At 36.3% G+C, this 134,058-nt stretch overlaps 7 protein-coding genes across 15 annotated transcripts; 3 read left to right on the forward strand and 4 right to left on the reverse strand.

The window, feature by feature from the left end:
- The first annotated feature begins 6,076 nt into the window (after positions 1-6,076).
- LOC110371237 (testis-specific serine/threonine-protein kinase 3) lies at positions 6,077-8,896 on the forward strand. Of its 6 annotated transcripts, none has more exons than XM_021327390.3 (7): positions 6,077-6,400; positions 6,744-6,913; positions 7,126-7,275; positions 7,438-7,711; positions 7,907-8,083; positions 8,281-8,389; positions 8,758-8,896. In XM_021327390.3, the coding sequence occupies exons 1-6, from the start codon at positions 6,224-6,226 to the stop codon at positions 8,338-8,340; spliced, it is 1,008 nt and encodes a 335-aa protein (XP_021183065.1). In that variant the 5' UTR covers positions 6,077-6,223; the 3' UTR covers positions 8,341-8,389; positions 8,758-8,896. The 6 variants fall into 6 exon arrangements, with proteins under 6 accessions (XP_021183065.1, XP_021183066.1, XP_021183068.1 ...); XM_021327391.3 differs by having other exon boundaries at positions 6,092-6,400; positions 8,744-8,896; XM_021327393.3 differs by having other exon boundaries at positions 6,092-6,400; positions 7,907-8,068.
- A 3-nt stretch (positions 8,897-8,899) lies between these two features.
- Positions 8,900-10,497, reverse strand: LOC110371240 (ribonuclease kappa). Its single transcript, XM_049845283.2, has 4 exons — positions 10,398-10,497; positions 10,075-10,136; positions 9,581-9,697; positions 8,900-9,260 (listed from the first exon to the last, which is right to left on the reverse strand). The coding sequence occupies exons 1-4, from the start codon at positions 10,399-10,401 to the stop codon at positions 9,075-9,077; spliced, it is 369 nt and encodes a 122-aa protein (XP_049701240.2). The 5' UTR covers positions 10,402-10,497; the 3' UTR covers positions 8,900-9,074.
- A 1,129-nt stretch (positions 10,498-11,626) lies between these two features.
- Positions 11,627-12,753, reverse strand: LOC110371239 (ribonuclease kappa). Its single transcript, XM_021327397.3, has 3 exons — positions 12,592-12,753; positions 12,392-12,517; positions 11,627-11,939 (listed from the first exon to the last, which is right to left on the reverse strand). The coding sequence occupies exons 1-3, from the start codon at positions 12,664-12,666 to the stop codon at positions 11,838-11,840; spliced, it is 303 nt and encodes a 100-aa protein (XP_021183072.1). The 5' UTR covers positions 12,667-12,753; the 3' UTR covers positions 11,627-11,837.
- Positions 12,754-13,113: 360 nt separating this feature from the next.
- On the forward strand, positions 13,114-23,161 carry LOC110371238 (pleckstrin homology domain-containing family F member 2). Of its 2 annotated transcripts, XM_049845270.2 has the most exons (9): positions 13,114-13,261; positions 13,453-13,517; positions 14,371-14,572; positions 15,690-15,815; positions 16,682-16,788; positions 17,749-17,920; positions 19,741-19,835; positions 20,198-20,273; positions 21,144-23,161. In XM_049845270.2, the coding sequence occupies exons 1-8, from the start codon at positions 13,246-13,248 to the stop codon at positions 20,255-20,257; spliced, it is 843 nt and encodes a 280-aa protein (XP_049701227.1). In that variant the 5' UTR covers positions 13,114-13,245; the 3' UTR covers positions 20,258-20,273; positions 21,144-23,161. The 2 variants fall into 2 exon arrangements, with proteins under 2 accessions (XP_049701227.1, XP_049701225.1); XM_049845268.2 differs by lacking the exon at positions 20,198-20,273 and having other exon boundaries at positions 13,116-13,261.
- A 982-nt stretch (positions 23,162-24,143) lies between these two features.
- On the reverse strand, positions 24,144-55,729 carry LOC110376345 (midasin). The gene is made up of 41 exons (XM_064038174.1): positions 55,461-55,729; positions 53,711-53,967; positions 53,219-53,467; positions 52,745-53,040; positions 52,373-52,575; positions 51,797-51,960; positions 50,201-51,711; positions 49,919-50,084; positions 47,529-49,830; positions 45,706-47,446; positions 43,979-45,617; positions 43,533-43,747; positions 42,932-43,064; positions 42,154-42,766; positions 41,542-42,044; positions 41,059-41,235; positions 40,260-40,675; positions 40,049-40,185; positions 39,035-39,261; positions 38,395-38,612; positions 37,730-37,947; positions 37,050-37,220; positions 35,845-36,045; positions 35,216-35,433; positions 34,210-34,372; positions 32,793-33,949; positions 32,499-32,628; positions 32,201-32,330; positions 32,005-32,083; positions 31,644-31,872; positions 31,404-31,505; positions 30,941-31,147; positions 30,319-30,669; positions 29,758-29,935; positions 29,171-29,322; positions 28,608-28,739; positions 27,980-28,164; positions 26,598-26,803; positions 25,880-26,085; positions 25,249-25,602; positions 24,144-24,993 (listed from the first exon to the last, which is right to left on the reverse strand). Exons 1-41 carry the CDS (start codon positions 55,548-55,550, stop codon positions 24,805-24,807), a joined length of 16,215 nt encoding a protein of 5,404 aa, XP_063894244.1. The 5' UTR covers positions 55,551-55,729; the 3' UTR covers positions 24,144-24,804.
- Positions 55,730-58,102: 2,373 nt separating this feature from the next.
- LOC110376386 (FIGNL1-interacting regulator of recombination and mitosis) lies at positions 58,103-67,504 on the forward strand. The gene is made up of 12 exons (XM_021334851.3): positions 58,103-58,292; positions 58,401-58,538; positions 58,631-58,848; positions 59,209-59,366; positions 59,808-59,998; positions 60,352-60,497; positions 61,215-61,344; positions 61,701-61,869; positions 62,148-62,373; positions 63,296-63,635; positions 66,408-66,635; positions 66,785-67,504. The coding sequence occupies exons 1-12, from the start codon at positions 58,215-58,217 to the stop codon at positions 67,442-67,444; spliced, it is 2,682 nt and encodes an 893-aa protein (XP_021190526.3). The 5' UTR covers positions 58,103-58,214; the 3' UTR covers positions 67,445-67,504.
- Positions 67,505-70,642: 3,138 nt separating this feature from the next.
- On the reverse strand, positions 70,643-117,703 carry Src42a (Src oncogene at 42A). Of its 3 annotated transcripts, none has more exons than XM_021334849.3 (8): positions 117,101-117,703; positions 86,413-86,534; positions 81,531-81,694; positions 75,125-75,452; positions 74,735-74,913; positions 73,756-73,912; positions 73,221-73,474; positions 70,643-73,087 (listed from the first exon to the last, which is right to left on the reverse strand). In XM_021334849.3, exons 1-7 carry the CDS (start codon positions 117,463-117,465, stop codon positions 73,266-73,268), a joined length of 1,524 nt encoding a protein of 507 aa, XP_021190524.1. In that variant the 5' UTR covers positions 117,466-117,703; the 3' UTR covers positions 70,643-73,087; positions 73,221-73,265. The 3 variants fall into 3 exon arrangements, with proteins under 3 accessions (XP_021190524.1, XP_021190523.3, XP_021190525.1); XM_021334848.3 differs by lacking the exon at positions 117,101-117,703 and adding an exon at positions 95,594-97,501; XM_021334850.3 differs by lacking the exon at positions 117,101-117,703 and adding an exon at positions 93,689-93,938.
- Between the last annotated feature and the right edge of the window lie 16,355 nt (positions 117,704-134,058).

Here is a 134,058-nt window from a genome sequence, read left to right on the forward strand (position 1 = left end):
CTTTGGAATGGTGAAAGAATTTTTTAAAATGGTCCAGTAGTTTTTGAGCCTATTCATCACAACTAAACAAACAAACAAAAAAAGTTTTCCTCTTTATAATATTATTGTAGATATGTAAATATCTATGTAAACAAATAAAGACTATGAGATTCTACTATAATTGAAGTTACTAATATAGACTTACATAATAACTAAGTAGGTACCTATGCATCAAAACACAAAAAAATACCTAAAAGCACAAGCATCCATATCAAAGATAAAATTTTCACAGCACTTGAGAAAACGATTTAAATTGATATGAAGAGATCAACACACAAACTTCACGCTACTTACCTCTGTTACAGCGGGGTGGGCAGAACCCCTCTTGTCGAAACATTGATGCTATCTGTAATTGTAATAATAATATGTGTCTAAGAAGGGTTGTTTGTAAGCGAAAGAGAAATTAATCATAGAATGTAAATATGTGGAGTTAAAACTATAGGTACAAAATAACATATTATAGTTACAGTTACAGAATGATTTCACTTACAAATTAAGATAAATCGTGTGTATTAATACTTCCTAGATTCTTTAGAACTAGATTAAGCTGATTGCCACCGAAAAAAAGAGACCAAAACTGTTGAAAAGTGGCCAAAACTGAAAAGTCGTGAACTGAGACTCAAACCCTGAATTTGGTACTGAGCACTCATTACCATAAGCCTAGTTACAAATTAGAAAAATCATACCTATATTTATAAAGAAATATTCTAAATAACCAAACATTTAGTTCAAAATACATACCTATGCTATAAATATTCAAATGTAATAACGCGAGGTGTCACCAACACATGAAACGTGAAACAAATTATCCACATCAATAGTAAAACAAACGACAGTCAAAAACAAACAGTGTAATCACAAACATGCAAGCATTAACAGGTAAGCCAACGCTTCATATATTCACCCATTACTATAGACCAAGAGCTAGTGACTACCAAACCTTTATGTAAAGGGTGAAACTTTGGGTGCGGATCCATCCTTTGGAAAGTATGAATGATTGACATATTTATTTCATTAACATGTGAAACTGATGGTGGCTTTGGAAGATATCATATCGAAAATATGATAAATGTAACTTTTTCACCGTTTAATCCACGTCCTGTGGAAACTACTTTGTACTTCATACATTAGCGCGGAGCTTGTAGCGGTCCTCAATAAACAGGCTATTTAACACTGAAAGAATGTTTCAAATCGATCCAGTAGTTCCTGCAATTGGAGCCAGTTCCAACAAAAAAGCTCTTCTTCTTTATAATACTAGTGTGGATTATATAAATTTTGATAAATTTTAGTGTTCCGTACCCAAAGGGTACAACGGGACCCTATTGTTTTCGCTCTGTCCGTCCGTCCGTCAGTCTGTCACCAGGGTGTATCTCATGAACCGTGATAGTTAGAGCTGTGAAATGTGCAAGATCGTACCCACTATGTATTTTTCAACCTTCACAAAATACAAAAGGTCAGTCAGTCACTGGCTCTCAGTCTAATTTAAATGTCCGACAGAAACTAATTAAAACGGTCACAGACAATTAGGTGCGTTGCAATATTGGTAGTTGGTAGGTACCACTAATTTATACACAAATATTACCTTCCAATAATAAATGGAGATGGATTGTTGCCTTTAGCCGTAGCTCTGCTTGTTTTGACAACTGTACTTATGTACAGGGTGCTTTGTGAACTGTGTCCGACACGAAATACGCTGTGCAATTTATGACAGCTCATATTTTTGTATAAAAAAAACGCATTGGATTTTTGTTTTTATTCGGTATATTGTTGCTAGTTTGTAGACAAAATTATTTGATATAATTTTCTTTGCATTTCAATTCATACTTATTAAAAAACCTAAATTATTATACGTAGTACAAAAAAACGGGACAAGATACATATATGCCAAAACGTTGTATAAAAATAAACCGCTTTACGAATTGTGAATCTTCTTGGAAAGTCGATTAAAAATTCTGTTTTACTTTAAGATCTGTATGACGTTTCAAGCAATCCAAAAAAATAAATACTATATTCTCCAGAACGCTTCGCAATGCAAGTTACAAAACATACGCCAACATGTACAATAGTAAATTATGTTCTTCACAGCCAAAAAAGAAACCGCGCGAAGTACTACGAGCGTAGCACTGCCGTAGCACTTCACGTAGCCGCTACGAAACTAATGTTAAGCGTAGCGGACGAATATATTTTTTGTTGTAAGTTTACTGTAGAAATAATGAAAAATGTTGAGGATAACTAAGTATCGCTAAATGTTTTATATAATATTTCAAATAATTTACTTTAACTATGTTATTTTAAAGGTAGGTTTTACGACAAAAGGAAAATTATAGACAAAACGCAACAAAAGTTTTTTTTTTTTAAGTTACGACTAGATGTTTTTATTTTTAAATACATCAAAATATAGTGTACTTTCCGTAATTGCAATCGTATCTATAATCATCTTAAATTATTATGCGCTAAAATAATGGTTTCCAAATAACAACAGCCTGTATAACTAGGGTCGGTTACAATCAGAGTGTAATTAACTCGGCAGCTTGTTATTGTGTATTAGCGACCGCAGCCCTATTAGCTGCTTACCAATAAACTGTATATTAAAGAATATAGCTAGCTATAGTATAGCTATTGGTAGCCACAATGATCTTGTATCTAGCTATTATAGGCACAGTTTTGTTTATTACAGCCAAGTACCTTTTGTGGATTTTATAGAAAAAAATGTATCCAGATAATTTTTAAATTGAATGGCAACATTTTGTATGTGCATAAGTATACAATTATTTTTGAAATTATCTTGAATTTATGAAAAAAATAAAGATGTATGCATAGTTATATTTCACCACAATGATTTTAGTACGATATAGCCGTATGTCGTCATAAATTAGACAATAAATCAAGAGGCTAAAATATTAATATTAAAATATGCTGAAAACTCTAAAAGGTACTTGGCCGAATGCGTTTAACTGAAATATTTTCAGTCACAAAATAAATTGGACGTCCCTAAACTATCCGCCATAAGTTCAACAGAAACACAATAACTTTAATTTATGAACCGGGTAAGCCGGATAAGCCGTCAATTTTGTAATAACGCACATTTTCACGGTAATTGTGACAAAACGTGGCATAGGTGGCCCCGGATTTTGTCGGTTTTAACCGTCATTATTATAATACTGTGTGATTTTGTGTTGATGGTTTCGACAAAACAAATGAACGAATGCTCTGGGACGCAAGCCCAGGGCGCAGACCTTTCTATTAAAATTCTGCAAATAACAAAAGGGACGCGAGGTGTTACTGCCCCTGTCTGTTTACCTGTCCCTTGTTTAAAAAGGAATGTAATACAACCCCAGTTATTTTCATTATTCACATTTACATCACCGCTTCGAGTTTATGTCGCACGATATCACAAAGTATTTTTTTCCACGTATTCCAAACGTATCCATAGAATTTGTAAATGTGATTATTACACGAGTCTACTAGAAACATCGAGAAATATCCATAAAGAGAACAGTTCAAATGAAACGCGTTTCCAATTCGGCATTTAAAATCCGACGTATGCCTTTATTGTAGAAGTTGCTTGTTTTCGGCCAAACAATAACTTCGCTGAAGCCATAATAACAGTCGAAACCAAACAACAATTTCACTGACCGACCCCCAACAGGTGAAAACTCGTAAAACTAACTGAGTGAGTTGCGACGGACGCTCGTGGAGGACCGTTTAGAGAAACAATGGCACAACTGAGTTCCGGAGGGCGCACTGTCTCTCTGCACCCGCCACCAATGCACCTCAACTTTAATAACAATAGATTTAATTGTTCATTTTGCACCGCCAGCTATCTCGCGTAATTAAGATTAATTTAACCCAGAAATTATCACAGTATATCAATATTAATGGCGTGCTCTTACATAAATGAATAATCTTTCATGGCGCACAGATATGACACTAATAAATGAAACGACCAATAATGAAAAAGTAAGTCTGCCATCAACAAAATGTCGATCCATTTTGTAACAGACAAAAGACATTTCCATTCGAATTACTCCACAAATCCATTTACAACGTCCAAGCTTCAAACTTAGCAAAAATTGCACTTTATGGAACAAATAAAGAGCCACAAAGATTCTCTGATAGCGACAAAGTTCAGCTTTTATATCAAATGCGACCAAGAGAATAACCATTAAGCATTTCCTTGCGCTCTGCGTGCAATAAATGAATGAAAAACTCGGCTCCAACTTGGTAGATACAATTGATAACTTGCCCGGAGCTAAACTTTTTGCTTCCCAGTCCATTATTGACGTCTAAGATCGAAGCGAGGGAACCTCAGCGATATTTTTAACCTTTCATTCCGTGCAGATATTTTCGCCTTTTCGAGATAATTTAATGGGTTTTTAATTACTGACCAAGTAAGTTGAGGTCGATTTTCAACCATTTTCTTTCCTTTTTCGTATTTTTTTTCAACAAGAACCTCTTTAAAACGACCTTAATAGCAGATTGGCGAGTATTTTGTTGTAAAAATACAAAATTGTCTGTTCAAACCATTTATCAATTCCCTATTAAACTGGAGTGTTTCAATTAAAAACGAGACTTGCGAGTTGCCGGTCTGCTGGTCAACTTTTATTAGTTCGCCGAGTAGAAAAAGTAATCAAGTCTGCGATATATCGCGTCGCGCACCTAACTCCCGAGATAACTCTTAATTGTTTGATGTGACGCCTCGCGGAGACGTGGGAAGCCGTCTCGTTACCTTTTATCTTGTTTGCGAACAAATTTCAAGTTTTTAAAGAATTTGTTACGAGCTTGAAGGATATAACAGATAGGTTTTACACAAATCTAGTAACACAACATCTTTCATCGCTTTGTTCTCTAACAAATAACTTCTTTTCTAACATTACATTACAATAGTATTTGAAAATTCTTACCATAAGTTTGGTGACCCGAAATGTTTAACTGAAAACCACTATACAAAGTAGCTATTTTCGTCCTCCTTAGGTCAATAAGTAACAATGGTTTATTCAGACAATACGCAAGGCAAACAGAATACGCAATTAAGGTAACAAAAGACGGGGACAGGAGAATATCTACTGAAAAAAGCTTTATGAATGAAAATAAATAAAAAACCTGGGTGCACGAAAATGGGTCATCGAATGAAATATTTCAACCGGCCAGTGTAACGTGGCACTCGAGATGTCAGCCATTTTAGCTTATGAGGGTGGTTTTGAATGGAGCTCGAGGGTCCAAGGTGGTTGGTAGGTGTGGTGTAAAGGTAGGTGGATTGGAACGCACACGACACGATGCCCGTTCCAACTAACCAATGCCAACGTTCGTCCCAATCGCAGCAATTGTTTTCTTTGTGAACGTTGATGGACCGACATTGTTTTAACTAGGAAATTCTGTCGCAACTGAAATTCTCATTTTATTGTGAGGCTGCGGATGTACTCTAGTATTGAATACGAAAATCGAAGAAATCATGGCAACAAATCGTTACGTGACTGTTACAATTAGTTTTTAACTAATACTAAGCTATAGATAGTCGCGATCGAGGGAGACCAAACACTGGATTCGTTGGACCCGTAGATTGTTCTCCCTTACCTCCACTATTGAATCCCTTACTTCAACTGGCAACTAGCATCTTTAGATATGACTATTACAAAATATTGAGGTACATTGAGGTAGGCATTTTGTAAAGTGCCGATAGCTAGCCATGAAAACATTCATAATCTTCTATAGAGATATACTGAGAATCAAAGTTACCTACTGTAAACTCCGTCCAGTAGCGTGATAAAGCAGATCAATTTGTTTGCGTTAACTAGCATCGTTGGTGGATTTGTACAGCTTACTTACCTACTATTAATGCCAAAACAAAATGAATTACATATGATTCCAACAAAAGCAGCTATCGCAAATCGAAAAAATTAAATGTAACTTTATTTTTTCCTCACAAGTTTTTTTTCTATTCGGATACACACAACGGAGTTACAAATCCGAAACTCACGCATCGTACTGGCTATGTAAAAATCTCTATGGAAAGAGCTATGTTTGAAACAATGTTCTTATGTCACTTAAAATTCATCGGTTTTGACAAAAATGACAGCATGTATAATATAAAAAAAATTCATGTGAAAAATAAAATGAGGCAAAATTCAGTATAATGTGACTTTAACTAGACTTCAATTTTATATATAAGTAACATTTCTGTGATATGCCGGGACCTGATGTAAGAGCCAATGAAAATGTCCTCGGCGAGATGTCGACAGAGCCCACAGCGACTGTGCATAGTGGTGTAGAAGCTAAAGCTGAAAGAAAACTTACTGTACTCGAGTCACATGGCTATGTACTTGGTCGGACGATAGGGTCTGGGTCATACGCCACTGTCAAGGTACCAGATTATTTGAAACGATTATTTAACAGTGAAAATATTGGAAAGAAATCTGCTTAAATCTGTATTTTATTTCGAAAAATAACCGCAAAAATATATTCTGGGAAAATCTAGTACGATCTAGAAACTCTAGTAACAAAACGATGACTTCGGAATGTGTCTCTCTATCTTCTCTTTCTTTAATAACACCAATATCCTGTTGAAAACTATGTATCTATGTCTACTAAAAAGGTCGTCACCGTGACGACAAGAATGACCGTGTACCTAATGCAAATGATGAACAACCCAACATGGGAAAACATACTAATATATAAATAATTATTATTTCCATTTTAAATCGTAGGTTGCAACAAGCGACAGACACAACTGTCAAGTGGCGATTAAAATAATAAGCAAGTTCCAAGCGCCAGGCGACTATTTGAAAAAGTTTCTGCCTAGAGAAATAGAAGTCGTTAAAGGTCTCAAACATGAGAACTTGATACGGTTTCTTCAGGCGATAGAAACTACACACAGGTACTGTGGCAAACCAACTAAATACATTGTCCTGATAGAATATCGAGTTCCCAAATTACATAAAGCAAAAAACTCATACCTATAGATTTGAATACGTGAGACGATAGGACTTTGCGGGACGACGATTCAGACCTATTTCAATCTTTGATCGTCATAAATGAATAACATGCAGTTCTGTCTGTTCCGAATAAAATAGCATTCCCTTTTTGCAGGGTCTATATTGTTATGGAATATGCGGAAAATGGCAGTCTCCTGGACATAATACGTAAAGACCAGCATATAGACGAAGTTCGAGGACGTCGCTGGTTCCGCCAGCTTGTTGAAGCAGTTGACTACTGCCACGAGAGAGGAGTCGTTCATAGGTAAGCATCCCATTCTGGAGCTGTTGATTTTCTTCCAGATATGATCTCAAAATAAGCAGATATGAACATAGAACATCAAAAATAGTTGCACTTATTGGACTCCGCCCCTAAGACGACCCACTGACCAAATATTTTCTTTAAACCATGTTTATATGATTTCAGGGATATAAAATGCGAGAACTTGCTTATGGACCATGGCCTAAACATAAAGCTGTCGGATTTTGGGTTCGCACGAGGACATATGAAGCCGAAGAATGGTGTTTATGCGCTCAGTGAGACATTCTGCGGGAGTTATGCATATGCTTCACCTGAAATCCTGAAGGGTGTGCCTTATAGGCCACAAGACTCGGACATATGGAGTATGGGAGTGGTGCTGTACGCTATTGTGTATGGAAGGCTGCCTTTCGACGATACGAATTATACGCAGTTGCTAAAGGTAGTCTATGAACTTAAGAAGCACATTTCGTAAGCAGGCTATTGTTAAATAAGGAGTTCTTTCATAAAAAATGGTTCACTTCCTTCACAATGGAATATGCATTGCTTATGATGACATTTAAAATGCTCAATAGTCCAAAGTTTTGATAATTTAAAATTTTACTTTAGAAACACTTAACATTGCATTTTTCTACAGCAAGTGCAAAACAAAGTGTCATTTCCTCGTGAGCCGAAAGTGTCAACCGACTGTCGCAAGTTAATCACTAAAATCCTAGCTCCGCTCAAAGTGCGCGTCAAGATACCACAGATCTTGGCAGACACTTGGATCAATCCAAACCAACCAGCCAAGGATGAAGAGGTAGACACTACACAGGTGACCAGAAAAACGCCTATTTGCAATAACCCATTATTGCATCGACAAAATTATGTTTCCTTTCCATCAATAGATTTCTCCTATGGATACGATCATCTCCAAGAATACGTTTCACGATTTTTCGAGAATATCCAAATTTTAACGAAACCAGTAAATCGATAATTTATTTTTGTTGAATTTAATATTTTATTTTCTAGAATACAAGTAAGGATGATGAATGTTTGGATGGCTTGTTACCATTGAATAAGATATCATGAGCTCAAAAGTGGCATCGAGATTTTCAATACCCCCTCTGTGGCTTTGCTTGTAGGTACATAATTGTGCATGGTTCACGCAAGTACACACATAAATACTCATTTTGACTCATATAAAACTTTTAAGAACTACGGTCTGTCCCCACACATCTGTTCCGCGTTAGGAACGGGGTAGGAATGTTCGTTCGTACATTCGTTCACTGCGTTGCCAACATAGGAAAAACAAAATACGTGCGTTCTTCTCCCGTCCCTGACATGGCAATTATATGTAAAAGTAGAAGTAGAAAGTTACATGCATGAACCATGAGGTAAAACCAAATTCGTAACTCTTTTCCGAAGATGCTTCCGCTTATTTTTTTAATAATGCTGCGTTATAAAAAGAATTTTCGATCGCTGCATTTAATAGGCATAATGTTTCAGGAAAACGCGCAAGTCAGCAAAGAAGAAATAAAAAGCGTGAACATTGGTACTGTAACTTTCGACAGAAAATTAGAGGAAGTGAAATAATGAAAAGAAACAAAAATAAACCAAATTATTTAAATAAACTAATTATGACATATTGAATGCATTTTATTTCGTTCTCTGACCTGCCTGCCAACCTACATAGGAACTTCTGTAATTCGTAGGAAAATTGGCTATCAAACTTTTAATTACATCCTAATTCTTGTAACGATTGTAAATTAAATATTCCTAGTATAATTAATTACTTCAAATGCATAATTATTACATTAAATTGTTTATTTTCTAGCTTTTTCCTTTCTTTCCTTTTTCTTGGGCGGCGGTTTCGGAGCACAAACATAATCGTCATCTTGTAACTTCAGATCTTCTTTCTTTTTTCGCGACCTTGCTTTAATTATACAAGTGTAGGAAAGAGCGAGGAAAACCAAATATATGGCTGCAGCAATCCAGCAGTTACGGGCAACCTTAAAATAATGTAAAGTTGATATATTATGGGAATAGCAGAAAGGACAGCAGAGCGGAACCTATTCGAATAGTTTAAAGGCAACTGGCTGGAAGAAGAGTAGCTTTTGGTACTCCGAAGTAGGTAGCTAACTACCTACTGCCTCTACTCTAGTGAAAATGTATGAACTACACTTCAGCATATGCGTGAAGCATCAAAGGGCTTGGGAGAACCAAAACTATGAGAACGGTTGAAAGCCACGGTCAAGGCAACACGATATAGGTCCTACTTATCAGTAGAATCTACTAACTACCTACTTAACTAGGATAATTGCATCCTTACTGCGGCGTAATTGTGTTCGGTCTTATGAATGTAATCCTCATAATCATCATATTCTTCCGCCTCTACATCTTCTAAGAGGGTGACAGCTTCTACGTAATAAAATATCCCCATGAGGGTCTGAAATAAATACGCTATTATTGAACAATTACCTACTTAGTTCCTTTTCCAAATTATCTTCGGATTGGAGTCGGCTTCCAGTCTCATTGGAGCGACTGTCTATATGACTTCCTCAAGCAAGACTGGTTGTCAGACTTTCTGGTTTCTGTCTGACTACCCGTAGCAATTGCCAAACATGAGGGCCAGAAACAGGATCACAGAAGAACTCTGCAGCTCGTGTGCTTTGGGCGCAATGAGCACTTGCCCATACTCTTTCTAGGAAACAGCGAAACCAAGAGTAGGTAGACCTGCTTTTGCTCCTTCCATTCACCAGGTCAACACTTTCTTGATTACAAACAATTGACTTCCAAGCACCAGTGCAAAATAATACTACTTACCAATTGAATTATACCCCACACGCTTATCAGAGAACAGCAAATCCCACATCCAAGTAGGTATCCTGTCAGATCACAAAAAAAATAAAAAAAATAAGTGTCTACTGTGTTTGTAAACTTTTGTATCTAGCCGTTGCCCGCGGTTTTACCTTCGTCTCGTCGAGGGCAATAGTGATCTTAGTTAACTGCGATATTTTAATCCGATTTACTATGAATGACTAACAAACAAACAAACATTCATGTGCATATTAATTGGGAATACCTATGAAAATTGTAATTTAAAAAAATATGTTGTCAAACGTAAATGAACCATTCATGTAGCTTACCCATTGTAAACGAAAAATAATTCTCGTTTTAAATACTAATTATTATTAATCGCATGTTCTGATCACAAATACTTGCCATTGACACAAATTCTAATTGACACTTTATCCCAAAAAGTAAATAGTATAGAGAGGATTGTCTCTGTATTTATGGACCTTTAGCAATACAGTAATAAATACTCTTTGGAAGAACTTGCAAATAGACACCAACTTGGGAGCTAGCTTCCGCCTTGCTAAGCGGGTACATCACAAATGCGTATTCAAATTAGTTATCTATGAATATAGTCATCCTCGACATAACCCAAGTCGAACCAGTACTTACTGATATTACCTACATATTATTACCTTGTAAAAACTCCTCAGCTTTTCAATATTACTAGAATTTGTAGGAACCTTGAGCCCAATTTTCTAATACATATTTCAAAGCAACTTAGATTCCATTATATGCTTGGAGAACAATACTCCACGGTTATATGAGATTCTTTGCATAAAACCTGAGACAGAGAGTAACTTTAAACAATAACATTAAACTATAAAATAAAACAATAATTAACATCAATACCTTTACTTCAAGAAAAACTAAGCATTTTACAATGTACCTACAATAATAGATATTTTATATTATGTACAATTTATAGCATTCATTCATTTTGTAATACTTATGCACAATAATTTCTGTAATTCAAATTGATTTTTAAGTTCGAATCACTTGAAACTTAAATCATTAACTTTTGCATATTTTATTTATATTATAAGCTATAGACATATTTATTCCTACAAAAAGGTTAAATCTTAACAAGTTTAAAGGATAACAGATAAGGTAGGTAAAGCATTGAAAATTATACAATGGGTGGTTTTTAAATACTTTTAACAGTTTTAATTTAATTTATTAATTACATGAGTCAAAAGATATGAACATTGGTATTGTACCTTCTTAGGTAAATGAGTAATTTTGGGTGCTTATTAAATGCTAATTTAAAACAACCTTCATGGACTATTAACTTGTCCTACAACATTGCAACATAATTCTGTGGTTTCTAGTACATATGTGTTTAAAAATGATGCATGATATTTTATTGGTAGTTGTGACTTTAGTCCACCAGTCATCATTAACATGATTTAAATCGCATAGGTTGACCAGAGACAATAAGGACAATGTTTATACCTCCATAGTGGATTCTACCAATGCATGATGAAATAAAAACATGGAATAATGTACATTTTGAACCAAGAATAATGTAGCAATGATGGAATTACCACAAAATATTTTTAGGCAGTAACATGAAGGGTTTTAGAACTAGAGAGGAACAATATCAAAACATTTTAGAACTCTGACTCAAGAGCTATTTATAAATAAATTAAAAATGGAATGGAGTTATTCAACAGTAACATAACAACTTGTACCAGAGCTTCAGTACCCATTATTACGTTGATTATACCATTTTACATACTAACTGAAGAACGGTTGTTCATCCAGAACTGATGTCCGGATACAACGAGGGTGATGACGTATAGCAGTGCAGCGATCCAGCAGTTGTAAGCATTCTGAAAAATTGCAATACTTTTATGGAAATAAACTGTCAAAATTGAGTCCAAGATGATGAATCGATTATATTCTAATGTGATAAACTTGCGAATAAGCATTTTCAATGTCAAGGTGTTATTGAAAACTAAGTTAGATATTCACACATGTTTAATTAATCAATTTCATGGTCTACAGATTTTAACTAACTATTTTTGTATTAATAAATTGAGAAAAGATAAATTTGCTAACTATCACAACAAACATTCTTATTCTACTACCATTAACAGCAATTTTAGATTATAACTTATAATGGCCTTGTCTCACAAGATCAAGATTTGGGAACAATTAAGATAAAACACATTTTGCAAGTTATCCATAGACGTTAACAAGGAAAACTATCCTATTCCAGAACCTTGATATACTTGTACTTGGGTACATGTAGTACTAAGTAATTAGATAGAATGTGACTCACCTGAGTGTATCCAGCTTCGACGGTAGCGATAAAACTCTCGATAGAATGATGACCACCTTCTGACTCAAGTGGGAGATCTTCCAACAAAGCTACAGCTCTGATATAGTAGAAGACGCCCATCAAAGTCTGAAAGATTCAAGAGTGTTAGCACGGCATTGAAGAACCACGGCAAAACAGAAACTTAAAAGAGTTTTACTCACCAATTGAATGATTCCCCAGACGCTCAATACGAGCCCGCACAGCGACAGCTTAGGTCCACAGAATTTGCAGGCCATTTTGCTAGTTTATTTATCAGAATTACGATTACTTAAAATAAATGGTATCGACCACTAGCTGTCAGCTGGTGTCAAAAAATGAACACTCACATGATCTTTGCTTTGTCTATGGGTGTTGTGTAACCTAATAAATAATAGTTTTAGTAATTTATAATAATTTAAAGGTGAAAATTAGTAACATTCATGAAGAAAACAATTCTTTGCTATAATTTAGACGTGATTTGTAAGGGTTTTATTGTCCATCAATAATAATAAATAACTTTTATCATCAAAGACAATATTCACTCCGTGAACCGGAACGTTTCCAGAATGTCGCCAGTATTTAATGAACTTACCTAAATAGAAAACTAGAAAGCTTAATTATACAGATATTTAATTTATTTTAGATTTAATGAGTGTCTTTGAAAGCGAATTATTATGATCAAGGTTTGCCGATTTCAAATCTTTTATAAATATTTTTATCATACAACTCATAAAAACAGATTATGAATGGAAGGATTTTATTTTCTGTATGTGGCAATTTATTCTATGAATGACACATTTTTCTCGATCGTATCTACGAGAAAATAAATTTCGATAATGGTGGATCGTTTAGGTAGGCAAATATTTATTTTATTACGTATAGAAAGCATAAAAAGGAAGAATATAGTGCTATAATTTGTGTGCAAACATGTAATATAGTTACGTGGGAGATCACTGTCATTGTTTGCTTGTCGCTCACTTTCCTTTGACGTCAAACTTTTATACCGTTCTGCAATTTGTAAGTGGGTAATTTTCTTTTTTCAGTGAACAGTGAGGCCAATGCTAGAAGGATTGCTATGGTTGAGAGCTGCTTCGGCAGTTCTGGACAGGTGAGCATCTACTGTCGCGAAATAAAGTTTTATCAAAGTTTAGAAGTTGTCGAATGCTGTCGTATTATCAACCGACAAACTCTGCAAGATAAAATCTTCGGTACATCGAGCGGGATTGTTCTGACTGAAGATATCAAGCATTTATCAGCGCTGGTTTTCATTATAATGGCTGTTTGTGAACAATAATGAAAACTTTCTTGAGCAATTAACTTTATTTTAACCATTAAAACATGACGAACCGTAATTGGATTACAAAGATTACAGCCTGATTAGCCTTTATATTATCAGTTAGATTAAAGTATGGTGCCATTCTATGATTAGAGTATAGATTTTTCATGATTTCCTCCAAATGATTAGCCAATAATGGTGTAATAGCGACTCAAAATAGTAAATAAAGTTACTCTTTAAATCTACACAGGCGCTGAGAATGTATTAATTTCTTATCAATGATTGACACTGGTATTTTATCAATTTAGCTGAAACGAAAGAGTGTTTTCGAAAAGCATTCCAAAGATTTCACTTGTTATCAAGAGAAAGACTAACAAATCACTAATCCAGATTAAGCATAATATACCTATTTACAATCTCATTAGCAAAATAGAAAGGCTTCTAATTACTAATAAGATTCTTAGTCAATCTGAAGTGAAAAGGAACTTCACATTTCTAATTTTATTGTAAAACCTGACCTGATATCTCAAGTTTACACTATCAGTCACCTCTCAGTTAAAATGTCAACAAAAAAGTTTTATTGACATTGTATTAAAAACTATTTGTTATCAGCCAGATAGAGTTCAAAGCAAACAGACCCTATACAAACAATTTAAAAAAAGAATAATGTTTTTTTTTATTTTAGCCATTGGCAGAACAAGGCAGGGTCCTTGTGGGAGAGGGTGTCCTGACAAAAATGTGTCGCAAGAAACCAAAAGCTAGACAATTCTTTTTGTTTAACGACATCCTCGTGTATGGAAACATTGTTATAAACAAGAAAAAATATAACAAACAACATGTTATACCACTTGAGGAAGTTAAGTTGGAGTCTTTGAAGGATGAAGGACGTGAGTATTATTTTACTTGTATCTTATTTGTATGATGAGCCAACCCCAAATAACTTTGGCATAAGAGCAGGAGAATGATGATTGTATGACTAGCCGCTTTCTACGATTTGTGCAGCATCCTGAGCTATCCATACCTGGATAAAATATTTTTTAATCCCTGCATTAACTGGTTCCTTAATTTTTCCATGTCAAGTTTATTTTGCTAGCATGTGTAGGAATGTTGGTCCTGCCTTCTGATAACAATACTGTGCACTGGAGTGGGTACATAAACAAAATTAAAAAGGATGACTAAAATACTTCTAATTATTCAAATTGGGGTATAACTCACTGTATAGACAATATTGTGGGCTATTTTCCTTTTTATATTTAGAGCTAATATTATAAATCCTTAGATTGTTATTCTTGTTCAATAATTCATACATTATCTAGAAACCTTGCTTGAATTCTATTAGCAACTAATTATTTTTTCCTTAATTGAGTTCTGCTAGCCACATTAGTAAAAATAAAGAATAAATTAATGTTTATTCAATATTTAATTTTATTGGATCTCTGAGTCATTAATGTGAATGGCCAGTGAATCATCTTGTGTGCAATATTAATGCTAAATGTACTGTGACATTGATCTTTGATAGCCGGTGTGACTCAACACTTCTATGCATATATTTTGTTATTTTATTGTTTATAAATAAATTATAATATGACACCTTGCAATCCTTGGGGCAGAGAGAATGCAGAGATGCTCGTGTCTTCCCTAATAAAAATTCATGTTTTAGTTTTGTGTTCTGTATTGAGGAAGTTACTCTAATCATGTTTTGAAATGTTTATAAATAGTATTAGGATTTAAGTATTATATCCACATTATTTAACACTCAAACACAAGAGACCAGGGTACTTACGTTAGAGTTTTAATCCTTGGGTTGACAATGTTGTGAGATAGCGCTTCATAATAGATATTATTTACTTTTTTAAATGTTAGCCATTAATATTGTTTTCATTTGTTATTTATTTCCTATCTAAATCAAACTACATCTTTTTCCCTAATTTTTGCACATACAGGCCAGTAATTAAAAAAAAAAAAAGTTCTATTTTTAAACAATGGTGTATTGTGTTGTTACAGAATACCGTAACGGCTGGTTAATCCGTACCGCTTCCAAATCCTTCGCGGTGTACGCCGCCACAGCGACCGAGAAAGAAGAATGGATGGCTCACATAGAAAAATGTATAGAAGACTTGCTAAGGAAAAGTATGTATCAGTCTGTTTCTATTTCAGCAAGCGTTCGAAAGAGTTTTCATAGCCCTGGGGCATAAAGGGCTCAAGAAGGAACATGATGGGTTTTAGTCGGTAAGAGTCTGATACTCCCTCACGCTGAACCCGCAGCGGATGGGATTCCTTTGATGATTTCCCATGAAAAAAAAAATTGTTCTATTTAATTATTTTTAATCGTCAAATATCAAAGTAATCTATACGCTATTGGAGTTAGCACTTAACTAAAGATAAACAATCTTGATATGACTATTTATTTAAACAGATTACAACAATTTTATTAAAATGTGAATTATCAATTTTCCTAAAAACCATACAAATATATGAATAACAATTACCTAATAAATTCAGCTATTAGTTTAAGCAGAAATATATTTATTTGGTGTGTATTTGTGTAGTCCTCAAGATTGTTTACCTTTAAAAAATTCCTTCACTTCATTTCTGCGGATCTCGGCATAATACATAGCCATAATATGACCACTAGGACACTTAAACCACGCCCACGGTTGAAACTCATAGTAGTCAGTCAAAACTTTGTTAAGTACCTATGATGTCATTGTTGCAACCATATTTACGATCAGATTGAGTGACCCAAGAATGACGCTTAGTGGCTGTGAGTTTATCGCGTTTTAAAACCATATTAGTACGCAACTATTTCCCGCCAAACTGATGGCGACTCGCAACTAACTTCGAAGTACACGTCGCGCATGATGTGGCCAATACATCTCCTCCATTGATTGTGACCTAAAACTGCTTCATAACCCGCAATGTTCAAAGCCTAAGTTTGGCAGTAACTGTAGGTAGTCTAAGCATAAGATTTTCCTAACTATATGGATATTTTTCAGGTGGCAAACAACCTCCATCAGAGCACGCAGCTGTGTGGGTGCCAGACAACGAGGCGTCAATCTGTATGCACTGCAAGAAGACACAGTTCACTGTACTCAATAGGAGGGTAAGTTTACCACTATATAATACTACTATTGTAAATGCGAAAGTAACTGCCTGTCATGCCAAAACTACTGAGCTGATTGAAATAAAGCGACGGAACGAACGGAAGGGACGGGAAAGAAACGAGAAAAAAGGATTGAAGGGAAGGACCACAGTTTTACATGCCACCTAGGTACAAGGAAATTTAAAAAAATCAAATTTTTTACAATCACAACAAAAAAGACTGTGTATCAGTCTATGTTTGAGCCTAATAATGCTTAAACAGGTTAACCAATTTGGATGCGTTTAGTCAAGTTAGTTCCTTGATCCGTGAAAATGTTTCAAACGGTTTAAATAAAGTACTTTAGAAGTGGGCTTGGTGATATTAGTACACAGTCATCTTATCTAGATTTTATCTGGCGTAATTTTGTATTACATTATCCTTATACGTCATATCCGGTATGTCACCGTATAATCACCGGAACGGGACTGCCATTGATAGCAGTGAGGTATCATTTTAAATTCATGGAAATCACTGCATTTCGGGATTTACGACTCAACTAAAATTATAGTAATCGTACATCCGAGATTTCTTGGGCTTACTTTCTGCCACATTCATAAAGATCATTGTCAGTATATACTTCTTTGGGTTTCATATTCTAGTCCTCATAGTTTCGTCAGATTCCCTGGAATCTACAATGAAAATGAACGCAACCAGAAAATGTTGTTTCAATAAAATGTACCGTGGATTTTGCCCCGAATTTAGGGTACTTCAGCGAATTGAATAGGCTGACTTCCTATCGATTTTTTTTTGTGGGAAGTCATCGTATGCAGCGGGAGAGAGTCTTAGACTTTTATTGACAAAAACCCACGATGTCCCTTTGCATCCCAAGGCTACGGTAACTCTTTCCAGAAATTCCAAAGATAATATACATTATTTACGCTGATTAAAATGTATGGTCTAACATTGAGGTTTTATCCACAGCATCACTGCCGCAAATGCGGGTCAGTAGTGTGCGGGCCGTGCTCGTCAAAGCGCTACATCCTGCGCGGACAGAGCGACAAGCCGCTGCGCGTGTGCCTGCAGTGCTTCGACGAGCTCAACCGCGAGCGAGCCCGCCCGCCCGCGCAGCCGCCCACCGCTAACATCACACCAGGTTAGTATACCAGCCTTCATTATAATCAGCCTTTTTTATAGTGCCACTGCGGGGCCTCCACTCACACAGAGAAAGATTGATTATTAGGGTGCATGTAGCTGGAGCAAGTTACCATGCGCAAGTGACAAGAGCACGCGGGTAGGTATTTTGTTTTGGTACATGCGCGAGTCGCTAGACCCACAGGCTTTTAAAATGTATATAACCTGCGCATGTGCCTCAATATGCGCAAGCTATTTACACCGTATAGATCACCACGCTTGCTCAATGCGGGTTGATGAATTCAGACTTTTATAGTGCGGGTTACGTCGAGATGTTTTCCTTCGCCTAATTTAATCAGTCATTGGTGTCCAAGATATATATACCTAGAAAGTACATACAAACTCAAAGAGCTGTATTGGTACTTGTCTGATCTGGACTCAAACCCACACTCTTGGGAGGTTGGTTCTTTACCCACTAGGCCACTACTTCACATAGGTCATAGTAGCCATTAATAATTCATTCCAGTAGTATGTAGTGAGAGAGAGCTAATAACTTTTAATAGTAGACGGTAGAATACAAAACATCTGCATAAAGTTCTAACGTCGACGACCAAAATTAATACATTTAAATCCAATCTTTATTTACGTTAGCATAAATGTCGATTAGATAAAGTTATCGATAGCTTATCTAGACATCAGTGATCCATAGCCCGAACCCTTTAATGTAGTCAACAACTTATATTTACTTACTGGTTATATCAGTACATTTAATATGGACTTCCTAGAAAAAAGTCAAAAATACATATATTTTATATAAAAATATATTTTTCCTTATTCATTATTTAATATGAATTATAATTAACGTCCTACTGAAGTTTTATTATTTTAGGATACATTTATGCGGCACAATTTCCTTGATAATAAATTGAATTCTATAAAAATGTATGCTTTATACATGTATTTGGGATACCTACAGATTATTTACCCACTAAGCCACAACATTAATTTCCAGCCAGCGTTTGATTAACGAGGCTTAAAAAAGGTTGCGTTCACATCCCTCAGATAAGGCTAAAAATTCAGATTCATTATATTCAGGAACATGATGGAGTACATAGGACAGCAGTACATAGGTAGTACAGAATCAAGGTACATAAGTGACTATAACAGGTAGTAACTACATAATGAATAGTACAAAGGGCCAGGGTCACGTAAAGAAGTACGTAGAGTTAGTATATCGGGTGTGTCGTTCACAATCACATTAAATGAAATGCGATAATATACTGGTTATTATATGTCGATTAGCGCAAAAGAAAAACAAAAATACGTAAAAATAAAAAAAAAACATTTTTCAAACAAAGTAAATAGAATAAAAATGTGCGAAAATTAGAACACCATATAAAAGTCAGTCATTCCAAACAATTGAAACTCTCCCTTGAAAACTGACAGCTGTCAACTGATCAAAACATTCGATACTCCTAACTTTATCTCTGCTTTACACATGATGTTGTAAATTAGAAAAATGAAAAATGACTCCTGTGGCTAAACCACTGAATGGATTAGCTTATTTTTTTTACAATTCGCCATAGAATATCATAAAGTATATGTGATTAGATTTAATGTGATTGTGAACGACACACCCGATATAAGGGGAGTATGCAGGGAGAATACATAAAACATACGGCTCCCCTGAATACTTAAAAAGCAGACAAGTATTTCGTCCCAAGTAGATTATTGTTGTGGGCATTCCCACAGTGCCCCCACGGTGTATGGTTTATACGCCAGTGGCCGTTACTAACCTTCTATCTTCATATACATATTAAAAATAAACATTACTTCTACCAGTGAAAGACACGGCGGGTTCGGGCGGCGACTCGTCAGCCGATGAAGACAGTGACGACGATGATGACCGCGTCACCGCTGAGGAGAAACACGACGAGGTAATACAACCTTCTTTCTATTTTAATATAGGGCCATTCATTGGCAATTATCAACTGTTACTGGCCAGTACTTCTGACGTCACAAATTGTCGCCATATTGTGACGTCACGAGCAGTTACCGGGATACTGAAATTAAAATTCGGAACGTAGCTTCGATTCGTCAGCCAAGTGAATAGTCGTTTATTTGCTGTCGTCCTCCATTGACTGTGGAACTATAATAAATTTTATTTTAATCACCATCGATATTTTGTTAAAATTAATCTTTCTAAGGTAATATAAGCTCATTTACATGATTCTTAAGATTTTGTAAAACACCTGAACTTGGTTTTGAAACGCAGTACAAAGTTATCGTTTATTTCTAGGGTTTTACAAGTTATAACGGTGTCAAAAATGGATACGGAAATAAAGTCACCACAGTATAATAGAAAATGAAATTGTGTAAGTCTAGTACAAGTGTTTTAGGCGTTGAATTCATGCTTTTACAAAACTACTGGTTAATTTTTGATGTGTTGGTCCTTCTCACATTCACTGTATCTCGTCATTTCATCAGATGTTAGTTTAGAATTGCTAGTGACCATAACAAAATGTTTTAAAATACCCTCAGAGTATTTAATTAGTACCGTTTTTTCTTTTTTGTGATAAAAATAAAGCACTTGCTTCGTCAATAATATTTGATTAAGACTTCCTTGGTGTGAAATGAGGTCCAAAATTGATAAAGCAAATGTGTTATCGATATGTAAAGAAACACACAAAAAATAGTGCATATTTCTCAGAAAATTTACGTTTTACCAAAATTATGACTGCGTAGAATTAAACTATATGTTTTTTTTTCATTTTCTTTTGTTTAATTTAACTTATTTGTTCTGTCTGTGTGTTTCTTCGCTGTGTTTGAGTTTGTTTGGTTTTTTGTCAAATAGTTTTTCACTAATTCGTTTGTCGTGTTGGTTTTTTCTACTCATACATAGTGTTCGTCTTTTGTTTTTCTTGACCAGATTAAAGAAATATTTACTACTTAAATGGACTAAGATTTGTAAATTGTAAAGCACTTAAGCTCATGGAGCTTTATTCACAGACAACAATTAAAAAGATATAAGATGTCAATGACACATTGCCACTGCCATGGTTCCTGTTTACATGCACTTATTTTTACTCCAAAATGCAGAATGCAATCTTGAACAGCACAATTCAAAGAAGTTCATGATTAACACACATAAAAATATCTGCATGTTTTTTTTCGTTACCCTGTATAATTCACTATCATTCAGTTTGTATAGATATTATAATTTAATATTTTTCTATGTTTTACAGCCAAAGTTCTACGGTGACAGTGATAAGACTGAAGAGACCAACAATCATTCGTCCAAGGATTCCGCTAAGTGAAAATCAGATTCAAGAGACCACTGTCCATCACAGGTTTAGACAGTAAACTTATAGTTCGCGCCAAACTTATGGCGGCTCGGAACATCGTGCAAGTTACTGTGCAAGAAACCACTTTGAAGTGACAGCCGGAATCTATGCTCCGAAGTTAGTTACAATCCGCCAAGAAGTTTGTCGCGAACTATACATACAATATATTAATATTAAAGTAATATTATGAGTCTTAATAATATTACGCCCATTTCAAAGACTGGTCTGTGTGCATTCAGTCCCAAATAAACGTCCTTTGTATAACCTGTTATTTTATCTTCACTTGTTAACGGGAACAATTTATAATAGACTTGAATCTGTGATCTTTTATACAATTTCTTCTGAATTGAATAACTTGCAGCCCGTTACATGTAATTAAACTCTGCATAGATGTATTTCAAAACCAGATAATATCCGATACATAATTTTACTATCAGGAATAGTCGAAATCTTTGTAAATATGTCTTAAACCGATAAAATCTCCAGTACAACGGACCACTGTATGAAATAAGTACTCAAACCTGTACACCTATTTGTCTAACACCACAGTCAAGAGTTCCAAAAACAATATTTTTGTTCAAACTATGGACGGTCTCCGATTTTACCACAATGGCCTTCGAATTTTTTTACATATAGGAAAGAAATTGGTAGATAAAATCCTTTATAGTGGATTACTTTAGGAAATGGTAAAACTTTTATACAAAAATGGCTGACCCGTGGTCGCCGGAATATGATTTTGATAACGAATAAAATTGCTAGATGTTTCGCTGGACTTTAAACAGCTTTAAACCGCTCAAAAGTAAACTGAGATGGAGTTTTTTTGTTTAGGATTAAATCATATTTATTATTTGATAGTAAGACATCATGGTTATAAGACGTTTTTAACAATATTTTAGGCTTAGTCATGTTATGTCAACATATTAATATTTTACATATGTTATGTTAAGCTTATTTTATTGTAAACTTTATTATATAGAACTATTATTGCTTTTTCGAAAGTCCCCGTCTTTTAATGAAGGAGGCAAGTCTGAAATTAAATTGTATAGTTTTTCTAACAGATTTACATAGAAACTGGTGCTTACAAATTCATATAACTTAGCATTATGATACTTTCACTACGACATATAAACTTTTCAAACTGCCTACCCCATCATGAGCTTACAGCAGACTTGCCTCCCTTTTTAAATTGACGGCAGAAGTTGGATATGTTTAATATCAAGCATTGTAATACTTTAGCCGCACCTTGGAAATGTAATATGGTACAAATTATTTCGTATTTTGTCTCCATAACACCATTTTGTTAACATCTGCATTTCCTTCAATACATAATAAAATGTGCTTGCTCGTGCGCTACACATTCCACGGTGTGAGAGAGATGAACTTCAAAAACGGTCTAAATTAATTTATTTTTCTACTAATGGGGAATTGGGAAAATTTTAAATTTATTTTTAATAGTATCTACTTTGCAGCATAAATGTGTTGTACGTGAGCGTACAGATTAAAAGACAACTTCTTGAAAACAACTATTGAATCCACTATGTGATGTCCACGTATACTAAGAATGTTCAATTACACATTTGCTGCTATTACATTTCTAAGTAGCATCACATTTCATAAATAAATTGTATACAATCCAAACTAATTTTAGATTTGTATGTATATTAGAGTTTTAGATAATAAGAGGTGCATTAAGTTTGTTTCCTTGAAACACGGTTTTTAAGTTTAGGAATTTATACGAAGCTTGCAACACCATCTATAATGCAAGACAATTCGTAAAGAAATTATTTATTAATTTAACATAGGCCTAAATGTTAAAGATTTACACAAGTTGTGTTAATTCCCGTAATACTGGTAAGTGAAAAATTATGTTGATAAGATATTGTTTAATTTTCAGTTGACAAATATAATATTTTTTAAAATTATTGGTTTCTATTTTTACCCGAATGCCTGGAAATAGAAATCTGGAATCTTGCATGGAAACTAATATTATAAAGCTGAAGAGTTTGTTTGTTCAAAGAGCGAACATAAGGAATTACATAGGGGAGTTCATAGAGTACATAAGGAAATTCATAGGGGAGTTAGTAGTGTCCATAAGGGTCAATCCCCACTGAAAGAGCAGCGGCCGTAAATGCAAGTGCTGGAGCGCGAGCGCGGCGCCGCGCTCTTACATTGTCCGTGCTCTTATGCCTGTAGCACACCTCCGCTGCGAAACCCAAAGGGCGAAACCGCCATAGTTTCGCTGTAAGTTGTAAGTTGTTGGGCAGCGAAACAATAGCGAAATTCCCTGCTCTAACGTACAAAACTGACTATGACGTTGTCTCTTTCTAACATGATTTCGCTCATTTGCTTAGGCGCCGTCTACATCTCCGCGCGTTGTTCGCCATTTTGGAGCGGTTCCGCGTGTATCTCGGACGCGTCTGTAGCAATCGACAATTTTTATGAGCGAAATAGGAATCAACTGTTCTAGTTTTAGGTTTCGCTCTGTTTCGCTATTATAGTTTCGCGTAAGTGTAGTACTGTTGCACAGCGAAACTCACGCAGCGGTTTCGCAGTTGTTGTTTCGCAGCGGAGGTGTGCTACAGGCATTACGGCCGCTGCCGGCCGCTGCTCTTTCAGTGGGAATTGACCCTAAGGAAATACATAGGGCAGTTCAGAGTGTATATATTATGTCACTGGAAAGTAACAAGACTCTAAAGTTGATAAATTTTCTAGGTTGTTGATCAACTCTCGGAAAATAATAAACGGCATTTAAAATGTACTAGTAGTTCCGCTTACGATAAAAAAATTGTACGCGGACGCAGTCGCGAGCGACTGCTAGTATAGTTTAATTCAGACACTCATTATTTGTGGTCTGTCAAAATACTATGCAAAGGGAACTTGGGGTGTAAAATGAAACAAGACTTTGTCAGACAACATTTATTTCCAAAAGGTCATACAATACGTATGTAAAGTAATTTTGCTTATAGCAGTCGTTAACCAGTCCTCAAATCACAGCTCGATACAAACACACCTTTCAAAAGTTTTTAAGTCCTGATTGACTTATTTTAATATCATTTTAGCTTATCCTACTCATGATTGATTCTCGAATCCAATTGACTGTTTGTAAATGTATGATTAATTTTAAAAGAGAAATGACAAAAGGTGTCTTGTATAGCGACACTGGTTACTATGTTCTATTGTTAATACTAAAAGCCCTATTTCACTTTTTCTAGACTCATTTATACTCGCATCGCCGTTTGTTTGGCTGGTAACTTTCTCTGGACATCCAAAAGCAGTGAAACGGGCTACACATTGCATATGAATGGAGATTAATCGTAATTATTATTAATTGAATGACAAAATGTATCTTTGAAATCGATTATGGAATTAATTCTATGGAATACAACATTGATTCATCGATAAAATGGAGACATTTAAACATGATATGAATACTTCAATACTAACATTGAGCAATTTCAGCAAAAATTGGTTAAATAGACACCTATGTTAATATCGCCTATCCAATATGATAAGGGCGTGATTGTATAAGTATATTTCTTAAAATCTAAATGACTATAATATCTTAGTTGGCAGTATTAGCGGCCAGTTCGAACCACTGTCGGAGAGCGTCGCCGAGCACTTTGGGCAGGGCCGACATATCGCGGAGGATCAAGTAGAAGGGGAACGGGAATGTGTCCAAGTACGATACGAAGCCCGTCAGCGCGTTCGTCCTGGGATCCAGCAAAGGGCGCCTGATGTCCATGATTGAATCCTGAAATTAAATTGCCAAAATAAATTAAATATTTTATAGTAAACTAGCGACCCGCCCCGGCATCGCACGATTGCAATAAACCTCAAAAATAATAGTATTTCTAAACTATTTAATGGATGCTATTTTACATATAAACCTTGCTCTTCAATCACTCTAATTAAAAATATAATTAGATTTTTACTAGTCACATCGGTAAGACGGTTAGGCATTGCTTCACATCGGTAAATAACTTGACACAATGAATTAGAAACTCACCTTATTATCCGGGTTATCGATGATAACATAAACCAGGAATATTCCCTGCTGTCTAGCCCTCCTCACAGCGTGCAACACCCTGGTTTCTCCTTCAGAGAAAATGCCCCTGCCATCACTGACAATTACAAGCAGCTTAGCATTCACCGCATCACTTCTCACGGCTTGCTCTTCGAACAAAACAGTGCAGAAATCAAGTAGTTGTGCGATCCTAGTCTTCGTTTGTTCGAAGCGCAGTTGTTCTAGAATCTTCGAGCCGGAATGTTCGGAGAATTGTTCAGTGAATGGGTGGAGAAGATTGGGTTGTTCGCCGAAGCTGAGGACGGCTAGGTCGCCGGATTCGAGAAGGTTCAACGCCTGTAGAAAAACATCATTTTTGAGTCATGATTTACAGTAACAACTGTTAGCACAGTCAGGTAATGTATTGACAGGAAATATATGAAGAAAGGCGATATTATTTATAATAATAATTTCCTTGTATAAAAAGCGATCTATTTACGCAAAAATTAGACCTTCTTATTTTGAGGCAATAGCGATAAAGACAGCTTTGCAAGTCTCATGTAGTATTTTTTCTACCATATTAATAATTTTATTATATATAATAATATACTAATAATTAGATTGACAAACAAACCTGCGACACAAGAGCCAGACTCTCAAACGCCAACTCCTTGCTCCTATTATCGGACATGGAGCTAGAATCGTCCACGGCTATAGCGATCTTGTACTCGCGCTTAGCGGGCTTGGTGCGTCGCAGCCAGATGCGATCCTTTCGGAAGTGAGATGCGATGTACGGGATCACGCGACGCATGTTTATAGCGCGGCCCGTGCGGAAGTCACCTGTGGGTATTGTGTTATGTTAGAGAAGAACAATAAGTTAAAGACACGGTGAGTGAGACTGTGGGGTCGTAGTGGGTAAAGAATCAACCTCTTAAATATTAGTGTGGGTTCGCTCGACAGGTCAGGCAAGTACCAATGCAACTTTTCTGTTTGTATGTACTTTTAAGTATATCTTAGACACCAATGACCTTGTTTCGGAGGGCACGATAAACTGGAGGTCCCGGCTGTTACTGGCTAGGTAGTAAATTAGGTAAAAAATTCGAAAAGTGCTGATTTATCAGCCTAATTTGAATAAATGTTTTTGAGTTTTGAGTAAAATTAGAAAATGTGATACAGACTATGCCAGTAAGCATATAATTTTAAGAGATTAGTCTAAAGTAATTACAGTGATTTTATATAAAGTTTGATAGCAGAGTTATGTGATACAGCAAAGATGACGTTGGATAAGTTTGCACAATTGCATCTTTGGCATGCCCACTGTGCAGCCCCTGCCTGGTCATGTGCTCACTCACCAGCTCTCCTGGACCGTCCCGTGGGCTCGAGCACGAGGCGCAGCGTCTCGCACAGCGCCCGCGCTGCGGCCGACGACTCGCGCCACAGCGACCGCCACACGCCGGCCGAGTTACCGCCCTGAGTTGGTCCACTTTGCAGCCACTGACGGATGCTCATGTATTCCTCCATGGTTAAATCTTCAGATTGTACTTGGGAGGTGTTCACCCTAGAAACAGACATTGACATGATTTTCTGTTCCTTTAGTGGAAGTTAAACCAACTGTTACAAGTGCGTGTCATTGCTGTCAACAATGAAAAATCAGGAATCCGCAAAAACACAGTCCAGTCGATACAACCGAGATCGCAGAATGCATGATGTACTTGCGTAAAACAAGTCAAAATTGAACACAAACTATATCGGGTGTGTCGTTCACAATCACATTAAATCTAATCACATATACTTTATGATATTCTATGGCGAATTGTAAAAAAAATAAGCTAATCCATTCAGTGGTTTAGCCACAGGAGTAATTTTTCATTTTTCTAATTTACAACATCATGTGTAAAGCAGAGATAAAGTTAGGAGTATCGAATGTTTTGATCAGTTGACAGCTGTCAGTTTTCAAGGGAGAGTTTCAATTGTTTGGAATGACTGACTTTTATATGGTGTTCTAATTTTCGCACATTTTTATTATATTTACTTTGTTTGAAAAATGCATTTTTTTTATTTTTACGTATTTTTCTTTTGCGCTAATCGACATATAATAACCAGTATATTAACGCATTTCATTTAACGTGATTGTGAACGACACACCCGATATATGGCTTCAGACTTCTTCATCTGAGTTATAGCTGGTTGTTTTTTATGCCTTTCGAATTGAAATATAATTACTCTTTTTGGACAAAACGCTCCAAGCTTTCTTTCAACAAACTAAATGCCCGATTAATTCCGTTATTTTTTGAAAGCGTGCTTTTTAGTTTTTTAAACAATACATTTTATTTTATACTTTTTTCGTATTCCTGACAGCAAACCCTTTCATTTGGTACCCATTTCATGGGGGTGGATTTCAAATAGCCAGTCCGCCATTATGGGGAGGCCGCCATATTGGATTTGTAATAACGTTTTTAGCTAGTCATGTATTGTCATCAGAAATCCGAGCGTGTGCAAAATTTCACCCTAATCGGAGACCGGGAAGTGGGTCAAATTAAGTTTCCAAGATTTTCTTACATACATAGTTACAAGTGAAGCTAATATAAGCGTGTTAAAACCTACATCTGACATACAATTTTCGTGTCATTTTGGCAATATCAATGTAATTTATTCATTACTAGTATGTAGTACTTTTGAATTTCTTTGCCCCAAGCCCTAAATAAATACTCCTCTTATTAACAAAAAAACTTACCTAGTATGATAAGTAGTATCAGATCCCCTCGGCACTTGTTCAGTGACCACCCTATCTCCTTCCACTTCGATTCCAGTTTCGCCCGTAGCCTCGTCCCCGCCTTCTTTCGTACTGCCCGGCTTATCTTGTTCCTTATCTTTGCCTTCTTTCATTTTCTCCGGCTTAAGTTCTTCGGCTTTTTCAACCTGTATTTTCAAAGGTACATTGGAAAATTTATAATTTAAGACGTAAGAGGCTATTTGATGACAGGGTCATCGATGTATGTATGTATGTAGTATTTATAACAAGAAAATGCTTGCGGCACTAATAACCGCATAGACAAGCGCTGCCACAATCATCTGACCTAGATGCTCTGTGGCCAATGATGATAATAATTTATAACAAGTACAGAAAGGTTTTATTTTATAAAAAAGTTAAACAAACGCTTGACACGTACCTAAGGAAATTCTGTAGATATTTATATTTAACTTTTTATCTTAATTAAGTCAAAGAATGTGTTTAGAAGACAAGAGAAAAATAAACATGTCTCGAAGAAAAAGCACAACTATTATTTTGTCTTCGGTTAAGATATTGCTGTTCCATGAAATAATGTACATAGATGTTTCGTCGAGTGTGATTTCGCACTAACCTGCAATTCTTCTTCATCAACAGCCATGCTGACATCTTCGTCTTCTGTAGGCCTCTCAGCCTCCTGATCATCTTGTTCTTGTTGCAGTGTCGGCTGTTCGTCAGCCTGCTCTTTTGTGGCCGCGTCTAATGCCTGTGCAATTTAACATGCATTATGGTATCTGGTTATTTGTAGAACATACCTATTTTGAAATGAACTGTAAAGATATGAAGGAGTGAAAGGTGTCACAGATATAGAGCGAAGTGGAGAAGACAAATTAGGAAAGCTGACCCCACCACTATATACTTCTATACACTATATAGAGAGACCTTTAAAATGAAAATAAGACAATAGATAAATTTTGATATCCGTATCGGAAAGATCACGAATCCTTTTAAATTCTGAAGAAAGAGTTAAAATTCCCAAATTGTCAGCTTTTGCGCTTGTATAAACAAAATGGGACACAGTATTAACTGTGTAGTCAGTATGTAGTAGCATATTTTTTACAAGTATGGTATTGAAAAAAAACTAGTTTATATTCTAAATCAACTACGATCACGGTAGAATTTTATTGTTGTGTTTACCTGCAAGTCATCTTTCTTAGCTTGCTTAACGTGTTGGAAGGCATCGGCATCCTTGTCAGCATTTTCATCATCGTCGCCGCCATCTTCCGCGTCCTCTTCACGCTCCACGTTAAGCGTACGAGACTGTTTGTGTTTCTTCTCATTTACATCACCTAATATAAAAATAGTTTGGATTTAAGAACTTTTAGGGACTTCTCGAACTTTTCGGTATGTTTTGGTAAAACTTATCTTTGGTATACGAGGTTTGTATACGAGTTTGTCTTCTTATCATGTCCGAAAATGAGTCGACTAACTTAAACATAATTATTTGAAAGAAAAAATCATGGTATGTTCGACTGCAAGCGTATTTCTTCGACTGGCTGCTTGTTTCTGACCGCGGTGACCTTTACCAATCCTAATATTTAGGTACCTACCAGTGTGACACCAGTCTAGCTAAGGGGTATTAGGTTTCCCGGCTAACTGGGTTGAGGAGGTCAGATAGGCAGCCGCTTCGTGTAAAGCATTGGTACTCAGCTGCATCCGGTTAGACTGGAAGCCGACTCCAACTTAGTAGAAAAGGGAAAAGGCTCGGGATATTAGGTACTTACCAAGAGTTCTCTCCTGGTCAGTCTTGCCGGGTTTGTTCTCGTGTTTCTTCTGTTGTTCCTGCGAGCGGTCAGCGCGACTGGCAGCTTGCTTCTGTCCGCGGTGACCTTTGTCACTCTCGTCGAGTTCTGAACGGCCTGTAGATTGTTTTTCTTCGCCAACTTGCTCTTGAGTTTGTTCCTGTTGAATAAAAGATGTTTTGGTATTGTTTTTGTCTTTATTATGACCTGAACTATCTTGGAATTTCTTGCTGGTGACGAATTTTTTACCAAAGTATGTATTTTGGATCTTACTACAAGACATGATGGCACTTTTCGGAAGAGTAGATATAAGCTAAACAGGCTTTGGCAGAGCGTCAAAAGAAAAGCTAATGAGGTGTATTGACATACTGTATCGGTGATAAGACCAAGTCATCGAGGAAATATGACGTATAGTATAATAGACAAACACGCAAAAATATAACTACACATAATATTAAGGAAAAGCAGTCCTAAATGGCAATACATTTAATAAAATCTACATGACTTCCTTTCTCCACAAAAATTAACATTTCTAATACTTACAACAGGTTCACTCTCCTCATCCTTTGCCTGTTCCGCATTAGTTTCAACATTATCATCAGTCCCTCTATCCATTTGTGCGTTCTCCGCCCTATCTTCTGCAGTCGGATCATTATTCGAAGGATTAGCCTGAGGATTAGCTTCTTGATTCTTCTGTTCCACTTCATCATCTTCGTTAATACTGTCAGGGTTTTTAGGTAATTCTTCTTTATCTTCTTGTTCTGGGGCAGGAGTTTCTGTTTGTTCTTGATCGGCTGGATCGTCAGTGTCCATTTTTTCAGCACCATCTTTTTCCTCTTCTTCTTCTTGGGGAGTTTCTTCTTGCCCTGGCTTTTCGGGGTCTTCTTCTTGGTACTGGGGGGCATTTTATAGAGTATTTAAAAGGAAAAGGTACTTTTCAATTGACAGATTTTTTCAAAGATTTTAGGGTCTTTAATTTTTACATGAGGTACAATGTATGTTAGAAAAGTGAAAGTAATACATAGCGTTTAATATTATTTTGTAAATATGCATCAAAGACGTAAAATGCATGTGAGTAGATTGGATAGATCGATCGACGTCATCCTTATTATTATTATTTTTAAATATCTCTGGTATGTTTTAAAAATTGAACAATAATAAATACCTTATCATCCCCACCATCCTTTTCTTCGCCCTCCTTCTCATCACCTTCCTTATCACCTCCGTCCTCCTCATCACTGGACACTTCAAGTCCGTTGTTATTATCCTTACCATCTTCACCTTTATCATCCCCTTCCTTTTCCTCCTCTTCGGGTAAATTCTCTTTCATAACGTCGATGTCGAATGGATTCTCGGTTTCTGTTTCTCCCTCCTGTTTTATTAAAATAAAGCAAGTATTAGTGATTTACTCCATTTGGATTTTGCAGTTAGGTTTATGTAAAATTCGTGCTACTGACATACGACAAATTTTCAGCTTTTCATTAGAAGCAAAGCACATCAGTGGTATGTATCTAAAGTTAACACAGGTCTCTAATAAAATCATCGGTTTGCCAATCAATATCATACTCTATTTTTAGGTTCTTATGGCATATTTTTGCAATGCAATAACAAAAATAACAAACTCTTACATTATCATCCCCAGGCTCTTCACCTTCCGCGTCCATATTCTCAGGCAGCTCGAAATCTTCGGGCTCAGGATAATTTGGTTGGTTTCCATGATAAGCATCAGTCTGTAAGGAAATAGATAGTTTTATAAAATCTTACAATACTTTATTCCCTATATTTAAAGATTTATAAACATATATATATATGTATTCTAGAGCAAAAATACTATTGATTTCAATTTCCTTCTTAAAATAATGACTTACATGATCATCATCAACCTCTTGTTCGTCCATTTCATTGATATCTTTCTTCTGCTTCTTATCTTTGCCATCAGCGCCGTCATCAGTGCCTTGTTCCTCTTCCTTATCTTTGGCAGACATCTCTTTCTCACCAGTGCTTTCACCTTTACCTTTCTCTTCTTTGTCCTTCTTCTGACCTTGTTCCTCGTCTAATTCTTCTTCATCTTCTGAACCCCAGATTTGTTGATCAAGTCTGTTGAGGAATAAGGATTTTTTTGGTATATGCTCTTAGTTAGGTATATTATTTTCATGGGTGCAAATATTTTAATATACAATTTCTACTTAATATGAATTAAAGAAATAAGGGAATATGTTTTCAACTTACTTTTCGGCTGCATTGTCAGTTTCACCCATTTGTTTGTCAGCATCATTTTCATCATCCTCTTTGTCGGATTCTTCACCTTCTAAAACAATTACGGAGGAATGAATAAAAATAGTTATTTTACTTCATTTATCAAAACCAAAAATTATAACTAAGCTTATTTAAATCTTGCAGGCAAAAATATAGTTTATAGTGGTACCTTTCTTATCAACATCCTGCAGATGTGAATCGAAGTCATCAGTCATATTGACTCCCTTCTCTTCTTCCTTACAATCTCTATTTTCTTCGTTCTTCTCTTCACCAGGACGACGGGCGTCATCTAGCTGATCCTATTGGAATAATGATACATTATGATGAGCATTACAGCTCTATTTAAGGTCAGTCATTATCCTATCTGATTTTGAAAGACACATTTTTTACAACACATAATTGTAAACCTTACAACTGTTAAAGATCAGCAAATGATGAAGGTTCTTAGTTGTTTTAAGTTTTTGTACCTGATTTTCGATTCTATCGGAGACATCTTTCTGGCCCTCTCCCTCTCCGAGTCCCATGCCGCCCGACAGTTTACCGGGACCTCCTTCACCCTCGCCTTCTTCCATATCCAGATCTCCAGGCTTGCAGAATCTAGACAAAAATCAAAATCAGACCAAGTTCAAAAGGCAGAAAGAATTCAATCACAATTGTATATAGGTACTACAAGAAACATTAAAAAAATGTACTCAGTTGGTAATTCAGTTGGTTTATTTTTGAGTTTACATTAATTTCACGATTGACATATAAAAACTTACCCTTTAGAAGCCAGGTCCGAGAATATCTTCAGCAACACAGACAGCATTTTACACGATACTCTGTGCACAGCCACTTTCTGTGTGATGAAGTATTGGACAAACAACATAGTTTGTTCCAATATTGGCACCAACCTCATCACCACATTCCTCACTTCAGTCAAATCATTACCATTGACCATAAATTTGGTGTAATTAGCAAGTAATATCTGTGATTTATATACCAATCTTTGTAATTGCAGCATTCTTGTGTCATTTGCTAGATTTTCATGTAAACGTTCTTTCAGATGTTTGTCTTCAACTATATCTTGGGATTCCTCTTTTTCGCACCTTATAATTTCATCGATAGCTTTTATAACTTCGGCGTTTTCTGCGGTGTCATCCGGCAAATGTTTCTTGTACAAGGATTGTATAATGAGGAGCATGGTTGCTATCAAATCTTCAGTTTGAACAACAATATCATGGCTAGTAAGCTCCTCTGTTTCGCCCGTTTGCTCTTCCGGGTTGTCAACTTTTTCATCCATTTTGAAGAGTTCATTGACAGTTAACTTTAGGTAACTCGATAATTTTATAATGCTCTTCACAAGAGGGTGGGATGGAGTTGGTTGACAGGAGTCAAGATTAATTTTAAAATGATAGTCTTGGAGCAAACCTTGGAAATCGTTGATCATGTTTATCAAATTGGTTGTACAATGTTGTGCTAAATCAATATGGGCTTGAGAGATTAAATCAATGCTAACTATATCATCATCGCCAATTTCTTTAGGCATGGTTTTAATAATCTTTTGTAACGCAGCCTTCTGCTTATTAACATTATGTATGAGTATGCTTATTTTCTTCTTCAGCTCAAGCCATTCGTCACTATTTTTGGAGCAATGAACAACTTTGGAGTGTGATAGAACATTATCAAAATGTGGTTCTGTTTCCACTTGAAGTCCCTTTTCGGGGAAAGACTTTAGTACTAAGTAGAATTGTTCTAGAACAATGCCAGCGTTGGCATAACATTCATTGATCATTGCAATCTTAGTGTTGACTTTGGTTATATTAGTCTCTGTGTTATCGATTTCGAGAGCGTTCATTAAGTTTGTTGTGATATTGCGCAAATCGCATAGGTATCGCGAATATTTCGAGATGGACTTCTTTTGGATATTAGTCATTTTCTGAGGAAGGAAAGGAATTGTTTTAATACATGTTTTGTTAGTTAATTTTAAAATAATTTGTCCATAGTGTATTTACACCAATCACATTATCTATACAATACACTGTGTATATTTTTTATTTCTTCACACTTAAACGACTGTGCGGCAATATAGTATCATAATAACATATTGACGCCTATAAAGACCCTTTTTATCCAGGTTCAGGATGAACCCGATGTCAAAATCTAGTAATAAACAAATATAAAACTAAGTATTCTTACCAGTAACTGCGCGGCAAATCCTTTGCACCGCTCAATGTTCTGCAGACCTAAGTCTTGGTGAGGTGATTGTAACGCCTGGGTTAGGATCCTGTGCCGAGCTATGTTCTTCTGGAAGTACTTCTCACAACCAGACCATAGGAGCAAGAGGGAGCCGTCACAACGTCTGAAAACATAATATTTATTTAATATTAACTTTGATACCTATATATGAATATTTATAAAAAAAAAACATCGCGATTAGTTTATTAAAAAAGATAGATAGAAAATCATAGTCTAGTCTGTGGGATTGTTCGATCAAGTTACCGCGGCCCTTTTACATAAAAACCTCCAGAAGGAACATGGTGGGTTTTAGTCAGTAAAGACTGACACTCCCTCACGCTGCACCTACAGCGATAGATCTGATGATTTCCCATCTCAAAAGAAAGGCTGACGCCATAAGTATATTTATAAATAAAGTAAGAAGATATTTACATTTTATATCATGATTTTATATCTTAGACACCAATGACTGTGTTTCGGATGGCACGTTAAACAGTAGGTCCCGGCTGTCATTGAACATCCTTGGCAGTCGTTACGGGTAGTCAGAAGCCAGTAAGTCTGACACCAGTCTAACCAAGGGGTATCGGGTTGCCCGGGAAACTGGGTTGAGGAGGTCAGATAGGCAGTCGCTTCTTGTAAAGCACTGGTACTCAGCTGAATCCGGTTAGACTGGAAGCCGACCCCAACATAGTTTGGGAAAAAAGGCTCGGAGGATGATGATGAAGAAGATATTTACAATATTTATATTATACACCTACATACCTATATTATTGTTACTAACGTGTTTTTACTTTATTTTATTTTTAATATTATTTTATAAGTACTTTAGTTAACTGTATTTTTATGTTTTTATTTTTCATTTTACATTTAAGTTTACGATTTATGTAATTGGCTGTTAAAGCCGTGTAAGTCGAATAAGTTAATAAATAAAAAATGTCGTTAATTTTTAACTAGCTAAATAACTAACCTGCCCTTCAAATAGCCCATAGCAGCTTCCAAGTCCACTGGCGGTATTGTAAAATCATACAACTCTTTATCAGAAGCATTCAGTATGACTAAACCAGTGCGGTAGTTTAGGCCGAGTTTAGTTAAGTACTTGAAGAGGTCGGCGAGAGCTTTGCGCTTTTGTTGCACGAAGTTCTTCGCTTGAGATTGCTGTTTTTCCTTTGGTAGGGTGCTGTCAACCTGGCAAAATACAAAAATCATTTTATACATAACTGAAAAAAAATATTAAATGGTTTAAAAATTAGCGGTAAACCGTATTAAGAAAATTAGAACTCAACGTTAATTACATCTATAAGACCAAAGTAACTTAATAAGGATATATCAAGGGCATATCATCAGCCTAGCCTTTTTCCAACTGTTGGTATCGGCTACCAGTTTCACCAGATGCAGCTGAGTACAAGTGTTTTACAAGGAGTGAATGCCTATCTAATCTCCTCAACCCAGCAACTGGGTAACCTTATACCCCTTGATAACATTACTTGTCAGACTTTTTGGTTTCTGACTACCCATAATGACTCCCAAAGACAGCCGTTTCAAAATAAGGTTTTATCCCGAAAATTAAAATTAAGACCAAAAACAAATATTTCTTACCTCCAAAGACCCCAAATGGGTGCTAGTCTCAATAACGACAGTGACGAAATCATCCAATGCTTGCACGAGCGACGGGTATCCAGTATTCGTAATAGTATCCTTACACAGCGACTTCGCTTTATTCAGTAAAGACGACGATTTTGACAATAAACTGCCTTCCGTGACGGCTCCGCAAGGCCGGTCAATTTCATCCAAGAATTTCTAAAGTAAGAAAAAGTAGTGATGAGTGAATGTTTTATTTTTTTAAGTGGCAATGTTAGCTATGACAAACAAACTCTAATGTTACAGCCATGTATAATCTAACCCGCTACCGCTAAGTAAAAACAAACATTCGTTCTTGTTACTTCTGTACACAATAAAATAATATGTATACCATGCTTAGAGAGCGTTAAAGCATAGATATATCTACTTCAGCCAAACTACTTGAAGTCCGTAAAAAAGTATACGGGCTCCTAGGCTGAACTGCGAGATGCCATACCAAAACAAAAAATATAAACTACTTTTCTTTACAAAATATTAATTAAATTAAAAACCAGCTTATTTAAAAACCAACCGAGTCTAAGTTCTATTAATAATTTTTCATAACTTTCGTATAATAGAAGTAAAATAAAGTATTGAAATAATAAAAAAATGAAGTATTGTGTACAGAAGTCAAATATTTAGTAACAACCATAGATAAACGAGATAGAATACTACCTGCATCTGCTGCGAATTGAAAAGAAAAAGGAAAATTAGTATGTGTTATATTTATAGTGCAAAAATACACACAAAAAATCCAAGTGTGTTTGTGTCAAATTGTTCTGTGTGTAATTAAGTTAGAAAAATACATCATATAAACTAATGTTAGTATTAAAGATAGCCCATGCTACGATTTATTTCTAAATTAGTTCGAAGAGTATCCCAGTATACGATAATTTTCACCCAGTACAAACAAACTATAAAACCAACAAAGAAATAATCAAAAGAATAAAAAGATGAGGAATTAATATTACCACACAACACATATTGAAACTAAAACAGATAAACTAAACAACATTCATCTCCATCCATACATCCACAATATTTAAAAAAATCTAAAAACTTTAACCTTTTTGATTAATTTACAACTTTATCCCTCTATACATAAGGTCTACACCAATTGACAGCAAATCTATAACTAAAATTAATTAAGATTTTCTCCCATTCTAGAACAAAATTCAACGTACCTTAATATTCCTAGCCAGCACGATATGATTCAGCACATCGATCATGTAAGCGCCGCCCGTCGGCGCAGTGGTGGTGGTCCGCTTGGGCCGGTCCCATAGGCCGACATGATCCCCCACTACTTCTGTCGAGTGGTCTACTAGACAGCTTGTTACGCTCTCTTTTAGAACATTCTGGAAATTGTTAAGGGAATTCAAGGTGATGGTCATTTATGAATCATTTGAATAGATTTTCTATTTCTATCTATGAGATATGAATCCTAGAAAAACTCTAATGGCCTGTTTCACCAGACACTGATAAAGTCTCTGATCCTATCAGGAACACAATACATCTGACTGATAAAACTATTGAGTTCACAGGTCTCAAATTATAAGCAGTCTTATCTAGCAGATAGTAGGCAGATTTCTCGGTAGCCACTGAAATCGGGCCTTAATCTTACAAACCTTAGGGTCTGCTGTTAAACAAATTATGTTATGTTTTTTACAAAATAACTGATGTCTATTCACGAACTTTGCGTTTCCTACACAAGAATCTTAAGTTTCATTTATTACCCTAATATGTCACGGAGATTCGTGAAGAATAAAAAAGTATACATTTAAACATTATATTTATACATTTTCCCCAAAAAAGAGACATGAAAGCTGTCAAAACAGCTACCGCAGAGTATTTTCTCACTACGCACCTCAAACTCCTTGGTATGCTTATGCAGCGCCTTATGGGCCTTCTCGACCGTGTCCTTCACACTCCAATAACTAAGGTCGCGGTCCCACGTGCAGATCTTGACGAAATCGCGCAACTTCTTCTCTATGGGGGCGCGTTTCTCTTTGATGTGGGCAGCCACTTGAGCGCTGAACTGGGCGTAGTAGTTGTATGTGTTCCATAGGATTGAGATTAGTTCGTCTGAAAAACATAACGGTTTTAATATAGTTTTTAATTTGTCTGTTTTAGTGTTAATAAGTTTCAAAGATATTGATTAGAAAATCTTATTGTACACTTTCGTAAGAGTTATATTGGTACGAAACGATGTTTTTTTTTCTTTACTGACGTTTTATTTTTTCGTCAATATGCTTATTTTTTTTTGTGTATTTGTTTTGTACAGTCAACTTCAGGTCAGTGGTGACAGTTTTATAGGAAAATCGTACTTATTATTATTGGGTTAAGGTGCATGACAGTTACCACTGATGTGCGGTCTACCGTACTACCAGTCAAAAGCCTATCGCCAAAGAATACGGTTTTTATCACACCTCTACTTATCTTCCATCTGTAAACGCCATTCTGAATGACACAACTCACTCTGTTCTTAAAATCATAATTTCATTAAGAAACACAAACAAAATTGAACCTTACCTCGTCTATCAGTAGCTTTCATATGCACCAAATGGCAGTGGTACACGAATATGATATCCAGTCGTACTTCATACTCGGCCAGGTTAGACTTTTCCATGAAGTCTTTAAGCACAGATATGACTCGATCAGCTTCAACCGGGTTTGATGTCATTTCACTCAAGTATGTTTTGATTACGGAGAATAGGTAGAACCAATACTTGTGGGCTTCGGCTTGTTTCCTGTGAATTTAGAGTTAAGAATGTAACAGGACAGAAAATTATAAAATGAATAACATCTACTTTATTCTTAATAAATTATATATACTTCTTCTCAGCAAAAACACATAGGAAAAGGAGGAGAAAGAGGTTTGAGGACTGTTTTGTTTTGACGTAGGTACGAAAACTGTTGATATATCAGCCTAATTCGAATAAACGTTTTTGAGCTACCCAACATAGATCTTCTTAAAAACAAAAAAATACATTGAAACCATATGAAGACTCAAAATACATTCTGTAAACACACTACTCAGTCGCGCTAGATAGGTGTAAATGGAACGAGCTGCACCGACAAGAGCTGGGCTCTTAAATTAATGATGATGAAACACACTACTCAGTCTAAATCAAATCTTCCTACTCTAGCAACAGAGTTCATTTTCACTTACCGATGATACAGATTATTCAAGCACTCCTTCCAATGTGCCATTTCCAGTTTCCTCCAGTTTATAATCTGTTGTCCGACTGCTAAAGAAACTTCAATCATATTGTTGCCCTTATGAGCGTTCTTGTTCCACTCCTCGATTTTATCCCGAAGTAACTCCAAGCCAGTGAGGAAACGACTGACGGGACTTGTCACTGGGAAGCTTAGGATTCTGTTCACTATTATTATTATCTGAAATATAGGAAAAAATATAACATACAGTATCAATATATGAATGGCGTAGCTGTTTAAGGCTTATTTATACTCCATGCATGGAAACATGTTAATATAGCGGTCATATAACACGAAAGCTGCCTCGTTGGTCTAGCTGTCGCAAGTGCGGCTGCTGAGCACGAGGTCTCGGGTTCGATTCCCGAGTCGGGCCGAAATCGCTTTGTGGGTTTTAGAAGACTTTCACAAAGCAGCCCGGAGCCTGGAAGCTGGTGATTGATACACCCGTGCATCGGAGAGCACGTAAATGTCGGTCCTGCGCCTGATCTCTCTCCGGTCGTGTCGGATTACCGTCCCATCGGGCTATGAGAGTTAAGGAATAGTGAGTGCACCTGTGTCTGCGCAAATGCTCGTGCACTAAAATATGTCCTGCGTAGTTGGCTAATCTCCTTACATGAGAACAGCCGCCGTAGCCGATAATCGGCTAGGAGGACATCATCATCATCATAACACGAAAGACAAAGACAAAAAATCAGACGGTGTAAACCATTCTTAATGTCCGTTTATATTGCATTATCTTCCTACAACTACACTTGCCTATGTAATATAATAAGTAAGTTGACAGTTTACTTCGCCAATTACATAATTATTTAATTTTTGTTCAATCTATTTGTCTGTTATTGTTTAAGCTAAATAAATGTCTTATCTATCTATTTATAAATCTATTACAAACGAGTATATGTTTTCCCCATTGTGTCCTAGGATCAAGTATGTCAAGTATCAATTTCTTTAGAAGCTAATGCCTTACCTCTTTCAGGGTGGGGAAATCAGGCCATTGAGCCAGCAGTTCGTTGGTATTGTCCCTCACTCTATGTAGCAACGGTACGCATTGTTTCGTCTCAGAGACCCAAGCGGATCTATAGAAGTCTACCTTGCTTGAAGACTCTAAAACAAAATATGTATTTAAATATAGTTAACATTAAAAATATATAAAAAATCCTTATATATAAATATCTTACCCTCTCCATCAACTTTAGCCTTTATCTGAGCAACAAGTAACATCAAACCGGGAGAAAGAGCACCCTCAATCTCCGCATCCAATCCTTGCCACGTATTGTAAGTCATCTTACTAAATATGGGATACCGTTGAACAAACGCACTGATCACATCATTGCCGACCACGCTCTTTCGGGCGGGTAACCATTCCGCTAACGTCATATTGCGAATGACATTCGAATGCCATTTGTAAACTAATGATACATCTTCGGGAGTTACAAGAAGTTTTAGTTTAGGCTTTTCAGTGTTCTGTTTTACTGGTACTTGTTCTAATGTTGGGGGTTTGAATTCGGCGAAATCTTGGTCGGAGTATGACGGGAACATTTCCGACATCTCCTCGCGAGCTATTGCGTCTTCATCTTCGTCTTCGCATTTTGATCTGTGGTAAAGATTTAGAATAAGTTACTGGTTTGGAATATATTGTCTAACTATACAAGAAAAGTCCATTTCAGTACTAGTAGTTTTGAAGTATACACATTACAATTAAATGGGAATACTGGTTCTCAAAACGTCCAAAGTAGTTCTCTAATTCTCAGCTAACAAATACTTATAATGTATAACATAGGTTCTGTACACTAGTGTAGCAATCTATCAATAGACCAGGATATCAATTTTTATGGAAATAATACATATGGCTTACTTTACAATACTTGGATAATATGGGATGAAATTCTCAGCATTTCTAACAAAACTATGACCACAACAGTCGATGTTAAGGACCTTACCCAAAAATATAGTCTATGAAATCCAAGGCACACTTACTTAGTAACATACAACGCCTCGTCATCCTGTTTCTTCCTCTCGATCTCTCTCTGTTGTTCCTCCCAGGCCTGCACTATGGCGTCCAGAGTGATCATGATAGTATTCATCATAGTCGGGTCGATTGAGTCCAGCGCTGTGCAATACATTCGGATCTCGGCTAGATTCATTTTTAGAACTCTGTGGAAAAATATATATTTGTGTTTTTATTTAACAGGTAAGTCTACAAAATATAGGTTTAGTAGCACTCTATAAAAGTGTAAATAGGTTGACTTTGACGAGTAAATGTCGTCATATTAGAAAAGTTTTTTTAAAGTTTCGTAGGTGCTCAAGAAACAGTATTTTGACTCATATGAGTAAATGTACTCATATTACAAAAGGTTTTTAAAAGATAGGTGAGATAGAATCAAGATTACAGTAAAGAATATTATTTTTACATACTGCATTATAAATTGAACTAAATCCAAACTTGAAACAAACACTTACTGGATATTCGCCATATCGACATCAGACATGTCATTATTCACAGCATACACACTGCGCTTCAACATTTGCACAAATCTTTGCGACAAGAACCGACTCAAATAGTCCTCTTTCATCTTCAAACTTCTTATACCATTGGGGAACACCATCAAATCGGCGACGACCCGATTAAGATTCTGCCCTACCTCAACTTTGACCATCAACTCACTGATCAAATCATTCATATTAGTCGTACTATAAATGAGCTGAGATAAAGCACTTTGTAACTGCTTTGTCAAGTCAGGTATAGCTTCACTGTAGATGTTAATTTTCCTGTAAAACGCGTTGACTGAAAACAGCCAAGACTGAGTTTCTTTGACTACTGATTGCGCTGCACGGATCACGGCTGCCGTATCAGACTTTTTAACAATCTCTTTATAAAGATTCTTGCTTGTGTTCAGCAAGTTCCTAGTAATTTCAAGTACTGTTTTTGGAGTCAGTACTGATTTGACGAAATGTCTGCATTCCTAAAAAAATTAAAAAATCTCCAGTTAGTATACCAATAATAACAAGAACATTATATATAAATGATTCGTATAAAAGTTAGTTATTAATGTTAAGGAATTGGGTACTTACATTTGCAAAACTATCGTAAGTCGGTTCATTAGGCCTGTATGTATTTCCAAGCTTATACTTCGCAATGCGTTCAGCGGTCGCCTCTCTGTACGCCCTAATTACGTGACAATGAGGATGCACGTTCATTATCCCGCAATCTGGATTCAACTTACTATAAACCACCTGAGAAGGCTTTTCAATAGTTCCCTGATGGGTGATATTCCCAGTCACCAGACCATGGAAGTAAAAAGCTCCCAAAAGGGCATCAAATAACCTGATATCTTCTTCGATATATTTTATTTTCAAACGGTACTTAGTCACGTGATCCATCTGTTTGATTTCAGACATCAATTTACTCATGAGAAAGCTCGTTATTAGAGATAATTGTGCTGTCAATATCTTGGTTCTTTCGTCATGAGTTTTGCTATGTACCATGTTCATGATTTTCTTGTGTATATCGTAACCCTCAGTGAGTATTTCATCGAGGCCGCTTTCCTTGTGACGAATGCGCAGCACCTCGATACTGCGCTTAATAGTGTAATCGAATGAGTTCTCGCCTCTCATATCGAGAGCGTTGTAGATATAATATATGAGTTGCTCGAATTTCTTTATCTCAAATTGGGCATCGGATGCACTGAAAATAATGAAATACCTTATAATTTTTGCCAACGTGTTAAGAGTACAATATTCATAAATATGAAATGTAATGTATTTATAAATATGTTGGTTTGTTGAACATCGAAAATCTCACCTACCATCAACAATATTTAAATAAGACAGCATATTGTCAAAAACTTACACTTTTATCAAAGCTGCCGAATCTATGGTGGCAAGATTCTTCCAGAGAATATTCAAAATGGCCCCCAATTGCACTGAGTAATCTGTCCTGTTCTCCATCGACACTGTTTCATAAGCCAGTACGTGATGTGATTCTAAAATATAAAAAAATAACATCTAAAATTAATTTGGTAATTTCGAAAAGCGTCAAAGACAGACCCAGACTTTTTGAAAGCTGAGTTATTCAACCCAGCTTCAATATTAAACTACCATGGTTTCGACACCAATGATGCCTGTACCAAAGAGTCTCTTGCAAGTTAACATAAGCACCCAAAAATCAACACTAATATTAAACGAAAGTAACTCTGTCTTCCTGGTTTTCACGCCGTAACTACTCAACCATATAAACAAAATTTGGTACAAAGACACTCTAGCTTAGAGCCTGAGAAACAGGTACAGGAAAGTTCTTCCGGGGCACGGATAGAACCGCGGGAAACAGCTAATATGTGTCATAAATGTGTCATATATGTTCAGTGCACCAACTTACTTACACATGTTAAGACCTTATGTAACACCATATTTCTCGCAAATAAATGATTTATTATTATCAAAACTTGTGTTACCTGATTCGTCAACCGACATAGTGAACTTCAACAGATAATACGGCAGCAAAGGCATATTCTTGGAAAATCTCTTGCTGTTCACAGGAATTACTTCGACAGAGTCCTCCGAGCTTCCCGGGACGTGGGGATTCAAAAATGGCGTCGGATAATAAGCGGGAGCGTATACTAATGTCTTGTAAAATTCATCCCAGAACTTGGCTGGGAGTGCCGATATCCTGAAATAAATGCAGATCTAATTTTCCTATGTTCACACACGACATTAAAATACTCTTCTCAAAAGCATAATCTATATTAATGCATGGTAAATATGTAATGTATGTATGTAATGTAAGGCCTTGATAATGAAAATGACAATTCAAAAACGGCGCTACATTTACAGTTATCTCAAAATTACAAGACATTCTGAATTAATCATCAAAAAGAACAATAACAATGTGAAAACTTACCTATGTCTCCACATTCCTAGTTCATCTGCCTTCAACTTGAGCAACAGCTCCAAAATATTGAGGAAAGCTGGTGAAAGCGCTTTAGTCACTTTGCCCAAATTAACCAATCCAGTTACAGCGTCTGCAGTCAAAATCCTCACAGGTTTCTCAATACTTTTCAATTGAGACACCACAATAAAGAAATCTGTCTGTACTATTATCATTACGCGCTGCACTACATACGAGATTAGAGGCAGAAGTTGGATCTCAGGTCCTGGTTTTTCAACCGTATTATTGTCGATAAGCTTGGCTATATTCACTTGGGCCAAGACCACTTTGTCTGTATCAGGTACATCTAGTGCCAGTTGCAAATCTGTGACTGCACAATTCTCTACAGCTAGGCAGTTGAGCTGCTTCGAAATAGGCCGGTTTAAGTCAAACGTAACTTTATGGTAAACGTTCGACTTCTCAATGTTTGTTTCATATTCTTCTTCGTCCATCATTAGTTTTGGCTGACAATACAATTGGCGAATCCTTTTACTCAGTTTAGTTATTGCTGAGTTGTCATTTTCAGTGGTCAAGGCTATATTAGCAGCGGCTTCATTAAAACTTCTAATAGCGATTTCACTTTCTCGTGATAGTTTCATCAGAGGTAACATCAAACGCTTGTGCAGCCATTTGCTGTGTGTATACAGAAGACCGACGATGTCTTCCCTTAAAACTCTGCGTCGGCTCGCTTCATTAGTCACAAAAATTGGTTCATGCGCTATTTTCACGAACCTGTCTCGCCAGCTTAAAAGATGCAGCATGCTACAAACAGATCTGTCATCCAGATAATCAACTGACAAATCAATGCATTTCCTTATATACTCGTCAATGACTGCAAGGTATCTAAAGCAGTATTTCAATATCGGATATTCGCCGAAATCATCTGTTAATGTACCTCCTATGACAGCTTTGGAATAATTCGCTACTGTAAATTCACCTTCTGGTGCGGTTCTATTCAAATAGTAACTCATCAGATTGTTAAACAACGTTAGAGCTTCTTTATTGCCCGTGCGAATGGCTTCGTCATCCATCTCGTACAACTCTGGATAAAACTTCTTATACGACTTCAGATCACCGGAATATTTGTAAGTTTCAAAAGCTGTATCGTTGAGCACATCGACATACTCAACATTCGCAGTACGGCACTGTCTCTTAATCGTATTGTGGATGAAGTTATAAGTCATTGTGTATAGTGCGGGGGGAACTCTTTGGTATGTAGTGAACAAACTGGTGATCACGTGTAAGGGTGAATCTATCTTACCATCTTTGGTTTCTTGCACGGCGATACAGGCAAGTTGCTTGGCGGTCGCGAGGAAGGAGTTTGAGCACAAATCTTTAACTTTTAGAGTGTGATTAAGGTTCGGGAGTTGGGGTCGAGTATCTATTTGTTCCTCACCTTCAATTGTTTCTTCCAATGCCTTTAACATGGAGTTTTTATTTTCAGCGAGTGACGCATTGACGCTCGTTGAGAAATCTGAGCCACATCGTGGTTTGATGTAGACGTCAGAGAAGCTCGTCACGAAAGCGATTTTGGTGGAAATGCCGCGAAGTATTTGCTGCCAGGTCAAATGAGCCGCCTGCAGTAAATGAGAAATCGTTGGACGATCGAGTCCTGAAAAGGGAACAAAAGGAAATATTAGGAACTATTGATATTATTAGTCTTATAATGGAAGTGTATGGTAAAATATATTTTTACATACCTTCTATAAAGGACTGCATCAGCTCATGACACTTGATACACAAGTCGTGGTATTCGACAGGCAAGCCACAAGACGACAGCAGTGCCGACAAGTCGAACAAATTCTCAGTTTCAGACACATAAGAAGTCTGCCAATCATCAGGTTTTAGAAGGGATATCTCTATTCCTCTATTTCTCATCGCCCTTGAGATTTCTCCATATTTCGGGTCCATTGTGAAAAATATTCTAAAGTTGGGATGTGGTTTTATTTCACTGTGTTCACCCCGTTCAGGGATGCTCAACACACCATTCGGCTCTAACAAACCATTGAGTCTGTCCAGAACAGCTGCTGATGTAAGATTAACATTGTCTAGAAGAAGCCAGGAGCCTTCGAGCATAGTTTTTACAAGCAACGAATCCACAAATTCGAATTTCCCTCCGGCGTTAACTGAAGTTACTTGAGATACTTTGTGATGCAATTTGTTCAAGCTGTTCACAACCTCTTGTATTTTGGGAGCAATATTGTTTTCTTGACCAGCATTATGTTCAATTAACCTGTCACAGTGAGTCTTTAAGTATTCAATTTTTTGTTTGAATCTTCTCATGTTAACTTCAGAGGCTTCATTGCTTGGTGTTGATAGCAAAGATTTGTACTGGTAAAGCTGACTTAGCAGTGCGTTCGACCTCCATTCAAAGGGTCTTTGGGCATTCCACAGGTTCCTGACGGATTGAATCGTCAAAGTCTCGATTTTATCAAACAAACTCTCCAAATTTCTATTGAAGTCCACTTGTTCGAAACCTCCGAGTAAATCGGAGACATCCATTGCTGACGTCACAGGTATTACTTGTAGTTCGTTTCCACTTAAATCAGCAAGAACTTGCACTACACTACTCTTTCCAGTCGCAGTAGGCCCAACTAGTATAGTTAACCAATTCATTGTGATACTCTGAGCCACTGCTTTCAAAATCGGAATTTGATTTCTCAGAACAAGCAAGTTCGTTTCAACTGCTCTTCGGTTTTTGAATAACTTGTGATCGACTCGGGCTAAATGAACATCGCCTATTGAAATATGTCTGGCGTTCATATAGAACTGGGGGTTAGAATCACTTCTTGGATATTTAAGTGTAAATATCTTTTCATAATTTTCGATCATTTTCTTTTTGTCTTCTTCAGTTCTCATACGATTCACGTACAGCATGTCTACGAATTTACCTGGATGTAGAGGCTTTCCCATTAATTGGTCCTTGATCAGGGCGTCGCACCATCTCTGAATGTCTCTCAGGTTCATCTCCCAAGGGGCGCCTCTGTGGCCCCACGACTGTAACTCTGTCACCTCACGGGCTACTTTGCAATTGAATTGTACTATCTTGTGTAGAATGTCCTTTGTTATAGTTGGGTACTGAGATTCTACGATGTATATCAGGTCTTCTTTAGTTAAAGTGTCGATATAAACCTGAGTGAATCTATTTAAGAAGGAGATGGGTAGACCCCTCCGAGCGCCTCCTTGTTTGAGAGGATTTTGGCAAGCAAAGAGTCTAGTCTGTTCCTTTACTTTAAAAGTTCTCCCTAATTCTGGAATGTACACTTCTCCCCTGTGATCTAAGCATGCGTTAAGTCCCTCTAAAACTGGTTGAGGAGCCAAGTTTAACTCGTCTAATAGAATCCAGTCACCGTTTTGTAGGGCACTCAAAAATGCTCCCTCTTTGAAAGTGAATGATCCATCTTCTGTTGGTAAATCTGTTCCAAAGAGGTCTGTTATATCCTGCAAAAGTGAAAAGAAAATAAAATTTTAGGGTCAAAAAGTCTAAAATGGTGTTATATTAGAAAAATCTTAAAGAACTTACCGTTTGGTCACTTAGATTGATCCTCACAACTTTGTGACCAGAAGATTTGGCGAGAGCCGTTACTAAGCTCGTCTTTCCAACTCCAGGATTACCTTCCAAAAGGATAGCCTTATTCAGTTGCAATCCACGCAACAGTCTCAAAGTATTTGCTCCAGTTGTAGGAGCTGTGAACGAGAATTTTTGTTCTTCCTCTGTCATACTATTATTTTTACCAACCTCTATGTAAAAAGGTTTTATTCCAAACTTATGGGGACCACTTTCGGCTTCGAATTTAGTCTGCTTATTACTTAACATGTCACGCAGACTTTCAATGTACTCGCCACCAACTGATTTTATTTGCTCCAGCAAAAAGTTGATGGCATTTGTCCGTAATAAGACCAATGTCTCGGAATCTATATGCCCAGTTAATGCAGTTCCGAAACAATCCAGGAAGGTCATGCAGGCCCCGTGCACGTACGCTTCGGGGGTTTCCAAAAGACCTTTCGTGACGGTTGTATTGATAAAATGCACCCAGGATAGCAGGTCGCGAATACTGAACGGGAATTTGTTGGTAACTTCTGAGTTTTTCAGCCATTCAGTAAAGTTCAGAATTGAGGTGCCGATTCCTGAACTTCCATCCTCCTGGTTACCCAGCGACACACCTTTGTTGACACTCTTCTCTAGGACTTTCAGTAAATCCTCCTTAGATGTGTCGCTGTCACACCATATTTCTGTAAATCTATTGCGGAGAGCAGGCGAAAGTTCTTTCTTTCCGAAATCTCCACCAGGATTCATGGTTCCAATAAAGTGGAATCTGTTATGCGCTTTAATAACAACTATATCAGCGTTTTGTTCCATTCCTCTTTCAGCTAACACTAGCTGTCTTTCAGGTTCTAGTAAAGAGTTCAGTCTTTCTAAGACACTGTCATCTGCTAGAGATATTTCATCAGCTAGAAACATGTCTCCTTTTTCCATAGCCTTTATCAACGGGCCATCGACCCACTCAAATAGTTTGCCGTCGTTCTTGTATTGACGAACGGGGCGAAGTCCTCCAAGAAAATCAGAACTCTCTGTGTGCATATGACAATTGACAGAAAGTAGCTTACGTTTCTTTAAAGCTGCCAGAAGTTGACAAATAGTTGTTTTGCCACAACCAGTTTCACCAACCAGCAAGACCGGTTCATCGAAACTGAAAGCCTTTGCTATCAGAACTGCAAGTCTCCTCATATTAAATGTCCAAACTACGTGAGTAAACTCATTGATGTGAGTTGTCAGGAGGGCCCCCAATAAGCACTTGGTAACGGGGGACGTGTTAGAGTGAAGTGAAAACAGATTATCAGGATTCACCTTTCTCTTAATATGTTTTTCAATAACCTCTTCAATTATGGATCTTTCGTCAGCTTGTCGAACTTTTCCAGCAAGGATAAGATACCCTTCATCAGCTATATGCTGTTCCCAATCGTAGAATGTGCCTGGAAAAAGTACTTCTCTTGCAGCACGTCTGTATCGCATGCCCCATCGGAACAGGTCTCGTAGGGTTATAAAGCCGTCTTTGCCCTGAACGGCAGCAGACCCGCGTCGCCTCAATTGAAGATCAGTCATAACTGCGATCATTTTCTTACTGTAGGCCGGAGGAACGTGACATCTTTGGTGCAAAATCGTCTCAAGTTCATTCTTCGGTATCTCATCGAAATGTAGCTCGACGAATCTGTTTCTAAACGCTCTTGATAGCATTTTTCGGCCGCCATACAAGCCGGGCGGATTTTGCGTAGCAAATAGCATGAAGTTATCATCTGCTTTGACAACCTCTTGTGTCTCTGGTATGAACAATTCGCGATTGTCATCTAACACACGGTTGAGAGCCTCTAATACGTCACTAGGTGCCAAATTAAGCTCGTCAAGTATAATCCAGTGACCCTTCCTCATAGCTTCGACTAAGATTCCTTCTTTGAAGACTAGTTTGCCACTAGAGTCGGTCGCATAAGACCCTATGTACTCTTGTAGATCTGTATGTTCGTGATTATTGATTCTTACGCAATAGTTACCAGAAGCCCTAGCTATGTATGTTATAAGGGAGGTTTTGCCTACTGATGTGTCACCTTGTAACAGTACGGGCAATCGCCCTAGGGATATAACTCGTGCGATATCTCGAAGATTCTTTCTGACTGTCGGAGTTAGGATATAGCCTTCTGGGACATCGACTTCTAGCCTGCCTTGGAGGATCCAATGGCCTCCGAACAGCAAGTAATTGTGTCCTACACATTGTGGTTCAGGTATTAGTTGGTTTGCAACCGATTTCATATTCTTTCTCCCCATTACTGCCCTAATAAGCAAAAGAAGAATTGTTAGTAATGTACACTTATAAAATTATGTTTTTGGAATATAAAATAAATTATTAAATGAATACGTACTTGGCAATCATAGTTTCCACTTTGGGATGCGATGACCTATCCAACTGCGTGAGGAAAGATAGACAAAATGCTTCATATAAGGATCTTGTTACCGTCCCACATCTTGCTTTTCCTGCCGCTTGTAGGGCTCTGCATAGCGTTCTGAGAGAATAATGTGGTGTATTTCCTGAAAATAATACATAAACAGTTAGCAATATTTACTGAATGGTTATTATTATAAATATATATTATTTTAAATATATATGAATTTATATCAATTTTCTTAATATCAAAGTACGTTACCTGATCCATCCACGAGGTTCAGTTTAGCTTCTTTCTTAATAGTGGCGTAAAAACTGTAGATCGCCTCCAAAATCCCACTTTCAAGATTCATATGATATAAGTAATCGCCAATAAGCAATATTAAGTCATTCCTCTCTGTCAACTCGTCAATGAAAAATTCCGTGAACCGATTTCTGAGACCGGCTGGCAAATCTTTCTTGCCTACGTCTGTGGCAGGATTCATACAAGCAAACAGTGTGAAATCTGGATGTCGTTCAATAGGAACCTTGTCACCTTTCTCTAAAAGGTCTATGGTCTCGCTTTTATCTTCCAAAAGACCAGCCAAGCATTCCAAAATTTCTGCGGACGCTAAATTGATTTCGTCCAGCAACACCCAATGTCCTTCTTGCATCGCCTTGACTAGAGACCCTTCGATAAACGCGAAGGTAAGCTTCGATGCTGTCTTGATTTGCTGTTCTAACTTCACAAGCTTACGCCCAAAAGACGCCCATTGCCTGCTTTTATTATCTGGCTTTTCTCCCGACAGCCTAGCCATAGCTGCTCTATAAGTCTGCTTCATCAACGCCACCAAATTCGACCAATTTTCCGTTTCGTAACAAGTATCGATGTGGCCCAAGAACTTTTTGTTTTTATCTGTGTTGTAAAAACTACGGAATATTTGCTCGAACTGATTTTTTATAGGACGGATAATATATTTTAGGTCGACGGGTTTGTACCCGCCCAGTAAGTCAGCAGAGTCTGACTGTTGATTCATGTTGATGACAACGAGTTTATGTCCCGTTTGTCTAGCCATGTATTGCACCGATGATGTCTTTCCAGTACCCGTTTCTCCGACTAATAGCACAGGTTCGTTAGCTGTGACGCAACATGCAATCTTCTCAAGTAAACATGCTGATTGTCGCGTGAATGAAAACACTGTGTGTTTTTTACCAAAATCTGTGCTTTCTAAGCTTTTCTCTACTCTTGGCACTTTAGCCCTACCAACCTCTAGGAAGTCGGCAGTAAGTGACACATTTGGCTTGTAATGATTGAGGTAAAATTCGGTTTTTGTTTCGACTATGCCGAGACATAAGCCAACCTTTTTGGCAAGCTCGAGTCTATGTTCAGGTGAAGACACTGAACAAGTAAATATATCCAAAGCGTCCTGAAGGACTTTTTGCGCAGATTCAGGACTGGACACGTCAAAACCGACTACAGCTCTAGAGCACCATTTCAACAAGTCTCTGGTTGAAATCAGTCTTGATCCTCTAATAAGCATTAAATTCTTTTCTTTTTCGCTATCAACTACTTCGGTAGCTTGCAAGGATGTGTCATGGCTGCCTACTGAGAACATCATGAACACTTCGATCATCCTTGGGCAGATGGTTGTAAGCGCTGGGTAAAGCTTTTGTATGATCTCTGCGAGTTCTGAGCGCGATAGCGGTTCAACGTTGATTTGCGTTAAATGCTTTTGCAGCAATGTGCTTGAGCTGGACATTTTCTTTTGAAAGCCATAATTGGTCGCCAGAGTTCTAAAATAAAAGTCGCATATTAAATCTCAGGAGAAATACTATCTTATGTCTTGCAAGTTAAGGCTTAATTTTCCATATCACTTACCGTTGTGTGACGAACAGTTGGAAGCCGGGTGTGACCGGCAAAGAATCGCGATAGCCAGGCACGCATAGCGAGTTCCTTTCTAAAAGAGAACTGAGGGTTGACGCGACATCTAATGCAGCGCAATCTATGTCTTCTAATAGCAGCCAGTGACCGTTTTGAACAGCCTAAAATAATATCAGTCATAGTTAAACTACAATGCAATTTTTTGCGTTGTTACCTTGAAAGTTAATGCTCAAGACGGAAAATTGTTCATATATTTTTTTATAGCGCTGGTAAATCGTGTAAGCAATTTATAAATGCAAATATACTTTAAACAAGTGTTTGCATATGCACATGATAAAAGAGCCAACATCTGTGTAAACAATGTGAATATTTTCACATACGAAACTGTCACAAATACCGAAAACTATCTAAAGCAAATTCTACCATTTGGATTAAATAAACAGAGCACACATACCAACACCTCACAGTGATGAGGGCATTGCTTTAAAATGAAAATAAAAACTGGTCCCTTGCCTTAATAGAGCTGTGGTGTGATCTAACACTATAATGAGCTCAACATAATATAATTAATACCTCAGTCAAAACACCAGGTCTCCAAACAAATTCCCCTGGTATATCAGTACATTGATGAGCTCCTAACAGCATGCGGGAGTCCGTCTGGTCTCCTAATTGTACTTTCTTGAAAGCCACGCCTTTGCGTCCTGTGATGGCAGCTAAATGCTCTACTAGGGACGTCTTCCCTGATCCTACGGGGCCCATGAGGCTGAGAGCCTGACCTGTGGTAGAATTGAGAGAGAATTTAAAAATTTCGCAGTATGAATTGGCACAGAAATATATTGATAATAAAGATAAGTAGTTCGCATAAAAGCCATATTAATAATATAGAAGCTATATAAAATATTCAAAAGATACATAGGTAATCGCAATTGCAAATATTTGACTCACCCGATGCAACAGCCAAAGCTAAACTCCTGAGATTATTGGTAGTTGATTTCACTGGAACTAAATTGCCAGGCTGTACATTACGCTTTTGAAACACAGGCAGCAGTATACCATCGATATTCACAACATTAGGCCCTAAGTCGTCTTTGATCACTTCGCTCATAGGGATAACGGGGTCCTTCTTATTCTTTTCTATATGTTCATGGGTTTCCTGCTCATGTATAAGCAGTTTTACAGCAATCATCATTGCCTGATAGTCTGTCATATTTGTTAGGATGGCCATGCATTCTTTTATCATCCTGTAGAAAAAAAATATAAACATGATTTTTCCACAGTATAATTTTGAGTTAGCATTTGCAAATTACAATAAAACATAATTTTGTAACAAATTACAGGTAGGTACACTAATATTTTATGTTGATTTAATACTTAGTTTAATTTAGCACAGCGGGCAGGTAAGTCAACTTGTAAACATACCATCTCACATCGGCCATTCCATTATTTGCATATGTTCCGATAAACCTGGTCCAATCCCATTTAGCAGAAAGTTCATTAGGCAGCTTGCTAAGCAATGTATAGCAGCATGTCACTATCTGTCTTTCAGTGATTTTCTGCCCACAATCTAGAAGTCTGCGTTTCTTTGGGGCAACGTTATAAGAATCCTCATGATGGACATACACAGTGAATGGTGCTACTGGATTCACTTCGAAGTATTTCAATGCATATCTAAAATAATACAATCTATTAGAATATCATTCGTATTAGAATAAAAAAATACCTACTACATTTTAAAATTATTGTCTGCCTAGCAACCTACATTTAGCAAGCATGATGATTAACGCTCAATCTTTCTCTGTGTGAAAGGAGGTGCCTAACAGTGGGACAATAAAACTGCAGTTTTTTTTTTTAATTTTAATTTATTTAATTGTCAACAAGAATGGCCAGTGGCACACTAAAAACAATACTTACTGTAAAATATCTGGATGGTCGCTCAATGCAGCAAGTATGATTGAATACTCCAAATGACTAGTCTTTTCAGCGTCACTACATTCATCATAGTTTGTAGAAGAAAATACTGGTTTCAACTGTATTTTAGTTGAAACCAGTGCCAGAAGAATATTTGATAGGTATTTCTTGAACAATTTTGCATCTTCAATTTTAAGAATGAACTCGGAAAGTATAGTAACAGCATTTTTGATGTCAAAAGTGTTGGAATCAATTGAGGTCTGTAAATATGAAACAAAAAATCTTTTTATAGGATTACTCATTTATTGGTGCACTGGGAAAAAGGCTTGGGAGATGATGATGATAGCGCACATAACTTGTAAAAGAAAGAAAATTTTAACTACAGTGAATTAACACATTTGCAATATCAAGGACATTTTTATTATCACTACTTTAAATAAGTCAAGTGCTTCAACTGTATGCATAACCTACATCAAAATTATACAAAAATGAATCCCTGTATATCTTGGTGACACCTACACTGGCTGGACCACCTAAGCTGAAAATTAGAGGAGAGGTAGCAAAGTCCCAGGAGAAGAACAAAGGATTTTTGTCACCATCTGACTATGGTAAGCAATTATCTCGGAACATGGGTAAAACGATAGACAGAAGCTAGCAATATTTAACAGACATATCATTTTACTTCTTTTTTAAATAATGTCCTCCTAGCCGATTATCGGCTACGGTGGCTGTTCTTATGTAAGGAGATCAGCCAACTACGCAGGACATATTATAGTACACAAGCATTTGTGCAGACACGAGTGCACTCACTATTCCTTTACTCTCATAGCCCAATGGGATGGCAATCCAACACGACTGGAGAGATCAGGCGCAGGCCGACATTTACATGCTCTCTGATGCACGGGTGTATCAACCAACTTCCTGGCTCCAGCTACTTTGTGAAAGTTTCTAAAACCCACAAAGTGGTTTTGGCCCATCCCGGGAATCGAACCCGAGACCTCATGCTCAGCAGCCGTGCTTGCGATAACTACACCGATGGAAGGTAATGTTGTATATTTTAAAAAATTATTTGTATTTTGAAATACTATAAACAAAACTGATGTTAAAAAATATTTCACCATGATTAAAAATCCCTGTGCAATGCAATTTTGCTTAAGAATTTATAAGAAAATATCAAACTTATAACTCGTAGATTGCATTTTTCAAAATATATTTATGTGCAAAATTCAAATAATTCGAACAAAGGATCAGCTTATTTTTATTTAGTTAAAAATTTAATTATTACTTTCAGTAAAATAATTAGGTCACGATAATTTTAATTAATTACAATGAGATTGCGCCAGACAAAGAACAAAGACATTTTTAATTTCTATGTTTCACCATTCCATTCTAATTTATGTCCCAAACCGAACCTCAAAGCTAAATATAGGCAAAATAATCATAGTTATTTCATTTTAAATATGTAGGACAAAGGGTAGACAAAGGCCACTCCCTATCCCCCCCACTCAGCCTAGGGACACCACACCCTTTGTCTCCCATTAAGCTCCTTCCCACCCATTAAAATTATTAAAAACTTACCAAGAGAAACGCTGTCTTATTCTTTGGAGGGAAATTACTTAACATTAAATTATAAGCACTTTATAACAAAGGACTCACCAAGACATATTGAAATTATAAAGAAATATTTCTATACACTATTGCTGGTGCGCCAAATTAATGAAAACGACATAAAAACAAATAATTTAATGCTAACCTGAAGATCTTCACATGCTTTACTTAATTCTGCGGTCTTTGTTTCAGCCCCTACCGCTCTGAGTGCCATCAACATATTGCACACCGACATTTTGTCATTCCGCAAAACAAAAAATAATGGGTTTAAAACAAAAAAATTGCTTATTTAGAAATAACAGCGAGAGCCGGCCGCGTGTTTTGCATTTATCAAGCAAAGCAACACGTGAAATTAATGACCATTTTCTAAGCTGTCGCGGTGACAGTGACAGTCTGGCTGGGCTGAGCTGAGTGCTGTATTGATTTTGGTTTATTGATTATTCGAGTATTTTTTAAAAACATTCTGGATATGGGGTTTTTAATATAAAATTAAATTACACTTTTCATACTCCTCTCCTTCTCCCTACTTCATGAGTTAACTCAGTGGTTCTTAACCGGTGGTCCGCGGACCACTGGTGGTCCCTGGAGGCATTCCAAGTGGTCCGCGAAGCTTAGCTTTGACGACGTTGCTATACGTTATCTAACTTAATTTTTATCGACTTGTAATTGCGAGCGGGGGTTTTCGCATGGACGTACATATATCGGGTGTGTCGTACCTAGTCCCCCCATTCATGAAAATGTATGTTTGGGCTACATTTTACGTAATTTTGGTTTTGAGTCTTAAAAAATAATAAAAATTTCACGCTCGCTTCGCTCGCGTATTCAGAAACCGTATGCCCTTACCTTTGCATTTGTCAACAAACAAAAAGTTAAGTACGTTTGGGCTAAATTTTACGTTATATTTGGTTGAAGGCCGATAAAAATTTCGCGCTCGCTTCGCTCGCGTATTCAGAAACTAAATACATATTTTGGCACTTGTCAACAAACAAAAAGTTAAGTACGTTTGGGCTAAATTTTACGTAATATTTGGTTTAAGTCCGATAAATTTTCGCGCTCGCTTCGCTCGCGTGTTCAGAAACTATATGCCCTTATTTTTGCATTTGTCAACAAACAAAAAGTTAAGTACGTTTGGGCTACATTTTACGTAATATTTGGTTTAAGTCCGATAAATTTTCGCGCTCGCTTCGCTCGCGTATTCAGAAACTATATGCCCTTATTTTTGCATTTGTCAACAAATAAAAAGTTAAGTACGTTTGGGCTACATTTTACGTAGTATTTGGTTTAAGTAAAATAAAAATTTCGCGCTCGCTTCGCTCGCGCATTGGAAACTACATAGGCAAGTTTTTCTTTAATTGTATTTGCACACAACTGCCGACATGCGTTTAGCTTTGAGTAGAACTGACCCAAAAATTCAGATATTTTCTTTGATACATAATAAAGAAATGAGTGCTAATTTAGGTAAACCGATGAGGTGGTCCCCGGCAAGACAAACTTTAGTAAAGTGGTCCCTCATGTCAAAAAGGTTAAGAACCACTGAGTTAACTAATCATTAGGTCAAGAACAGCTTAGAGAAAGTTGGTCCAAAAGGTGACCATTATAATCTCTTTATATCATTCCTACATTTTTTGTGAAATGATTTACTGTGCCGCTAGTTATTAACGAGTGCCAAAAGTAATGATTTTTACCACTGTCGGCTGTCATGATGTCCTCCTAACTCTTAGCCGATAATCGACATTTCTCATGTTAGAAGATCTGCCGACTGCGCAGGACATAATATAGTGCACAAGCATTTGCGCAGATACAGGTGCAGTCACTATTCCTTCACTCTCGTAGCCCGATGAGACGGCAATCGGACACGGCCGGAGAGAGATCAGGCGCAGGACCGACATTTGAATACAAGCCTAAATACAGAGGCCCGATTCTCCTAAGTTAATAATGTCAAAATCGAATAGAAATCGAATCGCAATATGATCGCAATAGCAGTTTTAACCATATCGGGCATTCTGGGGCCCGATTCTCCTAAGTTAATAATGACAAAATCGAATCGCAATATGATCGCAATAGCAGTTTTAACCATATCGGGCATTCTGCTACTAATAAAAGACGAATCGTATTCGATTGACATTTGATTGGTGTGCGATTGGTCTGCTGTTTTGGTGATTTTGGTCTATACGGTAGTTTGCTGTACAATCATTTTGCAATCGTAAATCATTTGCAGACAAAATGATTCATTATTGAATGACAGAAAAGGATAAAAACGTTAATTTCAAAGAAAAAATTGCGGAATGCCACATACGCTTCAATCGTAATCGAGTCGGGATTGGATCTCAGTCGAATCGAGTCGAACGTGAATCGTATGTCGCTTAAGTAAAATTAGGAGAATCGAGCCCCTGCAGCCCTGCTACTAATAAAAGACCAATCGTATTCGATTGACATTTGATTGGTGTGCGATTGGTCTGCTATTTTGGTGATTTTGCTATACGGTAGTTTGCTGTACAATCATTTTGCAATCGTAAATCCTTTGCAGACAAAATAATTCATTATTGAATGACAGAAAAGGAATGAATCGTATGTCGCTTAAGTAAAATTAGGAGAATCGGGCCCCAGTATGAAGGAAAGTTCGTTTGTTTGTACTACTACGCGGTTACGTGTCTACTGGAAGTACTGGATATTCAGAACATGGTGAATATACCTTTAGACTATTAAAAAACTTTTTGTTAGTAACTGTGCAACTGTAATAAATAAATTACTAATGTTGACAACACCAGTCTCAAAATGTCAATGTCAACTTTGACGTGTATTTTGAGCGGGAAGGGTTATTTATAGTGTTTGGGTGTTGCTTTTGTTTGTGAATTTTTGTTTAAACAAAATTAAATGTACTGCAGAAAACCAATTAATAATGGACAACTCTCAAAGCTCAGATTTTCTCTCTGAGAGTATGGATATGTTCTGCAATAGCCCTAAAGATGAAGGGACTGTATCCTTTTGTGTATAACAACTCAACTATTTGTTTACCAGGATCGTTTTAATTTTCTATTACAGCTGCAAATTAAAATAGTTTTTATTTTCTTAACTAAGTTATCAGATGGATTTTATTACTTATGAATCTTTAGTGCCCAATACAAAGTCTGCCTTTTCAACCGTTGTGAAAGAAATAAAGAATTCATCATTTTCTGTTTATTTTTCTACTCTTCTAAATGATTGTAGTACGTGTATTTCACAGGTAAGGCAACAGATCTTCAATATTGTTATGATAGCGATACTATACCTAACATATCAGAATATGTTATTAAAACTGTATGTCTCACTTTTCAGGGTTTAGCACTCATAACAAATTTACTGGCAGAAGCAGGTTCAATTATACTGGATGAACTAAAAGAATACATAAATGATGCTGTCTGTCTGTTACAACTCTTGTCTGATTTGATTAAACAAGTTATAGAATCTATGTCTATGGCATGTTGCTCAATGAAAAGTTTTCCGACAGTAACTGGACACATAATCAGACAAGTTTTTACACATTGTAAAGATAGGTAAGTTGACATGTTTATTATTAATTATTTTACAGATTTTTCAGGAACTGGTTAGAATAGATATAGTAGATAGAGATGTAGGCCGTCTTATTGTCTAACACTTTGTCTGAAAAACTTTACACTGACTGTCTATCTGTACTAATATTGTAAATAAGACTACTGAACTAATTTGAAAAATTTATTTAATTGTTGGGAAGTTACACTATCTCGAAGAACATAGGCTATATTTTACTAGGTATGTAGGGTCTAGCGTGACTCAGGTGAAAATGTGGGAATACAGACAAACATATATATAGCTATAGCCTGAAACATGTTGTTCCATAAAAGTCGGTCTTATTGGTTGTATTTCTCTGGTTTCAGTGAATCTATATATGGAAGTAAATTGAATTCTGTTGAGAAACAGTTGAAAGACTTGTTCAGGACTTGCCATGAACTGCAGCTAACATACCTGATGGTTCTTGAGAAACATTTCATTTTTGATTTAAATGAGAGGGAGGAGCGGGATATCCTTATTGAGGGTAAGATGACGGAAAACTTAACATGAAAGGTGCAGGCAAAGAAAAGGGGAAAAATCTATCCTGCTGTAGTATTTGACTCTTTATTCCATTTAAACATACACTACACATACATATTTTAAACAAATAAACTACTGCTACAAATAATGATTCAATTGATTAAGTAACTCTTACTATAGCATTTACATTCAGATTTAACTGCATTTCATGTTTAAACTTGTTTTTTTAAATAAAAATGATATCAAGATTGACAAATTTTAAATATGTAAGTGCCAAGTCAAATATAGTATACCTATACTGAGAGCTTCTATTGGATCTATGTTATTAAAAGAAATATAAGTACTTTGATTTTCTTTTTCATGATCTCAGTGTCCACCATTTTCCCCAAACTATTTCAGTTTAGACCACTTTGATATAGCTCAAAAAATTTTACTTATATTTCAGCCCTAGACATAAACTTGAAAATAGGTGAAATAGTCCAGAGTTTGGATGTGAAAACCATGGCTGAGCAATGGAAGGCCTACACCATGATATGTGACAAGTACTCCAACTGCCTTACTGATAAGAGAGTCTACATAGATTGCACTAAGATACTCTGTTCTATGGTTACTGACAATGTCAAAATTGCACTAGAGGTATTTTTTTATGCTTGAATTTTGTAAATTATGCTGGAAGCTGTTATTTGAAGATAGAGAAGATGAAAAGTTTGGCCATTTCAATGCTTTATTTTAATCTAATCAAATCTGAATAGTAATATGTACATAATTATAATTTTTTGCGATATTCATTATGACTACTAGCTATGGCTCGCAGTTCCACCCACGACTTCCTACAGCCATATTAAAAGTAGCTTTTCTTAAGCTCTAGACTATTTGTGTACCAAGTTGTAATCAAATGTGAAAATCGGTTCAGTAGTTTAGACAGTGAAACACACATAAGTACTTTGGTATTTACAACATTAGTAAGGGTTTTGTTTCTTTGTTGACAGGAAAATCAGGAGGAGAAAATAGTGTTGAGATCACTTAAAGTCACTAGTTTTACTTTGAAAATATTGCTGAGAGTATGCAACACATTCAAGCATGCTGTCGTCAAAGATTACTCACATATTGTGGAGCTTCTTATTTATGTTCATTTGTAAGTTTGGAACTATATTAATGTATCGTATAAATATTTAAAAGAGTTTCTGTGATTGGTCGAACCATAATCATAATCTTACGAATTTATAAATTTAGCGTATGACGTCGGAAATTGATAAATTTACGAAAATGTGGACGTAAAATATTACAATTTATCTCCCGTTTAGAATCTTACGAAATTTTAAAAACTTCCTAGTAAATTGATAAACTTACGGATCTTGTTATTTTCCGGTGACATATACTTAGTGGTACATAGGACTTTGTCATATTACAACCCCGTACTGCTGAGACTGCGGATTGTTCGAAAAATTTACCGCGATCCTGGTACACAGAGGGCTTAAAATTATATCTGTTGCAAAGATTTTCTTAAGTGTGACTATCAAACTCGATTTTGAGGTAGCCTTTAAACATTACTGGCATTTCAGAATAAGGCTTATATACTGTTTATTGTATGTTCATCCCTACTTATCACTTATCTCTTCATCAAATATCATCTTAATCAGTCTAGCCATTTTCAACCATGCATAGAAAGAAAGGATATAGCTGTGTACCTATGTATTTTTTATACCACCAACAGACCAGAAGAGTTATTGAGGTTTCTCTATCATTTTAGCCTTATTAATTCATTGTTACACCTAATCATGCAACCGCGTAATAAAAACACTAAAACAAATATCGGATAAAACTGGTTTGTATGCAATTTATTTGTTTTCAGAAATAATGAAGCTTGTTTGCACACAATGCGTGGGAAACCTGCGAAGTTTATAAATAATTTTAATAACAATGTTACTAATCCTGTCAGCCTTCTTCTTGCTGAGCTCGTGATGGATGAAAAATTGTTGACTGTGAGTACCTATAGGTCGCGCCAAACTTTTTGTCGTCATTGACCATTGCGCGAGACGCTGCGCAGAGAACATTCTTAGTTATCGACACATAAGTGTAGGTACCTGTGCTCGGAATTTAATTGCTTACGGCCATCGACCAAGTATATTGCGTTAACTGAAGCTGTCTGTTTACTGAATATTTTTTTAAGACCTTTCAATACACTTCAGATTTGATAAATGCTTGTTCCATTTCATTATAAGATTTCGGAGTTTCACTAAAAGACCCCAAATAAAATCGGATTAGGGCAGGATGATGATGACCAACTTCTACATTATGCTACCTAATTTTACAAATAAAGTACTATTTTATTTTTCAGTATATATGGAACTACAATATAAACGAAATAAGAAAGGAAGACAAGTTACTCGGCGTGATACTGCTAGTGGTTTCAGTAATAAAAGTATTAGTACCGAAATCAGCAGATCATTCGTTAAATGTACCGAAACATAAGTTTATTAACCTGATCTACAGCATGTTGCCTAATTGTAAGTAATGAAATTTATTTTTAATTGTATCGAAATAGTTACATATTTGGCTACAAAAACTTTCATTTGGATCGGCAAAATTGTTTTATAATTTTGAAATATAAATATTGCTAACCAAAGTTGGCTGTATAATGAAGTTAAAGTTTTACAGATATGCATGAAAACTAAATATGGAAGCCTAGACTTGGTTGTATTAAAAATCTCAATCTTCCTTTAACACAAAATTTCTGTCATTTTCGAAAACATATGTACATTCAACATAAGTTAAACAATTTTAGGTCATATCTGGTTCAACATAGGACTCAAATTCAAATGTGAGAAGGCAAATCGACAATACCAAACATGCGGGTTGTTCGAACATTTACTTACCCATACACTCGCATTGGTTACTACAATGACTACTGAAGAAATTAATATACTGGAGAAGAAAATGGTTGAATCTGTACTCGGTACAGATTGCTTGAGTGCTATGTTCTCTGCTAATTTGTGGACGTTATTGGCCAGGTAAAACATGTATTCTTATATTTTATTATAACACTCGAAATAAAAATAAAATAGCCATCCCGCAGTTTAGACTATCTAAAGTACATACATCTTTCATGGGATATTGTGTCAAATGTTATAATAAAATACCAGACAACATTCTGGAACTAAATAACATGCGGTTTAAAACTCATATAAAAGCCACACTTTGTAAAAACGCTTATTATAAATTAGAAGATTATATTCAAGATAAAAATGCTTGGAAACATGCTGGTCCTGCTCCATAGGACGCACTGACAGTATCAAATTATTGCGAATTTAAAATGACACCCGCTAGTAAGATTGTGTTATTCTTTTGATTGTTTGTTTGTAACTTTGTACAAAAATATAAACTGATTTGTAAATGTGAACACCATGTAGCATTTTAACCTTTTTTATTATTATTTATTCTCATATTCTTTGTCTATTGTGATTCTACATGATCTTCGCATGTTATTATAGTATGTATCAATACATACAAACTGTAATACCTATTATTTTTAAAAAGAGTAACCATGGAGTTTCTTGCCCGTTCTTCTCCATAGGAAGCTACTTTTGGAATGGGCAACTAGAATCAACTTTATTTATATTTTTTGACGTTCATAAGTGCTTGTGAAAGCCTAAGTGAAATAAATGATTTGACTTTGACTTTTTGACTTTGACTTTATTGTGATTAAATTATAGAGCACTTTGTGGAAATAAGATGACCAAATACTTATCTTAGATCGTCTAATACAGCCTACGTTTTAATGATGAAAAATAGTCCCATCCAAAGAACCTTTTCCTGTTTTGGAAGTTCCAAAACTGCTACTAGTTTTGATCCATCTCTCTTCTGTCGCATTTAAACCTGAAACAATATCTTATATTCCAGAAATTAAACAATAATTGTTATTCCCTTTTTCAGAATATCAAACCGCCAGTTCTTACTAACGCAAGTCACTTCACTGTGTAAAATACATCAAAAACTTGAAAACAAGCATATATTTGTTGATTCACCGCAAAAAGTGCACCTGACATATACAATATCTAGATTATTCAAAGAAATGCATAATGACGACAAAATAAAAGTGTACCAAATGTTTTCTATAAATGAGGATAATAATTTAAATCTATGGGTTTGTTTGAAATTGAACAATTTGCCTAATGAGGTGCAACTGGATGGTGAAATGATTGTTATGGAAAAAGTAAAGGTGCAAATGAGGGCTTTTATGTCAGCTGATGACGCTGTGGATGTCGACGATTTGGTAAGTTTTTCCTATAAAATACTTACAATTTAAGCCTTTCACCATCAGCGTTTTTATCGTTCCACTGCTGGGCACAGGCCTCCTCTCAGACGGAGAAGGATTGAGCGTTAATCACCACGCTAGCTCAATGCGGGACTTAAACTTTACAGTCCAGGTTTTCCTTTACCTTGAATCAGGTGTGCGTTCGCGCAGCGGAATGTTGTTGAATTTAAAGATTTTAATTATGCAGATAATTAGTGTAAGAGGTCCTATAATTGTGTATGGTAAATAAAAATTTGTGTATGCAGCCATTGTGGAGAAATGTTGGCGAACGTTGTCCTGGCGGAACTTTTTTTAATCCATAGACTTTAGAAGAAAAGAGATGTGTCCGAAAATTAGTGTGTATTTGTGTATAATTGATTATGTATGAATGAAATCAGTGCATGCATAAACTTCGGAGAAATTCAAGTTTCCGCTACGCGAACGTTTGGCAATTAGCTAGTTTTCATATAAAGCGCTTACATAGAGAGCTGTAGATTTTTACATACGTTGTTTTGAATTTGTTTATATTTGTTTAAAAAACAGGTTCAGAAAAAGTCGTAGGGTTTAAAAGATAAAAATATAAACGTAAAATACACTTATTAGGTCTTAGTTCTTAAAGTATGCAGTTTGGGGTCTAGATTTTCACGTTTACACAAACCTTGTAAGTGTCTCCAACATGCTGCCAAGTATCAATGATGTTCCGTTAGTAATTAAAAAGTTATAGGATATTTTACCATGAACAGATCACTGTTTACAAAGCAGTCGAATATCACGACGTTCTAAAGGAATTGCATGGTAAAATGTATGCCAATAATTAGTTTAATCGTTCAACTATTCACTTGCAAAATTTCATGTCATTAAATTCAGTAATTAAAGAAAGACAATTATAATACTGACGGAGCATCGAAACCCTACATAATCCGACCAAGTTCGGATAGCTACAAAAAATCGGCCGTGTCATTGTCTAAGCAACGTTCTTAACTTGGTAGGTTAGTATTTATTAATATGGTACAGTTGCGTACACAAGCGTTAGGAAAAAATAAAACAATTGTATTTCTGGATTGTAAATATTTTTTTAATAATAATGCCACTATCTACGATAGAAATAAATCTTCAATTAACAAGTACTTCTCTATTTAAATATCCGTGTACAAAAATATTTTTATTATTATTACTTACATAAATTACTTGACTACGTGATTAAAAATAACGTTAATAAACGTTACATATTTTAACTAAAATGTCGTAGATAGTGGCATTATTATTAAAAAAATATTTTTCATTCAAGATATGCAATTGTTTTATTTTTTCCTAACGCTTGTGTACGCAACTGTACCATATTAATAAATATACTAACCTTCCAAGTTAAGAACGTTGCTTAGACATATGGCACGGCCGCTTTTTTGTAGCTATCCGAACTTGGTCGGATTATGTAGGGTTTCGATGCTCCGTCAGTATTATAATTGTCTTTCTTTAATTACTGAATTTAATGACATGAAATTTTGCAAGTGAATAGTTGAACGATTAAACTAATTATTGGCATACATTTTACCATGCAATTCCTTTAGAACGTCGTGATATTCGACTGCTTTGTAAACAGTGATCTGTTCATGGTAAAATATCCTATAACTTTTTAATTACTAACGGAACATCATTGATACTTGGCAACATGTTGGAGACACTTACAAGGTTTGTGAAAACGTGAAAATCTAGACCCCAAACTGCATACTTTAAGAACTAAGACCTAATAAGTGTATTTTACGTTTATATTTTTATCTTTTAAACCCTACGACTTTTTCTAAACCTGTTTTTTAAACAAATATAAACAAATTCAAAACAACGTATGTAAAAATCTACAGCTCTCTATGTAAGCGCTTTAAATGAAAACTAGCTAATGGTCAAACGTTCGCGTAGCGGAAACTTGAATTTCTCCGAAGTTTATGCATGCACTGATTTCATTCATACATAATCAATTATACACAAATACACACTAATTTTCGGACACATCTCTTTTCATCTAAAGTCTATGGATTAAAAAAAGTTCCGCCAGGACAACGTTCGCCAACGTTCGCCCAGCGGAATCTGTTTTTGGTGAATTTCTCCACAATGGCTGCATACACAAATTTTTATTTACCATACACAATTATAGGACGTCTTACACTAATTATCTGCATAATTAAAATCTTTAAATTCAACAACATTCCGCTGCGCGAACGCACACTTGAATCAGTCATTGTTGTCCAATATATACTTAGAAAGTACATACAAACTTAGAGTTGCTTGCTAGTTGTTGGTAGTTGTATGACCTGGCATCGAACCCACACTCTAGCTTGAGAGGTTGGTTTTTTACCCACTAAGCCACCACGATTCCATTATAATTTTTGAATCTTATCCTACCATATGCGACACAAAATCGCGACAAGATTTTGTTAGAAATATTTTTTTTTGTCGTTAAGTAAAAGAATTATTGCATAACAAAAGTTATTTAAAATTGTTTATGTTTAGTCACTATAAATTATCGGTATTTTATTCGACTTTTATAGTTTTCAGACAATGGAATTTACGTAGGTAATTTATAATTCGCTAAACGATATTTTTGGTTAAATAATGATTACATAATCATTGATTATACACGGGATTCCCATTCTAACGCTAATAAATCATAATATAGTTAATCATGGATATCTCGTTTTAGTTGAATAAATATTATAGTGATATTGTTATATCATTCATAATGATGATTATTTCCAGATAAAAATCACTAACTTGGCTAGTACTTGTTCGATAATAAACAGAGAGGATGCAATGGAAATATTTTTACTACACGCTTGGTCGAAGGCTTGTCCGAAAAATATTGTTCACATAGTCAAAGGATTAGACAAGGGCACTGTATGGTATTACAGATACATTGAATCTCTGGTGGCGCTAACATATTCAATGGAGCATATTTTTCACGGCAGCAGCTCTAATTTAGTGAAGGTAATTTGGTATTTTTTTGTTCAATGGCGTAAAAAGAGGATATTTAAGGCGTATCGTGCTAATGAGTACCTGTTTTCAAAATTCGACTCTTTAAGTAGAAGTTGAAGACAATTTTGTTTCGTTAATGAACATTTCTTTTGCAATTTTAGGTGGTACACATAATATCACAAATTGTTCAATCTGGATGTAAAGAATTGAAATTACTATTGATTAGTATTCTGTGTAAATTAGCAAACTTTGAAACATATGATAAGAATAAACATCGCTTGGAGACAGAACTTGTGCGAGCATTTAGCGAATTATTTCATGACTCCGATTCTACAGTTAAAAATAAATTGTATAACACTATAAGAAGGTATCGAAGTAATGTTCTGGACCGAATAATCGCTAAGATAGTAAATGAAGATAAATCATTGAAGGAAACGTGGAGTTGTTTTATAAGAAAAGGAAAATTGAAAGAAGGCGAATTAGATGTGAAGGAGCATCTGTTATCTACCATTGATTTCCAATATACCCATAAATGTATTGAACATGTCGATGACTTTAAAGATTCTGGTTCCATGAACATGCAGAAGTCATTGAGCAATAACTTCGATCTCGTTGATATCGAGTCGCTGTTTGATACCGAAAGCGACGCCGAACCTGCGTGCAAAAAAGCAAAACTCAACACCAATGAAGTAGAACAAATTATTAGCAGACTGGAAACCGACGCTTCATCGCTTTGTAAAATTAAAGAGAACATTTTTACAAATGAACACTTGAAAAGAATAAAAACTGTATGCAGCAAGTTGTACAGTATACTTGATTGAGTTACGCATCGTTTGTTTCATTGTGTAAGAAATAAAACAAAAAAGTATTTCACATTTATATTTATTGTTGTGTTAAAAAAAATCTTTACAAATAAGTGAAATATAGTAATCATTATAATAACCGTACTTAAAACCAGTATTGTGGTTACACTGTCATATAAGATCTTCGATACAAAGGTTTGGCTATCAAATATCTAATGGCGTAATATGTGTGCGTTCGCGCAGCGGAATGTTGTTGAATTTAAAGATTATGCAGATTATTATTGCTGGGCGAACGTTGGCGAACGTTGTCCTGGCGGAACTTTTAATCCATAGACTTTAGAAGAAAGAGATGTGTCCGAAAATTAGTGTGTATTTGTGTATAATTGATTATGTATGAATGAAATCAGTGCATGCATAAACTTCGGAGAAATTCAAGTTTCCGCTACGCGAACGTTTGGCCATTAGCTAGTTTTCATATAAAGCGCTTACATAGAGCTGTAGATTTTACATACGTTGTTTTGAATTTGTTTATATTTGTTTAAAAACAGATTTAGAAAAGTTGTAGGGTTTAAAGATAAAAATATAAACGTAAAATACACTTATTAGGTCTTAGTTCTTAAAGTATGCAGTTTGGGGTCTAGATTTTCACGTTTACACAAACCTTGTAAGTGTCTCCAACATGTTGCCAAGTATCAATGATGTTCCGTTAGTAATTAAAAAGTTATAGGATATTTTACCATGAACAGATCACTGTTTACAAAGCAGTCGAATATCACGACGTTCTAAAGGAATTGCATGGTAAAATGTATGCCAATAATTAGTTTAATCATTCAACTATTCAATTGCAAAATTTCATGTCATTAAATTCAGTAATTAAAGAAAGACAATTATAATACTGACGGAGCATCGAAACCCTACATAATCCGACCAAGTTCGGATAGCTACAAAAAAGCGGCCGTGCCATATGTCTAAGCAACGTTCTTAACTTGGAAGGTTAGTATATTTATTAATATCGTACAGTTGCGTACACAAGCGTTAGGAAAAAATAAAACAATTGCATTTCTTGAATGAAAAATAATTTTTAATCATAACGCCACTATCTACGACATTTTAGTTAAAATACGTAACGTTTATTAACGTTATTTTTAATCACGTAGTTAAGTAATTTATGTAAGTAATAATAATAAAAATATTTTTGTACACTTATATTTAAATAGAGAAGTACTTGTTAATTGAAGATTTATTTTTATCGTAGATAGTGGCATTATTATTAAAAAATATTTATCAATCAAGACATACAATTGTTTTATTTTTTCCTAACGCTTGTGTATGCAACTGTGCAATATTAATAAATACTAACCCTCCAAGTTAAGAACGTTGCTTAGACATATGGCACGGCCGCTTTTTTGTAGCTATTCGAACTTGGTCGGATTATATAGGTTTTCGATGCTCCGTCAGTATTATAATTGTCTTTCTTTAATTACTGAATTTAATGACATGAAATTTTGCAAGTGAATAGTTGAATGATTAAAGTAATTATTGGCATACATTTTACCATGCAATTCCTTTAGAACGTCGTGATATTCGACTGCTTTGTAAACAGTGATCTGTTCATGATAAAATATCCTATAACTTTTTAATTACTAACGGAACATCATTGATACTTGGCAACATGTTGGAGACACTTACAAGGTTTGTGTAAACGTGAAAATCTAGACCCCCAAACTGCATACTTTAAGAACTAAGACCTAATAAGTGTATTTTACGTTTATATTTTTATCTTTTAAACCCTACAACTTTTTCTAAATCTGTTTTTTAAACAAATATAAACAAATTCAAAACAACGTATGTAAAAATCTACAGCTCTCTATGTAAGCGCTTTATATGAAAACTAGCTAATGGCCAAACGTTCGCGTAGCGGAAACTTGAATTTCTCCGAAGTTTATGCATGCACTGATTTCATTCATACATAATCAATTATACACAAATACACACTAATTTTCGGACACATCTCTTTTCTTCTAAAGTCTATGGATTAAAAAAAGTTCCGCCAGGACAACGTTCGCCAACGTTCGCCCAGCGGAATCTGTTTTTGGTGAATTTTTCCACAATGGCTGCATACACAAATTTTTATTTACCATACACAATTATAGGACGTCTTACACTAATTATCTGCATAATTAAAATCTTTAAATTCAACAACATTCCGCTGCGCGAACGCACACGCGTAATATAGTGCCACCGGCCGAGAGTATAAATTGACCAAGTAATGTGTAGTTATGGCAGTGTAACAATACTGGTACACGAGAATAAACTAAAATAGATTTAATTGATACTCGGAGGTAATAAGACCTTAGTTCACATGTCAAACAGTATCAACTATCATCAGTCGCACTTGAAATTTATGACTCCACCCTAAATCGCCGAAACACTTACACTTGGTACAGTTGTACAAATACTTGTAACCGAAGTATAAATGTCATGTAACACAGCAACAGTTACTAAATAAATTCTAGTTAAATATTTATATCTAACATACATCATTCACATAGCTTAACCCTATTCGTTCTATTGATCTCTTTATAAATTGTGATGGCGAAACTTTTAAGAAAATACTTAAAATTGGCTAACTAATTATTAAAATTATTGAATACAGTAATATTGCCGTACATGTACATACATATGGGATAGACGTAGCGGACGTAGCCATTTCGATAAAGCATAAAGCCTAAAGCATTATTATACAGCTAAAACTTAACATATTACGAAGAAATAAATTATAGAAATAATACGTGAGAGTAAACAATAATAATGTTGGAATTAATTAATTATATGAAATAAGATCAAACGGCTCATTAAATTAATACTTGGCGGACATATCTCTGTAGTCTTGACCGTGAACACTGATTGTGTTTGACAATAAAGTTCAAAATTGAATAAAAAAATTTCGATCCTAGGTAATCGTGCTCTATCCACAGTGCAGTGAGAAAATATAGTCTAGTAACGAGTGACGCGCGAAATCTAATGAGTGTGGGAGTAACTCACCACAAGATAATGTTCACGACAAGCAAAAAATGCCAACAAGTGACGACAGTACCGAGAAACGAAGAGATGAAAAAGAAGAATAAATTGGCCACTCGTTACAGACCACACAATATTTTGTGACGTACAAATGCATTTATATCAGGCACCTTACAAGTAGGTTACGAATGTATATTTGTGCGATATAATTGTATTTTCATATTTTATCGTGATATAAAGAATATCATCTTTGTAATGCCTAAGATTGTTTATTTGTCGATTTTTAGTATATTGCCTTGATCCAATTGGAATGATCGAGTCAGTGGACCTTTGAGTAAGCAGCACACTGTTATACCATAATACCAACATTCTAATATCACTTATTACCATTATAACCAATACTACATAATCTTGGTACTATTTACATGTTAAAAATTGTGGAAAGTTCAATATACACGTCAACAATTCATTGTTGTACTGTCAATGGTACTAGATTATCATCAAATCATATAATTAACGTTTCAAGCTTACATCGACAGTTTTGTTTAAATGTTCTGAGGACGTAAGTATACAATAAAATCTTTCGTAGCATACAAATACACTAAGCACCGGGTTTGAAAACAATAAATATTGCACATAACTGTGACATTTTCAATAAAAATGTGCAGTTTTAACGAATGAGAATATTTACGCCTGACATTCAGTAATATAATTGAAAATATCTAATATATACTAAGTTAGTCTAATAAGTTAGGATACAAAACTTACACATTCAAAAATACTTATTTACTTAGGCCAATTATATCTTAGCTTTAAAGTAAATGGTTAAATACGTAATTAGTTTGTGTCGATATAATTTAGATTACAATGTGGCCACTTTTAACTTGCACTAAAACTAAAAGTCTTGGCACAAATAAAATATCAGTTTCAGATGTATATAAATTGATACAATCAAATAAAATTAAAAAGTTCTTGAGCATGATAAATATTAAAACGATTGAATGTAAACTAAAATCCGCGAGATAGGTGTACAAGTGTATAAATGTCATTGTTACAATTATATAAATAGTTAAGAATAGCGTTCCATTAATTATGATTTAGAACAGCTTAAATAAAATAAAATCCTAACGTCTAAATACCCTCAGAACAATTAATTATGTATATAAAATTCAGTTCTTTATTAGGATTATTTGGCATCTATCACCAACATCGTTATTCTACTAAACATGGTATACGAAGGTGAAAATACCTAATCTGTTAATGCGCCTCTTCATAACATAAATCCTTACAAAATGCGTACTATACGCTAGATAATTTATTCCCTGCCGAGCCTAGAGATCCTCCTGTCACACACTCACAGTCGCCTGCGCAGGCCGCGACACCGTACTGCCACACCATAGCGCCACAAGCATTCCAATGTCGTGAACACGAAACCAATTGTTGTAGCTAACTTTATACGATATAGCCTCTTGCTTCGAACTTGAACAATATCAACTACGTTGGATTTTAGAGCCAGAAATGTATCCTTAACATTTATAAATCGTTACAAAATGCAGCGAAGCAGAGAACACATTTTATTTGATTGCAAGAGAACTGACGTAAGAAGCGATCCACGCGGCACCAGTTATGTTATATCCCTGAGCTGAAGCGTCATGAAAATGATAAAGCGCTGATATGTCACTCATATTATTGCCATATGTAGAGAAAATTATGAAAGCGCTGCAAACACTCCAAACAGCTTACTTCATCTTTTCCGAATTACATCGTAAGTGATCACCCTAAAGAGGCTTATTAAATTGAATACTTGAAGAATCGTAAACGTTAACCTATGGCTAAATATATTTAGAAAGTCGTAGGCAGTCTAACTAAACTTATTACCAATCGAGGAGTAATAAAATTACGTCTACGTCGCCATTTCAAATTCGCATATATCTCGTATTCGCTTCGTCTTGCAATAATAAAATTATGACCTCTCGGTGAGAGCTTCAAAGTTATCTCGTCATCAGTAGGACTGATATTTCCTGGAAGGGTTTATGAAGGGGAGCGTGCTCCGTCGTTCATAAGGGAATGTAACGGAAGGCGTGTGTCCTGCACATCGCTGCTCGTACTGTCGGCCAAGAGAGTGGTCTACCAGCTAGTGTTGGCAAGGCTCACTTGTGTAACGGAGCGTACGGTGGTCCTGTGTAGTGGTAGAGCACATAGTTGTGGGATGGTAGCATCGAACGTAGGATGGGTGTGTCCTGGTGTGGCGGTGGCGGCGCTTTAGGGCGCGCGGTGCGGCGGCGCGTGGCGCGCGTGGTGCGCGCACAGCGGCCGCGCCGCGTGCTGCAGGCCGGCTGCATGCTGTAGGCTGGCCACGTGCTGCAAGCTTGCTTGGTGAGCTTGCAGGCTGGCCTGATGCGCCGCCTGCAAGCTGGCCTGATGCGCCTGCAAGCTGGCCTGATGAGCCGCCTGCAAGCTAGCCTGATGCGCAGCCTGCAAGCTAGCCTGATGTGCGGCTTGCAGCTGAATGCTCGCTTGATGCGCGGCCTGCATCTGTCCTATGCTCGTCTGCGCCATTGGATGCATCTGCAGATATTGCATCGACGTACTGTTGTGTAACATCTGCAGTTCCGGCGGCATATGATACAGGCCTGGAGTCTGTAACAATAAATTAAGGTTTCATGTAAAAATCTTTCGTCAACAATAATTTTAACTAAAACATAAAATACATATTATATAAAAAAAGTAAAAATCTGTTAACGCTTGCACACGTTAATAATGTAAAACTTACATGGTGCGAGTGTGCGTGTCGGTGGGGCGGCAGGGAGGGCCGGGCTCAGTAGGCGGACGCCTCTTTGTACTCGGAGTTGTCCATGGTGAAGAAGTCCTCGAGCTTCCACTGCAGGGTCTCGAAGGTGGGTCGCTTGAGCGGGTCCTTGTGCCAGCACTCCAGCATGATCTCGTACAGCGCCGCGGGGCAGTTCTGTGGGCACGGCATGCGGTAACCGTGCTCTACTTGATGTAGTACTTCCGCGTTGGTCATTCCTGGTCACAAATAAAAAAAAAATATTGTAAACGCGTCTCTTGTCAGCTCAGAAATCTTTATTACACGCAAACTTAAGACAAAAAATCTTTAAATCGCTTAAAGAAAAAAGTCATCAATCAAGACAACATAAAAATGAGTACAGGGTTCCAAAAACATTCCGAAAGCACCGCTCGAATAACAGTAAATAAAAACGAGTAAACAAATCAAAATTGATGAAACATGCAACTTCAGAACCACTGCATATGCAAAAAGTAATAAATTGGAAAGTGGAAGCACTCACCTGGATAAGGTATTCGGCCGTAAGTGACGAGCTCCGTCAGGAGGATACCGAACGACCATACGTCCGACTTTATGGAGAATTTACTGTAGTTGGCTGCCTCGGGCGCCGTCCATTTAATGGGGAACCGCGCGCCCACGCGAGCCTCGTATTCGTCTTCCTGTTAGAGATTAAACATACATTTAGATTTTCTGCAATATCATACGAATCCGTGAACGTGTGAATACATATTTGCAAGTCTGCAGATACTAGTGAAAAATACAATCCATTTAAGTGTTGTAAGGTGCGAGTAAAAGTGGTCACGAGACTTGCAAATTGAGTGATGTGATATTGTTTTGTTAACCGCAAGTACTTTATCATTATTTATTGCTCATTGTTCTAATCAAATCCATTAATTTAACTGATTGTTCTAGGGGGAAAAGACAACAAGAATGTGACTCATGGAAAACCACAAATGCATAACTTCTGTGGTAACATAATGTTTTGCTTGCAAAATGTATGATAACAAATATGGTAAACGCTATTCAGGGAAATACAATATTTTTGAGAAGGAAAATTCTACAAGTTCAGGTAAATCAGCTTTTGAAATGCGTCATACATTTCATTTAAGAAATCATTGACGTACATATTTATGAATAAATAACAATGTACTTACACCTAAAGTTAACCATAATTCGAAAGTAATACCTAAATTCAAATGCAATATGAAAGTAAAATCTGAATTATAACTGAAACAATTATTTTAGATTGAGCACTTAATTTCTTCAATCTAAACTACCGGTTATAACGACATAACAAATAATCCTAACAATTATTGTACACAAATGTGAAAGTTTGGATCTTATAAATCATCATTATAAATCAGAGTTCACTTTCAGTCAGATTTCAATGTATGAAGTCGCTAGACATGGGGTTTTTTCAAGGTTTTGTAACATGATTATGTATTTGGAAAAACCTAATCATAAATGATGGTGGAACTTACTTTGATAAGCCTAGCGAGGCCGAAGTCAGCGATTTTGACGATGTTAGCGTCGGCTACTAGAACATTTCTTGCGGCCAAATCGCGATGTATGTAGTTCTGCAATTCGAGGTACGCCATGCCGGCGGCGATCTGAGCAGCCATGTCGATGAGCTGCTGCAGCTTCAGACAACGACCTTTACCTGTGCACAAAACATCAATTTATCAATCAATGATGAATATAATTTGTTGCCTTGCTTGTCACCGAAATGTAAATTTAAATGATCTCGGATATCATACCCGTATTTATAAATCGACCAATTGTTTAACCAATGCCCTTGGTAAATCACTTTTATATCGAAACTAAAAACATATTACTGGCGAAGGTTACATTAATTTCTGTTTAAATTTTACCTTGTAGGTAATCCAAGAGAGATCCGTTCTTCATCAGTTCAGTGATGATGTAGATTGGTTCCTCAAGTGTGCACACGGCGTATAACTGGATGAGTTTGGCGTGTCTCAGTTTCTTCATGATCTGGGCTTCGGCGAGGAAGTCTTTGGGGTCCATGGTGCCGGACTTGAGAGTCTTGACGGCAACCGGAGTGGTGTTGTTCCATAGACCTTCCCATACTTCGCCGAACTGGCCGTGTCCCAGTTTTCTAACGAACTTGAGCGATGAACGGTCGATTTCCCATTGATCGCGCGTTCTGTGCGACAGACCTTCCGTAACTGGCTTCTCGATCTGTGAATAAAATTAGAAAATGTAAAATTTGTACTCGTTACCTTTACTTAGTTAACTTGTTTGTAAAGTATGAACTTCATAAATAATTGAAAGGACAATTTCATGGTCGTTCTTAATGATTTTTGTAATGTGTAAAAAAAACTCCATCCGTTTCTCAGAATTCATAAAACTTATGGATGCAAAGTATTATGTTATTTCTTCGTATCGTTACAAACAATAAGATACGACAAAGACGTGATTTGCAGTGACTTTGTAGCTAAAATGTTTTTTTAAAGGAACATTAACGAAGTTTATTTAGTCTACCCAATATTAGATCCATAGGACTTTCTGGTTAGTAATTATGGAATCCTACAGCTTCGCTGAGTGATGTGATTATATCGCCTATTAATAAGTTTTTTGTCTCTAACAATGGCTCGTAAATGTAACAATGTGGATTGTCATCCAATTAAAGTAGATTCATATAATTATACCGATCGGTCCGTTTAGTGGTAAGCACGTTTCTTGCAGTGTTTAGATCCTATTACGCCTTACGTAACCAAGTTGATAAGACAATTGGTTTTGTGTTTTTAGTTTGATTAAAATACATATTTACTGGAAACTATTATTTAAAGCAATTCATGAAAAGGAAACTATAAACAGAGGCCGTTGTAAAATAAACAAACAATTCGAATAGTCAGGATACCCGAAGCAAATTAGACAGAAGTCACACATAGATTATTCGCGTCCGATCAAGATCTGAATACGATATCGACATGAATGAGTAATCCGTACCGACGGCAAAAAAGGTTCGTTACGTAATTTTAAAACATCATTTAACTATTAAAGTGTAGAAATAAAGATGAAAATGTTCACATTTTGTGGTATTAATAAAACCTCTCTCGGTGAATGACTGTCTAGACGGGAGACAAGAAAGCACCTTGGGGAACGCCAAGTGTCATTGGCCCTTATTTTCGATCGATACTTCAAGAACATACGTTGCGATTTAGATTTCGCAATAAATTTATGTATATTATTATAGAGAATGATAAATTAAAACGCCCACAACGATCAAAATATGTATTTTATCCTGTATACAAATAGTACGCTACGGGCTATGTCATGGCAAAGTTGTAATCATCAGTTTTTATTAGCTTTAACATGGATTCTTACTACAAACGTACAAGCAAACATTGTAGTAACGGTTATAATTTTCTACAAAACAATGGAATTACTTCGTTTCAAGCAATTGGTTAATGTCAGCTAGAAATGGAAACAAATAAAATTTAGACGAAACGGGGCTACGTGTTTAACGGTTTGTGTCCATGAGACAAACAATAGGTCATACTTTTTATTGGCAGACAAAGTTTGTTCGTGGATGTAAGCTTATGTAAGTATCGTCTGAACGTAGTTCTGTACTGAGAAGTACAAGGGTGTGAGACTGTGAGGCGACACGAGGCTTCAAGGTTCAACACACGCGACTAGTACGGGGCACCCAGTCACAATAGCTGTATAAATAATGGCATGCATGCATACTACGACGTATAGAGTTACAGAAAATTACAAGTCTTCTCAGGGTTATTAGTACGAAATTATAGATAGTCACAACCTTCGGAAAATTACTTGCAGGTCGACTAACTGGAAAATACTTGCAATTTTCTGCCTCTGGCTTCAAAACAAGACACACCTTTATTGTGTCTTCTATTAAAAAAGCGTCAAGTCACAGGTTGCATAAAAACTGTGACAATACAATTTTCGAAACGCTGCGTTTTTGTCGTCTGTACAGTGAAGACAATGTGCCGCTCAGTTCCAAAAGGCATTAAATCCGTGCGTTATTATGTAGTGTTGTGATTTTTAATTCACACCGCGTTGTGGGTTTGTAACATGAGACTTTGGTGCTGTCCAGCGACCGCGACCGTCCGTCTGGTGTGCCTGTCACGCCTCACTCCACCGCTTATACAATACATGCTCGGTAAATACTTGCGACCCTTATACAATGATGCTTGTATTCAAGAACAACTATGCTGAGGAATTCAGCAAATACCAACCATTTTTCTGCGCGAGATCATTCCATCACATGATCTGTGGGTGTGATCACTACAAACGCTATGTGAAACTCCATATTTCGCGTATTCTTCTCGAATACTTTGCAAAGTACTTCAGCCCCACCGTTTTGATCAAGGGGGTGAGTAAGCAAAAAGTAGTGTTGTGTTAACCACTTCACGGGCTAAGGGTGTTACCGCATAAGGCGTCGAGTGGCTACTTCCAAGGTAGCGGTGAAAAGAAACGCTAAAACGTCAGTGCTTGAAAAAGGACACGCTTTTAGTCATAAGCTGATAATAATTAAGTTTACGTTACTTCATTCCGTATTGCAACAATGACGTATTTTTTATTTATATTGGCAATTGGATATGTGAATGTAGTAATACATTATGACGTCGTATGGTGTTATTTTTAAATTTTTAACCCGTTCGAAAGTAGCCGAATGACTGTTGTTTTATATTATTGCAGGAATACAAAATACCATTATAAAGGACCTTATAATATACATAAAGCCCGCCGGCACATAGAGTAGGAAGTATAAAGAAGATCACAATCACGACCACGTGAAATGTTGACAAACTGAAGGATTAACCGTGAAATACTTCAGCGACGGGCGAGCGTCATTACATCCACATTAGCATACGTCCGCTGAAACGCGTCACCGATCTATAACAATGTTGTAGTACTTTTATCGTTTAACAAATACTCGATTGTGCATGCTAGTACTACCAAACGAGTATTATTAGTACGATGACCTTATTCGTAAAATATCCGCGTATTCGTATAAATGCAAAAACAAACTGCCACGTTGATAAGTCTTCCGCTTAGTAAGAAACTCAAAATAATTAAACTAAGAAATATAATTCGTTATTATGTATTTGCAGTTGATGTAATAGGTACGAAGATAAGGTGATTGCAGAAAGTGCTATATGTTTATTACACAATCAATCAACTGAGTTAGAAGTGAAATCACATCTGAACGATGACTCTCATAACAAGGAGTAAAACGTCAAAACAAGTTATTATTATAAATTAATACCATTAATTATTTTTTGTGAAGAAAACATATTTCAAAATTATTGGGTAGTTTAAGTTAGGTTTAGAGATGATTGGTTTTCTTAGAAGGCATACTGCATTATTAATCGATTATATTGATTCCAGAAACTATCAGATAAACGCACTTATTTTTAAACATGAGATGTATGCGGAAAAACCTTTTTTTTATTATGCGGTTGAAATTGACCGTAAGGTTCACAATCGAGTGATAAAAATATTGAGGTCTCGTACACAGGTACTAGAGGTCTAAGACGAGGTACTAAACCGCATGTTCGCCGAGAAATGGTGAGTATAAATAAACGTATGGAAACAATGAAATTCCGCAAATGCTAACAGTATACCGATAAGGTAGAGAGTGAAGGGGGAGCTGCTACATACGAGCAATTTTGATTACGTCACTAGCGTAGGTCAAACATTACATATTATTACACAAAGAGTTAAATTTTAAGGCTGAAGGTGTATTTACAACCGTGTGACAGGTATCCGAAGCTTTGAAAGGCTTGAGGTGATCGGGCGATTGTGGCTAATTTACAATACAATTAGTTGTTAATACTTGTATTATCTAGTCAGGTTGTTTGTCTCTGCAGGAATAAAGTTCATGAGTACGACCTTGATCTTTAACACGCAGCAGCGACTGTCTCGATGCACAAGGCAGCTTTATCTTCGCGATACTCCAGTACAATACAAGAGTTGGCACGAAAGTCATAAAATTACAAAATAATTTCAAACCGCATACGCCACTGCACTTTACATAACTTTCTATTTTAATGGCATTTTGTAATAACCAACAATAGCAAATTAAATGATTTGACTAGTTTTACTAAAACTGCATATGTAATCGACGCACGTTTAATGTTCTGTATCGATACTACAATCGTTACAATGTGGAGTCAATGTATCGATAAGAGGGAACAAATCGCTCATTAGAAAAGTCAACACAATTGTTGAAACGAGACAAACAGAACAATAGCCATCGTTATAATTGCTTGACGTCACGTCGCCTCATTTTATACGTTTTTTGATAAAATGTTTAATTGCATGACCATTCATAAAGCGTGAAGCGTACCTTTTCAACGCAGTGTTTTAGGCTTTTGTAGTGCAACTAAAACAGCCGCCATTAGTTGATTGTGAAAAACAATGCACCTTTGAAGGTTCAAAGAAACTGTGCTTAGGTTTTCCCAAACACTGGTTTTCCCGAACTTGCAAGGTCGAAATTACCATTTTTTAAGTCTTTCACGTTGCTGCCATGCAGCTGTGATCGAAAACTTGTTTCTGATAAAGAGGTAATAGTTGACAAATTACATTCCAGTGTATCTGCTTTAATTCGTATTCTTAAACATTGTCATCATGGTCACGAAGTATATCTAGGTAAAAGAAGCATTGTATGGCTTGTCCTCGTTTATTAAGACGGTTACATCGTCAATTTACTTAAAACTAGCTATTTGAATGTAATTTATCGACCAAGAATCCATAACTTAACGCTTTTGTTTTACATCAGACATTTCTATATGGCATGAAACTAATAAACAGTTAAGTAACGCGACACAAGTTTCATAAAATGTTGTAATACACAGCGATATTTGTAAATCATAGATGTTCCCACACAGTTGCCGATGAGATAACTCGTGATCGCCAAAACCATGTACAATGATTAGCGACACTAGAATTAAGGACATGGTGACTAATTCTTGGATCTAGAGACGTCGCACCGAGGTACGGAAAAGGAGGAAAGATGACAATTTGTTTACAGGATTCCATTGTGACGGAGGAAAACATCGACAACAAAGAGTTGTCGTGAAGCGCGATGTCTTGTGTTATGTACGCATCGTCCGTAACGAAAGTGGGGCCTTCACGGCCTTGGCGCTAGGTCGATCGCGAAACTGGAACAGCGAATTTTGAATATCTGATGCTTTATATGTTAATCAAACAGTGTAATCATTATAATACCATAATAAGAAACGCATAAATTGCAAACCTATTTAACATAATACGGATAAACAAACAACGAAACTGATGACAAATGATCACGTCTCATGAACACTCATTAAAAAAGAATCTATAAAACTTGCATTTAATTACGTGATGGAGAGCTACATTATCTATGTACAATTATAATCAAAATGGAATTTACACGTGTTGCAATGAGCGGCGAGGCATTGTTAATTTTAAATACGCAAGTGACGCAAAGCTAAATCATAATTTACTTCGACACGAGGCATTAAAATGTAGATAGCTTAAGAAAATAGCACTTGAGGCATAAAATCTTTTCCGCAATGGCTATGTAAATGTTCGAGAGCATGCCGGAAAATATAATAAATAAAAGTTTGAAAATGTTAATGGTCTTTACTGGTCCGGTACATACACGGCTCAAATAACTTAAATATGACGATGCTCTTTGTCCGAGAAAAGCAGAGTCCTTCGGTGAATTTAAAGTATCCTCGAGCTCGTTCAATGCCTTGTAATATTTCTCACGCGGCCGCACAAAGGTTGACCCGTCGAAAACCATAAATTTTATAGTCGTCCCGATATTGAATTTTGCGATTTATGCGCCTCCGTTATAAAAACATTCTTCTTGTTATTTGTTATTTATTTCGGTTACGTGCCCTTGACTTGACAACACTATGATTACATGATTGAGCGTTACTGTTGAGTTCAATCTATCAATACCGCATGCTAGTGGAAGGTCGGGTCAAGCTCAAGACGTGTTATGTGGCATTATGCATTCGGAAAGAATGCCAGATCACACTTGGTAGAATAAATGTTTTACAATTTTAATAAGGCTTCTAGTTATAACTGTTGACTATGGATAAGAAACGGGAATTGAATTAGACTTGAATTTATAATGCGCGTTCGATTCGACGATTACCAATTACTAGTGAATGGATACGAATTTATACCTACAGGAATGAAATAACAGCACCAATTGCGTGATTATTTAAATTATAGATTATCACAATGGCCAACCAGTGGAGGAAGACGGTGAGCTAGTTCTAGAGGACATACCTGTACGCATGGCTTGTTGAGGGAGACGCACAGGCCGTCAGCGTCCTTGCTATAGTGCTCGACCAGTTCCTGCAGCGTGCGGAAGGTGGTACGCCTGGCGATGAAGAAACCGCCCTCGTCCAACTGCCTGATGCGGTAATGCTTCACCGTATCCCCGTCTCGCACTGTGAACAACAATTATGCTTTAATTTACATTTTATTGCAATACAAATTGCGTAAATATGGAATACGAATGCGTTTGTGAATTAAACGTGTTGTAAGTTTGATGTAATGTTTTATTGCAACGTATGTATCAAGAAGAGATTTATCAGTTTTTATACAAACTACTAAATGTAAAATCTTTAAGTATAAGATTACGCATGAATGGTAGAACTAGTCTTGACTATAGCGCCACACTGTCGTGCCAACGAGTTCAGCAGAAATAAGAACAGTATCCATCAAAATGTCTCAAAAAGAAAGTTTTAATTCTAGGAAGTCGCAAAGAGAGACTAACTTATTCTTTATCGGGGCACAGATCTGGGGTTTTTGGTGTCATGTAAATGTTAGGCCGAGTATCTTGCATTTCGACCTTGCTAATACTTACCCACAGACTCGTATAATTAATGGGTGAATTTCTGTGAATCGTCGCGTCAGCTTCTGACAGTTCGATTCGGTTGATGAAGGTTTAGCTTAACTGACGTTTAATCACGTTTCCATTAAAATCTGCAGGCTTAGAATTTGCTGCGATATTGTTATAAATATTTTTAATTTTGATTACGTTTGCTGTGCAATTATGACGGCGTAAATAAAAATTAAACTACATTCGGGCAGAAAATAGGTAGGTATGCGAGAAGCAGACGCAAATACACTTAGGTATTACGACAGAGTTATCTAGAGTTTAATTTTGCTGCAATTCTGATGTAAATGATAAGTACGTGATGAATCAGGAAATGTATACAGAAACCCGTCTATCGTCAACATCTAACGTGATTTTATTGTTTTTATGAAATTAGTGTTACAAGCTTTTTGGTTATCGTAGTTTAGTCTGAGATCTGATCTGTTTGTGAACCCTGTACTAATAGGCTTTGAGAGCAACATACACCTTTACTAATTTTCATTAAAAAATTGAGATTCTAATTTATATATTTGCACCTTTCCACTGACCAATCTATCTGAATGAATAGCAAAGTCTCTTAAGTCTTAAGTACGATAAAAAATTACCAGTCACAACTATTAAACATAATGTTACTGGGTAACAATTAATCTTCGAGGATTATAAATGAAACAAGGAGAAAAAGTTGGATGTATAGAATGAGAGCAAATTATCATAACCCGTTCTATTAGTACATTCTTCATTTAATGAATGCAAGGCGCTTTGTCGATATCTCGAATAAAAATTTGAGTTAATTACTTATACTTGTATGTATTTAAATATGTTATGCATATAAGTTCAAGTATTATAAAAAAGTCTGGATATTCTTGTGAATAATAGTTTTTTAGGATTACAGGATGATGTAACAGTAGGCTTATTTGTGTAATACGTTCTACAGTGGCATGTGAAGTATCTCAATGCTTTGGGATACCAACAACGGATGACGAATAATTGTTACAAAAGTAATGAGCGTGGGTTTTAAATGCGGGTTGTTCTAGAACAGACACGAAATGAACGAATGAGTCCATACGCAACTCGTTCCTTCCTAAGAAATCTTCACAAATGTAGACTTGACCCATAGGCGCCTCTCTGGAGATTTGATCTTCAATTAATAGCAGCTAGTGTAAACGCACCAGTTATTACCTAGTTCTATTTTGGTGATATTTTCCTAAAGGCGTACATAGTTCCATGTTTAAATAAACGACGAATTCCGACCATTTAAAACGTGCGAATTTCGAAAACACAGTTCTGCAAAGATTATTGGCAAACGAATCACAGTCAACAATGTCTGAATTCACACGTTAGCAAGTACATACGTATAACTTCGTACTACGTGAAATTTTATTTTGCTGAAGTGAAAGAATCGAAACTTCACTTTCATTGATCGAGAAAGCAGTCGGAAAATTTATGCGACACCCATTGTAACTTAGAAATATTATTTTATAGGTTAGGCGTATTGACAACGGGTTTTTTATGAGAAGGCAATTAGAGGTTCTCATGTAGCCGATTGAATGGACACCTATTGATGCTCAGCGAAATATCCTAATGATAGTCAATAGCTCTTTCTAAAACTTATTAAGTTAAATGCATCTCCTGGCGATCGATTGTGAAAGTTTATTCGAATAGCACACTCGTAAGAAAGTGATTCCTATATCACGCCCAGAATTCTTTGTTAGTAATATAAATATCGTTTTAGTTCGCATTTGCATAGCTTAACCTTTTTCTATTTTCATTCGTACATAAATTAAGCTTTGAATATGCATGGCAGTCCATAGTAAATATAAAAGGTAATATTCGCGACTTCCCCGTGTTTGCCAGGTAGGATATCGATTGAAGTTAAATATAGAACAGATTTGCGGAATGTGGGCCATAGCTATTTTGCGTCCCAAATATGAACAGTAATCGAAGTGGAAAGTTCTGCTTCAGGAGACAATGGAACGAAGTAACTTTATACATAAGTACCTCTATAAGAACACAAGTGACTAATCTGTGTCGTTTGAAGTAAATATCGATAATTAAAATTCAACAAATACATATGTAAATCCCAAACCGCTTTCACCTTCAAATTGCAATGTACGACGTATAAGTAAAAGATAAAACATTTTTCCTGGAAAATCGTCAAGGCGAAGCTTACAATAATTTTAAACGGATTACTTATGTAACCTAATGCATTTATCGACGTTTATTTTAGGTTTATCGTAGAAATCTAAATAGTATTTAGTGAACTGTATCATTGGATTTATAAATTGCTTGAATTACTTATTCAACTAATGACACGGGCTTAACAAGCATAAACCGGACCTAATGAAGATTGACTGCAGAAATAAGAGAACTCTTATTTATGGAGTTCAGTCTGCGGTTTGAATCTGTGTGCAAGTAAAAATAAAAGACCCAAGTAATGTAGTTAAGAAATAGGTATTGTTCTTTAAACTTATTAGTTGGAAATGTTGGCATCCAACAATGGTATTCGTTGGTTATTACATAGTTTATGTTCTTAGAAATCGCTAGAATAAAAATCAGATAGTCGTCCTTGTTACATAAATGTTGTAACAATGTCGCGCGACTCCTGATCAACATTGCATCAACACGCAATAAATCCTATTAGAAAATTCAATTAATAAATTAAAAGATTCCTAAAGCGCACAAGCCTTGGAATATTTTAAATTATTCTTGTTTATGTTTCTATAATATTTTTCCTAGACTCTTATGAAATAATCCTTTTTTCTGATCACGTGAACTAAGGATTTATTTATGGTGCAGAAGGTAATTATTTTCATTAATATTCAGTACCTAAACAACACCTGTGAGGTATTTTTATTTTTGCATTTTATAACTTGGGACTTTGTAACTTAGATTAGGTAAGGTAAAACTACAAAAAAAATCCCCAAGCTATATTTTTTATTTTATAACTTCGGACTTTGTTACTTAGATTAGGTTAGTAGGTATACAAAAGAAAAATATTTTTTCCCCAAATTATATTTTTATTTTATAACTTGGGATTTTGTAACTTAAGATTTGGTCAGTAGGTGTGCAAAAGAAATAAACATTTTCCCCAAAATTATTTTTTATTTTATAACTTTGGACTTTGTAACTTACATCAGGTAAGTAGGGTTATACAAAAATATTTTGTTTCCCCAAATTTTATTTCTTATTTTATAACTTAGGACTTTGAAACTTAATCATATTTTCCTTAAATATATAAATATTTTTCCCAAATTGTATTTTTATAATTTGGGACTTTGTAACTTAGATTAGGTAGATCCCTAAAAAAATATATTTTTCCCCAAATTACATTTGAATGCCATTTTAAATCTCACAATGTCGTTTTTCGTTAGTTCACATGGAAAACACAACAAACAATTTTGTCCTATTTTTGGAAAATCCAATGTTATTGAAGTTTTTACTTGTAACCTTCACAGTTAATCTAAAAATTTTAAAACCTTCAAGCAGCTGTGCTTTGCTATGCTAATAAAATAAATTACTTGTAGTTCTAAGGTAAAATAAAATAAATAGGAAAACCTACTTAGTTGTTTTTATGGCTATTATATTTTATAAACGGCTTGCACTAACAGGAAAGATGTAACTTAAACGTATGGCAATATAATATGTCCCTGCATTCAATTATCATTACATACTACATATATTTGCATTTTGACTCACGGTTGGTTAGATAAAAAAATGTGTATGCATATTTGATTTAAAAATGAAATTAACTAGTTAAACAATAAACCGTAATTTATGCAAATGTAAAATAAATATAATTTAACATGTGGGTTGCGCGAGGCAGGTCAAACGTGAGAATAAGCTCAATCGATGACTGCAGTCACGTATGTCGTACATATTGCAGCGAACAATCCGAAAATAGCTAAAAAGTGAAGTTGTAACTTTGCATTTATAAACAATACTAATTAGCAGATATCGAGGCAGTCATTCAGTTGTTGGTCTTTGTTCCCACGGCGCCATGACTAGGGGCCTTAGAAAAACTTTTAACCGGTTTGGAGTCGTGATCGAATCGTCCAGAACCACTGGATGCGTTTGTAACAGGATAGCACTTAGCACTATGCTGCGTGCCACAGGACGCACGATGAATCATCGCAAACCACTGCCACATTACATAAATATTCTTATATTTTCCGAGCCAACGAGATTATTATAATTGAGGTAAATATAATATTGATATGTACATGAACTAAACGATTTTCTATTAGAAAATTAATCAGTAGAAAATGTATGAATTTATTATATAGTTACCTGATAGCGAGAAGTCATTATGGCGGCTCTCGGAATCTCGGATGAGGAAAGCGCCATGTTCGTTCTCGGGCAGGAGCAATTTCTTCTCCGCTTCGATTCGTTTTATTTTGCGGAAGTACCATCTGCAACAACATTGAACAATTTAGTAATATCCAACACAGCTGACTCACAACGTAATGTGTATTGTTGATAATCACGATCGCATACATGCCGAGTTAAATGTTATCAACTATTTATACAAAACGAAGGTAAAGAGTACTGTATGAGTCATATGGACAAAACACATAAAAAGTACAACGTATGTAAAAATCTATCAAACAGCTATAAAATGTTCAAGTACCTAGCTAAATTAAAGACTTAATACACATTGTAACAATGTAATTAATAATGAACATCTAGTTGCTGACAAACCAATGAATTGTCCACCTGAGGAGTATTTCATTATGTTTAACAAAGTGATTATCATTGTAATGACAATATGAGTATAAAGGACCGGTATCGCTCTCGTAGGGTGTACAGAAAGCGGCTTGTCGGTGACTCAACGAGCACGAATGAATAGTATTCTGCATTCAATTGACGTACGCTCACCGCGTCTGCGCCGGAGACAAACTTATTGTAGTAACCGCTTTTAACATGAGCCTGGTGCTAACAATGAATCATAATTTGTCACAAGAAATACCAAAATTGGTATAGTAACACTCTATTTTAAACAAATGGAAATAAACTAGAATAACGATGGATGGTAGTATGATTATAAATCAGGTTCTATGACCGATAGTTTGCGACACAAGCCGTTGGGGTCTGACAATAGTATTGCATCAAATCCCGCGCGACAGACGGGCGAGGTCGTCGGGCTCTTGATATAAAAATAGTATCTAAGTAGTACAGCTGTAAAACGGTAAACTGAGAGCAGTAAAAAGAGCTACGATCACTTCCAACAGACATATTTTTAGAATTGCTGTAACTTGCAACAACCTTGTGTGTTTGCAAACCAATGGTTTAGAAACAATTACCTATCTATCTACTTCAATTACTAATCTACGCGAAATAGGCACATAAAATTAGATTTGGGTTATTTTTATTTCGTTACTTTTTCGCTTGAATGGCCAGGCGGAAACAATAAGCAACGTAAAGTCAATTGATAAAGTACCAGTCAATTAAACAACACCAGTAGTTTTCTATAAAAATAATCTTGGGTAGGTTTCATTGGCAAGATGATTTATAATTTTCAGAAGCCCATCATTGATAACATCGTCTGCGTCTGAACAATAATTTCATCTTGTTCGTGACTGGAAAAACTGATTGATGTATGATTACTATTGTTCAACGGATTGTTCCGCCTGAGAATCACGGACAGACCCTTGCACTGTAATTAAATAGACGACTCGGAGCACGATTGTTATCAGTAGCCTGATACCTATTTAACATCCTGAAAATGAAAAGTATCGCAGGTTTATTACAGCCAGTTTCGTAACGTACTTTACAGCAGGCAACTCTTTCGGTCATTAGAAATACCCCAATGCTATTATATCACTTCAACAACACTTTTATTTGTTTTTTCTAGCGATTGTGTATAGAAACTTAAATAAACTTGTTACTTTCAAGTATATCTTTTACTCAACATCTCGCTAACTATATTACAAGAATGAACTACGTGGCTATATCTAAGAGCAATCGCAGAATAATGTGAATTTTTGCAATTCGAAAATGCACATCACAAAGGTCGAACTGCGACCTACTTTGGGCAAAAAAAACACATTAAAACCACGTAGCGTTGCAAAACTATAAAATTGTGTTTACAAAGTCTATTTATTTATATCCTGCAAGGCAAGGCGCCTTTGCACCCGGCAAATAACTTGCAGCCTCATAGCTATTTCAATAGCCCAGCTGCATCTGGATCTAGTTAAAATTCTATAATCGTCAAACAGGCTATGAAGCCAATAACAATTTCAGATGATATTATGGAGGAAAATTATTATGAACAATGTCGCCTGAGCTATAAAAATGAGACATGAAAAGGGCGCCACGGGCTGCAACTACGAATGCCTTCGGTAAGACCTCGGCACGCACTAAGGGCATACTAAGGGTCATAGATCGGTAACTAGCAGATAGCGTCGAAGGTCTTAACGTGGAAAACGCACACAGAATAGATTAATAATGCACATGTTTATTAAGCTAATTAATTTCCTTGATAATAAGAAATAGAAAGTATTTAAACGATGTTATCATGACTAGACAGAAAGTAAGCTTCATTGAGTGGAGGTGTAACATTTATCTGAACTTGGTTCATACAAGAAGAAATTATCTAAGCGAAAGAGATCTAGAAAGTCAAATCATAAGATTTAAAGCAAGTGGTCATTAAGAAACCAGATACATTGCAAAACATAACAGGAGTTCTTTCCCCTGTCATTATTTTCTAATTTGTTTTTGAACCACTTTAGTCAGGAGTCAAACCAAATAAAGGCTTGAACTAGTAACCCTGTCAACGTCTACAAATCATAATACCAGACGGATACAGCGACCTTGACCTCCTAAAGGCGAAGAGAAATCGTCATCTGTTTTATGAATCATGCCCACACATTATTGGACCTTCTCTCTACAGAGAATTTTGTATAGATGATATCATTTATTGATCAAAGTTAAAGTTGCTTGCGTAACAACTATACTGAGAATAAAGCAAAAAAATATGTATGCAAAAGAGCTTTTAAGAGGAAGTTTAATTTAAATTTATTTCATTGTTAAAGAACGATATTTGTACAAAATGTCGGGCGACGCTAAACAAGCATGTTCTCGATTTGAATAAAGCTTATTTAAACTGGCTAGTTTGCCGCTATATTTATTCTACAAGATACGTTTCAATTGCAGATTTTCGAAAGTGCAAATAGCATTGTGCAAATTTGACTAGCTTCTTTGTCTAGACTTCGGAAAAAGTTTAGTAAAAGTGTTAGTTCGTCAATATTAAGTGTAACTTTGCATAAGTTCGATGTCTGTATAAATAATTAAATAATATACAGTTTCTGGTTATTATTGTTGTTGTTCGCGAAGAAGAAAAGTATAAAAGCTTTGCTTATGTAATAAAACTGTCAAAGCATTGAAATACCACGAAATAGAATGTCGTAGGCAAGTTAGCAATCAAGGTGGGGGACGGAAATTCCTAATAAATATAATTATTGGGTTTGTTACATAAGCGAGTTTCCGGTTTGCAAACATCTCAATTAGAATAATCCTATAGTATTGATAACCCGTAGATAAATTATGAAAACTTGAAATGCTAATTTTATTTACGATGATTGCCTTCGTGCTGAATGACCGCATTATAGAGGGCCACGTGCCAAAATTGATCGATAAAGTAAACATCAACACCGTTGTGCCGTGATAAGAATGTAATCCACTTAGCGGCTATCATGCACTACTACATGAAAACAACCATATTATCGATTATATAAGAGGATTTGGGTATAGTGGTCAAGAAAACCCTTTGACACGGAGACGATAAGTGGCGCAATCAAGGGGAATTAATTACGTGACTTTCGCTCAGAGTTTTATAATATGGCGAGTTAAGCAGAGGCGCCGGTCATCGACCTTCGCGTGCCGATGTAGCCACAACTTTTTTGCTAAGCCAGTCTCGCCTGGCTCCGGGTTGCTCGCTAGATGGGTAATCTAATTATAGGGTCTCTCGGGATGGACAAGTAAGTTTGCCACAAACTTCTACACCAGTTTCTTTTTTAGAAGACAAAGTGATACCGTTTCAATTACATCTTTTTATAGGATGCCTTTCTAGTTATGACTGCTCAAACTCCAAGTTTTAACAAAAGAAAATATGAATACAATGCTGGGTTATTATCTATAGACAAGTAAATGGAATGCTGACAAGTTGATTGGAAAATTATAGTGAAGGTCCAAAGAAGAAAATAGACGGATATACACGTGTGACACAACGTTTAGTTGCAAGTGGCCTATAATTGTCGGTGCGTGTGCTTCCAACTGTTAATAAGTCAGTAAATTGAATTTGCTCTCAACAGAATCAAATTGCAGGGTAAAGAATAGAGATAATACCGTGGGATTACCTTTTGTTAAACATCGAAGGATGTCAAACTTCAATACATATTATTTGTGCGTTCGCTTTTCCAAAGCTATTACCGCCGTGACGGTGACAACAATACACATGCACAATTTGTTAAAAAGTGGATTATAGTCGGAAAAAGTTGAGATGTATGAACCAGAAACCCCATTTGTGATAATTGTATTTTGAACGGTATTTTTGGTGAGCAATATAGGTTTGTCCGTTACTTGTTCAGGCAAGTGACAGATATCCTTATCTGTCATACAAATCGCGACATCGACTGAATCGACAATAAGACTTCCCAGATACCTTGGCTGGAGGTGCTAAGTACTGTGACACGGATAATACGGTGCACGAAACTTAGTCATGATAACTTGACCAGTTTGAAGTCAGACATGCAAGATAGAGATCATAACATTGGGCCCTAGTAAATAAACAAGTACTTAAATTTACGTCAGCAAAAGTCATAATGGCACTGTTGTTTAAAAAATGAAACATTTATAAATCTGTTAGCGTAGCAAGAACTATTAGCGAACTTCACAATGAGTCGTTAAATATTAGTGCCTTCTGTTAATCAGGTAAGGGCATGATGCGAAACGTAAAGTCCGCGATGATGAGTACTGCAAAATGTTAAGAGCGTGTACGTCAACCGCGCGCCATTTGGCCTAAAATGGTACTTTTCAAACCACTGTTTCTCAGTAACTACTTATCCTATAACTATGTTATTTTTTATAACGCAAGGTAATTTCACTGTCTATATAGTTAATTGAACATAAATTTCAATTTGTGTAGTTTAAATACCTAAAACCCCTATAACGTAACAGATGTTTTATAAAATTCCCGTTCAGCGTCTATTTCGAAGCTTAAATTCATGTGAAAACAGTGGCAAATCTAATCATATTTATTTTTTTACTCATAGACGAAATCCCCATGCCTATAGTTAGTTGAAAACATTTTTTGATTTAGGTCTCTATCTTCCAGAAAAAAATATTTTAACAATGTGAAAAATTGTGAATTTCAAATGCTTTTTTTACCTATCTATCTTACTTAATTTAATATAACAATTATTTACTATAGTAATATAACTCTTTCTTTAAAACATAAACTTTATATTATAATTTAATCTCTCGTTTTATTTTTTATAAATTATTTAAAACTACTATAAAACGCTGCACGCGAGTCAACTCAAACCAGACCGCCGCAAGGCTTCACAGAGAGGACGTGTCGCTCCGTCACATCGCGTAGGGTGAATAACCTCTGCCGTGGATACCGAGAATAGAGTACATTTCAAGCGCGACCAACAAATCTTGATACATTACTATTTTATTTAAAGCTCAATTTTGAAGTTTATTTTTTTATCGATTGAGTTGAAATTTTGTTTGAATGTTCAGTTTTAATGACAATGTATGATTCTATATCCAATATGGCGGTATACCCAAGATGGAGAAAAAAATGTTTTTAATGCATTCCTACGATATGGGTATCAAATGAAAGGGCTTGCTATGAATAACTCGAAAAAAATGTGTCGCGAGTCTAAATCCAATATGGCGGACTCCTTAGGCTAGAAATCACTTATTGCAGATGTCTGTTACCAATCGCGCTATATATTTTTTTTTCATTTTGGATGTACCCAAATTTTGACTTTTGATCTCGAATAACTTTTGAAGCATATAGGATAGATAACTTAAAACTTTATTTGCAATGGTAAACCCAAGCTCTTCACCAATATTTGGCTTTCCGGCAATTGTTGTTATTTGACCACAATTTTTCGGTCTGGATGGACTGGACCATTCATATAAACAATCAATTTCTCAAATCGGTCCAGGCGTCTTTGAGAAATCGAGAACAATCAAATTGAGAACAATCACAAAACAATCTCATTGAAACCTCCTCCTTTCTTTTTTTGAAATCGGTTAAAATACAGAAACTCTTAACATTGTCATTAATCATCAGTCGACTATTTAGTACTGTTGAAAATTGTATGTAATATACAGAAAGTCCTCAAAACCAAGGTTTTCATAGGTGCCCGATTTTTTTGCAAAAGAGTGTAAGTATTAACGACTTATCTTCATGGTTTTATATTTTAGACTTACATAGACTTACACTATTTTCCCGCTATTAACTATTTACTAAATAATATATTTTTTGTTCTACCAATTTCACTCGAAAGGATCAAAATGGTTTGTGTGACTATACGTGAAGTATGATAGGCACGCACACAGCCGCGACGCTAGTCTGCGCGGTTTTTTGCGTTGAATTACCTAAAGTTGACATCGCGCGCCGAGCGTACACGCTCTTAATAGAACTGACGACTACAAGTCTTTGTCGACAGACTTCTTCTATGGATACCGGAGGTGATGACACAGCTCTGAATAAGGCGGGCGGTCCTACAAACGATTGTATTTAAATATATAATTATGTCATCTTGGGCTGATGTATTGCTAAAACACGCCTAATTCATTGCTATATTGAGACAAAGGTTCAGTGTATCAACGATTACCGCAAGGCTTTAACAACTAGCTAACAAGTAACAGTACAATAATGTGTTTATACGATTGTATTGCTGTTATAGTAAGTGCCATTCGAAAATGGTTTGCACGAAAACATCCGCAGGAGTAACAATATCAGCGGAGGTCGGTGCGCCAGCGCAGGCGGCGTGCACAGCGGCCGTAAAAAGTAAAAACAAATCATAAAAACCAGTTGTATTGTTCTTTCGCAAGAGACGACCTCAGGCCTTTTGATAAGAAACGAGTCATTTTCATCGATTTTCTAACACGTGTCTAGTTTGTATAACAAAGAAACATTTGCAATGCAAAGTTATTGTTCGATAAACAGAGCGTTTGTCGCGGGTACGCAGTCAGACTTAAACGATTAGTGTGGGGCAGTATGAGTGTCATTGGCAAAATATAATAAACCAAGTTATTCACGATTTGAATAGAAAGCGAGATGTAAGATATTGAAAAAAAAAAAAACAATTTAATTTTGAACGCTACGGAGTCTAAGTGAGACGTCACGAAACGAAACCTAAATGTTTGACATAGTGAAAGTGAGCAAGAAGCAATACTTGTTACAAAATAAATTTTGTTCTGTTATAATTTTTTTATCAATATGAAGTAACACGTTGTTTGAAAATACGCAATACGTTGTTTTGATAGAGCAGCGATAGGCTCGAAATGTTATTTGTTTCATAAAACATAAGGAAAATGCAGTTACTTTTGATTCCAAATGTGTTCTTTTTCGGTTTCGAAGGCCAAATCAGCTTGCATGATTTGTTGCACAAATGAGCATAGCTGACGAGGTGGCATCACGATTCACAACCACACCCGATAGATGTTGAAGAAGATATCTTTACACTTTAAATGTAGTAAGTTCCATTTGTAACTGTACCAATATACTGCAATAACTATAAGAACTACACCGGGTTAAAATCACTGTACCACATAATTTTCAAATAAAATATGTCAAACACAATCATCGACGTCATGTGCGTCTGCAAAACAAACACTAATGACGATAAGAAAACATTTACAATTCCATATCAATTTTCAATCAAATTATTACTACATAATGATAAATGTGATTTGCTGAAGATTGATAAAGCGATATAAAATTCACCTACAAGGTAAGTTACTTAAAAATCACGGCTTCAGTTTTTTTTTTCATATTTAATAACTGAATGAAGAGCTTCGCATCAATTTAATCAGTTTTCTTGAAAATCAACAAGAAACTGTGAGAAACTGAAAAACAAGCAAATATTTCGATGTGAATGCGTTTGTTTCCATCAAAGAACGCGTATGCCCATTTGGTACAATAGCCGTGTTGATGCACAGTGAACACAACATTCGTGTTTTCAGAACGGTAGCCACACAAACAAAAGTTAATGATGTTGAAGCGTTATAAAGCGCAAAATCCTAATGCATTACGGTGAATTGAGAGCCTTCAGTACAGGCACATCAATATTACCCGAACGGTATTTACCGTGTTTGATCTTGCGCTCTATGTTATCTCATTAAATTTATAGCATTTTTTCCCATTGACAACATACTTGTGTAATCATTTTCAATTATTATGATAATTGGGCTTACTGTTGAGCAAGTAGAGTAATTCTCAAGGCCCATCAGTGAAACTGACGTCGGTGCATCCGTTTACCTCGCTTCAGCACAGCATTGGTGTTGCCGTTTCCCTAATCGTAGGACTGATAGGAAGTCTTCGTTTGTAATTCCTTCAAAGTTTATTGCAAAAGATTCCTTAAAGATGACTAATGTGATTTATTAAAATTCAGCCAGAGCATGCATTAGTTCCGAGTTCAAGCCGGTTGAACGAATTATTCGCGTACTAATTTATGCGAAGATTAAGGAAGAGCGTAAATTTCCGAATAACAAAAGATACGTCAAAATTCAAAGCACAGACGCTTCCGATCAACAGGCAGTTAAATTTTGTTAGCGTCACCTTCAGAGTTCACTTCCTGAGGCTGCTTCCAATTGCCGAACTACGGGGAGGAAGACAGCGGGCACCGGTGCACCGACCGGCCGCGCAACCGTAGCCTTGGACGCGAGCTCCCTGCATTCTAATCGAGCGGCCTTGCGGAAGCGCGTGCCTCGAACCCGCTCTCGTAACACGGCTCCTTATCAACAGACTCGACAAATCACCACATTGACAGATACCGACTTATCTCTATCACAACGTGTTGGAATCACAAGGAAAATCGCGAATTGTTTTAACTTAAATAGTTATTATACAAAGCCCTGGCGTGAACCGTACTGTAACCTCTTAGCGCTCAAATACTCTGGTGTCAAGTAAATTAGAGAAGTCATAGGAAATAACTACTACGAATCCAATGAATGATCAGGTAAATGAATTACGTGTACTTGCAAGATTCAGGAGACTATCCAAAGATAGTATTATCAATCTGATAGCGCTTAGATCAGTAATCAGTATAATTTGGCCAACAGTACAAAGATTGTTTTAAACTAATTACATTTTGTGACGTAAAACGCTTTAAAGAGATAATATGCTAAAATCAAGTAGGATGATCAAACAGTGAACTGGCTGTTATTCTTCAGACGTGTTATGTGTGAGTCGGAAGATGTACCTTAAACTATAAATAAAATTACTTACGGCATAGTCTGAAGTTTCATGTATGTATCCAACGGCAAAGACTCTAAATCTTTGTGGTTTACATTAGTACCGGACAAACGCCTAGCCGTTCTCATCCAGCTACCTTTTTGTCTTCTAAAGCCTTTCTCGCTTTTCAACAATTGTAGGTGGCGTTTTACTATATCATGCCACTTCCACTTCACTGTAGCTGGAGAATCACTAGCGGCGTCTTCTTTGCATATTTGCAAACTGTCACTAAATCTTCTCATGTTTTGGAGATATATTTCGTTAGATTTTGGCGGAAGGCTCTTTCGCCTTTCGTCGGCAATAATTATAGATTCTTGTGAATTTTGTTCTGCTATCCATTTTGATATAAAATCATTTTTATCACAGACTTGCATGATCACTGGCTCTTCTTTGGGAGGCGGTGGTATCCAATCCAAACTGACCCATTGACTAGATTTAGGCTTGGATTTGAATATGACATCTACCTCGTCGTCGCAGTCCGAAGAGCCAATCGAACATACGGACGTCTTCTTTCTCGGAAACCGAGAACGGATAGATCTACCAACGGGAATTATATCAGGATTCACACCGCTCTCAGTGTTTTCTTCTTTTCTAACATCCTGCAAACTCTTTATACACTCAATATTAACATAAGAGTTTTCGGAGCACGAAGAGTCAAGACTAAACCTAGGGGTACTTCGATGCACAAGCTTAGACCTAACAGTCACTTCCTCATTGCTGATTTCTGTATTTCCACCGCCAGTTTCGCGTTCGTTGGTCAACGAAATTCTTCGTTCATTTGATATGTCGTTTTCCATTTCAATTATTTTAGTCATGCTTGGAAAGTTGTTTTCTTTTTCAACTTCCATTATTCTAGTTAATCTTTGATGACAATCTTTGTCTAACGATTCTGTACTATTCGTAATAGTAGAAAATGAATTATCCTCATTCAGTTCTATTATTCTAGTTATTCTTTGCAATGTCTCATTTTCTCCATCGATATGAACAGGTGAAGGTGCCTTGTCATTTTGAAATTCAATAATTCTTGTAATTCTTTGTGAATGTTCTTTTTCTGATTCTATATTTACTGAGGTTATGTCGTCTAACTCTATAATTCTCGTTATTCTTTGAGGATAATTATTTTCAGTTAATGAAACTGAAGACTCTGATGTATTTGACTTACAATTATCTTTTACAGTTTCTTGGGGACTATCCTCAAATTCTTTCATTTCTAAAATATCAGAAGAACTCAAAAATGATGACTGACTGTCTATCATTTTTGTAGTTGTGATATTACATCTTTCAATCGTTACCTTTTCTTCTCTAGAATTGCTGCGGCTCTTAGCTTTTTGTAAGGCGCTTTCAGTGAGAAAAACACAAGGCACTTCAACTTGCATGGACATTTTTCGTCTGCGGGTTGAGATTTCTTTTTCTTGATTAATGTCATTGTCGACATCTTCAGGAACCGCCGTATGCGGAAGGACAATAGGTGTTCCTGCTACCATACGCAAAAAATCTGTAACAGCGGCTATATGCGCTCCTGTTACTGCTCCTTGTAACTTAACACCGGATACTTGGTGAGGCACAAGTTGATTATCGCGGATACACCATACTACGGGCAAAGCCCCTTCAGACACCATCGTCGTTAAGGTCCAATGTTCGTTTCGATATTGTCTCTACAACCAACAATTGTTTGAATAAATTCAACAATAACTAACAACTTATCACAATATTTAAGTAAGTTTTAATTCACTGGCGCATTTCCGGGCTACGTCCTACACTCCGAATTTGAAAAAAGTACAAGTAAGTGTGCACATAGATTTGTTGTCGAAGAGTCGGCATAGCGCGAACGCGGCGCGGTACGGGTGGTGGAGCGCGGCGAGCGTGCGCGTCCGGCAGAGGTCGCGAGAGATAAGGCGGTGAGAGTCGCACGCGCACCACTGCCGCCCGCCGCACGCCCCGCCACGCCGCAGCACCATCACCTTCGATCATACATCAATTTTCATCCGATGCACTCCTCGAGGGAATTATGTAACGGTATGGATAACCCATTTTAACCGTTAACCAACCTAGTCAAAACACGATTAGGCGGTTAAAAAGATCGAGTTTCCTAAAAAGCTTTAAGAGACTTTAGTTTTCATACAACTTATTGTCGTTGGCACTTTGACCAAGGTAAAACACTTTTAAAGTTACAGTAAAGAAAATATCCATAAAACGTTTTTGAGTCTAGACCAAGACCGATGCCAATTGTTACTTGTCTTGCAATCTTCAATTTATTTACATAAAATATGCAAGGACTGGAATTCAAGTAGGTTTGCTACGGTGACGTAACAAATACGTACCAAAATTAGTAAAACAATCGTCGACCACGGACGTCGTTTATAGTCATTATCAACAATTTAGATGCTCGGTGATTAATAACTTATACTGTTTTCAATATTGTAAATGGAATCGAATCTCATTGTTGCAAGCTAAGTAGGCAATCGAGAGCAGAGAGTTGTAAGTCACCCCATCTGATGTGGGGTCATCCTGTCGCGTACAGTTAGGCCGCTTTGTGTTGGCCCTATTCGTGTCAGGGCGGTCCATCACTCAGTCGTCGCGCCGGCCAATGCAATACCGCAAGCTTTATGCAAGCCCACCTTCTTGTTTGTAATATTCTGAGTGCCAACAGAACCTCGAGAGTAATTCAAGTATTCAACATTGTTTTCCTAATTCCAACTAATCATTTAGCATTTACTCAATTACGTGGTCCAAATTATTTCTAATCCTCTATACTGTAATAGAGAAATTAGTACGCGAATTTCAGTTAAATTGTTTATTAACACTGCTAAGGCTGTCGTCCAAAGGCATTAAGAAAGCAATAAGGTAATTAATAGCAGCTAGATAAATAGAGTTAATGCGCATAGATAGTGGCTACAAGTATACACATGTAACACCGTCATGCGCAAATGCCAGTGGACAGTTAGGCTCGGCGCCAACGCAGCTTGCGATGCGCCACCCGTATCTGGGACGGGCAAATCAAGTATTAATTACCCATACGACGCTTAATGAACCCTTATAGTTAACCGTGGAAGACAATCAAACATTCCTTCAAAATGAATGTGCTTGAAAAAAAAATGAGTTTTAACGCCGCATTTCAGTGACGGTCAAAGTAAGTTTTTATCATAGGAGCTTTTTTGATGAGTTTTGGAGTAGTCTATGGAATAAATATGAGGTGGCAATCACGGTAGGACCAGGGGGGTATTCGATGTTAGAGGAACCACTTCAGCTAGCATGGCTACATTTAAAATATAAAATGTAGATAGGGAAGTGACCATAACTGTATTCTAAGATATTGTGCGTAGGTGTGTGCACGAGTGATTATGAACGACCTCTCAGATGCAGATAGCAAACAAACTCTCGCATCAGTTTCGACGAATCGCTTTCCGTTCATTGGAACGTTCGGTTTGGGGAAGTCCAACGGTCGGCTACAGGAAAAAAATATTATTTATTCAGATAAAGAACATGGATCGGATGCACCGAACAATAGGCAAACAACAGACCTTGGTACTGTACGATGTTGCATATGCTACCCGCTCCTATGAATTAGAATTGACCAAAAGGGAAGAAGTATATTTATTAGTGTCGTAGAACATTTTAAATATAAAGTCGTCTTCGTTATATAAACGGAAGTATCAATTCGTTTAGATGCTAACGACGTATGAATTAATTTTGTCATAGGGTTTTTTGTGTTGATATATCAAACGGTTACGACTTAATTTTTTAACCAAAGGTCATCTTTCTTTTTATATTGTAATTTGGAAAAGGCCTGGAAAACATTCCTTACTTTTAAAAAATTGTGCCATACTCAAATAGTAATTGAAGTTCTGTAAATAAAGTCTTTTAATTTTCTTTAGTTTAATGCGACATTGAAATGTGTTATGTATGTATATGGAAATATTTTTCTTGATTTTGTGTTGAGGAAATAAATAAAATTCGTTTTTAACGTTGTTTCAAAACGAGGGCAAGGACGAAAGCGCGTGTGTGTCACAGTTAATTCACTGTGTCGGTCGGGTTTTTTGCACGAGTATTAAATTCATTTGCATATTTTCGATGCATTTCAAGTGACGCGTGAAGTGTTATTTGGATGTATAATATAATAAGAGATACCTTACGTACCTAAACGAATAATTCCTTAAAGTTTTTCAAGAAGGAACCAAGAAAAAAAAAGCTAGAGGAAAGTTTGCAATAAATTGCAACTAGAGCATGCACTCTCATTGGGTCATTCATATACGTAGAAGATACAGATGCGTATTTATTACATCTGAAAACTAGGTCTCACGTACAACGCCGTGCAGAATCCGAAACACTATTTGTATTTTAATGCAAAATGAAAATTCATTCACCCCAGCTTGTTAAGTAACTTGGTTGCTACGCAAAATTCTAAGTTAATGCGCATTCCTTGAAAGTGAACATTAACATAATCGTACAGAAACTTAATTGACAAGTTAATTACATAATACTACAAATAATCGTTGTTTAAATACCAATAATATCAGTACTTATTTATAATCATAAGCTTTAATACTATTTATGCTCATAGAAGAATACAAAATACGCAAGATAAATGTTCATATAAAATGTTCACATAGCCGGTAAACAAGGATGACATACAAATGAAGATTTCTCTGCGCGTGTGTATTAATGAGACGCTTTAATGACGTGAAGGTTGTCGAATTTGTTACTTATTGTATAATGTCGGCCAGTGATAGCACGGTTCGAGGAAGCAAGCGGTCAGCGGCGTCGCCGGCTCGGCGCTGGCGCCATGAGATGGCGCCCGCCCGAGTAATTCGCGACGCGCGATTTTTTCTCCGCATCATAAAATTATTAACCGTACCCCCGTGCAAAGTTATAATTGTAACGCTACCGTTTGATTACTCATTGCATTGATAAATGGAAGCAAACATGTCGTCTGAATGCAGCTAATCAGGCAAACAAGCGGGTAATTCGAATTGAGGCTATTGTATTATAATCAAATGAAGCACGACTTAATTGCACATGAGGAGCTCGTGTTCAAACACATGTTTGTGATATTAAAAGTGTAAGGATATGTAATCATCTATTTTAAACAGAAGCCAAGTTAGCGTGTGATGACACGTGCAACAACAAACACCTCGATCGTCATTAGGATCTTGTATAGGTAACTAATTAGCAAGGCAAGGATGTGCAATTTTATTGCCTGATGGCTATCGGTATAAGTTTTATCATTATAATCAATTAATTTTGTACCTACTTAGTGCAAAATCTTGCATAGATAAATGTGCATTAATTAAACATTTAATTACTGTGTCCAAGAATTTTCGAATTAATATTGTGTCGTTTAAACACAGGTTTATTGAAACTTTGTCATTGTGGGTTACATGCAAATGACAAATCCTACAAAGACATGGCCGTAACTAAATCTGAAGATTTCACAAGCGTTCTGCTTGCTTGCTAAGTATTTACAGATGTTATTGTTGTTATCTACCTTTATTAGTATACATTTATGAGTGAATTGTTTTTACAACCTTGTCAAAGAATAATATAACAATTAGTGAGCAGACATCGTTACTTTAAACCAGGGACCGTACAACCCCGAATATAAGTTAATTCTTTCGAAAGTGTTACAGGTTAAATGGCTGCAGTCAATAAAAGTGTTATCTCTTGGTAGTGATAGCCTTTTCAAAACCCTAACGTTCGGGTAACCCTTTCAATAAGTTAACAAGTACAAGATGTTACCGGCTCATGTATGATATGCAATTGAAGTAGATAACCCTTTGAAAGGGTTTTTCAGGGTTTTCAAAGGGTTTTAAATCAAATTATTTTAAATTACGTTGGAGAAGGGGAATAGATTTTGACCTTGAAATGGAATCATTTACAATTTTTCATTAGTGTTTCTTACTCGTCTATAATATTCTCTTGAGCGCAGTCGGTTACAAAAGTTTTCGTTGTTACTGTTGTTGAGTTTTATTAGTATTCTTAATTTTATAATTAGTGTTTGATTGTTTTGTGTATAGGTAAATACATGGGTTAATTGAAAATAACCGTTTTTTTCACGATTGTACATGCGCTAAAGTTTTTTATTTTTTTATTAATAAAACCTTACCGCAGACTTGGGGGTCCGCGCTTTTATTAAGATTTTGTACTTAATTATAATTGTCGCCGTCTTGGTCTCACAAAACTTATGTCTACTGACTTCTAGTCTTATGACTATGGGAGTCCACCGCGTATTTATGTATATATATATATATATATTAATAATTTTATTATACAATACTCTATACACATGGACTTAGTTTGACAAGATTATGGGACAGGAACGGATTGGGGATTGGTCCCGCTTGAACCCGTTGGCTAAAATTGAGGCCATAGTGCGCACCTTTGTCTTCGCCCTATCGCCCAATTGGTGCGCAAGCTTTCCTCTTAGATCTTTGGCCGCTTCAGTTGCCGTGGTGGCTACGACATCCCTCCCCTCGTCGAAGTCTTTCACTACCCAGGTACTTTTGCCGCACCCCGGCACCCCATTTACCCATCTGATATTGGGTACCGCCCAAGCTTCCATCGATGCTGAGGTGTCTGAGGTCCCAGAAACGGTCTGTGCCATTTCAAGGATACTAACCTCCAGCATGATTTTGGTACATTTGGCGGTAACCACTATTGGGTCATCGTGTGGCGTCTGGACTTTTATTTTGCCGGTTCGCTCCGTTGCCTCTTCGTCCAGGGCCACGAAACCGCTCTTTGCGCTGTAGGCGGCCATGTACGACCCCGTCATTTCCCCTGCAATGACTTGGGAGTTGGCGTTGTCGCCCACCGCCGCCTCTGCGTCCTTGAGCAATACCCGGAGCAGACCCTCATTTTCTCGACGGAAGGTCAGCATGATCTTGATGCAAGTTCTAAGGTTTACCTCCTTTGTGACCCTTACAACCGCAACGTACTCCAGGAAAGCTCTTTTGACATGGTCCGTGGTGCCAAACTCATCGCGAGGGTCGGTGGGCGACCTGCCCCTTGTCCGCTCTTGTAGGCTTAGGCTTCGGCGGCTCGGGCTCTTTGGGCTTTTTTCGGAAAAACCGCTCCACTGCTGATTCCTGTTTCGCTGTTGGTGATTTGCGACTGACCGATGGGAGCGTTTTTGCTGGGCTCTCTCAGACCTGCTTTGCGCAGTTGGACTTTTCGTGGGACTCGTCGCGCCGCCGTTCGTGGGACTTTCCGCGGACTTTATGGAAATTCAAGGTTTCCCCTCTGTCCTCGTATACTACCACCTCATGGTGTTCCGAGGCTTTTAAACAGCCGAAGCGGTCTGTGACGTCACCCCTTTTCCATCCAACTGCCATCGCGTCTACGCTTATGGTGCGAGCCGTGGCTGGCGCTTCTCCTTCTGTCTCTGCGATCTTTTGCAGAAGTGAGCTCGAGTATTGTGATCCTCTGGCATTTGAATCGCAATAATCGGCATCGGTGAGAGGCTACTTCCAATTGAGGCAGTGCATGGTACTTGCTGCCTTTATTGGTTGTCTTGGTGGTGCAATCATTGAACAGGGCGGCGAGGCCTGGTGCAATGGTTATTCGAGCTCCAGCTCGACTCGAGCCTATGCAGAAGCCTATTTTTTCCGCTTCCCTGTTCATAAACAAGGCGACTCCACGCAGTCTTATGCCTGGCACTCCGTGTCCTCCGAATGCCAGAAGTTGTGCGATGGGCTTGGTACTTGGTGCTGACTGTTGACTGGTGGGTGATTTCTGTGTTTGCGCTGGTTGTGAGTTGGTGTTAGTAGGTCCTTTGTGTGGTTGTTAATTCTGTGTGTGTTGAGTGTATGATAATCGTTTGTCTGGTTGTCAGTTCTGCAGGTGTCTGTTCTGTAGATGTTTCGAGTATGGTTGTAGTTTGTGTGGTTATCGGTTGTGTGGTTGTTGTTAGTGTTGTTGTTGACGTTATATGTGGTTATATGGTGGTGGTGTGTATGGTTGAAGGTGTGGTGGTCGTGGCGAGTGTAGTGACTGCGCTGGTTTCAGATGGCGATCTGTTCTGATTTCGCGGAATACGGTCCGTTTTGTTGGCCGCAGCTGCGACTATGGCTACTTTGATCGCGAAAGCAAGAAATGGTTTCCTAGTAGCCGGTTTCCCCATGATCGTGTTTAGTGTGGACTGACTCGGTTTCGATCGTGTGTTCCAGTTCCATTCTGTCGTGGCAGAACCTTGGACACTCGAAAAGCAGGTGCCAGACTGTTTCATCGCAGCTGGGGTCACAGACGCACCAGGGACTGTTTTTGAGTTGGAATCTGTGGAGATACGCTGAGAATCCTCCATGCCCAGTTAAGATCTGGATGTATGTCGGTGTAAGGACAGCTTCTTTAAGTGTTCTTTTTGCCGCAAGGACATTTGAAAAGAACACTTTTGTGACCGCTCCTGTGCTGCAGGATTCATATCGCGCTTGCCACTTTCTGATGGTCCCCTTATTTTCCTTCTCACGTACGATACGAGAACTTTGTTGTACTCCGCTGTATTTTCTGTCAGAGCGGCCTCCTTGGCCAACTGGTCCGCTCTCTCATTCCCTGGAGTTTCCACGTGGGCCCTCAGCCAGAAGAATTTCACGTCTCTGCCCTCCTCTCTGGTATCTCGGACGCATCTCTTTATCTGGAGTGCCAGGTGATGTGTGACAGACGGACTCCTCAGCAGCTCAAGCGACGATCTGATGCGCTAAAGTTCGCAGAGCCTATGTTCAGACTCACCAAGATACAACGGCCATATTGTAGTTTAGAACTTTAAAGTAAAGGCACGAGATATAAAATTTCAATATTTGTAGTCCCAATGGGTAACTCTGTTACAGTCGTTGAAGGGGTAACCCGTTCAAAACGTCCTACGACAAAAAAGTGTAACCCATTAAGAATGGGTTTTTGAATACACAGGTATCAAATCGAAAGGGTTTGAAAGAGGTTTTCTATTGATAAGGGTTTTCGTAAAAAAGTGTAACAAATATAAAATTGGTTCTAAAACAACACTTTGTTAAAACCCTATCAAAAACCCTTTCAATGGGTAACCAAAATGGTCCCTGCTTTAAACACAAAGATGATAAGATGAACAAAGTTGCGGACGTTTTTACTTTATGAATATTAAACAAGGAAAACACAGAATTTTCGCGCGCATACATATATTTCCGGAAAACCTGTTAAACCTTGTCAGAATTTTAAACATTTTCCACCCTAAGACTGCTGTCATTTCCTAAGAAAAGCTGTGTGAAATATTGAACCAAGTAAACAATTAACTGCTGCTTATAAAATTGAAAGGAAAATTAACAAATGAAGTATACAATTAGTACCGAGCATTGTATTGAAATGATTACGTGCTACAGGTATAATTATATCTCTAGATAGACAATAAATAACACAAGAGCTACCGTTCAGTTACGGCCCGTTCCATCTGAATTTTGTTTTACAGTAGGGAGAAATTCACCATCGACCCAACCAATGTTCGGGAGGAAGATTCACAAAGATAATTGCACATTTTTAGCACTAATGTGCAACTTAATTTGCCTGTCGTAACCATCTCGAAGGTACGTCAATCTGCAGATTACGGTTTAAAGCGTTCTAGACGCGGGTGTAGAAAGTTGCTTGCGGCGCGACTCTGCGGCGCCCGCGCATGTCCTGCGATCCGCATTCTCCCTACCAAGCTTTAAATAAAACTAAAAAAATAAAAGCAACATCGTAAAATACAGTGTATCGCGGAGTAATGACTTTAGAAGATTAAGTAGGGAATAGAGAAGGCCGTACCTCGATTGAAATAAAACAAGTCGAAGAAGACTTCGCAACGCCAGAGGACATTGCGAATGAAATCTTAAGTTTATTTAGTTACGGTTATTATAATGAAATACAATGGGACACGATAGATGAAATGATAGATAAATAGTTAAATGTAGCTTACATTTGAAATCTCGGTTCACGTGGTTCCCGGCAAAGAAATGTAATTTCCTTAAGAACAAAATGAAATCCAATAATCACTGTGAAGTTTATAAATTAATAATAACTATGTATTTATTCGATTCTTTTAATGAATTTTCGATACCGTATCGAAACATATTTTACTTTACAGCCTAACTGCACACTCATCTTGTGTCATTAATCTTGCGTTTCTCCTGTCGAGGATACAATCTTTCTTTGTAAAGGGAATTATGTATTTTTATTTTATGTTATGAATGCATAACTGTGAAGTCGTTCTGGTCAAACACCTGAAAATTACGTAACGGCGTCGATAGTTTGTGGAGTTTAGATCCAAAATGGAAAATACAACAATGGCTGACTATTGTACAACTTGGACAAAGGACAATAGTGAAGTGAAAAGTTGAGTCTCTCGATTTCTTGAAAGAGAAGCCTTAACCTACATTTCAAAATGATTACAAAGGAATGTCACGAAGTGAGTAGCAAAACAGTGTTTAGATAATGGTGGTGTATAAACAATCGCATCTGCGGTCGGTGCGCGGCGGCGCGGCTGCGCGGCGGGTCGATGAACGACCTAGCTCAGTGTGAGGCTGTTTCCTCGGCGGCGGAGTGTGGACCCGCCCCCGTTTCGTGTACCACACCACAATAAACAACGAAAATATTTTCAAAACAATAAACTAATGTAAGATCGTAATCACACAGTACCACAATTTATGAACGATCATAATTTTACTTTTGTCCAGTCCTGTGTTCGATGCACTGATAAATTTTAAATACTAAGTGCTACTATCAACCGAGGCAACTATGGTTTAAAAATTAAATGGCTTGTACAATTTCAAGTCTAAAACTCAGTAATTTAGATGAGATTCTGTTCAAGAGATTTTTTTTGTGGTTGTAGCTGAGAAGAATTTTACAATGCAAGAACTGACTGATTACGTCAGATTACTAAACTTTGTGACGAGATTAGATTTTGAATCTTTCCCTGCGTATTAATTATGTTCATGGCGTGTTACATTATCTTATACATGTCTAAAAAAAAGTGACAAAAAATCTGATTACTACTACGTAATGAGTAGTTTATGGCGTAAGACGAATGATGTTTATATCTGAGGGTTTAATGAACGACCTCACTTACACTTTTGCTGACATGTCGTACCGGACATATCAATACTCTCTAGGCAATAATAATTACATTCGCATTAGAGTGGTCCACGGTACACATACCAGTTTCGGTGACAAGTCGCAGAACTCTCACTTGCGGATGTCGCATCGCATCTCGTGTGCACGACGCTCCATTACCGATAAATTGGCACTAGCAAAAAATATCATTTTCGCTGTACGTTGACGTTCATACGTTTCTAATCACATCATATCTGGGTCAGCGGAAATTTACGACGCGAACGATTCACTGAAAGCCTTTTACATCACATCTCGACGACGGACACCTGGTACTACCAGGATCCGATCTGCATGAGGCGTACCACGCACGCTAATTGGTGGGATTTTTTTTCAACATGGTTCGCTAACTAAAATCGAATTACCGATTCAAGATCATTTAAATTTAAATTAGTAATTAAGATTATCAACTACGACATCGAGACTCAAGACTTATTAGGAGACAGTGAAAATGTAATGAATGACAGGCGCATTCGAGATCATTAGATAGGTATGCAAGAGAAAAAAAAACTGGGAACAAGAGAAAGTGTTCATAAAATAACACAGTGAGACACTGCATCAAGAATGATCAATAATCAAGTGTGGGTGCGTACATCAGTGCAGTGATAATTGAAAGTGCCATCTCTTGCAGGCACTCTGTACCAGATAGAATGTATGTCAAGTCGTTTTCACGGTCTTGGCGTGTTCTATACAAAATTGACCATGACTTGGGATGGGCGCATGTCGCGCTTGCGTAGGTGTCTTCAAACATTATCCATTCAATATAGTCTCATTATTACGATCACAATTGCTTCGATGCTTGATTTATTAACAGTTGTAAGAAGTCTGCTTCTTATAACGTTTTAAATTGGTTTTCAAGAACCGGCAAAATAATACACCTGACACCGCATGAATACTAGGAACTTACTGTTGACACAGCAAATGTATTACGAACTGTGTTTTGCCCTAATTTGAAGTAATTTTGTTGTGGAGTGTTGGTGCACTCTAGGGAGGTACCTTAGGCACGCACGCAGCATTACGCAGAACTCGAAAGCAAGGGAAACTACTTTGCGACCATTCTGTAATCTGCCCAACATGGTCATTTCAATTTCGTCATATCTGGACACTTTCTAAAGAAACTGCAACATGTAAGTAATAACTGTGGCAGACAAGACGCAGCCTAGCTTCCAGTGGAAACATGCGATAATAAGGTGTAATTGCACACCACCTCTGTGACTATATTTAGCAGCAAACGCTCTGGAACTAGCTGCGCATGCGACTAGTGCAATTACGTAAAGCGGTTGAGCCATTTCTAATCTAAAAATAATCGTAGGCTTTGCAGACATCGGCGCCACTGGGATCGTACGAGAAAGTAAAGACAATTATTTCTCATATCATACAAAGTTGAATATGATGTGTAATTGTGATTCCATGAATAGCTTTGTTTACACTCGAAAGCCCAAGCAAATATTTTACGAAAATGGGATACGATTGATGATGTTCTATAGATGACTGAAGTTAGATGATTACAATAGGCCGGCTACGCGGTGTCATGTATGTTGCCACAATAGCCTGTTGTGTTCAACGTCGAACTGTAGACAAAGGCTGATGCTACACAGGAAAGATACGAACGAAACGTCTAGGAAAGAACTGAGATACATGTTAATTACTGGGCTCTTCATAAAATAAACTGTACATAATATTTTGTAGGGAGGTGACACTAATACTTTACAGCAGTTAAGTATATCCGTGACGTGGACTAATACATCAGTGGCGCCGGTTAATCGTTCGTCTGCGCGTGCGACGGTGCGATGCGAATTTTCCCCAGCACTCGTACCATTAGGGAAGCTATCATTACCGCGGCGACAGGACTGATCACCGGTTACAACCGGCTTACGACTTGACATTTAAATACTCACGTGTAAATTGCATTTTAATTACGTTATTAATGTTTAGCACATACTTATTGATTGATTTCAAAATATTTCTGGGAGTCCTAAGCGTACAGGGTAAGTAACACGACAACACGATTAAAGGTGCAGTATGCCTAGTTCAACGTGTGAATGAGGGGCAACATACACGCGACACATCGTCTGCACCGACCTTAATTGCACGTCTGATCTGGGTCACTGCTCTCTCTTAAATCAATCTTGAAAGCCCTATAACCCTACTTATCAACATTGGACGATCCGCCCTGCACGTGAACGTTACTCGCGTACCTTATGCAACCAGTCACTGACCTCTTCGACTTGTTTGTGTTGGAATTCATTCAATGATAGGATTTCGTGATGAGGGACACACGCTAATTTCGAGTACAGTTATTTACAACTGATCGTATACTTTTTGAAAGACAGCAATGTTTTGACTACGCGTATGTCATATGATGTAAGATTTCCATAGAAATAAATTATTCAATTAAAGCAGATACATAATAATATGCAAAAGAAAATATTGATAAACATCTATGAGAAAAACTGCCTATTGAACTCAAGTATTTAGGTGTGGCAGAGAGAAAGACGCGCCCTAACTAAGTATCCATTTAAAACCACATTAATGTTCACCTAGTGTAGGTTTACAACGTTGTTAGCTTCGCTTGAGGGACGGGAGCAGGGCGGTGAACTCAAATGCATCCTGTATCCAAAGTCGGTGATGTCGGCCAACTAACTATCTTTACTAGGAAATGTGGGTTTTTAGAAGCCAGTGTTAGTAGCACACCCCGGCTCACTCATCTTCTTGGTCAGGTTAATCGGTCGCTTTTTGTCTTTCTATAGTTCCAATTCTTTCAACTAAGCACGTTGAATAAAGTGGGCCTTGTTCTAAAAATAATTAAATACCTCCTCATTCTGTATGAACGGATAATATTTTGCATAGCTATTTCAAAATTTTGCAGCAATATTTACATTAAGTATAGACGATAAGCATTCATTAAATTAACATAATATACGGGTAATAAACCTTACATATACCCACATGACATTTGTACTGTATTACGAGGACACTGAATCCACAATCATCTTCCATCTCATAAGGACCTAAATACGCAATAATATGCAAAACTAGGAATTGCAGGATCAATAAATAGAATAATTTACACAGATATATGTGTCGATAGTGGTTATTGTCCGCGTAAATGTAAAATGTTTATTGATAATGGTCGATCAGAATGCGCTGGCGCAGTGTCGTATGTCGGTTGCCGTCGCGCCCGATTCACCGAACCGGCTAACTTCCTGCAGCACAAGCATGCGCCATGAATAAACACATCTTCCAATACGACCGACACCACTATTCATATTACTTTGATTCTTTGCTTACGAGAATGATTGCTACGATAAGTGATATTTTCCAAGTTCACTCTCATAAAACAATAATCGCATACATTGAAAACGTCTGCTGCATGTCAGAACTCTCAGTGTTCTCAAATACTTAAGAGCGATAAAATGTTTGTTTTGTTGGCTCCAATGGTTTTATTCAAGTCATCAAGCATACCGTTAAGTAAGCTGCAGCTAGGGAATAGCTATTAGTTGGTCGTCGGTGTGTTAGCGGTACGACAGCCACATACAAAGCGTAGGAACCTCGCCATTTTAATATTTGCCATACAATTTATGTGTTTGACTAGGAAACGTTTTCCGGTAAGCCCCCCGCGTTTACACGGACCGCATTAACTATTGTTTATTTTCGTGTATGTAACAATGATTCAGCGGACTTCAGTGCAAATAAGCAAGTCAAGCAACACGTCGCGTATTGTCTCAAGGGTACTCAAGGACCGCTTAAAATTCAGCAGTAATTAACAGTCTTAGTGCTGCTTGTTGCAGCTGACCTCGTTTGTGAAGCCAGCGTTCAGCTCGTGCGGAACGCGATGCAGTTTTAATTACCGAGGCCGTCTTTCGCGCAACTTTAATTGTCGTTCTGTCTGAAGGTGACTTTTCTTCCCATCAAATATAAGTGTCTAACAATTGAGTTCCGTTTCATACGGGCTCGGTAACTATGGAAATAAGCCAGCAATTCTTGGATGCATACTGACGTCGGTTTCTATGAATGACCATTTTTTTTTCTATAAGCTATAACTAGTGACGTCAAAACCATATCTGAGATCTCATAAATTTTTATCATGGACATTGTTACGCGCCTTGAGTTATGTCGCACTGCATATTGTATTAATGAGACCACATCTTATAATTTTATTTTATGGAAGCTCAATTGTGAGTAGCGTGATCATAGTGTACTCCACGGTGATTGATGTTTGTCCTTCACGATTCACTACCTTTGCTAAAGGGGTATCGGATGGAGCAAGCAAACAATCAACTCACAACGCGACACAAAGGTTTGTGACGTCAATATCCACTCTGCGGTCTTATAATATCGTGATAAACGTGAGTTCAACTGTCTAGAGCGTTATATCAATTTGAATAAAACTCATTGAATACAAAAAGAAGCCTGAATGAAATCCGTCAAATCAGTCTCACGGCAAAAATGTCTCGACGATTATATTATCAAACGAACGTTGTTAAACGAGTTGTGCAGATCACGTTGAAATATTTTACATATGATTAAAATTCCTTTCTTCTTGTCAATAATTAATTTTGTGAAGTCTTGTTAGCATATCGCATTGGTTATAAAATCCATTCGTGGTTGGTACTTCTTTCAAACATATCCACTTAGCTTATTATGTAAGTGACTGATGATAAATAAGAGATAGGCTAATAAATAACGAGACAGCACAGTGTCAAACGTTTACTTTGAGTTATTAGTAAAGTAACTAAGAAGTGCATTATATGACAAATGTTGCTAATAAATATCGACAGACATAACATTATGTGGTCGTAAGACGTGACGTAAAAATAAAAACAAATATTTATTTGAACGATAATTAATCATAACGGTCATGTGAAATAAATAAGTATGATCTGTCACAGTGTTGTACGTCAGTGAGGTGCCTACTTTCGCTTGCAAATTTTCTAGTACGACATCGAGTCCACTGGCTTGTTGCGCAATAGTCAGAAGCGTGGTAAACACTTGTAATTATTATTGTAATAGCGTTCTAATCTAAACGAGGTGCAAGGGGCCTGGGCGTGGCGACTGCGAGAAAGCGCCTTAACGACCCATCTCCGAAGCAGAACTGGGTGCTATGTGCGTTGACAATAGAATAGATACTTAAAAACAATTGTTATGGACACGGAAATCCCGGATACACCAATTCTATGGTTTACAGCATATCTGTCTAACAGTTTACCGTGTTTTTCTTAAAATTGCTAGGCGTTCGCGTTGAACATAGGCCATGTTTGTCTGTCTTTGTGTCACTTTCATTCAATTGGAACCAGTGTGTCACCGGTTCTTATGTTATGCCTTCCATATTCTATCTGTAGGGAGATCGGTGTTTAAGGCACGTTTATGTTTCCATTATATTATTATCCCAATTTCTACTCTGAAATAGGCGTGATGATAGGGTAAAAATTAGTCCGAATTTTAGATACGCCAAAAATATTGGACACGTATTTTTTATTTTACCAAAACATTAAATATTTATTAAGGTATAATTCATCAAAGATTGAGTGGAGGCTCGTGACATCACGTATGTGTACTTAGAAGTGACGTAACACAATTCAATCATGTCGAATCTTCGTTGTTATTTGTTTGTGAGAGAAAATAAAAAATACGTGTCCATTATTTTAGGTTTATCTAAAAGGCGGACTAATTACTTTTTTTAGTCACCATGCCTATTAGTCATATGCATTGTCAAATATTGCCCTTTCAATACCCACAGCGAATGTCTATTTTTTATAGTTATCAATACAAGAATTCACAATTGGGTTTGTTGTCATTCGTTATTGTTCTGTGATAGAAGACTATTATTTTAAGACAATTACAGACATAAATGATGAATTGAATATTCTCAGCATACTGTACTGAGGGTACAGTTGTTAGTCTTAATCCCAAAATATTAACTATGAGTTTACAACTTCACAACTCGGTTTAACAGTCGGCCATGAGGTAAAAATGGCTATAAATCATAATGTTTATTTAAATAACCTTTGCAATGTGTACAGAATGCAGTGTCCTATTAGTTAAAGCGCGAAATAACAAATAGCTGTAACCATGGAATTAATTAATCGTTCCCATTTCTAAGTACTTAGAAACGAATAGGGAAGATAAATGGGAATATAAACGTTGTTCTAATTCGCTATAGTGATGAACAACAGTAAAAATCAATTAGACTACTTAGCCTAAATTAAACCGAGGGATAGATTATTTACAGCACAATAAGGTCATCGATTCTGGAGCTTATTCCGAATGGCGGAAAAAGGTGGTGCCTGGTTTAAAAATATCGAGCCTGTTAACCTATATTAAAACATTGCCCAATCTGTCTGGCTATTTGTTAGCCAATCTATCTGAATCCTTATTCTTCTTGTTTAATAAGGTTGCATACTATTTAACTATAATTGCTATTCTGGTGACAGTGACCTTTTGGGGCTTAATTACTATTGTGGAAGATTGAGCAATCTGCTCAAATGTTAATAGCGTCTTACTGCATGCACAGCTGTTAAGAGTTGTAGTGCATAATGTCATGTATTTTTAATTTAATTACTTGCAATTTCAAAATTCCAGACTTTTCCGACTATTGTTGTTGAAAAGTAGATAAAGCATGGACCGGTACCAGATCATATACAGCTGAATAGCTTTTTGCGATTTCTTTTTGGAATTGAAACGATTGCGAAAATAATAGGTAAGTACTTAGCTCCTTCGCGGAAGCAGTTTTTCTGTTCTTATTTTCAGAACCGCGTCATTGTTCGTGTTATTCGATTACGGATAACCACAACCAGAGTGCCTACGTAAGATAGTTCTTATGATATGCAAAGGTTATGTATGACTCTTGGATGAATAGGTACCAGAAAAAAGGAATTTTCGATGAAATGTTTCTTGCATGGGGCTTTTTACAATGCAAGTTTCCAGGATATTACAGATATAAGAATCATGCGCATTGGGAATATTCTGATTCATCCGTGGCCAAGGAGCAAAAAAATGTAGGTACACGTTAAACAACTTCGCTATTATAATTATTGCAAAGTATTTTTTTAATTGATAAGATTAGATATTCAAATCAGGAGGGCGCAGATGCTGCAGGATTTTTCAAGTTCAGTTACTGTGGCTCTGATAGGAAGGGCTCCAGAAGAAACATGGTAGGTTTTAGTGACTAAAACTCTGACAGACTCTCACGCTGCACCCTCATTTCCATTTTGATTTGTAAGTATGTGTACGGATTAATTTTTGCATCATATTAGATATAGGTTTTTTTAAGTATGTATCACAGAATAATAAAACGATGTTAATTCATCCGGAAATCCGCTGGATAGAGAATGATAGGATTGCTTACGTACCAAGTGAAGGGCTTCGGTTGAAAAAAAAGGGGGAGATCTATGAAGGATTTTATCGTCTCATCTTCCCGATAAAAAATATATATAAATCTAAGTTAGTCATCATCTGCCTAGCTCTTTCACAACTATGTTGGGGTCGACTCACTGTTAGGTACTATCCACAAGCTCCTCAGAAATATTAAGTCTAAAACGGAAATGTTCATTACAAGATTTTTTAATCACTTAATATTTTTCTCTACATTCAATCTAAATATAATTAAAGTAGATTTCGAGCGAAACTCTCATTAACGAAGTTATGAATGTCTATGCTGTAAGCTTAGTAGGACTAACAATTTGTCACTCCTAACAAGTTAATCTACATAATTAAGGTCAATAAAAGCTCCTACCAATAAAGGGGGCGCTATTAGACCGCCAAATTAGTAGAAAGTGTAAACAGATAAATGTTTAATTAATTCAGCCATTATACTAATGAAATTAAGTTACAATAAACTAGTTTAATATTGGTATGCTCACAGGAAAAGCATTTTTTAAATATCTGGCGGAATCTAGACAGATTAAACTAATTAAAGATGAAAGTTCGAATGTCTAAAACTAAGAAAGTATCATAATATCACTATAATTAACTAAAGAATTTCGAAAAGCAAATTGACAGTTTATCATAAAAATAATATTTTATTTTCTAGGTGACGAGGCTCAACTTTAGAGTACCTAAATCTAGCAGTTAAGTGTGATATGCTGGTAGGCTTTATGTTTACATACATACATGTTCATACACAATATAAAACCTTTTCATTATTATGATATATCTATTTATTTATTACTTGTATAGATAGATGACACAAGCACTAGCCTTCTGATAGCGGCTCTCTAGTATTAACTCACATTTATAAATCTATACTAATATTATAAAGCTGAAGAGTTTGTTTGTTTGTTTGAACGTGCTAATCTCAGGAACTACTGGTCCGATTTGACAATTTATTTCAGTGTTAGATAGCCCATTTATCGAGGAAGGCTATAGGCTACTTTTTATCCCGGTATGGGAAGTAGTTCCCACGGGATGCGGGTGAAACCGCTGGCAGAAGCTAGTTAGTTATAATACTGAAAGAATTTTTCAAATCAAACCAGTAATAATTGAGAATAGCGCTTTCAAACACAAAAAAAAAAAACTCTTCAGCTTTTTTATTAAAAAGCTGAAGAGTTTTTTTTTAGTTGCAGATATAAATCTTGTGTATATTAAGGGAATGTTGTAAAATATTCAGCTCTAGTAGTAGAGCACATAAAAGGGTCAAATTATCATAATGCATCAGAGTTCAGTGAGAGGTCAACGCCCCGCTGTTAGCTATGAAAGTGTTGTTCGTATGTGAAACACTGAAATGTGACCTACTTTTCCAGCAACAAATTGTGTTAATGGAATGCACATACAATATTTTATTCAGCCTAGAATTGTTAAATGTTGAGTTTATATGTTAACAAAGGTTGATTTTCTTACAAAACTAACCTGTGCTTGATTTCTGCTTAAATACATGAGGGATTTTTTCAACTCAATACTTCAAAATAACTTTTTTTAAATCAATTTACCAGCTATAGAGAAGTTATTCTTGCACCTGAGTAAAAAGAAGCACATATAACCATCTTCAGGTATGGTCATATGTACTTCTGCACGAAAATCCACCATTTTTGTAATCCGCAGACATAAATAGTAATAGTTAGAACTCTTTTATATTCAACGATTAAATGATGTTTCCTACATATGACACTGATCAGCCTGAAGAAATATACTAACCACAGCTTTCTTACAAGCAATGTATGCTACTATGTTTATTACAGCAATGTTTTACATGACGTAAATGCAATCAAATAATGTTAAAAACTGCTATCAAGTATATGGAAACACACAAATTAAAGTATATTCTGAATGAGGGCAGCTATAAGTGTCAGTGTCCTATAAACTAGAAACATTGACTATTTCGTAACTAGGATATATTGGCTGCCAAGACTTGCCACTACAATTGACTTTTAATCACTTCTGATTACACCATTAACTTCATTCCACTTTTACTTCAAGTACCAACATTAAAAATAGTAGACTCAAACAACAAAAAGGTTGTAAGGTAAGGTCTATGCAGCAAAAAGTAGGCTGAATAGAATATGCAAGAAAAAAAAGGTTACATGATAATGGTAATACCATGTGAAAGTAAAAGGTGTTCAAGACTGCTTTGGAAATTCCACAGTAATGGCAGAAAAAGAGATTTCTAATATAACCTAATCATTAAATTAGTCTGGTTTTTAGTATTAGTCATACAACAACCACATGCTTGCTCCCGTCTTTTATGTGTGCCTAGTACATTTGCATGTTTGAGAACCATAAAATTGAATAGGCAGTTATGTATGAAAAGAGAATAAGTGTGATTTTAGCTTAAACAATAACCTTTCTATGTCATGTTCACAGTCTATTAGCAGTGTAAGTGCTCGCAGTAATGTGAGCATACCAGTAATGCTTTCACTTGAGACTCTGATGAAACATGTTTCATGCCCAAACAACTTGTTTCCAATATGTTTAATATCATTTGCTGTCTATACAATAGAATTATTTCTATATAATAAGATTAAACCAACTTCGATGAAAGCATTGAATCATCTCACTGGTACTGTTGTCCTTATTTTCTATTTATTGATGGATTGTACATAGAGTACCATAACAGGATAGAACAGATCAGTTGTTGACACTTTTACCTATTTATTTATATCCATGTTATAATATTATCAAGGAAACTATAGATTTGACTAAAATACATATTGTGTGTATGTGTATTTCAATAGATGATAATTTCATATTAATTCAAGTTATAGTTTATGAAAAGATAATGCATTCTAGACAACACCAGGTCCTGGTTATTTTAATATTAATGCATACTTGTTGTCCCAATAATTATAGCCTCAGTTCATGTACAACAGTAAACACGTATGACTGGTTAATGCACGTAAAGGAAAAGAAATCGCGCAGGAACCGCTCACTATTGAAATGATTGCATAAAAAACAGATATGATTACTCACGGTTCGGCCTCTATAGATTGCAGGCGTGCGACATAATTCGATGGAATGTAGCCCTCTTGTTTGGTCTTCTTGCTTCTAGCTAGCCACCAGTCACCTTGTGTATCATTAAGGATCTCTAAATGTTCCCCTTTTCTAAAACTAAGGTCCTCATCGGTACGGGCATCGTAATCGTAAAGTGCTACGAATATTCGGGTGGGAGGGACCTCGCTTGTATCTGTTCCCTGATTTACCGTAGATCTAATTGGATCAGGCGGAGGCGTCGGCACTGGAGTTTGAAACTGTCTAGGGTCCTCTTCATGCGGGTTAGCCCTTTCATTTTTGCTTTTAGAATCCTTTTCTCCTGTACTACTAAAACAGTTCCCCATTTTCTCTTTACAAGGTGAGTCTGGTACCACTCGTTTTATGTCAAATCACACACTTGTATGAACCCAAACTATAGTCCAAAGTTTCTATACCTATAAACATTTTATTTTGTCACATTAAAGTCAGAAATTTGAAACGAATAATATGTTTTTATCGTAAACAAAGAACATAAAACTCCGATCGGACATCACCACAGACGGCCATTTTGATGCGCCATAGACAATTTATAAAAATAAACACAGATAATACAATTAACCCATAGAGAAAAACCCAAGTTTGATTATACTTTTATTATTTTATAAGCAAACCCTTGATATAAAATTCTTAGGGACACAGAATCTCTTATATTAGGTTATTATTCTTCCAATGATTTATCTAATGTGGAAAATGAAAAGTTCAATAAATCTTGTAGTGACATCTATGAAGTTTAGTAGTAACTAGTGATACCACGCCATCTACAAGATTTTTTTAAAACCTTTTAGATCAACAAGTAGGACCCACTATCTTGTATTTTGACATCTTTGGCAGTAGATGTCACTACAATTCACTTTACAGAGCGAAACAGCGCGTTTTCAAAATAATACAATGTAGGTCTTTGTATGGTCCAATTTAATTTAATAACTTTGTTTAAAAAATAAGGTTAAGAATGTAGGTATTTCTCTCCACTTTGAAATATGCAGAGCCTTCGGTCCTTGTGAAACAAAAAGTATTAATTGTAGGTATAAATAATCCCATTAAGGGATTTCCATTCTTTTAAATTCGCGAATTTTATTGCTATAATAAGATTGGATATGGAATTGAAATTAGGTATAAGTAGGGACTTACTTTGTATGTCTATGTGTAGGTCTTCGCAAATAGGCAACGTACCGCCACAACAGCTAGGTAACCACATTTGATCTAGCTAATTAGGTACCTAAGTATGTAGGTTCATACTTAACTTTTTTACTTTGTCCGCATTTATTTGGTCAATTAGGTAGGTACCTATTTTCTTACTTCCTCTCAAAATTTTGAAGTCAAGATTCATGAACATGGGACATTCCATGAACTATTTTAATTACCTTTAGATACTTATAATATTTAGGTACACCTTAGTACCTAACTAATTATTTTTTTTAAATGTGTAGGTTTGGCAACACATTAATAAGAAAAGGCAACATAGTAAAAAAAAAACATATTTTATTATTTAGCAGCATAAATCACGTGCCGAGCTAGATATTACTTAGGTACTATTATTTTTACTCAGAAAATTTGCTACGTTGTTCTCATGAAGCTCACTGTTTTTTTTAACATTTTCCGAAGCTTGGAACAGCACTTTATCATAATTAATTTTCTTGAACGGTGGCCTTAAAAACGAGTATCCAAGAATTAAGCAGTCTTAAGAAACTGCAAATTGAAACACAGCAAAGAAATTGATACAAGTTCGTGAAACTTTAATCTTTTAAGTAGATTATCTTATCTGGGTATAAACTTGGTGCATAAGAGCTTTATGACGCTCTAGACTTTGCTTTCTACGAGTAGCTAAGTGTTTGTGATTTTCTTTATCCCCTGGGCCAGCATCGATGAAGATAGAGTTGTGTGTAGTGTGTTGATGTAATCAACAGGGCACGTTTCATCCATATTTAGTACACCTAATAAGTAGGTAAACTTTTCTTTTTCCTTTCTGCTGTAAATTCAGAAAGCTATAAATAAGCTTTTTAACCTCAAGCTTAAATTATCCTTTTAAATAGACATAGAAATAATATACAATCTTTATGTATTTTACTAACTTAAACAATACCTACTTATTAAAAAACTCAAATTATTAATTTGTGTTCTATTCAGCTATGAAAAATAAAGGCAGGTAAACTCAAGCTGAACAAATGAAACATCAACATTTTGATAACTTTTTAATCCCATAAAATTGATTTGTAGAGTCACTTCGGATCGGATTAAAACTCCAATATTACTTTTTCATTTTATTTATTCTTTAGAATTTATTTGAAAATACATTTATAGTCAATTCTTTATTACCATTCCAATGTTTCCAGTGGCTCATTTAATAAATCAAGTTGATTTCTTTTCTTTATTTATAACATAAAGATATTTTTTGACGGGGTTATGATTTATAAGACCCCGACTCTAAAATTGATGTTGTTGGTTGTTTGTTAGAAAAAAAAAACTGCTCAAATAATTGACTGCTAAAAAATTAACCAAACTTGAGTTCCCCTCGCTGCCTGTAATGAAGAATTTTTAACATACAAATTGATGTGTCAACCATTTTGTGGCTCTGACGTAATTGTAATTAAATCACGTAAGTTTAGTTACGGTCTTACGCATATTTAATTTAAAAAAGGTTCGCGCCTCTTACGGTACAAAAGTGCTTTCCACGTAAGAACTGAAATTACTTACACAAAATCTCAATAATAGTACAATTAAAAGAGCCAAATAAATGAAAATTAAATCCTTTAAAATTACAACGAATTTACTCTCGCTAACGTGAAATAAGATATCTACTTTAATTCAAGCTTGTAATTCGCTCGTCTACGAGTATTTCCACGTACGAAAGTTCGTCGTAAAGCAATAAACGAAGACAGTATTTATTCGATCGTGGCCATGGTGTGAGGATGTGTGTCGTGACATATAGCCAACACTTCAACAGCTCCGACAAACGGATACCTACCATTAGTAATCCACTTCCCTTGTTGATTCTAACAACTTCTGCGGAAGGTATAGCCGACCAGGTACAATTATTTATACGAATCGTAGGTACCTAAGTAAGTTACTCTTCTATTTTTAGATCGGAAATGGTTCTTTAAGTTAGTGTCTTGTTAGGATTTCAACAAAAAATTATGAAGTTCTTTTTGACTTTTTTGATTAATTTTGCCTTTTGGGTCTTCATTTTCATTGAGACACCTTTCGTACACGTTTTCGGGGACGGAGTGAGATTGTCAGGCTCTTACTAACACTACATTTTTTTTCTCTTTTTGCGATCCAAGGCCGCGAGAACAATTCCTCAAACGAGTGCCTAATTAACTCACACAATGTACTCACACTCCGTCCGCAATCCTAAATATTTAGAAGTTGCTTTTAGTAAATACTTACCTGTATGAAAGATTTATGAAAACTGTAAACAACCATCAGAGAGCCAATAAATAAAAAACAAAGCTAACATAAAGAATGTATAGTAATACCTCGTAAGCAGGTAGGTACACCTATTTGTTTTATGAAAAATAAAAGTTTCTTCATCCAGCCAAGCTTCACAAGATACAACTTTTCCAGATTTCTAAAACATTATTGCATCAAGCAAGTCACTTGGAAATTGTTTTATATCGTTTCTACAGACTATATGGTTCATTAAGTGTAGACAAAACTTCAGAAAAGGATAAGGGAACTCCTTTTATATCAATATTAAAATGATATATGTGTATAAACAAAACGATACTTCTCTGGGCAAGTTCTGAATCTCTTATTATCCTTAAATTATTGAATAGAGGACCTAAAATAATATTCCACTAAACAATCAAAGAACCTAGCCTTCCCTTTTGAAATGAAAACCGCCAAAAATTGTTCCGTGAATTGTTCTACTAACCCAACATGATGTGATGGCGTAGTATGATTAAAATCGAGGTAACAACAGATAGCCAGTGGCGCAAAGAAATCCTAGCAAATGACCTTAGTAGAATGCAGCGCAAAAAGTAATTTGGGAAATCTAGATTGGATTAGTTTAAGTCAGCAGCGGATTATCTTGGACTCTCCCAACTTGCGATCTCGTTGCCGACTTGTGAGGCTGCCTTTATCATGAAACCGGATCACATATCTACACATTGTCTTTGGCCCGTTTCTTTAATTAAGATTTCGAGGTTCCAATTATCAGGGAGGCTTTTGGTCTTACACGGAAATCTAGTATTTTTAATGTAGGATGTTTTTTTATAGAACGTTAGCCTTTTCCCAATTATGTATGTTGGGGGGTCAGCTTCCAGTCTAATCGGATACAACTGAGCACCAGTGTTTTATAAGGAGTGGAGGAGTGGACTGCCTATCTAACCTCCTCGACCTAATTGTCAGACTTTCTGGCTTCTGACTTCCCGTAACAACTTCCAAAGATTATCAAATGGCCGCTAACAGTCAGGTGTTTTTATAGATTTTAATATAACAACGACCCAAAAGTTTATAAGTTCAATTAAAATAAGAACGTCATAACTGCCAGTTTCCGTATTACACGGCGCTTAATACTTTTTGTATGAAACTAAAAATAAAATAGGTAACATAAAGTCCGCACGCCATTGTTATGAGTGCAGGAAATATTTCCTGTTGGTTTAACATCTCGTTAATTTAATAACTTTGCACTATTAGGTAGCTGTATAAATTCTATTTTTGTATATGAAATAACTTGCTATATGTACGCTGTATTTATGATCAGACGGTAAACGTCAGACGTCAGAAGTTTTAAATGAAGTTTTGTGAAAATATTCCTTTAACGTTGGTTGGGATATGTGCAGTTTCGTGGCTGCATCTGACGAACAAAAGATATCATAATGTTTCTTCAAGATATTTTTATATTTTATAAAGATGTTCAATCTTCTAGGATAGTGAACTTAATGGACTTGATAGCAGTTTCAGTTTTCACTTTTTCAGTTTGGTAAATGTAACTCACGGTGAGGGATAGAACAATAATAATAGTTCATGAACTGATTAGGTACAGTAAATAATGGTAAACGTTGTATGGTAAAACATTGTTTAGTAAAGTAATAGGTATTTTGGTTCAGTGATGAAGTTGATTTAGTTGAACTTGTTCACACTGCTGCTGAAAATGAAAACAAAGCGTTTATTTTATGAATGTAAGTCAGTTTATGAAAAAGAAACCTTTGAAAGGTAATCACTGGAAAGTTTTCAAGACCATTAAAACTTATACCAATAATAATTATAAAAAAATGTTTATAAGATTTGGATCTTTTCCCACTCTTTATTATGTCACAATTCCGTGGTAATCTGACCGCATATGTCATTGAATGCCACACATAATAGTTTTTTAGGCTCGTTGCCAATATTTACATAGACGGTGGCGCCACCATGCGTTGAATTATTGAACAATTTCCACAGCGCCGGCGCCAACGCATAATTTTAAATGTGCCACGAATGGTATGAGTTAATTAGATACTTCTGTGTTTGTTTTATTAATTTTATTGGCGTGTCAATGAACGTTGTCCTCAACTATTTTTAATACATAGTTTGGAACAAATCCTGTATAAAATAGACTTCAGTTTCATCCTATTACCTATCATATTATAAACTTCTACACGAAAACTTAAGTAATTGAACTTTGGATAATCTTCAGATTAATTTCAATACTTAACTCCATAAATACATTTTCGTGGTATCAAAGACTTGAACTAGATAAGTATTTACGGTAATTATTTCATAGACAAGCTTAATTATGTTTATACACCGGATTTTACTGTTGGTAGATACTTAACTGTCTCAACTATGTTTGCCTAGCAATTGAGCTTATGGTATGCACTTGAATATATACTATTTTATTTAGTATTTTGTCACATCAACACCATAAACACAAACATTAATAATAGGCACGAAACAGAGACATATAGCAAGTGTTTTCGACAATTACATTACTATAAAAGTTATTTTATTTTTTATGCTATCACCACACCGTTTTCAGAGAAATAAATAGGTAATAAAACTTGTTGATACCCTTAGTCACAACGGTCAACTGCAGACCTATACGTTAATCTATGGTTTGTAAACAACTCAAACGTATTATTAGCTTTCGCCCTTGCCTATCCCATGAATCATTGTGAATAGGAAAATAATATTTAGTTAATCAATCTTTTCTGACGGATTGTAAACATGTAGGTATAGTGTAAACTGTACAGTGACTGGTTTTTTGATGAAATAGAAATTAGTTTTGTGTTACATTTTTTTTTACAAATAGGGAGACGCCCGGGCTTCACACGGGTGCAATCATCATCATCATCATCAGCCTATCGCAGTCCACTGCTGGACATAGGCCTCTCCAAGTGCACGCCACTGAGATCGATTTTCGGCTTCAGCTCCTGCCAGCCGTCTTGCGCAAGTCATCACTCCACCGTGCCTAAGGTCGTCCGACACTACGTTTGCCGAGGTTTGCACGGGTGCAATACTGATACTAAATGGATATTGCTTTTTTCATATAAACCTTCCTCTTCAATCACTATATCTGTTAAAAGTCCGTTGCGTAGTTTTAAAGATTTAAGCATACATAGGGATATAGGGTCAGAGAAAGCAACTTTGTTTCATACTAAGTACGTTGTGAAGATAAGCAGGTATTACGGCTATGATTTTAAAATATATTAATGGCAATTTTTCTATTTCTAGGAATATTAAAAAGCAATAAGGTATGAATAAGTATGTATTACCCAATTGAAATTTTCTATTAAAAAATAATTGATACTTATCAAAAAGACCTAATAAAAAAGTTAAACGAATTCGTCTTATAAAATTATTCTAGAAATTGTTCAAAGATGAAAAAGTTATTATTTCATGCCTTCGAATTTAATTAGTTTTAGTTTTTCATTAACACAATATTAAGGCCTTGAAGTTAGCTAATTGTTTTCAATTTGATCTATATAATTTGAAGCGAAATGAATTTAAGAAGAAATAAGATTTTTGGCTATTATGACATTTTCATATATCCTTCACATTCAGTATTTTGTCATTCAGTACTTTTTAATATTTTAGGTCCCGTATCTTTACGTGTAGTGTAACCACTGTTTAGAATAAATTCCATATTAGTCATCGTTATCCATAATTCCATTCTAAATCTGGAACAATTCAAACAACCACAACTTGAAGATTCAAATATCGAACATCGATAAGCGGGTATTAATTTATGCTCAAACCAACGCGTGAGCATCGACTATTAGCATAATATCTGAGCACCACTACAGCTCCCTATTTACATAGAATGCAGGGCTTGAGCCAAATAATCTTTATATAGCCGTAAAGTATAATGTGATTAGGGCATGCAATTTCGGTAAAACGAAAATTACCGGTAAAAATTCGGTAATAAAAATATTTTTACCGGTAAACCGGTAAAACGGTAATTTTTGTAATTTTTTTTAAATGTGATATTATAACAATAAGATTGGGTAGTCTTAAAGCAAAAACTAAATAAATATGCAAAGTATAAGGTGGTAAACGGTTTTTGTGACGTGGGCCGTAACAAAAATCATGTCAGTACCATCCGTAAGCGATGTCGCCGACAAAATGCAAGAGGGCTGCGATGGTACGGACATGTAAAAAGGAGTGACACAGGGAGGACATCGGCAGTGTGAATGTGATACTCAATCTCAATATACCCGGTCAAAGGCGCAAAGGCAGGCCGAAACCGTGGTGGTTGAGTGTCGTAATGAATGACATGAAAATCTGCGAACTCGAAGAGGAAGATGTCTATTCAGGAGGATAGAGCGAAGTGGAAGAAGGAAGATACGGAAAGCCGACCCCGTCACAAGACGGGATAAACGCTAAGAATTACCGTAAAAATATATATTTTTCATTGAAGGGAAAGCCCTTTTTTATGGCAAATCATCAAATGACAGACTCTTTCTGTCTAAAACCCATGTTTTTAGTAGGCGTTTTATGGACCAGGCTAGCGGTAACTCTTTCGAACAATTTCGCGGCCCCGGCAGGCCTTGGCCCGTGCTGGGCCCCACTGGGTTTGCTGACATCTCCCTGAGGAGCCCGCGGAACAACGCGCGCCGCTGACACGGGTCTGTTGCCTATGCAGACGGTGGAACGATGAGCCACCCGAACTCACCGCCCACAGACCGACGCCTACGGTGGCCGGGAGTTGTCTCTCGACCCTTGGCGCCCGTGGTGTCTTCCTGGTCCACTACAGCGACTGGGATGAGAGGTGCTACTCGCAGTCGCTCCGCCGTCTCCTTCTCGAGCATGACTGCTTCGCAGAAGGAGGTGACGGCTTCCCATTCCCTCTAGCTCCGGACCATGGCTTGAACCAGGGAAGGACGCGAAAGGTCGCAGCTGCCTATTGCCTCGACGACAACACGGCGGTACCCTTCCCAGGCAGCGCACACCTGGACTGTGTGGTCCACAGTCCTCAGAGCTATCCGCATGGTGGTGAAGTAAAAGCCCTTGCTCAGTAAGGTCATAGAGTAGGTAAAATAAGCATTAGCTACATTTGTACCTAGTACGAGCTGACAGCTATGAGGAAAAACAGAATAACAGAATGAATACAATTTGTTTAGATTTTATAAATTAAGATGAGAAAGAAGATTTATGATGATGAGTATCTAACCTAGAGATAGTTAAGGACACACAAGTTTACTTTCCTAAAAAACAGCAACTTTAACACTCTTACAATACGTAATGTATGCAACATTACATTATATTCAGGCTACATAACAAAGATTTGACGTTAAATAAACAATTGCTATATATTATCAGAAAAACGTAAAAACCGGTAAATTACCGGTTTCATATTATTTTTACCGGTAATTTAAAACTCGCAAAAATGGGCGATTTACCGGTAAAAACGAAACCGGTTAACCGGTATTGCATGCCCTAAATGTGATGTACATAACAATCATGTTGACATCATCCTCATCCTCCGAGCCTTTTCCCAATCATGTTGGGGTCGGCTTCCAGTCTAACCGGATTCAGCTGAGTACCAGTGCTTTACAAGAAGCGACTGCCTATCTGACCTCCTCAATCCAGTTACCCGGGCAACCCGATACCCCTTGGTTAGACTGGTGTCAGACTTACTGGCTTCTGACTACCCGTAACGACTGCCAAGGATGTTCAATGACAGCCGGGACCTACTGTTTAACGTGCCATCCGAAACACAGCCAATGGTGTCTAAGATATACTTAGAAAGTACATACCTACTTAGAAAAGTTGCATTGTAATTGCCTGACCTGGGATCGACCCACTAGGCCGCCACGACTTTTGTGCCGCCACCGCCAACAACCATGTTGACAGTTTAGCACAAAAGACCGTAAGCGACAGTAACGGGTCTGTCTCTTACATTGTTTTTATTTTAAGTGTAAATAAGCAAGGGCAAACAATTGGCACGGAGGAGTGTTTAATTTTTCAGGGTTCCGAACCCAAAAGAGCCCTATTGTCTTCTTTTGAGATATCTTTTGTAAATTATAGTTTCCCATTCTTTGCAACAACTTTTTACAGAATAACCTAGCTATTGATTAACCCTTCAATACGGAATTATAAGTAGAGAGAGTTAAAGGTCTTTAAAATATTTCAGACTAAATTACAACAGATGAACATTGAACAACATACCTACCGGTTTACGTTTATCTACACTTTCTTTATCCTTATTTACATAATTTAATTTACAGACGCAAACAAAAGTTGTAATGACGTGATTAGCTAAATCTGGATTGTACGTTAATCCTTGATTGTACGGTAATTACACTGAAATTACAGAGTTTACTAAATATTTCTAAGAGCACACTGGTGACTCTGACTGTACTCAAAGTCAAAGGATTTTATTTCATACTAGCTTACGCCCGTGGCTTCACCCGCATCCAAGGAAAAAAAATCTTTTCAAAAATCAAGGATAAAAACTATCCTATGTTCTTTCTCAAGGTCAACTCTATCTCTGTACCAAATTTCATTAAAATCAGTGCAGTGGTTCAGACGTGAAAGCGTAACAGATAGACAGACAGACAGACAGTAACTTTCGCTTTTATAATATTAGTAGGGATAGACCTCTTACAGGTGTTTAAGAAACGTCAAGCTAGTTGCGCGGTTCCAAAGAGTGGGTATTACGGAGAAGAACCGCTGTCAGCCAATAGTTACTCTCCATTGATTTGCAGAGTAGGAAAGGTCATCGTGAATCCAATCTAACTTTTTTGTCAGACTGCGCACTATCATTATCTGTATTCTGTACCTATTATATAAAACTATCGGCCGACTATAAGTTTGCAGCGGGCGGGGCCTAAAAGTGGTTGTTTTTATAAACAATTTTAAAATTCCTTCTTATGGAACAGATTCTCTGTACCTCTAGATTTTAACCGTTCGTTCGATAGCGTAGGCAAACATGTTCAGTAAGTACAAAAATTTTAATTATATGATGTTTCAAAAGTTTCTAAAAAGTACGTATTGACAACAATAAAGAGGATAACAAGTACAAGACATTATTTGAGACTTTCAAACAAATCGAATGGACCGGTAATTAAATTATGTTGTTCATTTTCTATACCTAATGTTGCTTTAATTAATTGGTGGATTTCCAATTCCTCCTTCCTTCCTTGTAATCATGTTATCCTATTAACGTTACAAACGTGAAAGTTAGTATGTATGGATGGATTCATGGATGTCTCTTTCTCTTGAAGGCAAAAGCTTTCAGAAGCTTTTTTTTTAAGAGCGTGTACGCTCGGCGCGCGATGTCAACTTTAGGTAATTCAACGCAAAAAACCGCGCAGACTAGCGTCGCGGCTGTGTGCGTGCCTATCATACTTCACGTATAGTCACACAAACCATTTTGATCCTTTCGAGTGAAGTTGGTAGAACAAAAAATATATTATTTAGTAAATAGTTAATAGCGTGAAAATAGTGTAAGTCTATGGATGTCTAAAATATAAAAGCATGAAAATAAGTCGTTAATACTTACACTCTTTTGCAAAAAAATCGGGCACCTATGAAAACCTTGGTTTTGAGGACTTTCTGTATATTACATACAATTTTCAACAGTACTAAATAGTCGACTGATGATTAATGACAATGTTAAGAGTTTCTGTATTTTAACCGATTTCAAAAAAAGAAAGGAGGAGGTTTCAATTAGATTGTTTTGTGATTGTCCTCAATTTGATTGTTCTCGATTTCTCAAAGACGCCTGGACCGATTTGAAAAATTGATTGTTTATATGAATGGTCCAGTCCATCCAGACCGAAAAATTGTGGTCAAATAACAACAATTGCCGGAAAGCCAAATATTGGTGAAGAGCTTGGGTTTACCATTGCAAATAAAGTTTTAAGTTATCTATCCTATATGCTTCAAAAGTTATTCGAGATCAAAAGTCAAAATTTGGGTACATCCAAAATGAAAAAAAAAAAATATAGCTCGATTGGTAACAGACATCTGCAATAAGTGATTTCTAGCCTAAGGAGTCCGCCATATTGGATTTAGACTCGCGTCACATTTTTTTTCGAGTTATTCATAGCAAGCCCTTTCATTTGATACCCATATCGTAGGAATGCATTAAAAACATTTTTTTCTCCATCTTGGGTATACCGCCATATTGGATATAGAATCATACATTGTCATTAAAACTGAACATTCAAACAAAATTTCAACTCAATCGATAAAAAATATGCTTCAAAATTGAGCTTTAAATAAAATAGTAATGTATCAAGATTTGTTGGTCGCGCTTGAAATGTACTCTATTCTCGGTATCCACGGCAGAGGTTATTCACCCTACGCGATGTGACGGAGCGACACGTCCTCTCTCTGTGAAGCCTTGCGGCGGTCTGGTTTGAGTTGACTCGCGTGCAGCGTTTTATAGTAGTTTTAAATAATTTATAAAAAATAAAACGAGAGATTAAATTATAATATAAAGTTTATGTTTTAAAGACAGAGTTATATTACTATAGTAAATAATTGTTATATTAAATTAAGTAAGATAGATAGGTAAAAAAAGCATTTGAAATTCACAATTTTTCACATTGTTAAAATATTTTTTTCTGAAAGATAGAGACCTAAATCAAAAAATGTTTTCAACTAACTATAGGCATGGGGATTTCGTCTATGAGTAAAAAAATAAATATGATTAGATTTGCTACTGTTTTCACATGAATTTAAGCTTCGAAATAGACGCTGAACGGGAATTTTATAAAACATCTGTTACGTTATAGGGGTTTTAAGTATTTACACTACACAAATTGAAATTTATGTTCAATTAACTATATAGACAGTGAAATTACCTTGCGTTATTAAAAAATAACATAGTTATAGGATAAGTAGTTACTGAGAAACAGTGGTTTGAAAAGTACCATTTTAGGCCAAATGGCGCGCGGTTGACGTACACGCTCTTAAGGAACTCATGGATTTTTATGAAACGTAACAGAAAGAAAGCTTATATAACATAACAACATAAAGTACTTTTAATCCATATTCGAGAAGGTGTTCGCCACACGGGTGAAGCCGCTGGCGGAAGCTAGGTATCAATATATTTTTGTAGGAATGAGACAAGTCGTTTAGGCGTAAATTATGAGTGTCTCATACCAATGGAGTTACGTTCGACATCTTTACGACCGTACATCACTGTCCGAGTCTATCTATCTGTCTGTATGTCACATATAATTTTAGAACTGTCGCTTAGAATGTTTTGAAAGGTATTTAAATTGAAATTTCAATCGCATTGTTTGTTGTACAACTTTTTTTGCAATTCTCGAAGGCAAAGAAAATGTGTGTCTTTCTGACGTAACACTATCGTCTCGAATAGATATGTATCTCTCCTTGGTAAATTGGTAAGAGTTTGGTATTGATATTTTATTGTAGGTAAGATTATTTATCCCAACTATTGTATCGTGACGTGAGCTGTGACGAAATAGACTCATTTCATCCAATGAACAAATAATCGAGCATTCAAGTATTGACTTCCTTTGGGTATACACGTATAATAGAGTCCGAGCCTATATAATGTAGTTCTATTCCCTTTAAAAATAGTTGATGAATGGTGTCGATCTTGCGCTGTTAAGAACAATTTAAAATAATAATATTTTAGTGTTCAAACTTCGCCATGAATAAATATTAAATACAAATGTTTTATTTTTGAGCCATTCTTGTATGTGTCAATGTACATGCACTTTGTCATTGCATGCATAAGCTCGGAAGCGCTCTGTAGTGGCCGAGTCATAAAAAGACAATGTGGACTTACGTCTCACCCTGTTCATGAAATAAAACGTCTATACCTAATAAAATGTTTAAAATACAATGATGAAACAATTAAACAAATAAAGTTAATAAAACAAATAATATTTTATAAAATTGTATTTAATTTTAATGATATATGAGATGACGGAAGTGATGTGCCTAACTAACAATTTATTATCATGTCTACAACGTATGAACCATGTTTGAACTCATTAGCACAAGATGCACGCTGAGTGAGCACAGCAGTATCTATACCTACACGTGATTTGCACGTGCGTCCTCTATCACCCACTGTTCATTAAAATCATAATTTCTAGGCTTTATTTAGGTATTAAAAACGTGAATGTGAGTTTGTTACGATAAAACATATCACCCATTTAAGTGAAAAGCCGAAGCGGTTGGCGAAGAATTTTCCTCAGGTCGTGGGTCAAACTTTAACTAGCTTTAATGCAAAGCAAACTTTGAGCTAATTATCTGATATTTGCAACACGTGCAATTTCTGGTGGACTTCGATTAATTTGATTTTGATTAAAATTGAACTCTTGGGTCTCCCTTCCTTGCACGTTCCAAATTCATTTCCTAGACCAATATACCGTGACCGATATATGTATGAAGTTCGAAATTAATATCAATTTTCAAACTTACGCTACCTAAGTAAGTGTTAACACGCATCAGACATGTCTTGTAGAACTTGTCAAGACTGCCTAGCATATTTGCATGTATGGCAATATTAAATTTTATCGCTTTTAGATCGCATTTGATGATAGTGATGCATGATACAAATATTAAGTGAGTGTGAATGACGTATGTATATGTATAGGTACCTACGGAATATAAACCTAAAAGTACCTATAGTTCAAAATATAGACGAGTATTGTGAAAATTTACGGAATCTTTGGGAAAACCAAAAAGGCAGAAATTTAGAGAATACCATTGCCTATTATTTATTAGATTTTTCAGCACTTTGAGTGTGTAATGTGAACCTAGACGACAGTTTTTAATAAACTAATCTAAGTGCCACTTAGTAGTAGTTTTAACAGCTAGTTCTAAGGGGCGATAGAATTTTCAAACAAATTAAATTCAATTGTAAATTCCATCGCATTTGTAACATGACCTCATTAAAACTTGAATACGTTTTTAACGCATTTTTACTCTTATTTAAGTAATTAATGAACTTTGAGATGGAGCATTGTTTTGCAAGCGATCGTACAATAGGAGAAGCAATTCCTTTTCAATTCTGGAACTTTTTTTAATGGGCAGATATCATGTAGAAGAATAAAAAATATAGCAACTTTACCTATCTATGAAATTGCCTTGATTATTATTTAGTTTTCTGTTCAGGTTAACTTTACAGGCAGCTACTGCAAACTTTGAGCTGTTGTTTCGAAACACTACAGCTACTTGAAAGTTTGAAATAGCGGCGTCATTCTTAAACATTAGTTTTCACAGAAAACGTTACCATTTCACCTTCGCGCATCAGTGAGGCTGAAATGGGTACATATGTAGGTATAAGTTTGGCAGATCGTAAACAATCTCATACTATTTGTCTACCTGGATACACAGATACACAGATGTTAGGGCCTACAAAAATCAAGTTCAAGATTCGAAGCAAACCAAGCGGAACTGAAAAGTTTTATACAACCAATACTTTCGTTATTTAAACACTCTGTCGTCCCACCCACTTAATACTTACTATACCCGAGTGGAGAAATTCTGTTGGTTGATAAAATCCTTCTCCATTCCGCTCTATTTTGGTTGATATAAGCAGCAGTTTAACTTCAACGTCTGTCATAAATTATACGAATGACTGTTCAAAGCACATTGCACTGCAATAAACTAATCTCTTCGCGCTTTATTTATAAAACCGAGTCTAAAATATTACAAATGACTGATGTATCCGATTTTATATTTAGCTTTATCCCCCAGATTAACGCGGTAACTGATGTCTAGACAGAACCACATTTATATGTACATAACATTGTTATTACGGATCATTTTAATGTGTTCACGGAGGCTTTCCGAAAGGGATAAAGTACTGGTCATTTAGGAAAATTTTGTAAACATATACACGTGTTTGTTTTCCAAAATAATGTGGAGGTTTTTTGAATTACGCATACTTGTCTCTAACTTCTAATATTTGTTTGTTTATGGAGGCGGTAGACTGGAAATACATGTAACTATTCCACAGATTTTACGAATTCTTTCCTTAACACGTTTAGTCCGTATGTTACCTACATAGTTATAACTATGTAACTAAAGGAACTTTCTGAAAGTGTTTCATTCTTAGAATCAGAAGATATCCTAACATAACACGTTTAGAAACAATGTTTGGATACATGCATATTTCACGTATGTTCTATCAAGAGTTGGTCCTCATGAATTAAGCCAATATTTTTATACCAAGGTATAAACATCAGAGGTTTTAATAAAGATACTCATGTTGATGATCAATGATTTAATGATTTTGGTCGTATAACATACAGTAAGTATACCATTTATAATCTCTATATCTCTGCAGCTGGATTTGAACATTTTTTTAGTAAAAGTTTTCTCAAAAACCATTTTTTGTGTTCACAGACTCAAAAATAAAGATTCAAAGTCAAGCTGAAGATCAGTACTTTTGAAGATCAATTTTATAATAGACATCTACAAAAAGCCATACTATGCCAATGACTAATCGAAGTTCGACCTATATACCTATGTGTTTTCTTGCATTTTTTTGTGACACACACTGGTTTCGAATGCAACGTGCTCATCATTTTGTGGTTTTATTGATTCTATCTACTGTCAACTATGTGACTTCATTCAATGTCCTTATTAATGTTATTAATCATCATAGAGCCGTTATAAGGGTTAGCAGCGTGAAGAAGTGTCAGACCCTCAATGACTTAACCCCATCATGTTTCTTCTTAGGCCTTTTATGTACCAGGGACGCGGTAACTCTTTCAAACAATCCCGCAGCCTCGGAAGGAAGGAAGATCTTAATTTGACTGTGTCTTTATCACTTAATTTTTCGTTTATTCATAGCGAGAAGAAATCGAACCCACACCACGCGATGAAGTTGCCAATTAGCTACAAAATACATTTATTTCGATGAATACAACGATTTCAATGAAAAGTGCTACAATAATTATGCATTGTGTACTGACTTTGGTCATCACACTACAATCACAATATTTTCTGATGGGAACGAATGAATGAATGACCGGTGAAGAATACAAATGCTCGTTATTATTTACTTAGGCTTCCTGATTGGTTATTCGAATCCTGGTCATGGCCCTTACCAAATATTGGTTATGGCCTTAGATAATGCTTCAATCACCTTATTGGCAAATCGAATGTTGATCGTGGTCACTGTTTCTACAAATCATTATCATACATATTGATGTCTTTGAACTACTGAATAGCTGATCTCAGTTTGTTTACTATAAAGAATTCGTGAAGGCTACTAGAGTACTATCCTAACAACTATGTCCAGATCAGAACTGATTGAAAAACAATATCGTTGAATAAATTGAATAACAATATTTGAATAATAGTGAATTCGCTTTCAAATAAATTGGGTCCCGTTTTTTATCGGTATTCTATGAATGAAATTAAATTTTCACTTATAATACCACAAGAGCTTCAAAATTATCGGGTATTTTCCGATAGGTTCGTTGCAAACAAATGAAGGAGTCAAGTTTGTCAGGTTAAAAAATAACGAGCGC

Source organism: Helicoverpa armigera, chromosome 15 (genome assembly GCF_030705265.1).
Source record: "Helicoverpa armigera isolate CAAS_96S chromosome 15, ASM3070526v1, whole genome shotgun sequence".
NCBI classification, from domain to species: Eukaryota; Metazoa; Arthropoda; class Insecta; order Lepidoptera; family Noctuidae; genus Helicoverpa; species Helicoverpa armigera.

Excerpts from the sequence above, each read along its gene's own strand:
- LOC110371237 (XM_021327388.3), top strand. The coding sequence starts at position 6,224 with ATGCCGGGACCTGATGTAAGAGCCAATGAAAATGTCCTCGGCGAGATG. Across the intron at positions 6,914-7,125 it reads GCGATAGAAACTACACACAG|GGTCTATATTGTTATGGAAT; the intron begins GTACTGTGGCAA and ends CCCTTTTTGCAG. Across the intron at positions 7,712-7,906 it reads ATTATACGCAGTTGCTAAAG|CAAGTGCAAAACAAAGTGTC; the intron begins GTAGTCTATGAA and ends ATTTTTCTACAG.
- LOC110371240 (XM_049845283.2), bottom strand. Across the intron at positions 9,698-10,074 it reads TGTGGGGTATAATTCAATTG|ACCCTCATGGGGATATTTTA; the intron begins GTAAGTAGTATT and ends TATTTATTTCAG. Across the intron at positions 9,261-9,580 it reads CCGAACACAATTACGCCGCA|GTTGCCCGTAACTGCTGGAT; the intron begins GTAAGGATGCAA and ends CATTATTTTAAG.
- LOC110371239 (XM_021327397.3), bottom strand. The coding sequence starts at position 12,666 with ATGGCCTGCAAATTCTGTGGACCTAAGCTGTCGCTGTGCGGGCTCGTA. Across the intron at positions 12,518-12,591 it reads TCTGGGGAATCATTCAATTG|ACTTTGATGGGCGTCTTCTA; the intron begins GTGAGTAAAACT and ends TGAATCTTTCAG. Across the intron at positions 11,940-12,391 it reads TCGAAGCTGGATACACTCAG|AATGCTTACAACTGCTGGAT; the intron begins GTGAGTCACATT and ends GCAATTTTTCAG.
- LOC110371238 (XM_049845268.2), top strand. Across the intron at positions 15,816-16,681 it reads AGAAGACTTGCTAAGGAAAA|GTGGCAAACAACCTCCATCA; the intron begins GTATGTATCAGT and ends GATATTTTTCAG. Across the intron at positions 17,921-19,740 it reads CACCGCTAACATCACACCAG|TGAAAGACACGGCGGGTTCG; the intron begins GTTAGTATACCA and ends TACTTCTACCAG.
- LOC110376345 (XM_064038174.1), bottom strand. The coding sequence starts at position 55,550 with ATGTCGGTGTGCAATATGTTGATGGCACTCAGAGCGGTAGGGGCTGAA. Across the intron at positions 49,831-49,918 it reads GTGGAAACTATGATTGCCAA|GGCAGTAATGGGGAGAAAGA; the intron begins GTACGTATTCAT and ends TTTGCTTATTAG. Across the intron at positions 37,948-38,394 it reads GAAAGCTACTGATAGACGAG|ACGAACTAATCTCAATCCTA; the intron begins GTAAGGTTCAAT and ends TATGTTTTTCAG.
- LOC110376386 (XM_021334851.3), top strand. The coding sequence starts at position 58,215 with ATGGACAACTCTCAAAGCTCAGATTTTCTCTCTGAGAGTATGGATATG. Across the intron at positions 59,999-60,351 it reads ATGTCAAAATTGCACTAGAG|GAAAATCAGGAGGAGAAAAT; the intron begins GTATTTTTTTAT and ends CTTTGTTGACAG. Across the intron at positions 60,498-61,214 it reads CTTCTTATTTATGTTCATTT|AAATAATGAAGCTTGTTTGC; the intron begins GTAAGTTTGGAA and ends ATTTGTTTTCAG.
- Src42a (XM_021334848.3), bottom strand. The coding sequence starts at position 97,218 with ATGGTGTCTGAAGGGGCTTTGCCCGTAGTATGGTGTATCCGCGATAAT. Across the intron at positions 74,914-75,124 it reads TCTCTTGGATTACCTACAAG|GTAAAGGTCGTTGTCTGAAG; the intron begins GTAAAATTTAAA and ends TTTTGTGCACAG. Across the intron at positions 73,913-74,734 it reads GCCTCGCTAGGCTTATCAAA|GAAGACGAATACGAGGCTCG; the intron begins GTAAGTTCCACC and ends AATCTCTAACAG.